The following is a 121,896-nucleotide window of genomic DNA, read 5'->3' on the forward strand; positions in this document are numbered from 1 at the left end:
GAAGTGTTGGGATGAGACACGAGCAATGGGAGGTTATGCATAAGGTATAAAAACTGAGAATCTAGCGGAAATCTACCAAATTCAGAACTGCTTAAATTTTAAAGGGCATAATAAAACAAAAAAATTAAACCTCATCCATCCATCTATCTCCCTGGGTAAATCCGGAAGATTAAACCCAACAGGTGATATAAACAAATGGCAAAAGAAGTAGTGCAAAGATAACATTTCTGTCCATTTCAAGTTTAACAGAGATTATAAAAACATGTGCAAAGTAGAATACTGCAGAATAAAATGCTGGTATGGAAAGTTGATTTCTGTAGATGTTTAATATTCATGAAGGCACAGAGGTGATCAAATCTTTGCAATTTGCCTTTGGGACAGAAACTCCTGTCCATCTGTTAAGGAACAAAATGCATGGGATTTTTTGACAGGATCACTTTGTACCTATTGCTTGTCTGTCTTGGCGGAGGAGCATGAGCCATCATTACCCTGGGAGTTATTTGGCTGGGAAGTAAGCCCAGATGTGGGTATCCACCATTTCTTCAGCAGGTGTGGCTCACTCCCTATGTGCCCCTCTTGGAAACTGCATGGGCAGAAATGCTTTTCTTCACCAGACCCCTCTTCACCCCAGCCTGAACATCCCTGGGCTGCCCCAACATCCATGCCACCATCTCAGGACACAGCTGTGTGGTGCCTGCCTGTCCCCTCCAGCCTCCTGTACAACCTCACCTTAACCCAATTCCACTTCCTTGGAGAAGGCCATCCTTAATTTAACTCTCAGTAACACAAATACGGCAATCAGTTCACTACACACAGCTTTTACTGGAGCCCTGTCATTTACCTTTCTTCCTCTTCTCATTTTGGCATGATGCAAAAGCAAGACTTAGCACCCCCCAGGCTGGACATGTAAGAACAAACCAGAAAAACTTGGTTAAGTAAGTATCCAAGAAGAGAAAACAGTGGTCTTCTTGGGAGACAAGGATAAAGATGAGGCCCTTGGCTGTGTTACCAGTATCATGTGTCAACAGAACAGCAGACAAAGCACTGGGCATCCTGACAGCCAGCAAAGACAAGAGGGGTACATACTTGCACTCTGCCTGGAAGCTGCTTGCTCTTCATCCCAGGGGATCCTTGGAAATATGTGGGCAGTTTACAGGTGACAAACAGAGGCAAAGCTATGTGCATTGACTGGAGCTTTTCTGACACTACAACTGCAAGCAGCACAGGGAAAGTCCTAGTGAGGAAGCAATCAAGATGAGCTATACCGATTTCCAGCTACACAGATGCCCCACCACAGGAACAAAAAAACCCACCCCAGTATATTGACAGTCATCGTGGGAATTTTCATGTGTTGGAATGTCTGGCTGGTAAGCAAATATTAAAATATAAGCATCTAAAATATGACTGTGGCTTTTGCCTTTATGACTCATAGTTGAAGCTCTTCTTATTAACTCTAAACTTTTCTCCAAATATGAAGTTAATGACAGTTGAGCACTTCAAAGACCAATCATTCTAAAGAGAACGGAGTTCTTCAGTTAGATGAGGCATTTTTAAGACAGAAGATATTTGATCACTTTCTCCATGAAAAATGGAAGCAAAAGCAAAAAAAATACAAATGCACAATTTTGTTTAATTCTTAAGTGATCTTATTACTCAATCAGCAACAATGATGGCAAGCATTTGACAGATTTTTGTGCTGGACTGTGTCATTTATGCAGTTCAAAACATGCATCAGCATGAGAACATGTTCTAGTTTTCAAAATGAAGATAAGTAATTGCTGAGGGAAACTGTCACAGTATTGCTCAGCAATATATCCAGTTCACTCAAAGGCCACCAAGTTCTGTTAAACAGAAAGGAACACTGCAACCAGGTTGTTCTTTATCTTGCTTTAGTTTAGAGACAAAAATAATTTCTGGAAACTACTTCAAGCTATCACTTTTGATGTGATGAACGAAGTCATGCCTACTGACATATCCACAGGAAAACTGAAGAGCTCTATCTTAGTTAAGAACATGACAAGTATTTCAAGCAAATGAAACACCAGCTCCTGGCAGCAGCAGATTAACAATGTCTCATTCCTCAGCTCTTTTGAAAACAAATTCCAAAGTCATGTCATTTAGTAGAAGCAAAATGAAACATTTTGAGACTGCAGATAAGGGGGATGGCCCCCTTTCTTTTTTTTTTGTATTAGGTATGGGACAAGTAACACACCTCTACTCTGGTACTGAAAATGAACTTCTACTTCCTCAGGCATCAGCAAGCATCCACGCAGAACTGGAGCTAAGACTCCACTCTTCAGAACTGCATGTCCTAGTAATTTGTTTAGAAACATTTTTAATTCCACATTATCTTTTTGCATTTACTTACTTAGCTTTCACCCAGCTGTAGTCAAAATACTGTTCTAAGACAGGAATGAAGAATACTGGAGAAAGTGCAAGGCAGAAGTTCAAGTCTAAATTACAGAGGACAGAGATAAAAACTTCAAACTGAAGTTTTCAAAGCAGTGTCACAGAACCCCATAACAAATCACACAGGGCAGCCTGGACAAAACAGTGAAAATGTGCTGTCTCCAGTCCCCCAAAGCCTGAACTGGCAGGGTGGTCATGGCCTATGAGATCTAAGAGTTCAGTTACATCTTTCAACCTGTTGAATATGCGACCAAACATGGCATTCACAACTTTCATGCAGACAGTATGTATTCCGTGTGGTCCTAAGCCTCTGCTACCTATGTATTTTTAGTTTCATATACACAACAGGTATGAGGGATGGATATACATTCAAAAATCACAAAACAAGTGGAAAGAAATGGAAGATGGTTTAATAGTTAACACTAAATAATTTTTACTGTGATTACATCACTGGCAATAATCCCTGTTGCTTCAAGTAGTAGAAGACAGCTAGCTGGAGAAAGCACTAGGCATCAAACACATTTATCATATCCCCACTGTAATATTTCATGTAGAAAATAAACAACAGCCATTTGTCTATCTGCACAGGCACGTGATGCTACTGACATAACTTAAGCCAAATCCAAAATGGTAAGAGCTGTGTTTGATTCTAGACCATAAAAACTCATGTTTAAGCTGTCAGTCAGCTGGGATTCTTATGAAGACTTCAGGGTTTAAGTTGTACAAACTTAGAAAAGACAGAGAAACTACTAACTCCCATGTCATTCAGTCTTTTCTGCCATAAATAGATTCCAGGATTAAGAATAGGCATTTAATCTGTCTTATAGTTTGATGTCAACTGTTTCCTTGTTTTTCTCTCACAGTGGCTATGAATACTTCTTTAATGGTCTCCTTGTCCAAGTTCCTGCCTGTAAAGAGAAATAAAATATCTAATTGTATTTTACAGTGCATTAAAACAATGCAGGCAAGTAACAATCTGCCACTCTTCTCAGCAAAGAAAACGTTCATGATACCCATGAGGGAGAATTGCAGTATGAAAATTATGCTGCAGGTAAGAGGGTAACTTTAGCTTTTATAAGCAACAACAGACTTCAAGCTATACAAGTAAGGGAAGGGAGGAAAAACAGTGCTACTTTTTATCATAAAACACTTTGCAAAAGAGAAAATAGTAAGTAGAAAATGGAAACACAGAATATTGCAAGCTTTTCCGAAACAACTGATTGTCCACATTTTAATGGCTATAATTATTACCTTCCTTAATGCTACTGAGTAACTGATAAAACATTCAAACCATCTCAATCACCTAATTTATAACTATGGATTTTTAAAATGACATTAAAGATGCCAACGTAATACAGAACTACATAGAATTTTAAAGAGACTCTGTAGATCTGTCTCAGCTGGAATATTAAAACTGCAGGAAGTTTTATGAATAAACCTTTGACTTGAGGTTATGCTGAACAGACTGCAATTATTCTGGCCAGTTTAGTCTGGTTGCTTTTATTTGGTCAAATCAAAGGACCGCCTGTAAAAAAGCAGCTTCTTAAAGAAGAAGATAAGTAATTTTCTCTTACCAATTAGGACCAATCTATTTGTTCTCTTTTCATTTTCTTTCCAGGCTACTGAAGTCTCTTCCAGATCATAGAGCTCATGGACACCTTGGACTATCACCTGATGAGATTTGCCTTGAATAGATACCAGCCCCTTACCAGAAAAATAACTGTTAGGATATATAAACAAACATTTAAAAATAAAGTGTATAAGAGGGGAAGAAAACCTTTGAAACTAGTCCAAGCAGGGAAAAGTATTTCTGGCAATATGCACCTGTTAGTCAATATACCCATGTATTATCACTGCTGCTAGTAACATCCATCCTCACACCTCCTTATTTTGTTAGAGACTAATAAACCATCACTTCACCATACTGTGCATCTGTTCCTCATTTAGTCAGTACGTAGCATGCTGGAGCAAAAATAAAATATCACCAAGTTACTAAGCCACCTTGAGTATATATATGGTGTATGACATGGCAGTCCATGAAAGCCTGACTGCCAGCAAAGATGATGTAAAATGAGTAAAAATCCTTGGTTTCAGGTTATTCTGATTAAGCTCTCATGCTCAACATACTCACTTTTTTTTAATTGGAGAAAGAAGTGAAGTGAAACAATTAGAGAAAGAAGGGATTACTATCAGAGTGATCCCATTAAGCAACGTATCAAAAGTTACATTAGAACAGTGTTCATCACTTCATAGAATAACTTTTTAAAATATTCTAGCAGAATACAGTCTGGAAAACATGTCTTATCCTTCCCTAAAGGAAAAAAAGATGCACATTTGACCTATTGGTTGGAACTCTATGTGTACTACAGCCAAAGGACTATGACGGCAGATAAGATATAAATACAAAAGCAACAAACTTTGGAACCCATTCTGTAATTAATTACCTGGGGTTCATTTGCTTTGGGGTATTTGTCTGTGACTGAGGGCCAACACACAGCTTATCACGGGCCTCAGATTTCCTAAAGAATTGCTTTGATTCCAATGCTCAATACAACAAAAACGTATTTGGCATGCCATTAGTTTTCACATGGCTTCAGAAGCATCAGTGGCTATTTTCTTCTATTTGTCAGGACAGGGAAGACAAGGATATTCTGATTTTGTTGCTGAAAGAGCAAGAAAAGCAATTGCCTTCCAATGAAATAAAAAAATAATTAAGTTGCTATGTATGATGCACCAGTGTTCTCAGGAAACAAACCAGAGCATACTTTCTTTTATGTCTTTCAGCCTACCAAATTACTGACTTGATTCTCATTTTTTAGTTATTTACTTGGCTGCTCAGTATAAGAATTGTCACCTCTACTTATCTCAAAATCATACGACTGAAAAACTTATGAAGTGCCCAGGAAGATGAATACCAATGAGCTGCATCTTTAAAACTACAGCCTGACAATATTGTTAGAAGTTGCTAAGTGTAGATTACAATAGTACTGCACTCCTATGTTATGGCAAATTCAACTTCTGTATATTGTTGCAATAACTCTAATTAAGCCTAGCAATCTACAGGACTGATCTATAGTATCCAAACCCTAGGTATGCGAGAAGGATGGAATCTTTCAAAGCAAGGGAGGTAAAAATTGAAAAGTGATACATGTCTTGATTATTAACTGCCCCTGATGTTTGGGGCAGAGTAGGATCAATGTTTGCTTCTTTGCCAGCTATCTCCTTCTGAGCTGTCCATGAAACAATGACAACCAACTATTTGCCACACCCCATATGTTCTGCTACAGTGATCCAGATACCACTTTGAAAGGTATGTAACTGAGAGCACACTGCAGTTAAGGTGCAAAGAGGAAAAGCACAAAAAGCAGCTAGTAAAGGCTGACTAACCTTCAGTCTTATGACATCCATGGTGTGACCAGTCTTATCTTTCACATTCTTCTCCCACAGAAGATTCTATGAAAAGTAGTTTTTATAAACAAAGTGGCATGGGATGAGTGTCGACAAAAAAACCACAATGATTTTTCTGTTGACAGTGATGTATTACTTACTTGAATAAAGAGATTTAAGTTTTCTTCTTTTATATTTCCTGGAACTTCAAATGTTACTGTAATTATAGCCTGCAAATTGAAAGATCCATTTATTAAACTAAACTGCATTAAACATCTCATTACAGTAATTTCAAAAAGTGTTGTTTATAACTTGGTCTCATAAAAAAGCACCTATATACCCATGCTAAATAACAAAAAAAATCTCAATTTCTGTTCCTGCTCTAATTTTCTAAATTATGCTCTGAATTTTGTTCCTGTTTGTGTGTGCACTTAAGGGGCATAAAAATGCTTTGAATAGTTTAAGGCCGCTAGCTTCTACTACATAACTTTTTGCTGTAGCTGATGGTTGTTCTCAAAGAAAGCCTAAGAATAATTCTTGGAAGCTAGTAAGCTCCATCTTTCAAATCTGGATAAGAATGCTGTTTTCTTGGCACACTGATCTTCATCACAATTCCATCAGAGAAAAAATAATCAAGATAGTCTTCATTCATCTGTACTTATCTCTTATGAAAAGCTTTTTATAAACAGAATGTAGAGACCAGAAAATAAAGATGCCTGAAGTTATGTTTTGCTCCAAAGCAACCACTGGATTACTGCTCAGGACCAATTATTATCAAAAGAGAATATGAAAATAAAACATATAATTTAAACCTAACAATTTATTTTAAAAAGAAATAATGTGTCTTTTATTTTTGTCACTCTAACCTCTCAATGGCATGGAAGAACAGAGAGAGAATTATTTTTTGTACAACTTAAAATTCTTTCCAACAATTATTTTCAGATTGTCTAATTTAAGTAAAGAAAATAAAAGCACATGTTTATCTAATGACCAAGTAAAGTCATCTAAACAACCAAGAGTCAACACAAGAGCAGCTTCAAAACATGACTACAGTTCACTGTGCTCCACACATAGTGCAGTTTGCTTCTGCTGACCTTCCACATGAAGATAATAAGCACACCTTATCAGTCAACAACGACTTACAGCCTTCTGTGAGAGGTGTTCTGCTCTCATTTATACCTCATCTGTCTAAATAATCATCTTAAATATGTGGGTGTTAAACTAAACAGAGATAGTAACGATGAGCTCTGTTTCCTACTGGTCAAATGGCTCCAGACTACAAAAATAACAACTATCTCCTTAATAATACAAGGATGCTGTAACTCATAACATTCAAGAAGGCTTCTTCCTAACTTTTTTATCTACTTTAGGGATCTATTAAGACTCTGTAACTGAGAATATTTAAGACTTCTAATCAAACAAAAACTGTGAATTTAAGGTTGTGATTGCAATTATAGTTAAGCATGAAGCTGGTTTTATATTTAATGTCTAGTTCCAAAAGGAGCTTCTATTTGCCTCTTCCTGTTTTCAGGACTAGTAACTAACTTCACAGTCATGATCTGCAGTTCAGAAAACAAAACAAAACCAAAACAGGCATTGTATGCATCATATTTTAACCATTTTAATCAAATGGAATCGTAGCAACTTTCTAGAAGGAAAGAACAATTTTTAAGATACCTGATAAAAATCAAAGTTTTTAGTTTTTTGCAGACCCTGATGGGACTGTTGCCTGTAAGTGAACCCCAACCCCCTGGGGAGGACTGGGACCCACAAATCAACCATGGAGATTTTGTTTTGGACAGAAAACCTACAGAATATAGTTACACGTTTAGGACTTGTTTCTGCAAATATTAAAAAGAGTAGTGCTATTTGTTTCAGTAATACTATCCATGTGAATCAACTAATGATGTGACTGTCTGGAGCAGTGGTAGCCTATAAGCTGTTTTTGAAATTAAGACCAGATAGCCATTTAGAATCTGTCTAAAACAATGCACATTCCTTCATGTATTCTAGGCAATCTTCCAAACACCTTAGAACACACTACTCCCTAATTGAAAGCTCCTGAAAAGGTACCACAATTAGCATGCAATCCTTGTGACTATCCTGAACACCTGATGTTACCAACACTGAAGCAGTATCTTTCGTAATTACCTTATCCAGATGTGCATGTGTTGTCTTTACATGCTCAAGCTTTTTCTGTAAACTGAAAATAAGTGAAGTTAAATGTTGTATTTGATTAAGATAGGCAAACTGTCATTATTTCAAAATATTAAAACCTATTTTTAGAATATTAAAAATATTAATAATTTATAACATAAAAATACTTTAGTATTGCAGAGCAAAACTCAAATATCACAAATAGAGTATATACTCAGAAAAAGCTTCAGCTGTTACTTCACTTTTAATGTCAAAATAGAACTGTTTATTTGTTTGATATAGTTAATTATTTGTGTTAGAAAATTAATTTCTTTTAAAATATAAAGAGAATTCAGAGTCTTGATTTACAGTATCGTAGGTATTAAAAGTATTTATATTTCAATGAGTACAGCACCCTTGATATTCCTTTGTGTAAAGAGATTGCCCATAAAAATCCCTCTTCCTAATTTGATGATTGGAAAATTTAAGAAGCCTTTACTCATCAGGGAAAAAAGGCACACACTGCTAACTGAGGTAACATTTTACATTCCTGCTTCTCTCATCTTTCTTGCTTTGCTGTCTTCTTCTCATAGTGCCCTCCAGAGAATCCAGAATTCTTGATCTGTTTCCTGTGACTTGAGGGGATGTACAGACTGCAAGGTTCTACCAGAACAGTCACACAGATCAGATGTTGTGTCCTTACTGTAGTATACAGTTAAAAGAACATTTTTATTAGTGTACTGGTTCTGTACTTATGAACTGACACCAGGGTAAGCAATTTTGCTGTACAGAGGTCAAACCTAAACAAAATAAACTGAACTTCATTTCTGCAATCTCCAACCTTCTTTATTGCTTTCAGAATGTGTTTTTAAATGCTGACATTACAGAATGTTTCCTTTCTTTTAATGCCAAATATCAAGAACTTCTAAAGGAACTATGAGTGAGATAGAAGACTGGACTGAGGAAACCAAGAAAGGTTTGGTTTGGAGGGTTTTTTTGTCAGCTCCTTAAGGACTTTCCATGATTTGTAGAATGCAGGAATTCCTAGTAAACCTTACAGACCATCACCTAATGTTACAGGTAATGAGATCCAACTGTGAACTGCCAATATCAAGAACAATGCTTTTCTGGTTCACATCTTCTTACAGCTTTATTCCTGCTGTGTGGCTCCAGGATGAGTCAATTTACTTAGTTGACCCATTTTAAGAACTCAGGACATGCATTTCTAATCTGCCTTATGAAATAGTATTTATCTACTGCCCTTAAAGCATGCATTAGCTTCCCTCCTCCCTTAACTTTCAGATGCCTGGTGTTTCTTCCCTGATGCTGTCACTGGTACCAATCTCACTGGGCCATAAGGAGCATAAAAGAAACAAATAATATTTTTCACTGATGAGATAAAAGCCAGTGCCAGCACACAAAAAATACCTGCCATTTGGATAGTACTGCACCAGTGCACAGGGAAATCTCACAAGCATGTTATCTACTAAAGGTTACTCTTTGCTGAGCAACTTCACCACACACCTTCGCTTTGAATTTACTTTGGCACCCATGTAGCATGCTGAAGCATGGAGCTGGCATTACCCAGGAACACGGAACACAGAGACAGAACTTGTACTGCCTTTGCTGTGGAACCTCAATACCCCATTCTCTTCTGTGAAATCTAAGGAGGCCTTCAGTTCATCGAGATGTGAAGCACAAAAATTTTTAAATCCTTTAAAAGATCAGAAAAGATGGCAGAAATCTACTCCACTATTAATATTAAACCAAAACTTGCATTTTGGGAGAAAAAGCCAATCAACCACGCACATTTGGGCTTATTTCACCTTACAAGGTCAAAAAGCTTTTGTTGCAGGCATTTCAAGTGGGAAAAAAAATCTGTGTTGTATTACCACTTATAAAGTCATATTTTTCAAAAACTGACTAAAGTAGAATTTCTAACAAACTCTAAGAGATGTAAATTTGAGCCAGGATTTGAGTCTGTTTCATTCCTGTATTTATACAACGGTTATTATTTCTAAAAGAAGACAGGAAAATTATCACCATACCTTATTCCTGATAAACTGTCAAATGCATGTAGGTCCAAGACATTGGAGAGATCAACTCTAAACAGAGGGAAAAAAGAAAGCTTTATATTTTGGATGTGTTTAAGTATCATTATATACTTAAATAATTACTTTTAAAGGAGTTCACTCAAGCTTATGTTTGTTTTCCTATCAGACTAACGCTCAACCTGATTTTTGGATGTTGGTGGTTGGTAGTGTTTCCTACAAGGAAACATGGTGTTGATTTACAAAGCAATACGTAAACACAGAAACAAGATTTAAAAATACAGTAAAATACTATTTTAAAGAAGATAAAGATGATGAAAGATGGTAAGATCCCTTATACTGGACACAAGAATAATAATTGATTTTCCCTAAATAGGAAAAGGAACCTGAGTCTCTCAAGACAGACACAAACCCCCAGAATATACGTAGCTTATACTGACACACTGTTAGGAAAAAAACCCCCGAAATAACTGTACGAGGCAAGTGCTAGTAAGAGGAATTTCAACACCAAGATCTGAAACAGACAAATTGAAAATGAAATACAGAACAGACAGCACTGATCATATTTGCTTGTAAGAATGGCTATGTAAAAATTCGCACAAGAAACTTTTCCTTACAAAAAATACAGACTATAGGTTTCACTGCTAATAGCAATTGATAGCTTTTCAAATGCAATTAATGACATGTGGCTAAATAAAAAGAACATGAGAGAATTAAAAAAGCCACCCCTGGAGCATAGTCAGAATTAATAACTTTTACATTCAACAGTAGTTTTAATGTAACACACATAAACAACTCCTATGTAAAATTCATGACCAGTGCCACGCCAGTCTTTTTTCTCAGCAACATTCTGAAAAATCATAGAAATCTCAAGCAAGTGCTATGTTAGTTCCTTTTAAAAGTGGCTTTTGAGGGACAAACCCTAGTAATTAAAAAAGATATGTTCTCAAATAACATTCCAATGAATTATTTTTTTGCCTCTTTCACTTTTGGAATGTTTAATCATCAAAGAAACATTATGTGTTATTTACTAAACAATATTTACAAGTAACAAGAGTTGTCACTAAGGACTGAACCTGAGGGTCCACTTAATCTCATATCCAACTTAGTGCTGGTTAGCATCAGACACCAGAGAGTATGTGAAGAGATCACACACTGAATCTCTTCCTAATGGTCATTTAAGACATAAAGTATGATATTTAATACCTTCTTCAAAATCAGTCCTATCTGATCACTCAACAGAAATTACTTTCGTCCACAACTTCCAACATTTGATAATGACTTTAAAAAATGAACTATACTTTATTATGTCTACTATTTTCTCTTTTGAAATTGCTTAACTCAACAAGCTGTATTATAGAAACATTTATCACAGAATAGTCAAATCATTGATGTAGAAGTACACAAATCAGTTCTAGCAGTCTGAAGATACACTCCTCTCCTAACGTTCCTGGGAATACAATATCCATTTAACTCCTTATTAAAGAAGAAATCTGAGTCAGAATTTCAATGAAAAATAGCAAAACCAGCATAATGATTTTCCTCATTCTTATAAACATTCTTCTACTGTTTTCAAACTTATTTGCAGCAGCAATCATAAGAATATTTAAGCTGACACAACAGAAAGAAAACATTACAGTGCACATGACCAATTATTAGCTCATAGACAGTACGGCCTTACAAGCTGCTCTTCAGTTACAAGGCCTGGGTAACAGTGTGCCCTTGTGGCCAAGAAGGCCAATGGCATCCCAGGGTGCATCAGGAACAGCACTGCCAGTAGGCTGGGGGAGGTGATCTTGCCCCTCTACTCAGCCCTTGTGAGGCCACATCTAAAGCGCTGTGTCCAGTTGTGGGCTGCTCAGGATGAAAGAGACATGGAGCTCCTGGAGCATGTCCAGTGAAGGCTACAAAGATGGTTAAGGGACTGGAGCATCTCTCTTATGAGGAAAGGCTGAGGGAGCTGGGCCTGTTCAACTTTGGGAAGACATGTGAGAGGGGACTGCACCAATGTATTCAAGTATCAGAAGGGTGGGTGTCAAGAGGATGGATCCAGGCCCTTCTCAGTAGTGCAAACAACAGAACAAGAGGCAAAGGGCAGAAACAGAATGTAATGGGTTTGATCCATGGCTTCCTCAGTAACTAGGTGTAACTAAGGAAGTGGACGCTACAAAGTATTCCACACGTGTTTTCCACGTAAGAGTAGGAGGAAGGGAGATAGGAAGGGGTGGTAGTTTCCCTTCTGGGAGCTGGGAGCAGAAGCCTGGACGGTATGTTCTATTTCTGTTGGTTTTCCTATGCCGGGACATGGTGAGATTATTTCATGCTTGTTCTCCTTTCCTGATGTCTTTAATTGTATTTATCTGTTTCATTTGTTTTAGTTTGGTTTTGTTCCTTCCTATTCCTGGTTGACCAGTCCTCTTTTTCTTTTTTTTTTTTTTCCCTTTTCCCCCCGGGGTGGGGATCCACGTAGCATGTACAATTGCATATATACTTGCAAATGTTAGAAAATATAATTTCTTTTTAATTCAGTTCAGTTTCTTTTAAGTCCTTTTCTTTTCAGTTTTTTTCCTCCTTGCCGGGAAGACTTTGGTGGGAGGGAGGAGGCAGTCCAGGGTTGGTAAAAAACTAGGCCAACTTGAGACACTGATGCACAGGAAGTTCCACCTGAACATGAGGAAGAACTTCATTCCTGTGCAGGTTACTGAGCACTGAAACAGGTTGTCCAAAGTGGCTGTGAAGTCGCCCTCATCAGACACTTTAAAGAACCACCTGGATTCAATCCCATGCCATGTGCTCTGGGATGACCCTGCTTGAGCAAGGAGATTCGACCAGATGACCCACTGGGTCCCTTACAACCTGACCCATTCTGCGAGTCTGAAACATGAACACTAACAAAGAAAAATACATTTTTACTTATTTAAAAGGATTCTTTTATCTAATGCTTATTAATAAAGTAAATATTGAACTAAATATTTACAATTCAATAGTTTCTCTTTAAGCAAGCTGATCTGAATAGAACACTTAAAACTCACAAAAGAAACAGGATCTAATACCTAGTAATACTGGCCATTTAATACCTTGATCTTTGTGTCTCTAGAATTTTAACGAGTCCATTTATTGACCTAAAATAAAACAGAAAAATCATTAGCTAAATGAAAATACAGCCATGATACACTGCTTCAATACGTTAACCGTGGTTAGCACAATGCAAAATAGCACTCAAACTCTGTTAGCAACTTGTTGAACAAACCAACGGACAACTGGTTTAAGATATTTGGTTTCCCCTCATAACTGGGAAACTGTAAGTCTGACAAGAAGATACTAACAGTGAGAACAGCATTTTCTTGTCCAAAGCTCCTAATGATACACTTTGCCAGGTGTGCACATTTTTACTTTCAGATTTCAAATACCTATACAGTCACAAAGTATTTTAAAATTTCAATGTTTTATTTGGATTATCATGGTACTGATAGCAAAGATTCATGTCTTTGATCAGTAAATTAAGACCATTGGTTCTTCTGCTCCCATGACATTTGTTTGTGATTTCTTCCATAGATCTTTACACTTGCTAGTGAACTCATATGTACCAGCAGATTTTTTTTTCCCTGAAGGTAATTCTGAAAAATGACAACAGCTGCCCAGAAATGTAAAAGAATGGACACTTAAGACAAAGGACTGTTCTTAGTAAACAACATCAAATCTTACCCAGACAGGCAGATGGCTACAACTGTGTAAGCACACAGAAGTACTGAAATACCATCAGAAAGAGGCAGTCTCTTTTCCCTTACAACCTTACAATTGGTGTCAATGCAATCTGATCTAACTTGTGTACTAACAGCAAGAAGGAAGTAACTATGTTTAAATTAAATAACTGTTACAGTTATGCCAAAAGCTTCATACCTCACAGATGTTCTGACTTTATTCAACTCTTCCTCTGAAACCAGATCTGTTTTGTTGATGATTATCAGATCAGCTAACGCAACCTGCCTGTGTATGAAGAAGGGGGAAAAAAAAAGAAGAGGAAAAAAGACACTATGAACAACAAATACTTTAAGGCAGGAACATGCTCTCTCCCTCAGCCCCAGAAAATAGTATGAACCTTGTTACTAGAGAAAGGCAAGCATTAACTATCAAACTAAAACATTATGCAGCATGACTAAAGTACTACTGGCTTCTGCTGGAGGTGTTACTCTCTGCCTTAAGAGAGTAAATCAAGGCTTACTAGATTTTTTGTTTCTGGTGTTTTTTTCAGGGTGTGGTTCTTTGGTGGGGTGCTTACTGATTTAACAACTTCATAAGTGCCTATTTCTCTTGCAGGCAGTCTTTGTAAAGTGATGCTTTTAAGTCTCTTTGCTTTATGAAGCCTTCAATTGTTACAACTACCCTTAATTATTGTGGCTCCACATCTATCAAAAAATATTCCTCTATCTCCAGTTCTACTTGGAGCAGCTGATAGAACCTAACACAAAATTTTTTCTTCCCCCCAACACAGCTGCTTCCCCTTCACTTATGTAAAATCTCCTTACTCTTAAAGTAGAAGAGTTGGGTCTTGCCAGAAAGATTAAATGGAGCATGAAGTCACTTTTCTACATTCTACCTCATTACACCAATCTACCTTGGTTTAAAGCAAAGGAGAAGAAAAAACCCTTTAGAAACTGTAGACAATGCAATTCTTAACTATGATAAATAAAATTTCTATACCCATACCGAGATGCTTCATTGACAAGGCCTTCTGGCTTTTCCTCTGTCAAGTGCTAGACAAAATTAAAATAATTAGATTAATCATATTCTAATTACATTTGAATTCATTTGAAATTAAGAGAGGTCAAATCCAATTCAGCTAAAGTTTTTGAACAAGATATTGAGGAAGATAGCATCTATAATTTTTCTGTAAAATGATGGTGAAAAAGTACATTGATAGCTTATAATTAGTTTTACGAAGCTTATAATTAATTTTATGAAAACAATTAATTTCATCATTATAATGCTAAAGAATTGGAAAACTGTGTTACACTAAATTATTTTTCAGTTTTATGATGAAGTAGAAAACTTATCGTGATATACCATCTGAAAATACATCTGAAAAAAATAAAAGTTCAGTAGTTTTACAACTGAGTGTGATGTCAACTAACTGGGTTAGGCTTGCAGTACAGTGTTACATACACATAATTTTAATCATACTCCTTTTCTCTGAAAGAGCTGACAACCTTTACTTTGATAGCAAAAACTGGTCACTCCTATCCCAGGTCTGTATGAATAAACTACTAAAACCACTACTGCCTGGCAAGTCTTTCCAACATCAGAAGCTTCTGTCATGCTGCAGGAGTTACGTACCATCTGCACTTTTGTGCTGCACGTGTCTGCCCAAGTGTAGTGGTTTTAGCTAAGCCTCAAATTGTCAGGCTCAGAGAATCTATGTGGACTGGGAGGCAGCGATCACCTGACTGGGTATCCAAGGAAGTATTTCATACCAGACGACGCAAACTTAAAATATGGGGCAGCAGTGGGAAGTGTTAGTTCAGTTCCACCATGGCTGGAGTACAGAGAAGACTGCCACAGTTGCTCTCTTCTGTTAGGCCCTGCTCCTGCTGCCGCTGCTTGCATTTTGTTTGCATTCAGGGAAGTAGAAATATTTTTGTTGTTATATTTCTGTATAAATACATGTAGATAGTTTCAGCATAAACCTGGTTTGAAGTGTTTTCCCTCTCTCCCTCTTCTTTTTCCTTTGGCTGGTTGCGGGGTGGGGGGAGGACCCTTTCACTCTGTCTTGGACAGTTGGCGTTTTGCCAGCTCAACCCAGGACACCAAGCTAATGTCCTCACTGAAGAACTGGGGAATGGCGAAAAAATACCTGCATCACCAGCAGCAGCATGAAGTGTAGCGACATATACCCTTACTTAATTTATGTACAGCAATGGACTGTGCTGAAGCAGCAAAAGTTTAACTACAAGTTGTTTTCTGCCCCTTGCCATGGAGGCAGTAATCTCCAAGACAGAAATGTTGCAGACATCGGGAGAAGTAAAACTTTAAACCAATGCTGTCATATTAGTAAGAACTTGCCCCTTAGACTTACATTTCTGAGAAGATTAAAATCTTGTGCATTTATTCATCAGCTACTACTGTACCAGGAATATCACATAACTTTAAACTTTGGTTTTCAGGATACAGAGACACCAAATGAAAGTGGAATGAATTGTCAGGGGACATACACAGATTTAAAAAAATAAAAACCATAGAAAATTACTTTTTCTTGCAAGTCGAATTATCAGGCATCTAAAAGTATTTGACTTGAAAAACAAAAATGAAGATTATTGCATACTGAGTCTGTCACCTTAAAAAAAACAGAACTATTTCCTGATTGTGCACAACCTCAGCAGAGCATAACAACAAGATGACTCTGAGGAAACCTCCCCTCTGACCTTTTCTTAGTAATCCTCTGCACATCGATTCTATTGAATTCAATGTTGTCAGGTTTGTTGTCCTGAAAAGAACAGTGTCAGTAGTCCAGATGTCAAGTCCTGGACATAAAGAACTGCAACTTCAAGTTGCCCAACCGTTTGCTCTTGATTAAAAAAAATACTATTTCAGATTGCTGGGTGACAAACTCATTATAGTGATTTCCCATGATATCAATTACCACTTCAGTTTCAATCTGGTTGACAGGTCACCGGGCTATTTGTCAGCTTTACTTGTGATGAGTCAGTTCTTTGAAGCACAACAACTTAAATTGCTCCTATTATCTCAATATCATTACCTGTACTGCTTTCAAAACTCTTTGAATCACAAGCAGCTGTTGAAGTCAAGTTTTGCAACCAGAGGAATAGCACAAGATAGCAAGTCTTATACAAAGCAAGTTTTTTTACTTGGTATATAGCTGAGAAAGTCTGGAATTCCTGCTATTCTGATGTCAGTGTTTTACAACAAGCTTACTGACTAGATCATGGAAGAGTTTTCAATGAGCTATCAAAGAACTAACACATGGAGAAGCTGAATGTTTCAAAACATTTTTATGTTGTTTCTGATATACTTAGAAGTTTAAATATTTTAAAAATTACTTTTCAAACAGTAATAATGTAGTGCTGCTGTACACGACACAATCATATTTGATTCAAGACAGTAACTCAGCATTTCATGAAAGAAAGATAAACAGAACAACATTTCTGCAAGTAGTAAAACATATCTGAATTAGTATAAGGGCACTAAGCTGAAAAGGGCTGATCTAAGACATGATATGATTTCCTGTGGTAGCTGAGCTGATTTAGAAGATGGTTCCCGATTAAAAGGGACAATCAGACCCTTCCCTTCACTTTTTCACCACCTTCTCCATGATCATTCTTGAAGAACACAATGAACTTGTCAAACTGGCTTGTTATCAAGTTAGATTTGGTCTGTCCTGTCCTGGTGCAACACGAATTGATGAGAGGACATGGACTGCTCTCCTGCTAGGTCTGCTTAAGTACATCAGCTCAACTGAAAGGAGAAACCCAGACAGTCCAAACAAAATAATCTTGTAAAGGAAGGATCACTTCCTTATTTTTAACCCCTTACTCTTCAGTTCTCTCAGCTTTCTTTCTGCAGCCATTGTAAAATGCAGAAATATTAAAAAACTCTTCCATAGCATGATGAAATTTTTATACCATGAAGGCATCTTTTCTTACAGTCACTTTTATTTTGAATCCTGCAAAATCAATACGCAATCAAGGCAGTCACTTCCTAAGTTATTAAGCTGCTAATAACTATGTTAACACCTATCTATTATTAAAAAAAAAAAGTTTGAACTATTCGATTTAATGACAATTTTTGTAAGTACTCTGTTTTATATGTCTATTCTTACATTATACAGATTACTTTAATGCCAGCTTTTTTTGTCTGCTTTCATATAATGAAATAATCATTTCATGTGAAGCAGTACCAGGACACTGATGCTCTCACCTCTGCTCACCACAGCAGCCACTACATTAACATCCTTCTCAGCCTGAGCCCTAGCAAAACTGTTACCACACTGGGATCAGAGACATCTGTTCTTAGTCCTTTCCTTTCAACTAACATGGACCAATGACACTCTAAAAGACCAATTTCTGAAATGTTTTTACTGTAAGTCACACGCCTGCTTGGAATGAAAGCAAGATTCCTGAGTGAAGTGATAAAACTAGAAGGAATCAAGCACCTAGCAACCTGACAACTCCTGCAGACATGCAGCTATGTTGGTTAGAATCTGAATTCCTATGAATATCAGTAACCCCCTTGTTCCCGTTCAAAATACAGTGCCAATGAAACACATTCTCATTCAATTTAAGAATTAAAGCTATTGTAAAAGTTAATTAATCCACATGAACATTACTGCAACAGCTGTTCTAATGTTGCAGTTTTAAAATATGTAACCAATTCAGTAACTTACCTGCAACCCATGCTTTGCGTCAACAACAGATATGATACCTGAAAGAGAACATTAAAATGAACAGAAATGTGCTGAAAGCAGCTGACAGTTTCATCAACATGCAAACTTTCTAAACAAAACTAACAGTATCAGCATATTTACAACCGCTTATAAAATGGAACATTGAAAGTATCTGAACATTAGACTTGTCACCAAAGTATTTTTTAATTATTACTCTAATCTGTGGTAAGAAAATACCTACAAAATCAGGCAAGATAAATTCTCACAAAGTGGATGCCTTTTCTTCCCCAACAACAGACTGGCAGAGGTATGCTTTGACAGGATATTGAAACAAATTAACGGGACTGACTGAGGTATGCAGTTATTCTGACTCTAAGTGACCAGGAATTTGCAAGTTGGCAAGAAATTGGCAGAAATTTAGGAAGGTCTTTCTTATTCAACTCAATGTTTCCTCCCTTGGCTAAATGGGTATTTCAGAAACTGACAAAGGCATTAGTAGGACATTTGTTTAATCCAAAAATTAATTTTTTCTCCTACATTAAAAATATGCTCTTTAACTACATATACTGATGATTTGTATTTCAGTAGACACAGGTTTTTACTGGAAAACAGCAAATACTAGAGCTAACAAGTGTGCAATAGGCAGAGAAAGCAAAAAACGAAAGGCAGAAGCACCCAGATGTTGACAACCTACAACTACATTAAAAAAGGAAACCATTTAGAAAACACTGCACAGGCAAAAAAATGAAAGGAAAAAAGATCACTGTAATATTACTGGTAAATAGTGTTTTATAACATCTACCTACTGAGGATCAAGAGACAATCAAGATCTCTCTGTACCTGATCCCTCAGTAAAGCACTACACAACTTTTGTTGGATTTAACAAACTGAAACATCTCACCAAAGAGATAAACATCAGAATAAGCCAAGGGTAACTCTCTGGTCAAATCTGACCATGTAAGAACCAAGTTCATGCACTTCAAACATAATCCGAAATCTTGCCTTAAATGCTAAGAATACATTACACCAACTCCAGATATGGAATGCAAATACATAGGAAAACAAGATTCCAGTTCTTACCATCAAGATAGATGTCACTCCCCAACTCGGAATCGACCCAGAACATGGAGGCCACAGCTCCTAAGAAGTGCAGAATATATACAGTTGCAAAATCGAGATTTTTCAGTATACTACCAATATTCAGACATCTCACAGAAAAACTGTACTAGTAGTGCTGTACTAGAAATCACTCTCTTCAAACTCAGAAAGCATCAGAGATGTCAAGTACCACCTGTGTGAAGTCACCCATTTGACCTAACAAAACCTACCAAAGCATTACACTAATCTGCACATCCACAGCTATTACTACAAAAATCTTTAAAAACTTCACAACTCCAGATACATGCAAGTTGTCTAAACTACTTTTACTCTGTAATATCAACTATGTGTCACTTCTATAACTCAAGGCTCCCTCATTTCTAAATATTCTGTACTTTCCCTTTTCACCTTTCAGCCACTGTCTATAGATCATTTCCACACCAACACACACCTCCACGCTCTACACTGTCCCCTGCAGACAAAAAAGAGACATCCACTCAACTTCGATGCAGGTGATGGTGCCTCTGAGTAATGGACTGCATAGTGCTCTTTTTTGATATAGTAATTTGTAAAATGGCACATATTAAATTGACAAGTCCAGAGACAAAAATAATCAGCAAGTATTTGGACAACTGGGACCACATTCTGGGATGGACTTGGAATCTGTGACCTGATACCTGTGGACTACAAATGGCCTAGGAGTGAGTTTGCTACTCCTGTTTCCTTCTAAAATGGCCCCATAAAACAGACTCTAGTTCCAACTCCTCTGCCATGGGCATGGACACCTTCCACTAGACCAGGCTGCTCAAAGTCCCATCAGGCTAAGACTACTGAACATGTCAGAAGGGAAAGAAAATAAAATCAGTAACTGACATCATTCCAACACTTGAAACTGTCCACATGAGGTGTTAAGATGCAGTCTTTCAGACATCACTCTATATCAACACCAAATACCTGTCAGCTGTTCACAGTGCCTACTCATGCAAGATATAGCAAGAGCCACAACACATAATGGTTTCCTGGTATCCATTGATTTTTTTTCCAAAAACCTTAACAGTTTTCCAATTTGACTCAAACAGAATTTGTGTGTAACCGAAACCAAATCAATGTCCTGTCTTTTGAAGAAAATTACTTTACCCTGACAACTATTTGGCTTTGAGCTTAGAAATATCAGTCTCCTAAAGGGGAAACAATTGAATTTCTGATAAGAATTTCCTTCACTCTCTATCAACAACACATTTTTAATTGGGATGGTTTGGAGAAAGTTGTTTTAGATAGCGATTATTAACATGAACTCAAATTTAAGCACTTTTTTATAATAAATATGACTAAAGAGCACACAAGGACATTGTAAAATCTATTATTGCTCTGTAAGAAGAATGTTTTGGTCTGTTTCACAGAGTATTTTAGCACTTCACAAATATAAGGCCTATCACAAGCAGTGTTAACAATATACTTATTACACGCTAACAATTTATACTTTAAGAGAACATTAAAAGTCTACTGAAAACTATTAGTTTCAGGGAGTGTTTCTCTTCTCTAAGACCAGTGTCTTCTCTTGATAGAAATACATTTTAGCTAGATTTTTATTAACCTTTAGAGTCAATTTAGAGCAAGTTCAACAAAACAAAACCCAACCAACCAACCCATCCACAACCTCACATCTGCACCTTATCCAATTCACTGAAGGCTACAGAGCAATCAAAGCCTGTGTGCCTGACAACTTACCATTTTAAATTATATTTTGCAGTGAACTGACTGGTGAGCAAACAAGCACTTCAAAAAACATAATCATTATCATGGTTACGAAAACCATAATGTGAACTACCTGGATCTGCCAAACCAGTTGTTTCTAACAATATATAGTCAAATTTTCCTCTCCTTTGCATCAAGTTCTCAATTGCCTTCACACCATTGTCCCTGCAAGAAAAAACAATCAAACCTGAGAACACAGAAAACAAGTTAAAACTTGTATTAAAATGTATCTTCTGATGCAGAATACAGTGTTAGTATCATCAAAGCAAAAGTCCCGAGTCAGGTCTTACAGTCTACAGTAAAAAATTAATCATCATGCTGCTGCTCTAATATTAGGCAAATTTTGGGTCTGTGTTTCATTTTAGTCTGAAAATAGTATTTGCCTACTCCCACCAGGCATAATAAAGGTGACTTAACCAAAGACTTATTTTCAGACACTGAATACACTGTAAAGGACAGCAGGGTCCTGTGTAGATATGTAACTATTTGGTTTGGCAGCTGAGATTACAGAAAGAAGCAGTGGGGTGGAACTGAAAACAATGTTCCTGCTTCTGCCTTGACACCTCACCTACAGCAAAATTAAGATGCAGAATACAATGCACTAGAGTCTTCTGTTTTCCATTTATTATCTATTACTACTTAAGGCATAGGACCTCTTCTTCCAAATTTTCAGGACAAACAGGCCATGACCTTTATTATAAGTTTGGTGCAAACAATCCAGCATTCAAACAAACAGGGTAAAAAACATGTCAAAGAAACAAACACACTCCTGCTTTTTAACACAACCATCAGCTTACAATTTTGAATATTGTGTTTCATTAGGTCACAAGAGGTTCTCCATTCATCCCTCTGACGTATACAAGTATTAACCACCATATAAAGAAAGAAACACAAAGTATTGATGTGAAAACTGGAAAACCTGTGTCCCAGTTTCCATCTCCCTGAATCTTTAGCTCTCTGCAGGGAACCATGTAATACTAACAGAAGAACAGCTCCCTACTCTACAATACACCAAGCTGGTATTTAAATCAGTTTTCTGAAAGACTCTGAAGTCCAAATTCAGTAAAGCAGCTATCTCCTAAATTCCAGTTCTTGTTTCATCTGACAAAAGAAGTCTCAACCAATACTATCATCAATTTTACAAATCAAATCCTGGATGTCTTCTCCTTTCCTCAACTCCCTTCAATACCCACTGTAAGAACTTGTACAACAGTCCTTCCTTACTTTACTGAGCAGCACAGGCAGCCATTTCTCAGCTCCAGCCATTCTTCATAGAGTTCTCCCCCTTGACTGATTGCCAGAGATTTTTCCAAGGCACTTCCTGAAAATACAAGTAGTACAATATTTTTAATCTACAAGCTTGCATGACAATGCCTGTAAGAGAGAGAAGATTCAAGTTGGTACACACTTTTACTCTTGGATTACGCTCTTTTCTTCTGAGGCCATGTTTCTGACATGTTCTTCAGAAATTAGTATTTTCTACTTCATGACAAGTTTAAAAGCCAAAGTAAAGTTGTTTCTTCAAAGATGAAAACTCACAGGATGATGGTACATGGTAAGTGCCGCAAACTTAGCTAAAAGAAAGCGAAGTCAGCCTGTGCCTCTGTATCCAATAAAGGCTCTGTCTGTACATTTCATCTGAGGCTCCATTACCAGAAAAGCAACACACATATTTGCTGATGAAAACAAACAAAAAGCCCACTACCACCCCAGTGCAAACTGTAAGCAATGCTGACTATGGCACAGATATGAAATTATAGCCATAGCAATTAAAAATCCTGAAAACAAAGAGTTCAAAGACCCACAGACACCAAGCATGCATCTCCCCATTTCTTAGTCTAGGATAATCTGTGATCTGTTAATGGCTGAGGGGAAAGTAAATAAAATATTATCACCACTTTATTTTAATTTCCGTTTCCTTGATATTGAGTAGGACAAATGGAGTTACAGCACTTCCAACAGGGTGATATATACAATTACTTTATTCTGAGGCCCTGAATTTATGTGCAAAACAGATAAATGAATAGCACTATTTTATGAGCACCAGCAAAAAGACTTTATGCCCTTCTGAAGACTATGAGGTATGTCAATAATTTCAGTAATTGTTTTAAAATTACAATGGTCCTGATTTCCACCAATTTTATATCCCTGCCATTTTGTGGCGAAATAAAAGGGTTTCTGCACATTTACATACCTTCTCCAAATTCATTCAGAATAACTGCTATTCTTTTCTTATGCTGTTCTGTCAGTATGTAATTTAGAAGAGTTGTTTTCCCAGCTCCTAGAACACAGACCATATTTTTATTAAAATGTTTAAAAAAAGAAAGCTTAAATTTTCAAATAAAACCTGAATACTGTTATGCACATGCACACCTAAGGCAAGTCTTTTCTGAGTTTCCATTCTGGTATCCTACATTCTATTGTAACGATGTAGAAGTTAATTTGTAGAGATATCTGACCTCGTGGAACTACGAGCACATTAAACCTCAGTCTTAAATGACCAATAGTTTTCCATTCACTAATTGTCACTGCTTGATAAACTTACAAGCCCCCTACCAGCTGGGTAGTCTTTTCAGATAAAACTATTTTTTTTGTTTTTCTTGACAAAAAGCACACTTAATCTTTTCTCTCCCACTGCCTTTTCTGACCAGCTCTTCTGTCATCAGTAACTACAGATGCACCACTAACTGCCTTTAAACGGGACATTGTTAAATACAACACACAACTTCTGCAATACTTTACCAACAGCTGCATACCATGCACAGGATCACAGAATTGCCAGGGTTGGAAGGGTCCTCTGGAGATCATCTAGTGCATCACACCCAGGGGAATCTGGTAAAGCAACCTTCCCTCCCTGCCCCTAGGGTTTTTCTGAGAGATCGTGACGCAGCACGCATTTACCGTGTTGGTCTACGGAAGGGACGTCGAACCTCAATTTTTTGCGACTGCAATTCACTCTGCTTTTCTCATGGTACCCTATTCTGACGTAAGAGCTATCTGTCAATCGTGATCCGAACCAGACAGACTGTGAAAACAAGGTGGCAAAAGGAGCAGGGGGAGTTTACGCTGCTGCTCAGAATCGTCCTGCAGACACACCTGGGGCGGCGGGAAGACCCCCGCGGCCTCCCCCGGGCCCGCTGCGGGTGCCCCTGTCCGCAGGCCGACCCTGTCATGCGCCACTCCCGCGGCTCACCCAAGTAACCCGTGATGATCGTGACGGGGATCTTCCTGCCGGGGCTGGGCTCGGTCTCCTCCGCGCCGCCGATCGGCACCAGGACGGGACACTCCTCGTCCTCCATGAGCGCGGCCCTCGCTGCTCGCGCGCGCCCGACGCCGCCGCCCGGGCCCCGCCCCCGCCGCGCGCGGCCGCGCAGGCGCCACAGGGCGCAGGCGCGTGTGAGGCAGAGACGCTGCGCGGAGGGGCCAGAGGGAGGGGCCGGAGGGGTCGGGGGAGGGGCCGAAGGGGCCGGAGGGAGGGGCTGGAGGGGCCTGTGGTCACACCTTCGTGCACGGCCGGGAGGGGCACAGCGGGCCTTGTGGTGACGCCTCTCTGCGCAGGCAGAGTCGTCCCAGAGCACATGGCGCAGGATTACATCCTGATGGTTCTTCAATGTCTCCAGTGAGGGAGACCCCACAACCTCTCTGGGCAACCTGTGCCAGTCCTCAGTCACCTGCACAGGAAAGAAGCTCTTCCTCATGTTCAGGTGGAACTCTGTGCATCGGTTTCTGCCCCTTGCCACTTGTCCTATTGCTTGGCACCACTGAGAAGTGCCTGGCTCTGTCCTTTTTGCACCCTTCTTTTGGATACTTGTATGCATTGATGAAGTCCCCTCTCAGATGTCTCTTCTTGAGGCGCAGCTCCCTCGTAAGTGAGGTATTCCAGTCCCTTAATCATGTTTGTAGCTCCTGGACGTGCTCCAAGAGCCGTGTGTCTTATCTTGTCCCTTAGGAGCCCAGAACTGGACACGGCACTCCAGGGGAGGCCTCACCAGGGCTGAGTAGAGGGGCAGGGTCACCTCCCTCCACCTGCTGGCAAGGCTCCTCCCAGTGCACCTCAAGATACCACTGGCATTCTTGGCCACAAGGCCTCACTGCTGGCTCATGGACAGCTTGTCTGCCAGGACCCCCCAGGTCCTTCTCTGCAGAGCTGCTGTCCAGCAGGTCAGCCCCCAAGCTTGTTTCAGACATACCAGGAGAACTTAGGGCATCCTGGTTTGATTAACAATGCTGCTACAGAGTGTATGGGCCGTCTTTTATCTGTAATCAAATAAAGATAAGCAACAAGTTGAATGTTGGTTTTCTCTGCTTTCCATCACGGACCATGAGGGCGTGCAAACACGTGTGAGACTTAGCTGTTGTTAACAGTGTTGTGTACTCCCCAGGTTTTGTGAGCCATAGATTTAACAAACAGGTAACACATCTTCCATTTCTGCATGTCAGAAGGTGTAAAGACAGCAGCATTTGGGGAGGCACAGGGAATAGATCAGCCTAATGCATGCTGACATGCATACACCCCAAAACCCAGTGAGGTTCTCTTCTTTCAAAATGAGGTCCAGTACCACCAGTTTGAGTACTGTTACGGTAAAGTATGCTAGGTTTCATCTTATTTGTATGTTTATTGGCTTGCATGGCAGTAAATATACTTAGTATTTATCCTTGATTCCGCTTTTACTTGTGTAGGTTAAAATATTTAATACTAGTAATATTTTATGACATTCTACTCTAAACAGTTGGCTTCTACTTTAGTCATTCTAATAACAAGCATGTGAAACTCTGGTTTAAAAAATTATAAAACTAATGAATTATAAAATCACTTATTTAATCCATTGATTCTGCTTGACCTTGGAGATACAACTGCATTTATTCCAATAGGAATACATATAGCTACATGATTCTCCAGATAATAAATTCAAAAGCAAATTATTAAAATCCCTATTTGTGGGAGAAATGTGATTTTTTTTTTCCTACTTTGGTTGTAGTTAAAATTTTAACTCATGTTGTACTATACTATAGAATTTTCTGCTAGCTCTATGCCAGCAGCAGCACCAGGGTGAAACTTTTTGAATTTATCAAGCCAACAGGCTTAGGTATCTTTAGTAAATAGTGGCTGACAAGAATCAGCTGTGGAGTTCCTGTTCCCTTGACTGTGGAAGACAGTACATCTCATTCATTCATGATGGGGCCTAAGTATATAGTCTGTTGATTTCTAGAGTTTTAGGTCCAACACATGGTAGGTAACGTGCATCTTTTTGCATTCTTGTTTCAGCCACTCGGGTCATCCCCTTGTATGGCACATCCAATTATAAAGGAAAAATCTGATCAGCTTCTCAAAGCTTTATCTGTTAGAACCCTGTCTGATGGCAGAGAGGGTCTGTCTTGGGACTGCACAGCTTAACATGGTTCTGTTATTCAGGGATTGATTAAGAAAAATTAGAAGATTTTCACTGCAAGAACATTATGGGGTAAAAGAGGGAAAAGTCAAAAGGGCATTGGGAATGTGCAGTTAAGAATTGAAGACCATATAAAAAAACGTGTAAGTTGTCTTTAAAAATGAGACGAGTAATACTGATATTTCAGTTACATGTCAGTGAGACATCTGTTGTTGGGAAAGAAAAAGGTGGTGAAACCAGTGTCGTGGTTCCTTAGGCAGTTCTTCTTTTCATCAGCTCACATAACACTGCTCAATTTTTTTATTTTGTTTTTTTTACAAAATTACCTAAAATAAATACTGTAGTTTCTGGGCTCCCTTTTTGTTTCTTTAAAGTTTATATTCAAATACTAGAATGTTGCTGTCCTGTCATTTCTGCTGAACTGTGCAATAAAATCTGCTTTATAAATATAAATGTTAAATCTGTATATTTTATTGTGGTGGCAGCTAACATGAGCATAGGAAACTAAAATCTGCATGGCACAATTGGAGTGTTTTATTCCAAGATATCCGAACACAAGACATACAATATCAAAAAACAGTAAACTGTTGATGGGTACCAGGTTGTTGCATTTAATTATTACCTTAGGTGGCTGCAACTGAAATAATCTAGTCTCTTCCCACATACTGAAGATCTCAGTGCAAGCAAAGCCATTTGCTTCAGACTGATTTGGATGACGGGCAAAAGCATTTAGGGCCTGAAAGGAGAATTGGAGAAGGCTGTAACATGAAAATAAGGAAGAGGATGCACTGAAGGGCGCTGCAACCTGCTGATTTGTGATACAGTAGCAAGGGGAGCATAATCACATCAAAACAGCAGGAGAGGAAAACTACTGGCACTTAAATTTATGTGGGATATGAGTCTTAAATGGCCATGTGAGAAGGAGATTCCTAAGTGGTACGATGTACAATATACATAGTTCACAGAAATGTTCCTCAATTGCAAATTCTTACAATTATCAGTTAATCTGCAAAACAATGTGGGAACAGATACAAAGTTCAGTTCTGTGATCTCAAAATACAAGCTGGTAAACAGAGGCATAACTTAAGGATGATTTGCATACTCCCTATGGTACATTTACTTCTTCCTTGTCTGTTCTCTGGGTTTAACTATTCCTATATTAAACTATTTCTATTTTCTTATCTATACGGTTTCTCCTGACAACTGGCCTTCATTTTTCTTTGAAGAATACAGATTATTCACATGTCAATTAAGAGAAGGAAGATCTTACTTCAGCCAGTGCACCTGCTTTCCAACACTGCTGCTTTTTATGACTTATGTGCTCAATATGCTGTTATAATGTGAAATGTAATGAAACTGACAACATTAGAATAAAGGTATGGCTTAGTGTCAATATCATATCATCTAGCAAGTTGCCTCATATCAGAAGATGGTGACAGTAAGGGAAAATTTTATCACTGTTGTCTCTACTTGAGTTTTGTTCACTGTGAACAAGGAAACATTTCTATTTGAGAAACTCTGTAATATGAATCTGGTCAGTAACATTTTTATTCCTCCAGAATAATTTGCACAGACAAATGGAAAAAGAATATATGCTTTCACATAGACTGGGGGTTTTTTAGAGTTAAGTGTTTTGTAAAAAAACCAGAAAGCTTCAAAGTTATCTAAGTTCCCTTTCTTCTGTTTCACCAACACAAAAATGAAACTTAAACCTAGGAGTGACTTTTTAAATTTACTTTTTAGGGGAGGTTCAATATTTCATTGTCAATCTATTTAGAACATTAATAGAAATAATTAATAGAAATACACATTTTTCTGAGATTTAGCCTACTAAATTTCATATAAATTTTTTTATTTAAAACAGTCTTGAATAAATCACTTAGATTTTACTAGATACAGTCGAGATCTATGCCAGTGATGGCATGTCAACTTCCTTTAAGGAGATTGCATTTGCGCTGGCTACATTACACTGTTCTAGTCAGTGATGTGAGTAGGAAGTAGAAACGTTAACAGGCCTTGTGTGTTCTGGCAGGTACTACTAACTGAGATCATCACAGTTTTCCTGTTAGTGTGAACCTCCAGATATTTTTAGAGGGTAGTCAAATAACAGTTATTCATTACTGAAGTTATACACTGCTGGTGTTTTTATGCCAAAGATGCAAACTTAACATTAATAAAAAATACTGAGAAAACTCCCATGGACGTAACTCAGTTGCTGGTCAAGCATCAAAGGTACACCATCTACAAATAAGCAGTTGACTTTTAAAATTCAAGCAGGGCTTTGTTTGGAGACAATCCATGGCTATGCTGAGATAGAAAGTTGTGTTTAATGATGGGCATAGTGCTGTAATAATCTATCATGCAGTAGCATTCTTTGCAGGGATACCACTGCTGTTGAACAAGTTACTGGTAATTTTTTCTTTTAAGAAAAAAGATGTTTGGAAATCTGTACCTTAACAGAAAACAAAAAAAATATCCCCAGGTAAGTAGTAGGTAGACATGCAAACCACTGTCTGGAATCTTCCAGTGTGTCCTGGTTCAGCAGTTGGGACCAGTTTATCACCGTGTGGGTGTAACCAAAGCTCTGTATTCTGTACCCTGTGTGTAATTTCTCTTGAGCTGTTAATGGATCATTTACAGCAGCTGCCCAGGGCACACCTGACAGTTCAGTCTGCAACCTGGGTGTTAGATAACTGTGGGAGACGGGACTGTTTCCTAGTTTTCATACCAATGTGTGATAACTCCCCTCCAGGGAGGCATTAGCACTTTCACAGCCAGTCTGAGGGATCATGTTTGCTAATGGGCCATCGAAAATTCCAAAAATATCCCATGACTCACAGAGTAAATCACCCATTGTAAAACTCCTTCCCCGGAGAAGGTACTGGGCATTCCTACCTGAACCTGAGCATTTATAACCTTGGGCTTTAGGGACTTCTGGTACCACTTGTTGGATCCAGAGGAGGACCAGAACCTCAACAGGACTGCAATTGCCACTCTCGACATGACTGTGACCATCATCCTCACCAACAGGCCTTCCTTTCCTTTTACTTTGTACTCAGAGGGACCACATGGGGCTCAGCACAAGCGCGAACAAACACTGTGCTGTTTGTGCCCCAGAGTGCTGAGTTATACATCTGGGTTTTGTGGGTTAAAACCACTTTTTCTCTGTGTCATTGTATTTATTGTAATCTTTTTATTAAATTGTAACTCAGACCTGTAATCTGAGTTAGGTTCATTTCTCCTGATGGTTTACCTTTAAACCAGCATACAGTGTTTCCTTAACCCCAGCCTTCAAACTCCTTCAGAGCAGTAGCCCAAGCACTTGTACCCAACCTGTGCCGTTGTTATTACCAGTCAGCTGCTCTTTGTGGCTGGACCTCCAGCTCTACGGACAGCCCAGGTACAGCAAACAACCTGCTGCACCACCACCATCACCTCCAGGTCAGGCAGCAGGAGGAAAACCAAAGCATGGTGAAAGCCATTGAAACCCAAGAGGAACTACAGAGAAGAATGGCTTTATGACTGATTCTAAGGCTGAAGTGATGCAGCAATGTTTAGGACCCCATTTGGGATGCATGTGTGTGTGACAAAAGAATGGGGATGAGGAAATGAGGAAGGTAAGCACGGTTCCCACTGTATCATATACAAAACCTACGAACAGCTGCTGATACCCAAGCAAGCTAGGTTTGCAAAACCATGGCCTGTTCTGAATTGCACTATTTTGTTTACTTTTATTTTTTGCTGCCTTCACTGAAACCAGGTTTGATGTAATTTTTTTAATGTCCTAACTGGAAAAATCTTGTTCTATTTCTTGTTCTAAACAAATGTTTAAACTTCATTACCTTATATTTAGTAGGTTGGTTTGTTGCAGAAATTCAAACAATAGTGTTTGTTTAACAGTAAACTGGAGCACTAATATAGACAATAATTGATAAAATACCTTAAAAAATCATTTCAACAACTTCTCATCTGGTAGTACTCGAATAAGTTAAAACTAAGTAAACTTTCTTGATAAAATTCTATATTTTTTTTTTCTTTTTTTTTCTCCTCTAAAAGAAGCAATGTAATTGCTGACATAGTAGATGAAAAGGAGTATTTGATGAGTTTTGCTGTTCGTAGATTGAAGTAGGCATCTGACAATTCAGTTCATCCAAAAAGATGAAAATGTAAAATTAGATAATTTAAGTGGTTTTGTTCTGTATCTATTGAATATATGTGTTGGGTTTGGCTGGGTTTTTAATTAGTTTGTGTTTTTTTGTAGAAATAATTTTCTTCATAGTAGCTGGTATGGGGCTTTGTACTGGATTTGTGCTGGAAGAAGTGTCAGTAAGACAGCCGTGTGTTGTTATTGCCGACCAGCACTTGCATAATGCCAAGGACTGTTCTACTTCTCACCCTACCCCACCTGTGAGAAGGCTGGGGATGTACAAGGGGTTGGGAGAGGACACTGCCAGCATAACTGACCCCAAATGACGACAGGGACATCACAGACCATATGGCATCATGCTCCGCATACAAAGCTGGGGAAAGAAGAAGGAAGGGGGTGATTTTCAGAATGATGGCATTTGTCTTTCCAAGTCACCATGACCTGGGATGAAACTCAGCTCTCCTGGAGATAGTTGAACAATAAAAAAATAGCTAGTTTATGCCACAGCCAGTATCTATGACATTCAAAAGTTTTCTTGTCACCAATACACATACCAAATCACAGCTATATATCAGTGATTTATAACTAAGTAATATTAAAGTGGAGGTAAGTGGCCTTAGCTTTATCTTGGTGACGTAAAGAAAGAACAGGTGTGGTAGGTAAGTTCCATGAAATCAGGTGTCCAATTTATTCTTCCCAAAGCAAATATTTGCTAGTTAAGAACATTTTATTAATAGTAGATTTTAGTATTTTCTTTCTGAAGTCTCTCTGAGTATTTCAGGTCTTGTTCTGCTGTGGATCCTTGTGGGGTTTTTTTCCCCCAAAAAGATAGCCATATTTATTTTCAACTCTTTTTATTTACTACTGGTTTCTTTTTTTGTTAAATCTTTCACTCTTCAGCCTCTCTACATTTCCCTAAGGAACCTTGGCCAGTGCTCTTCCAAGACTTTAGAGGTTAACATTGATATCTGAGGCTACGTATACTTACCAGTACTCTGGAGAATGGTGAATCCTACCAAGTAAAAGGTAGTAGCACGATTTTAGGCTTTCATTTTTTGACAAGCTTCCATTCCTTGACTCATATCCTGCTGTTTTCCTTTAGATATACCTTACTGGAAAAGGAGATATAAGCTATGACTGCCTTCCAATGGGCTGCCCTAATGTTGTTGCCACCAAAGCCCAGATGTAATAAAAACAGGACAAGGTAAAACCAAATTGCCTCTACTGCCTCAAAACTCATCTACAGAAACCATGTTTGCCTTCTGTTTCCCCTTTCAAATGAAGTCTGAGTTCTATTTATCTGCAGAAGCAGTGAAATTTGCACCAAGGCAGAAATAAAAATACCGGGTAAGAAACATCACTTGGTACAAAACTACAAGATACTTAATAAAAATGGCCTTTTAAAAAGTTGAGTGCTAACTGCCGGTGAAGAGAGCAGCAGTGATGCCAGCTTTTAGCCAAGCTGAGCTGGTACCTGGTGTGTTTGTACCTGTGCGTTTTCTTACTCAATTTATGTGTAAGAGAAACATATGCCTCAGGCACACCTGTGTATTGGCAAAATATCGTCCAGGTAAAGAGCTGACCCTAGCTGCCCGAACAGCTCCACTCCTGCGTCAGCGGGGCAAAGGAGGTACCCTGGCCATCTCTCCTGCCTGAAGAGCCGAAGGCGCGGTCGTGCCCTGCTCCGAGCAATCCTATTCAGGCTTGCCCTTCCCGATCCTGCCTGGCCCTGCCCGACGGCCACGCCTGCTCCACCTGGCAAGACGGGATGGATCGGCGGCGCCCGGGGCCGATGTAGAGCGCAGCGGTTCTGCTGCTTCCCCGCCCGCCCCTGCAGGGCAGCGCTCCACCCCAGGCAGGTGTGTGTGTATGTGTGTGGCCTGTGCTGGGGCGGACGCGGAGGTGTCTGACACCTGCAGTGCAGTTTCTGAAATAAAAAGAGGGAGAAAGAAAAGAGGAGGCGCAAGCATTCGCGCAGCTGTGCGCGTCCAGAGGTACACGGTGCCTTCCCTTCCTGACCGTGCCTAAGCAGTTGCCTTGTTTCTGCTTCCCTCCAAAATGCCCTCGGCCGGTTCAAAGTTCGCCAGTTGTTAAAGAGGGAAGGGAAGTTCCTGCTCCGTCTCAGTGCCCGGGGGCAGGCGGTGGGCACCGCCGAAGAGGCGCGGGGTGCCGGGGATGCCGGCTGGGCGCTGTCGGAGGAGGGGCAGAGACGGCGGGGTGAGCAGCCAGCTGTGCAGTGGGGCAGATCCCTCCCACCGGCCGATTTCGGTGAGGAAGGTGAAATGCGGAAGTTGACACCCAGAATAGTCAGCAGATCGTCGGGTTTTTAGCCCGGAGCATGCACTTAAGAAAAATAAATAAATAAAGCCGCCCTTCAGCCGTACAGCCGGCCTCGGTCCTCATCGGCAGCCGACACCTGCGGCTGCTCGCCTGCATGGCGACCTTGCCCGCCGCAGACAGGAGGGCGTTCGCCCTGAAAATCAACAGGTAAGTGGCTTTCCTCGTACCCGGCAACTATCCTTCGCCAGTCTTACCCCGGCCAAGACAGGCGATCGGCCGGCAGGAGCAGGGGCGGGCCGCTCCTCTTCTAGAGACCCTCGGGCAGGGAGCCGCCTGCCGGCTATAGATAGCCGGGCTGGACACCCGTTGGGCGGGCACCGCGCCCCCGCCGCGCTGCTGCTGCGGGATCCCCGGGGTGCGCTTGTGCAGCAAGGTTGGCTCTGATGAAGGATACTCAATACGAAGCCGGCTGTGGGTCCGTGTCCTCTGGCAGGGAGGTGACTTCCAGTCTCACCCCACAAGTTCGTTCCCCATCTGTCCGGAGAAGCCCGACTTCGCTGGCGGGGCTGCTCGCTTTCGACGAAGCAGAGGGTTGGAGTTCCCCCTCCGCAAGAAGTGGCAAAATGGCCTGGTCTCTAAATTAGCATTTCTGGGAAATGAGTTTATGTAGGGCATCAATACTGCAATGACATACATCCTTGGGATTTTTTTCTTCTTTTCATCCTTTCATCTATGAAAAGAAAAAATCCTCAGGTGACTGAAAATACATCTACTTCCCCCCTTCTCTCCCCAAACCAAATAAATTAGAGCTCAGCTGTTGGAACATCATACTCTTGAGACTAAACTTGCTGTCAGAGAGACTTCGGTGTCTTTTCCCAGGGAAGTGCTGACTGTTGGTCTGTACTCTGTGGTGGCAGTAAGAAACCAAGACAATTATTTTATCATGTTGTTAGGTTAAAGAAAAAAACAGGTTTTGTTTTCAAGAGTATCATCTTGAGACAAAAACTATGTTTCTAGGGTGTTGATGTAAGTACCAGGTATCTGAGTTTGCTGACACATAAAAGAACAAATAGCATAATGATAATATAAACTGAGGATAAGTTTCTGTGCCAGAGAGAAAAGTATGCGGAGAAACTCCACCTCCTCAGCAATTTGTCGGAAGACATGAGGTTTGCAGTCAGAGAGGATAAAATTAGCTCCTCTGTGGTGTGCCTTTCCCATGGCAGAATATGCATTAGTGTACCTTTCTGTATCCTGTGGGAATTATTTTTCAGTTTATGGGGGAGTGAAACATCATATTTTGAAGCTATCTGATGAGCAGTTCACTGCAGTATCCTGACACAATTCGTGATCATTTGGATCTTGCTTGAACAGAGAGCATAACTAGCTGATATTTAAAGGGTTTGAGTTATTTACTTTCTTCCTATTTTTAGGGTCCGCTTTCTGGCAGCTTTCCTCAGCTTTGGTGATGGTCACTGTTAATCTGTATGACTAAAGCCTTTAAAAGTAGTGTAGTCATAACAATTAATTCATCTTCATTTCACAAAGGCTCACAGAAGTTTTCCTAGTAAAAACTGTTGTGAAATTAAATAACTGTTATAATTTTTTTAAATTTCTTTTTCTTTTCAATCAATTGTGAAATACTCAGTATTTTTCATGACAGGTTAAATGTTGAAATATGTTATCAGTGTGTTCTGAATATGATTCCAATTTAACAATCTGCATGTTTATTTTGCAAGTATGAATATTCTCTTTTACACAGTATAGTGGAAATTAAATATATTTGCTAGCAGAACATCAAGTTTCCCTTTCCTCAAAAGGAGCAGGACATTTTTACATGACTCCAGTGCAGTTTGGTTTGCTGACAGTAGAGTGATAGATCTTTGCAACAAGCCTTTTTAATGTGGTGTTTTGGAATTTTTTAAAGTACTTTTCAGAATCAGGGGACTACTAGGTTGGTGTGCTAGCTTTCTTCCCTTTATGCAAAAGACTAATTTACAGCTACAAAATTTTGGTCCTTTCTCATCAGAGTCCCTGACTTCACTTCTTCAAAATGCAACTCCTAGTGAAACTTGGAAGTTACTGGCAAGGCATCACTTACAGGAGTTAGTATATTGCTGATCTAATTACTCTGCATTCACTACAAATTTGCATGAAAACTCTCCCGATTTTTTCCTCACTTTTTCTCTTGCCAGTGATTTAAATAAGCTGTATACTGTTTTATGAAGACTATTTTTATGGTTCCTCAGTACAACATCAGTCTGCTAGTCACTTAAGGTGTACCCTTTATGTTGGTGAGCCAAGATGCATATCTGACCACCTATGAACTATGCATAACACTGTTCTGTAAAAAATTAGCAATTATGTTATCCAAAATGTATTAATGTCCCATCATGTGTTAAATTTAGTGTGAGTTATCGATCATGAGCACTAGAATTTCTGATACTTCAGGAACAGCTGCTACATGACAAGCAACACATTTGTTTAAAGCTAGGTCAGACTTCTTAAAAATAAGTCTTCAAATGCCTTCAAACTTATCTATGCAACCTGCCCACATAACCATGTCTTGCTATCACCCATTCTTCCTTCCACCCATATGATGTCTATTGCCCCAACCTGTTGCTTCCTGCCTTTTTAATCCTGCAAGGACTTGTACATGTGTTTTAATGCAGGTATGTGAGTAGTTCCTTCTGTTTTAATAGGATAGCTTTGATGAATAATATTGTTCATCTCATATGTAAAAGTGAAGGAACAAACCTTTAGTGTCCCTCAAGTTAGGCAGGTGAAAGTCAGCATGGGATGTGAAAAAACCAGATCATCGTGCTGAGTTGAGTCTGAGACAGTAATTAGGTACCTGCATTGTGTAATGTAAATGTGTCTGCTTTCCAATCTCAGGAATCAAGAAAGGTGAAAAAGAATTTTGTAAATTGCTGAGAAGAAATCAAATCATCATTGCTAGAAGGCTCTAATATGTACCAGCTGAGCAGTTTGAGAAACCAGAAAAGATGAATTTTAATCAGTTTGCCTTGGCTGTGTGTTGGGGTAACACGACATTCACAGAAGAGATTCTCTATTTTTATTTTGCTTTTGCTAGTGTAATTTACTATCTTACCTTCCACATAGATCTTGCAGTAGTAGCTATTTGTTTTGACTTCAAGTGAAGAAAATTATGCTTTAGGCACCTAGCTGGGGCCCTGGTCACCAATGCTATACATTTAAGACATTTCAACATGCAAATTGCAAAACAGAAAATTATGAAGAACAGCAATACAGCTCCCTAACATACCACTTAACTTTCAGTCATGTGACTCTTGCAATTAAATACCCTCCCAACATACTCCTCTACTGCTGCTACAGATAACTATTGTCTACATTTCACAAGCATTATAAGTGTTAAAAATCCAAATTTTCAACATTTACATCCATAATTTCATTTCCTTGTCCCTGAAATTGTCCAGTTGCTAAACGAAATTTTCTTTTCCTGTTTTAGTTTTAAGATGTGACTTAAGGATGAGTTTATATGCATAGATACATATTAAAAAGAACAATGAACCCACACTACCAATATTAAAGAAAAGCCAAAGATTTCAAATTTTAAAAGGATTATGTTGAAAGTTAAACTCCTACAAAAGTCTCAAATTGTGCCATGAATTCTTTACATTCATGATGAAAATGCATTGAAATTGTTTCTACATTGAAAAGATCAGCTTAAATCTTATATTGTACCAAGTTTCAGGTCTGCAGATTCACAAGAAATTACCCAAAATTATATAAGCTGTTGCACAGGAGTAAAGTACAGTGCAAAATTTTGTTAGTAACAGAACAGACCATTTCCTATGTACTCCAATAGTAGCTTTCTGTTCAGTGAGGCCAGCATCTTCTGATTGAATTTCAATAAAACCCTTCTTATACGGATATAATAAAATGCGAATTACTTATAAACATTACTTATAAGCATTGCTCTATTGTATACAGCAAGCTATTTATTTTGTGTTTTCAAAGTTTAAGTATATTAAATAAGCTGAAGAAAGTCTTTTGTATGTGTAATAGACTTATGTAGTAAGTATAAAAATGTAGTGCATATGTGCATATATGTATGGAACGGTATTGGGTTTGTATTTGGTATAGAGACTGTTAAAGGTAACAGATAAAAGAGGAAAAAAGTAAGATGTATGTGTGTCTTATCTTAGGTATAGCAAATCTGTTAGTTTATAACAGTAACCGGGCATTTTTCTTACACTTCTTATACTTCCACAAAAATAAATGAGATTATTTTTTAAATACTTTGGAGAATTGCATGGAGTTCACAAGTTATGTCCAGCTTTTCACAAGTTATGTCCAGCTTTTCATTTATCAGTACCCTCAATTTCTTCTCTGGATAACTGCTCTCAATCCATTCTTCTGTACAGGTCTTAGGGGTTGCCCTGGCTGTGTTCAGTGCCTTGCACTTGACGTTGTTGAACTTCATGAGGTTCACATGAGCCCACTTCTTGAGTCTCTCAGGATCCCTCCCTCTGGACAGTATTGCATCCATCATGTGAATCATCAGCCACACTCAGCTTGATGTTATCTGCAAGCAAGTTGATAGTGCATTCAGTCCCACTATCTATGTCATTAATTAAAATATTAAGTAGTATTGCTTCCTATACTTACCCTTGAGGAACACCACTCATTGCTGGTTTCCATTTGGACATTGAACCATTCACTGCAGCTGAAGTCATCAAGCTAGGTCTTTCTCCAGCTAAGACTCCATCCATTAAATCCATGTCTTTCCAATTAAGAGATAAGAAATCTGTGGGGGACAATACAGAAATTCAGGTAGGTAATATCAGTTGTTCTTCCCATGGCACTTCATTGTAGAAGGTCACTAGATGAGTCCAGCATAATTTGCTGTAGGTGAAGCCATGTTGGCTGTCCTTAATCACCTATCTGTATTCCATATGCTTCAACATAGCTTCCAGAAGAATCTGTTCCATGATCTTCTCAAGTACTGAGTTAAAGCTGGTTCACACCGTTCCTGCGCACTGGTTTTGTTTGAGAATATTTTATTTTGGCTGTAGGAAATACTGGAGTTTATGGAACTATCACTATACTTTTTTCACCTTTCATTAACTTTTGTATTCATTTTTTTTCAGTTTTTAGCTGAGTTCAGTATGTGTTTCTTTCCAATTGTCAGAGCATGTATCTCCCCTTTCTGATTTACAGGGATAGATTACTGCTCGTTTCTTTCACCAAATCATACAATAGTTGAGGTTGGAAGAGATCTTTGGAGGTTATCTTCTCCAGCTCTCTGCTCAAGCAGGGCCACTTAGAGATGCCTATGACCATATCCAGTTGGCTTTTGAAGACTTCTAAGGGGCAGACTCCACAATTTCTTTGGGCAACTCATGCTCAGTCACCTTCATGGGGAAAAAAAATGTTTCAGGTAGAACTTCCCACATTTCAGGTTGTACCCATTGCCTCTAGTGCTGTTACTGAGCACTGAAAAGAGCCTGGCTCTGTCTTCTTTACTCTGCCCCCTCAGGTATTTGTATGCATTGATAAGATCCCCCTTGAGTCTTCCCTTCTCCAGGTTGAACAGTACAAGCTCTCTCAGCCATTCCCCACTGGAGAGATGCTGTGGTCCCCTCATCAGTTTGGTCACTCTTGTCCAGTCTCTGTCCAGTATGTCCATGTCTCTCTTGCACTGAGGAGCCCAGACTTGGGCACAGAACCTTGGCATGTCTCACCAGCACTGAGCATCAAGGATCATCTCCTTGAACCTGCTGTCAGTGCTCTGCCTAGTGCACCCCTTGATAACATCTGGCTTCTCTGCCACTAGGGCACATTGCTGGCTCATGATCAGCTTGGTTGAAGTCTCCTAGGAGAGCCTCATGGTCCTCTAAGACCTTTGGGTCCTTCCCTGAAAAGCTGCTTTCCAGCTGGATGCCCCCTATCATGTGTTGGTGCATGGAGATGGTCCAGGTGCAGGGTTTTGCAGTTGTTGGACTTCACAAAGTTTCCATCAGTCCATTTCTCCAGCCCACTGAGGTCCCTCTGAATGGCAGCACGACTCTCTGGTGCATCAACCTTTCCTCCTACATCTGTGTCATCAGCAAACTTGCTGAGAGGACACTGCCCCATCCATCCAAATCATTAACAAAGATTTTAAATGGAATTGGACCCAGTGTTAAACCCTGAGGTTTATTTCTAGTTAATGGCCTCCTACTAGACTTCATTCCACTGATCACCACCAGCTCTTCAGGAAGTTTTCAGTCCAACTCATTGTCTGTTCATCCAGCTCATACTTCACCAGCTTCAAACATGGTTCCTCTGGATAGATGAAAAACCCGATCTCATTCATCCCAGAAGAAGTAATTCCTGTCTTCCTGACTTACTCCAAGCTGTTTTCTCCTAGCTCGTTATGGCATCATTGTCTTGGTATCTTCTGGCTTTGTATTCTGCATAAGGAATAGGTTGTACATGGCTCTAAAGCAGGTGCAGAGAAGAGAGAGAAGACAGGGAGCTCTGCTCATTTAAATGCTACTCAGAGAGGCCAGTCCCCACTGCAGCCCCTGCATGTAGATGCTTTACCTTCCATCCCACCACAGTTTGAAATCAAGGCAATTTGAGCAGAAAAGATGCAGAGGACTTGATACCATGGTTTCATGCCTGCTGTATCAGTTGCAAATGTTCACTAAATAAGCCATTGAAAGTCTCAGATGGCTCTTACTTACCTGTCTCTTGTCTTTTGGGACATTTTTAATTGTGCTCGCCCACTCCAAGGAAGAGATGTAAACTGCAGGAATAACAACCTTCTAAATCTATGACCCAGTCAAGAATATTAAAGAACACTAGGGGTAGATCCAGTCTACTGTAAATAGCTCTAATATTAATAGAGGGAACTTCCTAATTCCTGTGAGGTTATCTTTTTGTCAGCCCTAAAGATAATTTGTGTGACTTTCCTAGGGTGTTTGTAGTGAGCAGACAAATTAGATCAAATCTGTGTCAGTGCAGCACTTGTAAATGTGTTTTGTAACGCCACTTGAGCAAATTACAAACTTATGCAGTATACTTTGGCTGGTCACAATGTATAATTGAAACCAGAATCAGCTGATTTGTATCTCACATTATGGCATTGGTAATTACTTCATTTAAGATCAGCTGTATCAAAAACTGTCTGCATCCTCACAGCCTATTGAATGGTACCTGGGAGAAAGCTGTGCTTTAGACCATATGAGCTACAATTTGCCTGGAGGCCATAGGAGGGACAACTACATGAAAGGAGGAACACAAGAGCAGTATTTGTTACAGACTAGACTTGTATTGCAGTCTGTCATGTTTTATACAAGCATAAAAATAATGAAAAACAATGTGCAAAGTCATGTTAGTATGTGCAAGACTGTGTTTATGTCTTTAAAATGTTTCTATTTCTGACAGGGAACTCTGTGAACATTGCTTCCTCCATTAGCAGAGGTGGACTGTAAATCAGTTACAGGAGTAAGCTGAGAAACAAAATAATATCGTTTATCAAGATTATACTATAGGGCATGAATTCATAGTGGTGTTAGAGATCCCAGTAACTATCTCCTCATTTTTCAAGGATATCCAAGATCATTTCAAGCTTATCCAAGATGTTCTTGCTACATTTGTCATCCTAGTGCCCATCATGAAGACTAAATGCACAGATCTTTCTTTTTGCACACTCAGCAAAAGACTGCAGCATTTCCTGCCTGAAATACAACTAACTTTTAGGAAGTAGAAAAGAAACAGCAAGGAAATGCCCTCTTAATTAATTTTCAGGGTATACTATTGCCTTTGGTTATTCACAGTGAACTTACTTCTGGCTCGTATTGCTTACCCCAAGTTTTATGATTACACTTTCTGGAATGGTCTGCCTGCCATATAATCATGGGGCTGATGACAAAAATAGGCCCACCCAGCCACATCTGTGTGGAAAATTACAAATGCAGGAAAGATAGGCTCCATAATGCAAGTGTACACTTTATCAGCTGATAGGCAGTTGTAGAAACAAAGTCTGTAGAGAACAGTTGGTCATGCAAGCAGAATACTCTTGTTACAGTTGAGATAGATGTTATTGACACCTAGGAAGCTATCTGACTGCACATTGCATACTTAGTATTTAAAATACAACCATCTATTTTCTGTTACAGTTGTTGAAAACTGATACTGTCCTTATATATGGGTGCAGTCACTGGATTCAGACAAAATAATACCCGATACATTATTAGAATATTGAGATACTTGCCTTTTCTCTGGAAGATGGCTGTTGATCAGGAAATACACTTTATAAGACACTATGTTCCTTCTAGACTTCAGACATCTCTGTGCATGGTGAAGGCTGGGCCACAGTTTGTGATGAGGTTTTTTCTTTATTTTTTTAGTACTGGGAATCCTAAACTCAAGGAAAGTGTAGATGGAAATGAGAAACATTTTTATGTCCACCAGGTTCTGTATATGGACACTTTTTATTCATTGTTTCAAACAGTTTTCACTTTCAACTGTGAAGTGAAAACTAGGAAGAAAGAAATATTTAATGTTTTATTTTAAACCTTCTATCATTTTCAGGTTCTATAATGATTAAAAATTACAGTTCATGAGCATAGGTCAGTATAGTTGTCTTTTTTTTTCTATTGTGACTTGATTTTTCTTTTAAATTTGATTTGAGAAAACATACACTGGACTAAACAGTGATCAGTAGAAGGAGATAAAAATGAAAGTATCTGATAACATAATTACAGTACATACTTGCCCTCATGAATGCAGTTGCAGAAAAATAGGTCTAGGCCTAGATCAGCATTTGGACTGAGTGCATACAAAAAGTCAACAATACTTTTCCTCATTACTTTTGTGAAATCATACTTGCATATGACGAATCACAGTTTTCTGAGATTCAGTAGTGATGACCTGGAGACTTCTTATAAGAGATCTCCACACCTGGACTGGATATTAGTATTTTTCCATGAAGTCATGCAAATTGGATTAAGTGAGAGCATATATTATTTCAACTGTCACATGATCTGAGCTTTACAATCAGTGTAGTATCAAAACCTCATGTTTAGAACATTGAGTAAAATGTAGCTTTTCTTTAAGCTTGAAATTTTCCAGATAAATTGTTAAGTGAAGTTCAGCCTGTAACTTATTGTATGAAATGTTTTATGTCATTCAAATATTTTTCTGAGGGTGTAAAATGAAATTTCTGTGAAATTTGTCCATATAGTGATAACCAGCAGATACAAAAATGCATTATTTTTAACAACATAGTTGCTAACATGTGTCAGATTCTGTGGACATTCTTATTTTTAGAAGTATGAGCGAAAGATCCAGCTTTCAAGTGTGTCTTAATAACTGCTCTGGCTCTCACTGAAGTTGATTCAAAATTCCCTGTTCTAGAAATAACAGTACCTCTTCATGTACTTAAAATTGAGCCAATTTTTTGTCAGGTATACTGCCCTCACAAATGATTCTACTTTTTCTGGTTAAACTTCCAGCTCTGAAGAAAAAAATTATTATTCTAAGAAGTTACAGGGAACAAAACCTTTATGGTTTTCCCTTCACAGAAAGATCACATTGAAGCTCCACAAATATGTGTTCTTAGGAAATGAGGGGCCAAAATATTAATACAATTTTTTTTCCGGTTGTGTGTCATTTGCATTGTCTTCTCCTATGGCTTTTCAAGTACTCAGTATTAAAGACCCATTTGTGAATGTATTGTGAATTTCTTTGAAGTTGACAGCCATGAAAGTGACAAAATAAACCTTTTTTGGTTGATAAAAATACCAACCTTGACTTTGATAAAAAAAAAATACAAAACAACCCTATAGGAACAAAAAGAAAGAATTTCCCTACAATAACATTTACATAGTCTTTATTTTGGTATTATTTATTGTTACCAATGTAGGACTTTTTTCCATTTATCAATAATTCTTTCTCAGTGAATACGAAAGATGAGAACTGTTAAATTTGGTACAGGTTTTACAAAATCATCAGCATTACAGTAGCATTTTCTTAGTGAAGCCTTTTGAAGCTCAGATATTACATGTGAGCTTGAAGATGAGTCCTTGCACTTATTTCATAATAACTGTGTTGTGAATTGATGGAATAGTGCAGACTAAGCAAAAATGTAAAAGAGAAAAATTATTATTTTTCTATGACTTTCAAAACACAGTAGAAAAGGAGGATAGCACATACAATCACCAAGAGATTTGAAATTGTTGTTGTAGAGAATCTAATCTTTTCGAAGACTTTTAGACAGTTCAGTGAGACACAAGGGGGAAAAAAGAGTAAAGCTAGGTCCTGACTACAAAGTTTTGCAATGGAATATAAATCTGTAGAGTCTTCCAGAAACTTTAGGAGCACATTTGTTAGAAAGCTTTTCTTCAGACATCTCAGTTGAAAGAAAGTAATGAGGCACTAGTGTGAGCTTTAGTACTTCAAGCAGGGAGAGCTCTGAGCCAACCACAGCAAGTTATCAATAGATGTATTGAGGTTAATCCCTTAAGTATGAAGGATTTGTGTACATATTGTTGGATGCTGATAGATTTTAAGGTAATGGGAACAACAAAAGAATTCTGATACTTTCACACATGTTTATCTTCTGTTAACATGGTTAATTAGCAGCTTATGAGATATTAATTAGAAACTTTGTATTGCATATATAAACTATCACAATCAGCTTAAGTGTACCATAGGATGACAGATAAGATTGATTTATACTCTCTGCTTTCCAGGAGGTATCACTAAACTGTCATAGGAAACATTACACATTAACCACTTTCATTGAAAGACTCAGCCAGTCAACGATGCATTTGCAGTATCTTCTCAAATGTTATATCATAGCTTTTTCATATTTTCCATATGAATAAAAATGCATAAAAACATTGTTCATCAGGACCGAATCATAAATCTTCAGTTTCTTTGCATGGCCAGGATTAGAAAATTATTTTTATGTGTGTTTATGTCTCTTTCTGAGGGAGAAACGGCAAAACTGAAAGGCAAAGAAAAACAGTCACTGAATAAATGTTGTACATGACCTGGGACAAAAATAAAAATTGACCTCTTGCCCATTTTACTTCTTAAAAAGCTGACAGCATGATGAAGTCAACGATTTCCTCTTTTAGATATTTTTCTTTGTTCTTGCACCATCTTGTAGGAAGATTGTTGTTAAATTTCAACCATCTCGAATGGGATCTTTATTGGTTTAGCCGATAGGGAGTACTATTTGGTAGACCCCAAAGTAGGTGTGTGCCAGAGGCTGTACAGCCTGCCCGAGTCATCAAGGAAACAGCAGTGAGTTCAGATCAACCACTGCCGTAAACAGTGAGTAACAAAGGAGAGCTCTGGTGCCTTAAGGACTAATTAGAAACTTAGAAGTAAAACAGGCAGTTCCACAGGCAGTAAGAAAAGGACTTCTAAGCAAGATTCCCATATTTGCTAGTTAAAGATCTGGATCATTGCCCAAAACTTTGTGTGTGTTTGCATGTGGCAGTGAAGAAGAGCGGTAGGTAATTGTTAAATTTTTCTCTTCCAGAGCTTTTTACTTGCTTGTTTTCAGTTGTAACTAGAGAAGTTTCATCTTAAGCTCAGAAAAAGAACAAAAGCTAGTTGTGAATGTCAGTGTCACATGAAAGGGATTGCCCCTCAGGGTAGCTAGGACTGAATATTTTACCTGTTAAGTAAAAATTTTCACTATTTTGCTTTATGATTGTGCCATCTGTGTACATTTAAATGTGAACCTTTCTCCGTCTTTGGGGATAGTTCTTGTACTATTGTTTTATTTATTTTTTCCCCATCTTTCGTTGCTGTCCAATTGTGTATGCAGCTTTTGCAGAAGACAACTCACTGTTCCTCAGTCTGCTGGAAAGGATTTAAGGTTGTTAAGCATTACTCTTCCTGCCTTCTTTCTAATAGTAAGTAGCTTTGAAGAATTTCATCCAGGCATCTGAAGCATACTTCTAAAATTAAGTTTTTTCTTATGAAGTTTGTGATTTCCAGTTAATAGGTGATCTTTAAAGCTGTTCTCTTTCTCTTTTATTTCTAAATTGCTGCTCTCTGTTTAAATTTTCATATTATATATATACTAACAAATACCCATTGTGCTTTCTTTTAACTGCATATTCAAAGAGCTATATCACTGAGCAGAATTTACAATGAAACTGCAGAACCAGCTTTATGCATTATAAGCATTTATATAATTTGAATTATAGAACCAGCAGAATTCAGCCACAGATATAACATACGTTAGAGGGAGTAAATAAATGGACGTTTTATCTTCCTTTACTCATACCTCACCTAGGTTGAATTAATATTCCAAATCTCCAAGTTCCCAATCCTTTACTGAGCTGTACTCTGAGAAACATTCCAGGATTTGACCTACAAGCTTATTTTAATGTTAAGAACCTCAGGGTGTAGTCTATTACTTTGGTTACACTGTTGTTTTAATATATTATGCAAACTGCACTTTGCATTGGAGAGTATTTGTGAAATACAGACATAAGTTTCAACTTTTTGTTAGCAGTTGCTGGAGGTTAACATCAACCTGTGGTAAAATTCAGATTAAGCAGCACCAGTTTTGGGTTTGGGTTATGTGTGGTTTGTTGGAGTTTTTTGGCTACCCTCCAGTCCTATCTGTGTGGATCAGGAAGTCTGGTGAGTTCAAGCCGTCAGAGAAGTATGGCATCAACATTCAGGTAGGGCCTATAACATCACAGACTGGAACAATGAATTCCAATTGATGTTATTTTGCTCCAGTTTAGTCAAGGACCTAAAAACTCCAGAAGATCTCTAGATTGCTAGTATGTCCCATCGTTCTCCAGGTTTACAGTATCTTTCAGTGTGCCATGACAAACTGTGAATTCAGCAGTGACCTTTGTGGAAAAATCTTCACCCAAGGTACATATTTTTATTTTGAGTTAGTGAAAAGAGACAGCTACTAATATAAGTGGTCTGTAGAGCTGTTAACACTGCTGAGTCCCATTACTGGTCTTCAAAAGGGTTGCAGTTGCCCAGATACTGTTGCTCCAGGTAGTTCAGACACCTGATCTACATCATCAGTGTGCCCTTGTCACTGCAATCACCAGCTGGCTTCTCAGAGTCACAGAATGGTTTGGGCTGAAAGGTACCTTAAATTTAGATCATCTAGATCTAACCCTCCCCTTCATGCGCAGGGATGTCACCAACTAGACCAGGTTGCTCTGAGCCCTATCCAACCTGGCCTTGAACACTCCCAGGGATGGGCATCCACAACTCTGCACAATCTGTTCTAGTGCCTCTCTACCCTCACAGCAGAGATTTCATCCTAATATCTAATCTGTATCTCTCGTCGGTCAGTTTGAAACTGTTCCCTCTTTATCCTGTAACTATTGGCCCATGTAAAAAGTTGCTCTCACTCTTTTTGACATGCTTCCTTTAGATACTGAAAAGCCATGATTAGGTTTCCCCAGAGATTTCTTCAGGCTGAACAATGCCAGCTCTCTCAGCCTGTCTCTGTAGGAGAGGTGCTCCAGCCCTCTGATCATCTTCATGGCCCTCTTTTACACCTGTTCCAACAGGTCCGTGTCTACTTTGTGCTGAGTAATCCAGAAGTTTTAGCATTCTGATTGCTGTCTTTTGAAGCCTTTTAAATTTGATTGCACCTTACTCTGGTGTTGTAAGTGTGTACATCAGCCTAAGGATTGTCTCATTGGCTTAAATTACAGAAATTACATCACTTTTTCATTGCTTGAAATACTTTGTTAGTAAATGTGCCAGTATACTCTCTTAGTGCCTCTTCTGTGCATGGCTATTTCTTCAGACAGTTAATTTCCCTTTTTGTATTTCTGCATTTGATTTTTCTTTTCTTCCTAAGTTTAGGTATTCACATTTATTTTTATCAAATCTAGAATGGACTGGAACTGGACTGAGGAAAAATTACATTAGTTCTCACAGTAAAATTTCTTTGCAATCTTCATTTGAACTATTGATGACTATGCCTTGAATATATCTTTTTAGCAGGTTTTGGAACCAGCTATAATGATTCCATCTTTGCTTATACGAGGGTTATGAGGGACAGTATCAAGAGCCTTACTGAGCCAGTTAAACTGTCACAGAAAAGCATTAGATTAGCTTTACGTGACTGTCTTAATAAATCCATCATGGCTGTTCATCATGTCCTAATAATTGCCAATAATACACCAATAAGTGCCAAACTTTTCGGACCATAGTTTACTACAGTCCACATTTCCTGGTTGCCCACCATACACATCATCAGACTATTAATAAACAGGCATGTCTATGGGGATGTACATTTTAATGGTTAGTGCAATTTCATGGTCCCCATGCTTCAAATGAGTGGAGACCACAGGGGTTTTTCTCAGATTTTTCAGTGACTCTGCATTCATCCTTAACCACTTGCCTTCTTTTCTTACTGACTTTTAGGACATGGGTAGATCATGTTGCAGCTAAGGGTGACTGTAAAGCTCTCTTCAGAATCAACAGGGCTACTGTACAGCAAAGGAGGGTAGAAGTATAGCCATGGCATAGATGGACTGCAGCCTCCATAAAAGTTAGGGCATGATATGCACTAGATTAATGTAGACCACTATTTTCCTGGCAGTACATGGACAGTGTCTAAGGTAGCTCTTTGATCAGAAAACAGGCATGTCATAGACAAAAGCCATTCTGGCATTATCAAAGAGCCATCTAGGGCCTCTGTTTCCACCTCAGTTTTTAAGGTTTCAGAACTTTCCATGCAGATCTCTGACTGTTACACCCACCTTCTCTCCATGTCAGTGTGCCTAAATTGTGCTTTAGGTTTAACGTCTTTTAGCAGCTGTCTTTCAGTTGCATAATCCTAGCAGATCTAGTCAGTAGTTCCTGAGTTGGTTTAAATTAATTTTACTGTATTTTGCTGTTATTCTTACTGTATTTCTTCTCCCTTTCTTCTTTCAATCATAGAAGAACTATAAAATCAATCATCTGAACCATTAGTCACCATTATAGATTACAAGATTTGTCATTCATTGAACTGCTTTAGTTTGGAGGTTTTTTCTATTGGTGAGACAGTGGAACTGATGTCAGTGCCTGTAAGAAATGTACTTGCTCTCAATTAGCTAGGTTTGCACAGGATTTTACCAGACAACATATTTGGCCCTTCATCCATGTTTGTGCTTCCTCTTTTATAGTTGAAAATCCATAATTTCCTTTTTAAAGGTTCTGGTGACCCTATATGTAGTGTACTTCAGAGATGTCTTTTATCATGATTTACAGGAGAAACTGTGACACAGTTTGAAGATACATTAAGCCAACATCTGCTGGTACCTCTATTATTTTCATCAGTAACAGGCACTTCTGCACAGGGTAGAAACTGACTCAGTTTGCAAGAAAATAATAATTTTGAGTAATTTGAGCTTTGTACACACATGCAGTATTTGTGATTATTTGCAGTGGGAAAATGAATAACAACTCTGATATACAAGCAGGTTTGGGGCTTTTTTTTGGTAGGTCAAAGATAATCTGAGGAATGCACAGACTTTGTCACTTTCCCTACAAGGCTTCTTGCTTATATAATTATTGAATACCCTTGAAAAAGTCCCCTTTATGATTTTTTAAATACCACTGATGAGTAGGAAATTCTCTTCCAAATGGATCTCTTTTCTTTCTCTATAAATCTGGCTTTGTTCTGTCTGCAGTTACTATGCATTTCAGATTGGAGCAATATCCCCCTCACACTTGGCATGGCCTTTTGACCTACAAGCGACTACTCTCATTTATGCAACTTTTATTTTCTCAATCAGGCCTAATACCTCTAATACCTTCTGTGAGGTGCTTATTTCTTAAAATGAGCAGAAATGCATTGAGCCAAGTTTAGGGTTTTGTCATACTTGCTAAGAACAGCAGTAGAAAGTGTCACAGAATAGGTAGAGTAGTCATGGAAATCAGGAGGCTGCAGAGGAGAGAAAGTGCAGACCAAGCAGGAAATCTGTTCTGTGGTGTCTGGTGCTTCTAAGATGCCTGTTAATGCTTGCTGGAGTTGGAAGAGTCCCATATGAAAGGGGGTGTCTTTTTACCTCTGTGTTTTCCTGTCTCCCATTTGACCACTCTGGTGGGCTGCAAGTTATTATTTTTACTTGGAATCTGCTTAACTGTGTCTTGTTTTAAAATTCTTGTCCTGAACACTTATAGTGAAATATATTGTAGATGTTTAGTTACCATTTCATGGCTGATTATTCTTAAGCTGATAATTTAAAATAATATTAAATATTAATTGATTAGTTTTCATGAAAAATGACAAAACTACTCTGATTACTTAATTTTCAGTCTTGGTACATTATTATCACCCTGGGACTTCTGAAGAATTCAATATTAGCCTATTTCTGCTTCTAATGAAATTGGCTAATTAGCACTTAGAAGTCTCTTCCTCAAATGTTCAGCTGATTGTGCTGGTTTAAAGGTGAACCAGCAGGGGAAATGAACTCACCACGAGAGAGATTATAAGTCAGACCTAAAATTTAATAATAATATTACAATAACAACATTGACACAAAAGGGAAATTGCTTTCAACTCACAAAACCCCAGCAGTATAACCCAGTGTCCTGCGGCACAAACCCAAGGGGGTTTGTTTGCCCTTGTGCTGAGACCCCTGTGGCTCCCCCAAGTCCAGAGCAAAAGGAAAAGAAAAAACCTGTTGGTGCAGGCGAGGGCTGTGGTCTGGGCGAGAGCGGTGATCTCCTCCTGTCGAGGTCCTGCTGCTCCTCTGGATCCGACAAGAAGTTTTCGAAGTCTTCTTACCCACCACTTATGTACCCTCAGGGAGCACCCAGTCCCTCCCCCTGGGCGGGGACTCACACAATGGGTGATTAACTCTGGGAGCCAGGGGGTGTTGAACTGCTGATGGCCCATTAGCAGCTCCGCCCCCCTCAGGCTGGGTGTGAAGGTGATAATGGCTCCCTGGGCAGCTGCTGCTAATGGCCCATTGACCTTGGGGAATGAATAGAGGGGGTAGAATACACAGCTTTGATCACCCCCACACAGGGTTAGCTGGTCCCTCCTGCTGAACTAGGACACTGATACAGTGTACACTGATTTTTAAATTAATTCTTTGGTTTGTCTGGGACTTTTCAAAGTAAACTTCATTATTGACATGAGTCTGGGCTTATACTGTTCTGTGTGTGTTCCTGTCTTGTTTTATCCCTTGGTCAATTAGAATGCTTGCATCTGTGATGTTCGTTTTTCTTTCTCTGCTTTATTATCTTGTATTTTTGTTTTGCAGAACTTAATCTTGCAAGTATTGCTGTTGCAGTCACACTTCACTTAAGGCAGGGTTGTTTTTTCTTGCATAGCCTTTCCTAGTTGTGCAGGTTGCAATATAATGATAGAAATCTGTTGGAAGAGTAACAGAATCTTAATTACATAGGACTGCAAATGTTTTTTGAAGTTTGCATCAACTACAAAATAGGAGAAGTATAGACCATTAGCAAAATACACTTCTAAACACTGGGACAGGAGACTAAATTGATTTAACTCTGGCATTTGGAATTTATACAGGGGTAATTATAATTAAAAGGATTTTTCTCTGCTTAATTAAAGGCACTCCTCTGCAGAAATAAGAAAGCAATTTACTCTCCAACCAGGCTTTGCACAGTTCTGTCAACGAAGCTTAAGTACCCCTGGCTTTTCTACGCTTCACCTGGTAAGTTCTGAGTTTGTCTTCTTTATACAAGTTTGGCATCTACATTGCTTGATGGTTTTAGGGTAAATAAAGTGATTTTCTTAAGTTGTCTTGCTTTCCACTAGCTTCCTCTCTGAGGAAATTATGCATTTGAAAAAATTGAGAAAAAAACTGTTTCTTGGAGCCTGAAATAGTCTTTCTGTATATTACTATAAATCAAAGTTAATTAGTAAGTATTGGAGTATATTACATTCTTTCCTTGATGGAAACATTCAACTTCATCAAATAAATGCTTTTTGTGGTGATCACAGGCCATCTGCAAAGGGAGGTGGTGTTGCCAGCTGGCAACTAAGCTCCGTGAAGCCACTCACTCACATCACTTCTCTCCTCCTGGTGGGATGGGGGAGATAATAGGATGAGTAAAAGTGAGAAAACTCATGAGTTGAGATAAAGACAGTTTTACTAGGTAAAGCAAAAGCCACATGCACAAGCAAAGCAAAACCTTCCTACAGGCAAGCTGTTGTTCAGCCATCTCCAGAACAGGGCTTCTGCACAAGTAACAGTGACTTGGGAAAAGAAATGCTATCATTCCAAATATTCCCCACTTCCTCCTTCTTCCCCCAGTTTTATGTACTGAGCATGATTCCATATGGTCTGAAATATCCCTGTGGTCAGGTGGGGTCACTTTTTCTGGCTGTGTCCCCTCCCAGCTTCTTGTAGATCCCCAGTCTCCTCATTGATAGGGTGCTGCCAGGAGAAGAAAAAAACGTCGCTTTTCATAAACACTGCTCAGCAATAATGAAAACACCACTGTGTTACCAGCACTGTTTTCAGACTAAATCCAAAACACAGCCCCATAATATTTACTATGTAGAAAATTAACTGTACCTCTGCCAAAACCTGCACAGGAGATAAGTGAATAAAGAGAAAAAAAGAAAGGTAGAGGCTCAATGAGCTTGACTTAATACACAGTTTCCAGAGGTAGCATCAAGGACAGCACACTGACTGTTTTTCAGTGCTGTAGTGTAAGCATGTTAAGTGAGAAACGCGAAAGTGTGCCCCAGTTGGCATAGGTATAATTGAGTCAACTGTTATGTGTCTCCGAATCATCTTTAACCTTCCATGTGTAACCCCTCTAAAGAAGTCAGACCATATGACACTACCCTCATAACAAGGGGGAAAAATCCCAAGTCTTTTTATCTCCTTTCAGTAGGATAGGTGTTATACAAACATACTATGCCATAAATGAAACTATGCTTTTGGTACTCTCCCTCTCCCTACCCTTTGAATTTTTACTTCTTTTTGTGAGATCTGAGAAGCAGAATCAGGAAAAGTCTTTATGCACCAGTGAACGTGAAAATTGTAGAACACTAGATGTAAGCAGTTGCTTCCTGTGTGCTGGGGGCCCACCCGCCACTACTCACTTCCTTAATCTGAAATGCTGTGGTGTCTAACTTGTTCCTTGCGGTTATTCGGCCTGAGGAGACTTGAGTTCCTTCTTCTGCATTCAGACGGCCGCTTTTGCTCCTGAGAAACTTAGTAACATTGCGTTTACCAAGTATTACACCATAGGCGCCATTTTGTGTGCTGTCACAATCCACATCCCTCTAATTCATCATCCTTAAAAAGGTATGTTTGCAGTAATGATTTGTGGCATTTTCTGTAGAAAACTGTTTTGCACACTTTTGCGATGTGTGAAAAGGAATGTTGGCTTCTTACTTAAACCATTATCTCTGTTTCCTTTGAAAATTTACACTAGTTCTTAGGAAGATGATTACCCTCAACTTACATTTACTTTTTACACTATCTTTTTTCTGTTTGTGTCTAATTTACGATAGTCAAAAGCATATACTACTAGTGATTAAAGATAATTATTAACAATTAAACTAGAAAAAGAAGATACAGTGAAATGTGGTGGATTTGACTTGTCAGAATGGAAAAGTGTGACTTCTGAAAGGTTGTGCAATGCTTAATCAAAAATTAGATTGTATTAAGCAAAAATATTTTGCATATAAAACATTACCTCTTCAGCAACTGAAAAGGTATACTATGCCTTTGTATACTTTAAGCTGTGTTTCGCTTTAATCTTTTGTGATTTGTTTTTAGTAGATCTATATATATGCTATATATTTATTTTTATTATTTATTTTTTACAGATATTTAATATATTTAGATCTAGACATTTCTATATAGATCGATTTACACATATATATACTAATATGTCCAGTGCAGTAAGTGAGCTTTAAGGATGTTGTGCCGGTAATTAATAAAAACCCCTTGTCAAATAAAAATCCCTATTTACTTATAACCGTTGATCCAGTATGCTCAGCATTACAGAGATAGTGCTTAAACTTAAAAACAGCACAGTGTTCTTCTTTAGTTGGTTGCCTTATGGTTTTCTGCACTTGCTGATAGTTTTAGGTTTTCCCTTTGGCTAAAAAGAGCAAAGAAACAGAGAGATTTTCCAAAAGTTATTTTCAGATAATTCAACTGATCCCTTGAATGGACAGGCAGAGCGGTGAGCTCAGAGACTGTATTTATACAGAGATCAATATAGTTTTCCTGTAGCGGAGGAACCTGGAGCAAAGGGTGGTTCTTGGTTGTGTTCAAAGGTCTGTACTACGTTATTAGCAGGAATATTTACCCTATCTGTTTCTTTTCAAAAGTTTAAATTGGGTTGCTTCTCCTAGATATTTCTAGCACATTTCTTCTAAATATGTTTCACTCCTGTAAGATATTTCTGGACTTTTGTTATCTGAAAATTTTCCCCATGTATATTTCCAGAACACTAAAAGGTTCCAAAGCTTGTATTTGCCACTAATCATTTTTAACTCATCCTCTTATCTTGCAGTGACTAATGTGGTATATTAAGTGTGAGCCATTTTAGTTCAGCATTACCAGAGCTCTGCTATTGTTGAGCCCCTTTCATGTTTCATAAATTGTGAAATTTCTCATTGTCCTGTTGAGCTAAAATTCCTGATGTTATAGATGTAACAGTGATATGTGCAGATGTCACTTCATGCTCAGACAAAAATCCTGTCAACTTCCATGGGAGCCTTGCATGAGCAGGACTCACTATTAATGAGTAAAGACTTGCAGATTTTATTTGTGCAGAAGAAAGTGTGAGGATAACTCAAGAACTCATGTTGGAGGAGACAGTAGCCACAGTAACACTGAATATAAAGGCAATTTTGATACCAGGGATGTTGGGTGCCTTCCTTTCCCCACACCGCGTCAACACCACCACGTACTTATTTTTTGCTGGCAGCTTCAAAAGACAGCCTTGTGCAAGGTATTTGTGCTAATCAATGTGGAAGAGCAATACAATCCTTGCTCTTTACAGACAAGGATGATTTGATAGCTATTTTTTGCTAGAATTCTTCCTCCTAGTAAATAAGTTATTCCAGTACTGTTATTAAAATGCTATAACTAATTTTCTACACTCTTGCTATGCTGAGGTGTCTTCCTGGAGCTCATGGAACAGAAAGTATATGTTTTTTTAAGCTGCAGTTCTTAGATCTATTTTTGAGTTGTAAAGAAATTCAACGAGAAGAGATTTTAGTGACTCCACTCAACTGGACAGATGTTTTATTTCCTAAAGATATCCAGGGTGTTATTTTGTGCTATATAGCAAGTAAAATAATTTCCAGTTTTATCTGTACACAGAATAACACACACTTTATCATATGATGTCACATTTATGTGTATGTGGAACATCTCTAGGTACCAAATCAAACAAGAATTTCTGCCTCTGTTTTTGACACTAAACAGATAAAAAGAACCAAACAGCTTAATAACATGTATGAGTGGTAGAGCTTGTACTTGTTAAACTTTGTTCTGATTGGATATTCTGTGAAAGAATGGCTAATTAAATATAGTGAAGTACAACTGTTCTCTATCAAGGTGCAATGTCATGTGGTGTAGAAATGGTGAATATCTAAGGTTTGCAGAAATAACTTAAGTAATTCTATGTAATATTCTCCACAAGTACTGTACAAATCCTTGACAAACGTGATAAAATTAAAACTCCAATAACATACAAACCAGTAGCATTCAGAGATGAAAAACAATAATTCTTCTGATTTTGAATATATATTCTCCTGAACTTTGTTTGCAGTCAAAAGCACGCAGCTTTTCTAATAGTGTCTTTCAGGCACAGCACCTCAAATGAGTGGCATCTTCATGATGACAGTAGCCATTGTGCTTATAGTTGGTCCTTAACTCTGATGAACTTCCAAGACTTGGCCTTGTTATTCCTGGTGTGTTTTGTCTCATGTCTCCTGCCCAGCAGTAGCTCCCTGCCAGCTAGTGCTGCCTGTCACTGTCATTTTAGTCACCTGTCCTTACACTTTTTTTGTTCTTAGTTTAGGAGGTTAGAAGTTTGTTTCTGATGTTTAGTAAATAATGGAACAATTACAATAATTAAATACATAAGCCTAAATTACACTATCACAAAGAGACGTCTGTTGCTAAAATAAATGCTTCTTTATTTCTCATTAGCCTTGCTTTTATGACGCAGTAGACCCAGTAGATTTTGAAGGCTTCCTAATGACTCAGCTGAACAACTTGGACTCAGAACTAGCACAAGAACTTGGGAACTTTCCTGAAGATGACTTGGATGTTGTCTTTACACCCAAAGAGTGCAGGACTTTGCAACCTTCTATGCCAGAAGATGGGTAAGAAGATTTTCTCTCCCTTTGAAATGCTGCAGGTTTAAAAATAGTTTTAAAGATGTTGATCCAAACACCTCACTCTCCTATCCATACAGCCATTACACAGTTGCTGAATGTTTGAGCTTTGAACTTTGCCATTGATTCTATTAGGCCTCTTTGCACACTTAAAATTATGCAAGTGTTTACACAACTTCCTAAGCTTGCTGGTAGCAGCAGAAGCAAGGTAGACATAGACAAGGAAGAAGAGTAAAGAGGAGCAAGAGAAGAGTATGAAATTTTTGCAGCTGTGATGCCAGAGGTAGAAGTTGATTCGGATCATGTAGTAAGCATAAGATTGAGGGGTTTTTTTTCCTTTTTATTGTTTTTTCTTTTTGCCAGTTTTATGTTATGTGACATTGATCAGATCACTAAGACTCTTTCTCAGTACCTGTCTTGCTTAAATGGTTGGGAATTGGTTCATATTTCTCAAGGTTTAGATGGGAAACAAAGTGTTAATTTCTAATGTAGAAGTCACCTTCTGTTTCAGGCTGACATTGATGAAATAATACCACTGTTTTCAACAGCTTAAATTACATAGGTAGCATGTGCTTACAGTGGCGCTCAGTGGTCCTGCACTTTTAAATGGTTTGACAAGCAGGCACACCATGGGCAAACAGAATTTTTCAGAATGAGAGAATCTGTCAGAGAGTTTTCTGATGTGGTTTAAGAGAGTCTATGCATTGTATACAAAATACTCTTCGAGGACTATTTCACTGTAAATGATACCTTTAAGTAGATTCTCAAGGGCCTATTGAGTTTTCCAAGCAGTAACCATGAGATAAACTTGAAGTCAGCACCAGTTTAGCCCTAAACTGCTATGTCTGCTGCAAAGATGGCTAACTGTGCAATGTGTTTGGGATAAGGGTCTGGCACTTATTTCAGGAAGTGAATGGCATAGTCTGTATTCTCTGCTGTGCTGAACCTGAATGCTGAAGAAACAAACAGGCTTAGTTTATCATGTCTTGGCTCACAGGGTAGACCTGCATCCCCCTCTGTTCCTGCAAAAGTTGCTGTAGGCTGCTCTAATTCATACAAGTCTGCTATATAAAAAAGAGCCCTATACAATTTCAGTGTTTTCTGTCCAACATACAAAATGCAATGAGACAAAGCAGGAAACAAAATGTGTATGATTTTTGCCAACTGCAGACCACCTGAGAACCCCTCTCCAAACAAGGTCTCAGTCAGCAAGTTTCTTCTTGGCCCAGTGCATATCTCAGGAAGGTCGGGAGAACAAAGGCAGTAGGGATGAGGTACCCCATGCTAGGTTACCTGAGAATCCCACAGCTCCTCGGGGATTGTCTAACATTTGCAGAAAAGGTGGTTTTCACTTGAAGTTACTCACAGAAAAATTTCCAGTCTTTATAATGAATTCTTGTTTTTCTGTGCATTGGAGAGAGAGAGAATTGATGTGGGAAACAGTGAATATTTTGGTGCTTGAAGTTCACATTTATTTAAATGATTAACAAAAATATTTTTTAAAGTATTTAACTTTTGAAATTAGAACTAAAATATTTCTTTTCTGTTTCCAAGGTTACTTCCCAACATGCCTGATGTTTGAAACAACAGTTATGTATTGGTTTTTCCAATAACAAAACATGTAGACTTATGCTATATGATCAGTTTTAGGCCTGATTTACACCACAGAGACATTAATGGTCTTACAAGGAGTCTGCGGCAAAGCTGAAATAGTCAATACGAATAAATATGCTTTCAGCAGATTTTTTTTTTACACATCAGCTTGCCATTTAGTCATTCACTGCTATCATTGATATTAGTGTTTTTGCAGAACATTCTGGTCAAGGATGCCAGGATGTGTTAGGGAAGATGAGAACACCAGAGAGGCATGTACCAAAGATTGGCCTGCAGGCAATTCAGTCTTTGATGTCTTTGTGCACTGAGAGCAGGAAACAGACAGCACTGACCAAACTGGGTTAAAGTGCTGCCTGCTTACAAACATACCTCCCCCCTGAACCAGATGCAGGAACCACTTTTGACAGGGGCTCACAACAGTGTGGTGTCACCCAAGGCTCCTTCCTCCAGTGCACACAATGACCCGAGTCAGCTGTTACCCCATCTTGGTAATCAGTTGCAAATCTGTTACAAATTCTGTGTGGAAAGTACTAAAAATTATCATACCTTTCACCCATTCCTGAATTGTTTGTGTATCCTACCCACTCTTTTACTCGTTTGGATCTGAAAATGTTACAAATTACGTTGGAATAGGCCATTAAAAAATTTTAGAGTAGGGGTAAGGGAATTATGCTTTAGCATCATGACATCAAATTCATGGACATTGTTTTTGGCTGATAGCATTTCAGTTCTGAACAGTATCCAGTCTATCATGCAGTACTGACAACCCCCTACATTAAATGAGATTTATTTGAAAATCATAAAATTGAATTATAACATATTCTTAGATCTTAAAGTTTTGTTATGCTATCTGATTAAAAGCCTAGGGTCCTTCTTTACATTTTACATTGTGAGAAGGAGAAAATTGCACCAAAAACATACATAAAACCTATGTATTTGCAAGAGTCCAGGAGCTGAGGCCTCTGGAAAAATCTTTCTATATCCTGAGGCTTGTTACCATGTTTTGAAAATCCCAAAGTCGGGTTGGTGGTACAATTTACTTCATTTTACTCTATTTTACACCAACAGTGGTGTTATACTTAGGAAATATGTAGTGTGCCAAAGGGTTACCTCTGTTAAATGTATGTTTGTAAATTGATAAACACAGTAACAAAAACCTGCATCAGGGATTTCAAGTGGTACACAGGATTTTTAAACCAGAAACAGTCATTTAGCAAAATAACAGAAGAGGGCTCATAGAAAGGCCTTTATCTGAGTACCATCCTTAGATACATTTCTTTGTCCTGAAAGTATGGCTTACTTGCTAAAATCTTTACAATATGTTGCTTTTTTCACAGGATTGAACTTGACTCACATGTCAAAGACTGTGTTCAGACATACATCCGTGAGTGGCTGATTGTGAATCGAAAGTAAGTTACATATAATTGAATAAAATAAAAAATACCTTCAGTCTTATTTATCAGAGAGGAGATGCTTGCTGTTATAAGTAATCCTATAGAATGATGATTTTAGTCAGTGATTGAAGACAAGAACTAATTTTTCTGTAGCATATATAATTACTATGTTTTGTTTGAGATGGTGAGCTATTGCTAAATGCTGTTGCATCTGCTTCTTAATTATCAGGCACTCTGGAAGTTAAGTGGAGAGAAATTCACATCAACCGTCTGTAATGATGATATATCTAAATCAGGAATACTAGTACTATTTGATCTCACTAAAAAAAAGATAACAAGGATAAAGATTACATTTCCATGCTTTTCTCCTATCCAAGCCTGAAAATTCAGCATGATCTGATTCCTAATGGTGTCTGAAAACTTGAGGATTATGGGCTTTGCAGCAGTGATTGAGTTGTATTCATGGGATTATTAGTGTTATATCCAACTTTACTATTTTACACCAGTAAAAAAATATCTCTGCATTTGAGGTCAGTGTAGTTCAACACGCAGAACTGGGCCTGTAGTATTTTTAAGTGACTTGATTTCCTTTGGTCTAGTTTGTTGTATTTTAATTTCATTTCATTCTATTCCATTTTATATGTTAAATGTGAAGGGAACTCTCAGTCAGTGCTTTCTGTACAGGGGTGTCTGTCCCCAGACTCTTAGGGGGGAGTCTGGGAGATGGGGATGTCTAGCCTCCTTCCCCATCAACCCATCCTGTTTTTCTTCAGAAAGTGGTTTTTGAAGCTCTGTATTTCTGTCACACTTCCTGTTCATTCTCTCCTGCACTTATGCCCTGTTCTCAAGAAGCAGTAGAGGCAGTTGATAATAGAATGCTGGCACATTTGCTGCCATTTCATTGTGCCCCTTCGCCTGCCCTGGCTACTCTGTTTTTCTGACATGATGTACTTCAGCAGGCAGTGCTTTATATGTTGACTCCTAGTGATTGTAAAGGAATTGCATTGTTTAACTGTGCAGCTTGTGCTTCTCAGTAGAGCAGCTGCTGGGAGTGATTAAGATACTTCCTCCAGAGGTGCTGATGAAATTGATTGAATTCTCAGAACTGTTCCACAGTGAGTCACCAAAAATAGGTTTGTGGATTTTGTGGGTCTCCACGTGTGCTGTTTGGAGCAGGGGTACTAACTCTTTCACACAGTATTGTTCTGAGCAAGCTGTAAAGAGCCAGCACACAGCTTTGTTTGTGCACAGGAGAAGGGACTGGGCAGTAAAGTAGGTGAGGTGAAAAATGGAACATAGCTATTTTTGAATGTAGGTGTATTGGTAGAAATGTGAATGGAGCCATAGAAATACACATGCGTGGAAAGTTTTGTTGCGTGTTTTACTATTTCATTCATTCAGTTGAGGTCAATTTGTATTCCAAAACTTTACTGAGCAATTGATTCTGTGGTAAATGTGATAATGGACTCTGCCAGAGTGCTGAGCTTTGATGGCAGTGGCTAACAATTCAAGCAAGTTATTCAAAATTGCAAAGAACAAGACAGTGTCAAATATGTTGCAGTATCACATAAACAAGTGATAGATTACTACTGGAAATCTTACATTATTTTTGGACATTAATCTCAAAACAGGGAGGAGAGGAAGAAAAGATATCAAGAGAAAAGTGAGAAAAAAGTAATTGTAGAAGGCCTTCCACTGTTTTGAAAAAGACTGGGAAAACTGTAGTTGCCTTCTTAGCAGGTAGATTCATATGATAGGTTGCTGGATGCTGAGCTATGGATGAGATGAGTGTGTAAATTACTTTCATCCATTCATGAATGTGAAGGTTCAGAACAGGGACAGAGAAATCTTCTGTGGATGGCATGAGCAGAGGTGATCCTCGTGCCCCAGGGCAGAAAAGTATGTGGCAGAGAAGCTGGACACAGCTGGAGTCCATGTGTTGTTGCCAGAGGCTGAATGGGAGACTCATTCCTGTGCCTGTCTGTTTCTCCTTTCAGTTGTCCTTTGTCCTTTTTCCTCATTCCATTTTCTTAGTTCGGTGTGTGACCATTAAATTGACATGTGTGCTGTTTGCCACTTGGTGAGTTTTAATTGCTACCATGCTTTTCAAAATAAATAAACAATATAAATAAATTTTCCAGGAGGGGAAAGGCATCTCTATTGTAGCATGTAAACTAGAGGCAAAGTGTGAACTCAGGTACATAAATTTCTCCATTAATCATTTGCCACCGCAGCTGGTGAAAAAATAATCTACACAACCTCTTTTGGATACTTAAATACCTTAAAGTCATGCAGAATTCCTGTCTTCCATTCTGGATTCTTATGGTTTCAAAACAAGGTCGTATCCAAGGAGAGCTGGAATTGTTTCTTTTATGACTTCAGTTTTCTTTGCAGTGAACTGATAAATGATTAAAATGCAGACAGTTAAAATTGAAACACATCAGAGCATATAATTCAGTTACTCCCAAAATGTAATAAAAAGGTGTCTCCCTGATCAATAATTGCTTATTGTGGCTTTTTAATGAAAGTACTCAGATGTTTGGTCATTTCTTTGGGAGTGTTATGGAAAGGAAAATGAACAAAGCAGGATCCTGTAACTAAGGAGGGTGATTGCAAAAAGACCACCACAAGATTTAGCAAATTGCATACTAAAGTGAAAGGAACAGAGCTCTGCATGCATCTGGTATCTTTTTTTCAGAATTCCTGCTGTTTTTTAACATCTGCCTCAAAAATGTAACTTACAATTGGTACCTTGCTGCAAAATTTTGCAAAGCTGCCAGCAGACAACATTATGTTGTGCCATAGATATAGCCATCTTCAGAAATGGGCATTGTTTGAAAGGAGTAGATTGCTGCCTGCGATTAACTTGGGATGCTAGCCAGGTCCAGGGTGAGAGCACAAAGCTTCTGGATGCATAATTGCAGAAGCAGAATCAGGCAAAAGATAAATTATCCCAATCCATGTATAGGGTCACTGAAAAAATCACCATGTCTGATGATGAGATCAGAGCTGAATTTGTGAGTGTGGTTGTGTAGTTGTCTCAGGCTCATGGTCTGTGCAAAAGTGATCTGAATTAATTTTCTTCCTTTGAAAACTGTTCTTAATATACATGATAGAGTTGCAGGCGTGTGTTTAAACAGGTTAAAGTTGTGAAATGTCACATTTTTGTGTAAAACCTACACTATGCTGCTCTTTTGCAGACCAATTTTTACAGTTCTGTAATATTTTTTATTTATATTTTCTGTTTTATTTTCCCTTAACTCCTTCTCGTGCTATCCTGACTTTCCTGGGCTTGTCTGAGAAAGGAACCAAGGAAACTCAGATGCTTGTAGCCTGAAAGACAAGGGATCCCGAAAGGATTTTCACAAGATGCTTCAAAAACAAACATTTGAATCAGAAACACTAGATTCTGGCGATGCAAATTACCAGGTACATTTTTTTAACTTTGGGAAAAGCAATCACATACTGCAGCTTCGCTCAAAAGAAGTGTCTTAGGATCTCTGTAATATCGTCAAGTCCTCGCCATTAGGCTTCATGGCAGAGATGGCATTAAGATCCCCTCTGCCAGACCACCAAGACACTCCAGTGCTCAAGCCACAGCTTGCCTTTTTGCTGTTTTCTGACAGGTGGGACCCCAACATGTCCATACTCTCCCTGAGGAGGCTTCAAGGACAACAGGTGCCTCCTCTGACTTTGACCTACGCAGCCTGCAGCCAGACCCGCGCTTGGAGAACCTGCTGCGGCATGTCAGTGCTGAGGAGTTTGAGAGGGAGAATGAGGAGGCGCGGCGCACCAACAGGCACCCTGAGCTCCTCGCCCTCTACCCCTCTGTGGATGAGGTGAGCTGGGAGGCTGGCTGTCCTGTTACTCTTCCCCAGCTGGCTGTCCTGGCATGAGTATGCACCAGTGTTCAAAAACAGGGTTTGTGGCCTGGATAGGTGTCTCCCTTGGATAACAACAGGGTGAAGCATGCCATTGTGGGCTCCTGTCACCTGTCTCCAATTTTCATCCAGTGGGTTGGACTAGGATTTGGTGTGTTGCCTGAGGCTCCATTATACCCCTCTCAATGTGGGTCAAGCCATATGCTGGTAATAGGGCTATGTGAGGCTGTCACCCTTCACTGCAACTCTTACTTGGGGTCCAGAAGTGTAAATATCTTGTGTAAATGCCAGATAGTGGTCAAGAATGTAAATATTCATAAATAATAAATCAATTTTCTTTCATCTCTGGAGAGATTAAATGCCCACTGAGTGGGGAGAAGTCTGTAGCAGCAGCCCAGCTACCATCACAGAAAGGTTTCATGCAAGTATGTGAATTTATAGTTGTTTTAATTGAGTATGACTACAATTACTGTTTAATGATAGGAAGATGCAGTGGAGATACGGCCAGTGCCAGATTGCCCAAAGGAACATCTGGGCAACAGGATTTTGGTGAAGCTGCAGACTCTGAAGTAAGTATCCTTCATTAGCCTCGCTCACTATTGCTCAGTTTGCAGTAGTGTACAGCTGCTCACCCTTCAATACCATTGCAGCTGTCCTGTACAGCAATTCACGTGATCACGTCTTCTTTCTTAGTGTAGCAGAGGACTATTTCTATCCATCTTTATAGGACACTTTAACAGGGTTAAAAGGAGTTGGGAGTGAGCCCACATTATGTATTTCAAACAAACTAGATTGGTTCCTACACACTACTGGACTTCTGTAGTGGTTTTGCCCCAGCTGGCAACCAAGCCCCATGCAGCCACTCACTCACTCCCCCACCACTGAGATTGGGGAGAGAATTGAAAAACTAGAAAACTCATGGTTTAAGACACAGACAGTTTAGTGGGGAAAGCAAAAGTTGCACATGCAAGCAGAGCAAAACAAGGAATTAAGCTACTGCTTCCCATGGGTAGGCAGGTGTTCAGCCATCTCCAGGAGAGCAGAGACCCATCACATGTAATGGTTATATGGAAAAACAAACAATATCACTCCAAACATCCCCACTTTCCTCCTTATCCCCACTTTTTATACCGACCATGATGTCTTATCTGTATATCCCTTCTGTCAGTTTGAGTCTCCTGTGCTGGCTGTGTCTCCTTCCAACCTCCCATGCCTCCCAGCCTCCTCATAACCATGGCAGTATGAAAATCAGAAAAGGCCTTGGCTCTGTGCAATCCCTGCTCAGCAATAACAGAAACATATCTATATTATCAACCCTGCTTTCAGAACAAATCCAAAACACAGCCCCATACCTGCCACTGTGAAGAAAATTAATTCTACCCCAGCCCAAACCAGCACAACTTCAAAAATGGGAAAACAAGAATCCAGAAGGATATGATAATTTTTAACTGGTATCTGAGACCACCTGTTTGTCAAATTTAGAAAATACATTGAATGCAGTTTACTTTCCTTCTTTTCCTCTTGAAATCATCAAGCACAATGCACTAATAAAAAAATCCTTGAGACACTGAGAGAGTTGAGGTATGGAACTAAGTATTTCTCCTTATTTCCTGATCAAAGTGCCAGTCAAAATACAGTCTCTTCATTTTTTTTATTATACATAGCCATAAGAGAGCAATATCAATCAGTGTCTTGTGTGTCTTCCCGTAACAGGTTCGATATAGAGATTGAACCTTTGTTTGCATGCATAGCTCTCTATGACATAAAGGAAAGAAAAAAGGTAAGTGTGCATATAGTTGTTGGGGTTTTTTTAGTTGGCTTGGGTTTTTAGCTCTGGTGTAATAATTTAGGAAAACATACAAAACACCTGCAACTTTTTCATACATGCAGTCTGCTCCAGGATTCTTTTTATTCAGTCAAACTCACATGCTTGCAATAGTTTATTTTATACTTCTAATTACTACTTTTGACTTGTTTTAAAATAAAATTTGAAGCACTTTTTCTTTGCAATATATTTTAATCCTTTTTCTTTTCAAGATTTCAGAAAATTTTCACTGTGACCTCAACCCTGACTCATTAAAAGGATTCTTGCGTGCTCATACACCTTCCATTGACTTGTCTACTCAGGCAAGATCTGCAGTATTTTCTGTCACTTATCCCTCATCAGATATATACCTGGTAATAAAGGTGTGTTACAGTGCTACTTCAACACCCCTCTTCCTGTGCCTGTTTGAGTTCATGGAGCTGACAAACATGGGTTTCCTCTAGATGAGATGAATTCTGATAGTTTTTAATAGTATGTGTACAGGTGTCCCCTTGGTGCATCTCACTTTCAGTCTTAGAAGTTGGTACTATGTGTTCTATTTTCACTAAGTAAAATTTCCTATCTGCCTAAGGGAAATTAAAGGATAGTGAAATAAGGCACTTTTAAAAATTGTATTTACATGCTTTACCAAACTTTGGTTTAGTGCTCTTTGCATCATTTTTTTTTGTTTAATTCGGTCACTCAGTTAACCTGAATCACCTCATTTGGAATGTGTTAATTTTCTTGATTTCAGTGAAAATGCAGGAATAACTGATTGACGGTGTTGCCACATATATGTTTTCTGCTCTCCAACAGAGAGAAAACTAGGAGGTTTAGTATCAGTCACTCCATAAACAGTTTTAAGATATTTATGTTGAAACATTTAGGCACACTCTTTCATACTGCTAGAGAAACAACATGTTACTATTTGGGTGATATTTGTCATTTGTGAGTGTCTTATTTTATTGTTTTTTGTAGATAGAAAAAGTGCTTCAGCAAGGAGAAATCGGAGACTGTGCAGAACCCTATATGGTTCTTAAAGAAAGCGAGGCTGGCAAGGTAAGTAAATAACCATTAAGGAAGTTTATGCTCAAGGGGAAAAAACCCAACCAGATAAAGAGCAGACCTTTGAAATAGGACAGAATATCAGGAACACTGGAGGGGAAACAAGTTAATGCATCCATGGTGCAAGCAGTTGGGTGTCTGTAACTGACAGAAAGAAGTTATGAGAAATGAGGATGCATTTTCACTACTGAGCCCTTTGGAAATCAATCCTGACAAATTCTTGAGTTGTGAAGCAGACAAAGGTGAGGAAAGGAGATGACTGAAATGTAGAATTAGCAGAAAAATTTTTTGCCTCAGAGGCGTTATTAATTTGGATGGGGTGACAACCGGTTGTGGTGTGTAGCTGACAAGTTCAGTTAATGTGTGATCTGTTCAAGAAAATCATGGTCATTTACCTCCCTGGAGTAGGCTGACACTATTTGCTGGACTTCCACACGTCTCACCTTTAGAGTATTGCTTTCAGTAGAATATTTTTTCAGTATCTGTTGAAAGAAGTAGAACCTGCTAGCATTTCATTGTGATTGTTCATGCTGAACTGTATGGGTCACTACAAAAAGGTCAGTCTTCTCCATTTCTAGAATGCAAATGAACACACTGAAAAGAAAGAGAGATGAGTGTACAAATCAAACCAGCTACAATTCTGACAGTGATGTACCAAGAAAAAAAGAGTTAACAATGCAAATTATTTACTGAGCTAGAAATATATAATTTACATTTTTACCTATGGTAGCATTACCATAACTGATTACTTTTCAAACAGTCAGTATTTTCTTTGTCTTAGACAAAAGAGAAGATTGAAAAACTGAGAGCACAAGCTGAATCCTTTTGTCAGCGGTTGGGGAAATACAGAATGCCATTTGCCTGGATTCCCATAAGCCTAACTAATTTCTTCAATCTTTCAACACTTGAACGAGAAATATCTGAAACTGAAGGTTTAAATGGTAGGTGTCCAACCATTCTAAGCAATGCAAAATGACTCTTCAGTAGGACTGAATATAGAAACAATGTCATTCACTCTTGCAACAAGAGTGAACAACAGATTCAAGGTCATGTCTTCTTAGCCTTGTTTTTCAGTGCTACAAGCACTTAACAACTCAATGTCCTCACTGTTTGATCTCTTCATGTTTGTTTTTATGTCTGCCACATATTGTTTAATGGTTTAGACCCAATTTTCATTGAACAGTGGCTTTGTAGAAGTAGAACTCCCTTTGCCACATGGAGTTCATTAGCAACTGGGCAATCAAAATACTTATCATCTTAGTTTTGAGGATATGCAGGACTGTTGTTCAACACCATGGACCAATGTGCTTTTTAACCCGTGAATTAAAAATTTGAATAAACTTGTGCTCTGCAGCAGAAAGAATGTTACTTCCTAGATGTGTCCAGGAATTCCACTGTTTCACATAGTCTGAACTGAAAGAAGTGGAATGTTTTAGATACTCTCTATCCTCTGATGCTGACGGGAAGTTGTGGGTTTTTAAGTATTCTAGTAATCTTTGCACTGTGGCAAAAGCAAGATGATATTTCATTTAATCTCCATTTGAAGGGAAAGGATCCACTAGTGACAAGAGGGCAACGCTGCTGCAGGCAAGAAGGCTTTCTGAGAGAAGTCTCAGCTCAGAAGATGGCTATCCAGCACCTAACTTCAAAACCATCTCTCTGACCCTTAACACCTTCTTTAAACAGGTGCTGAATTCTCTTTGTTTCTGATTTCCTAAGACATTTTTCATCTATGTAATGTGAATTATGTTGGGAAAAATTACCAATTATATTTGTGTGGGGATGGTGGATAACTATTGTCAAGTGAACAATAATGCACTTGCTTTGCATGCCTCAAGGACTCGGTTCACTCTCAAACCTTTTTTCAATATTATGGAGTATTGTTAAAGGTACTGATTTTTGTGTTTCTCCTGGTAGGAAGGAGACAGGCTCAGTGATGAAGATCTGTTCAAATTTTTAGCTGATTTCAAAAGATCATCTTCCTTGCAAAGAAGAATTAAGACTTTACCCGGTATGTAATTAATTTTAGATGGAAAGAGTTATGTATATTTTTCTCCTCTAAATTTTTCTGTAAATTCCAACCTCAAAATATAATTAACTTGTGTTTAAAGCCTACAATGTGTGCTGTTGTGGAACTCCCTGGGTTCCCTGTGTCAATCTGAACACAGATGCTTTTCAACTACTATTTTTCTGTATGAATTAGTATGGAGATTTATATTTAACTTGATAATCTAAACTTACTTGCTTTCCTCACTAATTTACAATGTATCTACTGGATGTCTTTTGTTTTTGTTCAAACTATTTGAAGACAGAACTTTAAAGCAAATTTCTAACATCCTTGCAATTTCTCTGCGATGCTTTGAAATGGCTCATATTTTAAAGAGAGAAATTAAAATGTCTACACAGTTCATCTTAGTTTGATATTTGGGTCAGTGTTAGATATCAAAGTAGAGAAGCAGAGAGAATGTTTGGTTACTGTCAGACACATGACCAGCTTAATTTTTCTTTTTATATAAATTACAGCTCAAGCTCTTCTGTGACACAGAGGAACCTTTAAAAATATTAACTGAGGGCAAAGCTGTTTTTTCTTTTATAGCTGATTGCCAGAAATGACAAGTTTGAGCTCCACAAATGGTTTTCAGTTATCACAGCAGAGAATTTAAACTGAAAATCTGTTTAAACTTGGGTGAATGGTATCAGTATGAAGTGTTTAACTGCTCACCACAGCAAGCCTGGCTTTCCTGATGCATGATGTCTACTTTGGCAGAGATTAATCAGAGCAGAATCTGAGGGGAGTGGTTTAGAGTGAGAGAGAACTGTATTAGACAGCAGCCCTTTTTTATTTGTCTCCCAGACAAAAGTTGTATTTATGTGTGACAACCCAGCATATAATATTCCTTCTTTTTTTTTCTTTTTCTTTGAAATAGTACAGGGTAGACATAAAAAGCCATATTTTGTCTGGATGTGAAGGGATGTGTGTAGGCTACTTCCTCTTTATCTTTCTACACCTATGTTTTCCTTCTTATGTAGCCCAAGACCCAGATCTTATTTCTGTACTGTTGCTATATAAGCTCACATATTGTTTTCATCTTTCTTTTATTTTACATTGATTATTTTTTAATATTTTTGCTGAGATTTTGTGATTTAATTTTAAAGGAACACTTAAACTGGATATTTCACCAGCTCCAGAAAACCTTAGTTACTGTCTGACACCAGAACTACTCCCAGTGAATCCATTTCCAGAAAACCGTAACCGTCCTCACAAAGAGATTTTGGAATTCCCAATTAGAGAAGTGTATGTTCCCCATACCACTTATAGGTAAGAAAGGACATATTTTTTAAAAATTTCTTAAGATCTATTTTAAAATATAATTTCAACTTTGATATTTTTTCCAAAATAGAAACTAAAAATCTGTATAAAAAAGGAAGACTGTGCTTTAGGCTGACGATTTAATCTTGCTACCCATTACAAGATGAAATACCTGCAGGATATTCCAAAATGTATTCACTAATCTAATTGTATTGTCCTCTGAAATTTTTTCAAAAATGTCAAAAAAAGCACCTCTAACAGCACTCATTGATTTGAGTCTTTTTCTTTTCTTTTCTTTTCTTTTCTTTTCTTTTCTTTTCTTTTCTTTTCTTTTCTTTTCTTTTCTTTTCTTTTCTTTTCTTTTCTTTTCTTTTCTTTTCTTTTCTTTTCTTTTCGCTTTTCTTTTCTTTTCGCTTTTCTTTTCTTTTCGCTTTTCTTTTCTTTTCGCTTTTCTTTTCTTTTCGCTTTTCTTTTCGCTTTTCTTTTCTTTTCGCTTTTCTTTTCGCTTTTCTTTTCTTTTCGCTTTTCTTTTCTTTTCGCTTTTCTTTTCTTTTCGCTTTTCTTTTCTTTTCGCTTTTCTTTTCTTTTCTTTTCTTTTCTTTTCTTTTCTTTTCTTTTCTTTTCTTTTCTTTTCTTTTCTTTTCTTTTCTTTTCTTTTCTTTTCTTTTCTTTTCTTTTCTTTTCTTTTCTTTTCTTTTCTTTTCTTTTCTTTTCTTTTTGCTTTTCTTTGCTTTGCTTTGCTTGCTTCCTCCCTCCCTCCCTCCCTCCCTCCCTCCCTCCCATCCTTCCTCCCTCCCATCCACATGTATCTTCAGTTTTTCTTCTATATCTTTGAAAGAAATGCAAAGATTATGTTTACTTCTTTGGGGGTTTTTTTGCCAAAGTAAAGTATTTCAGATGAAAGACGTCTCCTTTTTCTTTTTTTTAATAATAGCTTTTTCCTTTGTGATAGAAGTGGAATCTTCTGTTATAGTCTTGGCACTCAGCTCTTACTAGCTTTTTTTTACTGGTGTAATGCCATTATTTTTAAATTATTCTATTTCTGATTTATGCCAGAGGGATCAGCCAGCCCACTTTCTTTGTGCTCTGTGAAATTGAGCACTTATTTTTGTTGTGTACTTATATTTCTTTAATAAAAATACTTCCCTGAAAATGTCAAAACATTCCAAGATTTATGTCTTTCATACCCTTCTATTTTTAATAGAAAAAATCATATAATTTAAAGTTTGTTTGTCATTTTATTTTCTCATTAGGTATAAATGAAAATTATGTTGTTTACTGCCACTATGAAATGTTGGTGCCGAGGAAGAGGGATTTGTCACATCACTTCAGCAGTAACTCAGCTTAACCAGCTTATCCTCTTTGAAAGGGGAAGTGGCTAACACTTTGTGAATTTTTGGAGGAAGGGGAAAAAACCTCTTTGCAGTTTTGTTTCATTTAATTGCAAACCACTTAGTGGTGTGCTGAGACTTGCTGTAGTCTGCAACGTGAGCTGGAGTTCTTCTGCTTTGGTGGTAATCATTCTATCCCATCCCTGACTAGGTTTGGGTGGAAAGAGATTACTGGTGTATAATGGTCTCTCTTTGATGTTACTACTGTCACAGCATTATCTACTCCTTTCTGTCTTGCTGCCCATGGCATCCAGAAGCAGCATGGTAGCCCTGTGAGTCTTTTACAGGCCCATTGGCCTAGTTTTAGATCTGTCCCTAACTCTGCAGATGATTCAAAATCTTAGCAACATGAGAAAAATAATGCAAACTATTATCCAAATTATCCATAGCAAGGTAGAGAATATATGTCACATACCCATGCTCTTGAATGTGACGTGTTGAAGTTCTGTCATTGTGCCAATTTTCTAGTCAATGGCTGACTAGAACAGGTTTCCGTATTTGGTTAAGCATTTGTGATGTGCATTTTGATTTTCAACTGTTTGTTCTCCAAAATTATAGAGGAATCAGCTAATATTGAAAATTATAACTATTGGGTGTATCAGGTTTTGTTTCTAGTTCCATAAGTTTTAAATGTCCATGTTAACTAACACATCCATCATTGCCCACCTACAGGAAATTTCTGGTTTGTACCAGTTGGGACTATTTGCACTATATGTTGGCTTTTGCTGTGTATGAAATTCTTGTCACAGTCATCAGTGAATATGCCTAGAATTCATCAGAAGTTTGATGTGTTTATTGACACCTCACACAAGATGTAATCTAGCAAGAAGATGGATTTTGTGATGTCACACATATGCACAAGCAGTATTTACAAACAGGAATATTCACTGAGAAGGGTCACAGACTTGAAACTCTGAATAGATTTTATTTTGGCAGAAGATAGGTCTGCATTGCTTTGCCCATGAGAAGTGATCAAATCGCTACTAAGTCCCAAGAAGGTATAGGAAGGTCAGCAAATTTGAGTGAGAATGGCTGCATGGTGTCCTGTGTGAGCCTGGGTGGACCCTTACCTTTCTCAGCAAATAACTGATTCTGAAATAGCCCCTTATTTTACCATTTGTCTGCTGGGTCACTCTCTTACCCAGAGAAACTGTCTGGATCTGTGTCTCACCCAGGATTCTGCTGGTCTTTGGGACTCTGTTCTGAATGACATTGGGTAATCTGACATGGCTTTTGTAGACTCATGCTGAGCCCTGAATATCTCTTTTGCCTTTTAAGCACATCTGACTGTATCTGGAGGTAGAGCTCTGCACTTTCTGTAGAGGAAGTGAGTGGAGAAATTTAATCACACTGACCAAAACTAGTTGCTGTGGCATGTTGTTTGAGTATTTCTGCTCATTTCAGCTCTCAGACACAGTGCCTCCTGGAGCTCACCACACGTGGGTGTTCTAGTTGTCCTATTTAAAAGACAGCAGTATTTGCTACTCCAATGCCCCTGCCAACTGCCATGTAGAAATGCTCCTTATCTTTGCTTCCTGTCAGGCTTTTTGAGTGTATGGATGCTGGCAGGCTGTTGCACTTCGGCAGTGGTCAACAATAGGTCTACAGTCCATGACTGGGTCAGGAAACTTCTTTTGATCATTATCTCACTTTTCTGCTTTAGAAGTCAGCCATCACTTTCATCTTGGCACAATATCCAGAGTCAGCATTTTCCTCTGTTCCTCAATGCTGATGGGTTTAATACACATGCAAGCAAGATCCCTAAAACTGCCTGAGCATAAATGGCACAAGCTTTAGCTTTTCAGTAGAATATTTACTGAAATAATACTTCTTTGGTTGTGCAGTCAGCAGAGAGCTCTCTGTGTTTTTACATATCTTTCATCTCAGGCTACATCTAAAGGTAAAATCCAGTGCTCAAATACATTATATGAGTTTGTGACATCTTGTCCTAGGCTACAGATTAATGAATGCCTGGATTATTCAGCCTCTCATACATGTATTTCTCCACCACTGGCAGATGTAATATTGACAATATCCTTCATTTAATATGTCATTTGCCTGAAGTAACTCAGTGGAGGTTTGTCTTGGGTTGAGCTGGCAAAATGCCAACTGTCCAGACCGAGTGAAAAGGGTTCCTCCTCCCCCCAACCAGCCAAGGGAAAAAGAAGAGGGAGAGGGAAAAAACCCCTCCAAACCAGGTTTATGCTGAAACTAACTGTATGTATTTATACAGAAAAGAGAAAATTAAGAGAAAACTACAATATAACACACACTTACACTATATATATATATATAAAAAACAAGAAATAACTTCCCATTCCCCAATTAATACACAGCAAAGTCTATTACACTAGATCTGTAAGTACTCTAAGAGACACATAGCAAGAAACAGAAAGAGTAACAACAAAATGTTTCTACTTCCCTGAAACCAAAACAAAATAAGATGTAGTGGCAGCAGGGGCAGGGCTCAACAGAGCAGAACAACTGCAGAAGTCTTCTCTGCACTCCAGCCATAATGGAACTGACCTAACACCTCCCACTGCTGCACACATATCTTAAGTTTGCATCATCTGGTATGAAATACTTCCTTGGTTACCCAGTCAGGTGAGAGCTGTCTCCCATACCACGTAGATTCTCTGAGCCTGCCAATTTGAGACCTATCTAAAACCACTACAACTTTACAGACATATTTCTCTCTTTCATTTAGCTTTCCTTAACATCATCTCGCAGAGAATTTGGCAAAGGAGAGAATGTGCTTAAGATAGTAATGAAGTAAGTGCATTAGTGTGACAGGCAGGAGTACCATTCTGCATTAAGAGAAAGGCAAGTTACATGCTAGTATGCATGCTGTATTTCAAAGCATTAGTCACATTCATTACTTTAAAAAGGCAGTTTATAGAATTGCAGTTCAAAATTTTGTATTTGTATTTACTCAGGTTCATCATACTGCTTTTTGGTTTGTTTAACCTGGAAATATATACTTTTTTTTTTGCTATGAACTACAAATGTATGAACTTCAGTTGTTAGTTTCCTTGTTTTTATAACCTCTGAGTGATTCCTTCCCCCTTCCAAAATCTGATTATTCACATCTAAGAAAGTAGCTGCTTTCTCGAGAGTCTCCTGCTTTTCATTACACGAAGCAAAAAATATTAGTTCATTTGTAACAGGGAATTACCTATGTAAAAAAAAAACAACCCAAAACACAGAGGGAGAGAGAGGGAGAGAATGACTGCCTTCTCAAAGCCATAACTTACTGTATGAGAAATCTTAAACATAGGATGTTCTACGTGTCACACCAAGAACTTAGCTTGTTAATTTTTTAAATGGAGTTCTGGCAGATCTCTACCTATGTAGATGGAATTGAAGGACAGGGAGAGGAATCAGCAAGATGCTAGTTTGAGCACTTAATTTTCATACCAGAATGCCTGCCACGTACACATTTTATTCTTCCTTGTTTTTCTTTCAGAAACCTCCTCTATGTTTACCCTCAGAGGCTGAATTTTGCTAACCGGCTGGCTTCTGCAAGAAACATTACCATCAAGATCCAGTTTATGGGTGGTGAAGACCCTTCTTGTGCAATGCCGGTAATAAATGCTGACATTTCTTAGCAGAATTTTGTTTACCTGCATGAGGAATCTCTGAAGAGATGAGTCATCATTTACTTCCCATCACTGCAGTTCTAGTGGGGACTTAGAAAGCCTAACATCAGGGAGCTTCTGAAGCTTTCCATTCTCATCAGAAAGCTGGCTGTACTCCTTAGCCACAACGAGAAAGACTTGTCATTCTAGTGGAACCAGAGGCATAATTGCTCTCTCTTGGATAAGTCTTCCTACCTTTTTTCATAAGAAGTACATCATATTACATCAATATTCTGTTGGAAACTCTAATGGTAAAATTCACAGAGCTTCAGAGACCTTTTAAGAATATTGTAGTCCATTTTCCATGGTAACCTCTCTGTATTCAGTATGTGTACACAAATGCTCAGGTGTTACACTAGAGGATAAAATTTGGCATCTTCATTGCCTGAACCTGAATAGATGCACAATCATGCAATGCATATAGAGTTTTCCAAGTTTGAAACAAATTGTGTATTAGGGCATATGTGTATACTACTGACAGAGCAGGCAGTACTATCTATGTTCAGATGATGCAACATCTCTCATTGTAAAATCCTCTATCCAACTTTCCCAAGCTTCAGATGTTCAGTTTGAAGTGTTCTAACACAGGTGCTTGCTTCAGCGTGAATTTCTGAGGAAATTTTCACACAGTGTTGTTGGCTATTTGAGAAGACATTTAGGGAAAAGTTTTATGTGATTTTACATGTTTGAGAGGGAAGAAAGGAGTGGAAGTATTACTGTGAATCTATCAATCTGTTGGACCAAGGACTGTCACCCCATCAGCCTTTGTCAGTGTGCTGACATTGCACAGTGCTAACTTTACAGCCTTACTCCGCATGACCTGTGGAACTGAAATCAGTGTTTTCCCAAGCCACATTTTTTTGAGAGCTGGAGCTGTGCCCTGTGAATGTCACACCTTTTACACAATTCTGCTTTCCCGGTTTCCTTAAACTCTGCCCATGGTATGATTAAGTTTTAACAAATGCTTAGGACAGAAACAGTTCATCTGGCTTCCCTCTCCACTGTAAGGGAGCTTCATCTCAATACATATGGATTTGCACTATACAGAGATTCTTATGTAAGTTTGTCTCTCAGGGCTTCCTTTATAGTTAGTGGATTCCAAGACCTTACTATGGGCCTGTGTCTGAAATGAGGGAAGCAGATCTAGCACCAGGAACGCCTATTTCTCTTCATAGGTCTTAAAGGAACTTTGGACCTCTAAGATAAGATGAGGTGTATCTCACTCTAAATGAGTAGACTACAGTTGGAAAACAAAACCTTTAAAATACTTGTAATTCAACTTTTTAGCACTTAGTTAAAGGCAGTATCACAGTGTATAAGTGTCTGGCTTACCATAACTTTTTTCCTGCAATTCCTAACTCTTTAGTGCATGACTGGAGAATATGATGTGAGGTAGTCCCTGACTCTGGAAATAACTCTGCTCCATTTTCCTGGAGTTTTACCCAGCATGGTGAATGTGGAAGGTGCTTGGTAATAAGACACTTGTGCCAATGAGCTAAGATAAAATTGAGGAGTCGTTTGAAGTTTTCAGATACTGTCTTAAAATTTTTACAAGATGATGACAGTTGGACACTTTAGTCCTGATTGCTCTTACTTTCTTTTCTTCTTAATGTAGGTAATTTTTGGGAAATCTTCAGGTCCAGAATTTGTCCAAGAAATATACACAGCTATCACATATCATAATAAGTAAGTCTTGTTACTATTCATATAACTTGAGAAGTATTAATCATGATCTCTTTACATAATTGTTACCCTATATAGTTCATCAAGGAATGCTGGTACTAATCTATTTTAAACATTTACATTTTATGTCATTTATCATATATCATTTGAGTTGCTACATGCATTTGCATAAGCAACCATTGCTATTCAGTGGTTGAGAATATTCCTAATATGAAGATTAGTTAGCAGGAGCACAAAGCAGCACAACTTTTAACATCATTCACTTCAATGAATTCAGATCCAAAAGAGCCGAAGGGACATTCTCATGATTGTGAACTTGGCTTTTAGGATTTGCACAGTAGTTATGCCGTAATCCAAAATTAAGATTGGATGTTTTTGAAAGTATAGAGATGGCTGGAAGCTGCAACAGTCCAGCTGATACTGTCTGTTCTTTTCCTGTTTGAAAGCTGTAGATGGTTCAGAGTTGTTTGAATATATACATATATATATACACACACACACATATATATACATATATATATACACATATACATATATATATATGTATTTACATATATATACACATGCACACACTCACACTTTTACCCCTTGTTCAGTCTCATACGTACATTGAAAACAGGCTTGGCATTTTTTTAAACAGGTCCCCTGACTTTTATGAGGAAGTGAAAATTAAGCTGCCAGCAAAACTCACAGAGAAACACCATCTATTGTTCACATTCTATCATATCAGCTGCCAACCGAAGCAAGGAGCATCTGTGGAAACCCTCTTAGGGTACTCAGTAAGTTCCATATGCTATATAAGAGTGTGTATGTGTGCATGCTTATTTACAACCCATGCAACAGACTCTATGCTTGTCAAGAATTTTGTAATTTATTCCCTTTCTGGTTGTGGCAATACATCAAAAGAAGTGGAAGGTCTTCATGTGAATTCATAGTAACTAGATACAACCTGAACTATGTTACATCCTCATCCTATAATTTTACACTGTTAAGTGTCTTTGAACTTAATTAATTCACCTGATTCAACTGTAGCATGCACCTAAACATTTGAAATAAGAATGCTTTATATCATATAGTCTAATTCTGTTAGCTTCTGTTTATTGCAGGGGAAAAAACCCTAAAACATATTCAATTACAATTATTACTGTTAAGTTCATATAGAATATTTTCAATTAGGTTTTATATGGCATATCGTTTCTGTTTTAAATTCTCTTTTGTCCACATAAAAGTCAAAAGCCCAGAAAGAATCTAAAAGCTAAAATTAATTCTCTTGCATTCTTTACCTTCATGTTGAGACTAGCATGTTTTAGATTAAGAGGTACATATTGTAGCACAGTCTCTTTGATAGTTTTCTTTATCAATCAGTATTTTTAACTGAAGAGATTTTAATATAAAAGGAAACCATAGAAGATGGCAATAGTTCAGATTGGAAAATGTCCTAGAGTTGTGATCAGCAATTGAGCTGTAGGAACAGACCGGTGCTTTCTATGTGTTCCTGCAATGAAATTTGAAGGGTTTGTTTTTGGTTTTTGGGTTTTTTTGTTGGGGGTTTTTTGTTTTGTGGGTTTTTTGTAGATTTTATTTGTTTGCTGTTGGCTTTTGGGTTTGGGTTTTTTTTCCCAATACTGACAAAACTTTAAACTTGACTTTCTTTTATGGACAGTTGTAGTCCCACCAATGTCAGTGAGATTGTTAAGAAATAATCAGAAGCAAGACTTAACATAGATGAGGACTTAATTTTCTGATTTCTGTTCACCTAAATACAAAATGTTTCTGCCTTATGATGTTCAAATGTACAGCTTCTTTCATACTTGAATAAGAGAAAAATTAAATGTGTCCAAATATCAGTGCAGGGTAATGGCAAGTCATCTGGCTTGAATCCTCATGGTAACCACACTGAAGATATTCAATTTATCATCAGTAAAACTTTAACTGTTGATTTGGTTCAAAACCAGGGATCATTGTATTCAAGATACATGACTTTTTATATAAAAACATGGACTCTACTAAATCCTTCTGGTAGGATTTATTAGAAAAATATATGTCACACATGAGAAGCTGTGTGTTTGTTTTCTTCAAAAGAGACGGTTTGTAATGCAGTGTTTTACATTTTTTCTCAGTAGCTATCAATGAATTTAAAATACAAAGAAATTACTGTGGAGTGCACTGGAGCAGAGAAGCTTGGGTCAATACCTCATTTGTTGTTTGGTTGACCATACCTAAAAAATTAGATAAATAGCTCTAATCATATATCATCATGAATATTGCTCTGTTTTCATTTATTTCAGTGGCTGCCAATTCTATCAAATGATCATCTTCAAACTGGACATTATAGTCTTCCTGTTGCATTGGATAAGCTGCCTTTACACTATTCAATTCACTCTCCAGAGGTAAGAAACAAAATTATTATAAGATAATGTTTTCCTAATGTAAGAGAACAGTGTAAGTGTTTTACAAAGTAACATTGTTGTCTACTTGTAGACAATGCCTGCTTTTGTTTTTTAAAAGGGGTAAGATCTGGAGAAAAATGTTGTTGTTATTATTGTCACTGGTGTTATTATTTTATATTGTTATATTGGTTTTTTAGAAGTTAGTTGTTCAAGCAAGTTCTTGAAAATTGTATGATCGGGGTATTTATTTAGAGTGTCAAGTCAATAATTTGGTTTCTTCAATAGGATGATTTGCCTTTTTTTTTTTTTTTTGAGGCTGCATAGGAGAGGGAATCACATTCTGTAACTGGAGCAGAAAACTGCCTTCTGAGTAAACATGACAAGAAGGAAACTGTCCACATCACTGTGGAGTGCCTTTAGCAGTGCTTTAACTGGGAAATTTTAGCCCTAACAATATCCCGTCAGAGGATGTATATTCGCACAGTCTGCTAGGCATCCCACAGAAATTCTTGAAATTTCCCTGCCCAGTGCATGAACTTCTCTCCAATGAGGATATGATAATGAGGAGATGCACAGCTGTGGACCTCTGTATGGCACTGAATTTGGATATCTAAAATGAAGTGAATAGTGTGAATAGCCTGTAGAACCCCATGTAAACAGACCTTTTGTTTGATTGTCAAAAAGAAGATAACTCATGTATTTCTTTTCCATCACAGAAAATTTCACCTCAGACACCACCTATTAAGTGGGTTGAAGGACACAAGGGCGTTTTCATTGTTGAAGTGCAAGCTGTTTCATCTGTTCACACTCAGGTAATTCATCAGAAGCAACACATAGCTGTAGTTTCATTTCAAAGAAAATGCAAATGTCCAGAACAACTTAGCAGATTAATAAAATGGAGATATTTAAGCTCACACAGGCTAAAAAAAAAACTTAAGTGCTTTGGAAATAACCTGATGTCCTTGGTGAATCCTTTGGTGACATGGAAAGGATACTAAGCAAGTTTGCAGATGACTCAGAACTGAGAGGAGCTGTTGACACCCTCAAAAGCAGGGAGGCCCTGCAGAGAGACCTTGACAAATCAGAGGACTGGACAATCAGCAACCATATGAAGTTCAACAAGGACATGTGCTGGATTTTGCACCTGGAATGGGGCAACCCCAGGTGTACATGCAGACTGGAAATGAGATCCTGGAAAGCAGTGCCTCAGAAAGGGATCTGGGGATCCTGGTTGATGGCAAGTTCGAAATGAGTCAGCAGTGCCCTGGCAGCCAGGGGGGCCAGCCGTGTTCTGCCACAGCATTCCCAGCTGGTCAAGGGAGGGAATTGTCCTGCTCTGCTCTGCACTGGGGCAGCCTCACCTGGAATATTGTGTGTAGTTTTGGGCAGTGCAATATAACAAAGATATGAAGTCATTAGAGAGTGTCCAGAGGAGAGCAAAGAAGGCGGTGAAGGGCCTCAAGGGGAAGCTGTGTAAGGAGCGGCTGAGGGCACTGGGTCTGTTCAGCCTGGAGAAGAGAAGACTGAGGGGAGACTCCCATTACAGTATACAGCTTCCTTGTGAGAGAAGAGGAGGGGCAGGCACTGATCTCTTCTCTGTGGTGACCAGTGACAGGAGTGATGGAATGGCACAAAGTTTCTCAGGAGAGGTTTAGATTGGATATCAGAAAAACATTCTTCACCCAGAGGGTGGTTGGGCACTGGAACAGGCTCCCAAGAAGCATTTGGATGATACTCTGATGCACATGATTGACTCTTGGGGGTCCTCCTGTGCAGGGCCAGGAATTGCACTCAGTGATCATTATGGGTCCCTTCCAACTCAGTGGAATCTGTGATTCTGTGAAATCTCTCGGTAGAATTGAACAAATGAGCACTCTGAGCAGCAAGTCACACTGAGCAATAGGGAGCCTGTTATCCTCTTAGCTCAGCAGGAGTCTGCTTAGGCTGTGTTTGAAAGACACTGACAGGGCACACTGCCAGTTTCTGCAGTCTTCATCTTCTAATCAGCAAGTCTAGTTCAGACACTGTCCATGTCTCCAGAGACACAGCACCTCCCTGCCTCCATGGATGCATTATACGCTGCCAGGATGTGTTAGGCAGCTCACTTGTCAAAGCCATGTGGTATGGGAATTCTGGTTATTTAAATGCAATAGGACACTGGATCTTTGCCTGTGTTACTGAGAGACTGGTTTAAGGCAGAGCAGCTTTATTTTGTTTCTGCTGTTTTTCAGTGTCTCTTACCCATCATGATATTCTAGTTAATCCTGGTCCTAACAACAGGAGATCCTATGTTTGAAGTAGGTCCACCACCCCTTTCCAGCATGATTTTTCAATACAAGTAGGGCATGCTCCTAGGCCACATAACTTGTGTGTAGCTGGAACTTAGATGTGAGTGGCAGAGGGACTATAGACGTATGATGTGACAGTTTTATCAGATAGAAGGAACAGTCTTTTCAATAAATGCAGCGGTCATTTTAGTGAGGGCTTTAACTTTTCTCCCTTTAAGCTGACCTAACTGCAGCCTGAATTTGAGCCAGATAAAAAGGATCAAACAAAAGTCTGTGACAGCTGCTTTACAAATTGATCACCAAGAGCCGGTGCCACTGAAAGCTGGAAGGTTGAAAATCTTTTCTTTCTTCCCATGAGGTGATACAATCAGGCTTTGCTTAGCTATCAGTAGCTTGAACTATGTTGACTTTATTAACTCTGAGTGCACTGTGTTTGCAGGACAACCACCTGGAGAAGTTCTTCACTTTGTGCCATTCTCTTGAAAATCAAGTGACATTCCCCATTCGGCTGATGGATCAGAAGATTACAGAGGCTTCACTGGAACATGAGTTGAAACTCAGCATTATTTGTTTGAATTCTTCACGCCTTGAACCTCTTGTCTTATTTTTGCATTTGGTACTAGATAAACTTTTTCAGCTGGCTGTGCAGCCCATGATCATAGCTGGCCAGACAGGTATTTACTGGTTCATGGCCTTCAAGTGGCAGTGCAAGCAACCTGGAAATGTGGGGGAAATGATTGCTAAATATCCAGGCTCAGATTTAGTATTTGGTGTAGTCCACTTTGGAAAGGGTTGTGCTTCTCAAGACACAGCTTCACTGCGCAATTTAATCAGGTTTAACTGAGTTCCTGTCTTCTCTCCATTTCCTTTACATATAAGACTCTCTGACTCTGACTGGGAGGTACATTAAACTGTAATCATTTACTTATCTAAAAGTACAGATCAGAAAGTGGGTTGCAGTTCAACTTTGTGTGGATTTCAGTTGTTTTGAAAGTACAACACTAGTAAAATTATTATCTTACAACTGACAATTGCTATCTGGACCATATCCTGTGCCCAAATATTTTAAAGAGAGTTCAGTGAGCACAAAACCAGGACATACTAGTGCACTCTGATTTTTCTGTTACTGAGGGTGCCAGCTGCCCATCATGTATGTTAACTCTGGAGAGAAGGCTATTTGGAGACAGTGGTGCAGTTCATTTCCTATCTCATTTTGGTAATCGGCGCTTTATCCACTACAATACTTGTGCAAAAGCCTGCTAGCTTGTATTTGTCTGTCAGCTGCAGAATAATGTGTCAGTGTTCTTCGGGTAGGTAGTTTATAGGAAATGTGTGAAGGCTGCTAGAAATGATAATTAACAGTTACAATCTGCCTTTACATAGCTCAAAGTGACAGAATAGCAGTGAAAATCAGTGGGTCTGCTGAAGAGTATTTCTTTCTCTATGTAGAGTTTGTGTCTGATCATGTATAGCAATTACTGAATCTGATAAGGATTGAATTGAAGCTTGCAGGATTATTTGCTGATACAAAGAATGCCCTCACCTAATTACATTATACCCCTTCAGTGCTGACACTAATTCTTGCTTTTGTTTCACAGCCAACTTCTCACAGTTTGCCTTTGAATCTGTGGTTGCAATAGTGAACAGTCTCCACAACAGCAAAGAGCTGAGCAAAGATCAGCATGGGAGGAACTGCCTGCTGGCATCTTATGTGTACTATGTATTTCGTCTGCCAGACCCTCAAAGAGAAGTGGTCAAGCCAGGTATTATTGGTGCAAGGGTTGCAAAAGTATTCTTTTTTTTTACATGCTGTTCAGCATGATACTTCTGAAAGTATGACCTAATAAACTGACCTGTATGATACCAAACAACTTCTCAGACAGACTGCATTCTGTTTAAGCCCTGCACTGTTCTGATGTATCATTTTTCTCAGAGGTAGGTCAGGAATATCAACACTGCAAACAGCAACATGGGTTTGCCACTTAAAATCTCCATCTCTCAATTATTCATTTAAGATGCAGGGTTGAGGTGAGGGAACTCCACAGCTACAAGCAATGTTGTAGCTTCATGGAGCTGAAAGCAAAAGATGTTGCCTAAACTGAAACTTTCTCTAGAGGAATTCCCTCATAAATTGAAATTACTTTAAGATGCCAATTTCTTACTGATGTAAGTAAATTACTTTCCATGCAAACTAACTGCCAAGTGGCATAGGGCCAAGCTTAACCAATTTCTCCATTGTATTAGGGATGTTAGAGGATAAAATGCTGTATTTTGGCCAGACAGGTGATTCTTCTCAGCCCTGCTGAGGCCATATCTAGAGTGCTGTGTCCAGTTCTGGACTCCCCAGTACAAGAGAGACGTGAACATGTTGAACAGAGACCAGCCAAGGGCGAAAAAAGTAACAAAGGGGCTGGAGTGTCTCTTCAGTGAAGAAAGGCTAAGAGAGCTGGAATTGTTCAGCATGGAGAAGAGGAGGCTCAGAGAGGATCTTCAGTGTGTGCAAAAAGCTGAAGGGACAGTGCAAAAAAGATAGAAAGTGGCTGTTTCCCGTGGCACCCAGTGAGAAGATCAGAGGCAGTGGGCACACACTGAAACACGTGAACATGAGAAAGCACTTTTTTCCTCGGAGGGTGTCTGAGCACTGACACGGGTTTCCTGGAGAGGCTGTCCAAGTCTCTCATCTTGGAGATAGTAGAAAGCCAACTGACATGGTCCTGGGCAGCTGACTCAAGGTGACCTTTCTTGAGCAGAAGGATTGGACCCAATGGCCTTCAGAGGGCCCTTCCAACCTCAACCATTCTGTTACTCTGCTACAATCATCGTCCTAAAGCCTATAGGATTAATTTGATCAACTGATTTATCTTAAATGATTTACTGCCAAGCAGCTGTGCTGTGAGAGCTTAAGATATGTAGGCCCTTTTCAAATAGTCATTTAAATCCCCCTTGAGAGACATTTAGACTGATGTTAAGATGTGCTAAAATGTCTGAGCTCGCATACACTTGAAAATTCTTTATCCTGGAAAAATAAGGTCCATGGCAAAACTGAAAACTAGATAATCATTTAGTGAAATTCCTGATGGCAGTGCTCCCTGCCTCCTTGGACATTTTGGTGTTAATTTTTATGTGTTGAAGGTGATATTTTATGTTCAGGCCTATGAATATTGTCTTAATCTACAGCAAATTAAAAAGAGCTGAAGGAAAGAAAGAACTGTTGTGATAGTGCTGCTGCTCAGATAGTCCTCTTAATCTTTTGTTACCGCTTGTGCAATCACCCTGTGTGGTTTTGACTGGGATAATATCTGCACCTTGTTGTTCAATGCCTGTGTAATTTGTTAATGAAGCAGTTGGTGGTGGGATTTTCAGGAGTTTTATGCCTTTCAAGATGCTGATGTTATAATAGCACTGAGCAAAACTGGCTTGAATCTCATGTTTGTCTCATATGTATGTCCTTCAGTCTTAATTTGAACGTCTTCCTGTGGGCAGGTGCAGGCAGCAGTGCTGTTTCAACAGAGTCTCGTTATTACACATTTGGACGCACTTCCGCTGTATCTGTTGGAAGCAAACTCCTGCAGAGCAGAGTGATAAGCTGCAGCAATCCTGACATCACTGTTACACAAACTGCTACTAATGAGGAAGTCAAAAATACCATGTCATCCAAGGTAAGAGAACAAAGTCAAATATCTAAAGAAAGGTATGGTCCAAAACCTAGTAATTTAGATTTGGCCTTCAGAGGTCGGATTTGCTTCTTGTAAATGCACTGTATGTATCCCCAGAACCACTGGCTGTTTATCTGATTTGGCACAGGCACATGTTAAATACCATTGCTAAATTCTTATGTCCCTTACCAATGGAGAGCAAGAGATAGGAATTCTGCCTCTTGTTTGTGGCTTAGATACTCCACTGAGGGATTTCCTTTTTTGCCACACTTTTCTTTGAGTGTTACATATCTAAAATACTGCTTTACAAGTAGATTATTCTCAGAAACATTTTGAAGGCTTTCCACCATTGAATGACTATATGTCTCTTTGTTTAAAGTGACTGCGTGCTTTTCTGCAGCAAATGAAGCCTGAACTAGTAAGATGCACAGGCTTTGAAAATTTATTTGGTTTGTTCATATGGACATATGTATTCATTCATAGCAATTTTTATAACATAGACTTGAATTTAATAACTTTATTACTTTTACTGTAATGTACTGTGTCCTAGGGGGAAAAAAACCAAAACAGTGGTCAATGCATTCTTCCAAATTAACAGAAAATTAAAATGTTTGATATTACAGCTTCATCACATGGATAAATGTAGTAATCTACAATTGGCTAGTGCCGTTTCACTGCCTTTTAAATCTGCACTACTTTTAATGGAAGTAGGACTCCGAGATGCTAATTAATTTCTGATGTGGTTCCAGAGGATACAGCTTTTGAAGGGTGAATCCTGTCTTTCAAAGTACAGCTGCAGTGCTGCCATTAGGCACGCGATGGCAGTGCTGGCATTTGCACCCTCTTGGGGCTGCTGCTGCGCTTAGATGGCCTTCTGCCTCCACTGGGAAGTGTGATGGGAGAGAAAGAGGAAAGCTATTTAGGTGAACATCTGTGCATACCCAAAAAAAAAAAAGAAACAAAACCAAAAACCAACCAAATAAAAACCCCAACAAACAACCACAAACACCACACTGCTGCTGATTTCTTCTCTGTTAATGAGTTTAAGTAATTTATTAACTTTTTTCCTTCTGGCCATATCCTCCAGCCTGTGGATCATAGCTCCAGTCGGATGTCTTACTATGTTGAAGGAGCAAATGATATGTCAAACATTTGTGCAAACCCAAGACCATCCAATAAAAAGGTAGGCTACCACTATGTGTGAGGGAACTCATTAGCAGAACATGGAGCATCCTGCAGCAGTGCTGGCAATTAGTACTTCTAAATGAGGAGAGGGAAAAGACAGAACAAAATAACAACTGATTTTATCAAACAGGGCATTTGTGATAGAATATTGAATGAGTGGGTAAATATTACTAAAACCTTTCTGCTTCTGCTCCAGAGTCTTACATTCTTTTTTCCAGGACAGATTTAGGCAAGTGGCAGCCTGTTTGGATCCTACTTTGCTTTCTTTCTCAAGGTCTTAGAGCTTCAGTCGTTTTCAACTGCTGTTTACCCTTGGATACCTGCCTTTACATGTTACAGTAAACTCCATTCAGAAATGGAGTAGAAAGTGTTTTGCTTCGTCCTTTTTTGGTATCTTTAGAGCCAAGAAATTCCTTCCTATCCTGAGTATGTATTGCTGAATAGCTTATTAACAACAGAAGATATCACATCACATAAGTAATTTTTCCAGTACTATATCTTGTGCTTGGAATTGATCAACAGCAGTGACTTTGAATCAAGAAACAGGGGCAAAGCCCTGCAATGTGCTGTTCAGAATCTGAGTTACACTTAACAAACTCTCCAGTCTTACGCCTGTTTATTGGTTTGATTTCTGTCAAAAAACATAGAGGTTTTATATTTGAATATTGTATGGATTCATTTGTGCTATTCAGTGTAAATATGCTTATGAATACCATTAGCTTATTGTTTGTGTCAGGAACAGATAAAGGACATTGCAATAAATTTTTAGTCTATATTGGAATTTTCTAGAAGTTTAGATAATTGGGTTTGGGTATCTTCTGGTCAGGTCTCACTGCAGAAAGTATTGTTTCCAAATGTGCAAGGTCTGTTGTAGTTATTGCCTCCCAGTACAGATTCAGTCTTACTTCCACCTCCTCTCAAAAAATCATGGATATTCCAAATGAAAACACTTAGTGGGTAAGTGAGAAACATGACTGCTCCTTGTCATACACTCAGCCAATGGCTGGAGGAGGGACCACAGTCTTTTCCCTGTTCAGTTATTCAGGATTCTGGATCCACAGAAAAATGGGTCCAAAAGTCTTTGTGTTACCAATATTTTTTAAATATCATTTTGGTCAAATGTGCCTTCTGATCCTACAAGGATGTCCACACACCCCCATCCAGCTGCATGCTCCCCAGTATGGAGGAGTTTCCCACAGAGAAGATGGGGATGTTGAAAATGGAAGACAAGTTGATTGAGAAGCTTTTACAACAGTCTGTGTTTATTATCTAGCATTTCCATGAGGAGCTGGCACTGCAGATGGTGGTCAGCACAGGCATGGTGAGAGAAACTGTCTTCAAGTATGCCTGGTTCTTCTTTGAGCTCCTGGTAAGATGTGACAGTGGTATTTCACATTTAGTTAATGGTGAAATGTAGTAGGTACTTTAGGGTCAGATTTAGTTGGGTGGTGACCTCTTCAGTTATTCAGTCCCACTGTATAAAGGAAAGGTCTCAAATAATGGAAATAAAACTAAAGAATTGTTCATATTCAGCCCCATTCCACACTGATGGTGGTGATGGCAAAGTTCTGCATGAGTGACATGAGCTGTGGTCCACAGCTTGCAAAAGACTGAGACACTCATCAAACCAAGCCCTTTCTTTTCTGTGAATACCTGTTCCTGTCTTTTCCATTTTGTTAAAAACATGACAGCAGTGACAAATCTCCACAAACACAGTTTTACAGAGCCCTGAGGTGATATATGTCAGTGGAAAAAACATACTGATTTCTGCTGGCAGCATATATGTAAACCAACATCGGGTCAAAAAATAAGAATTCCACAAGTGCACTCCCTGTCCATCATGAAGGGCAGAAGATGCAAACAGTGGCATTCAGAACGACAGATGCGGGGGTTTGGGGGAGGGTGTTTCTGATTTCCGATGCTGAGAGTAGCCAGCTGCATGAATATGAACAGAAATCAGTGTCTGTCTGTCTTTGAGTCTTAAGCTGGTTTTTGCCATTACCACTACAAGTAGGATTTATCAGAGCAGCTCTGAGAAAATGAGTGATTATATTCAGAGAAAAAGAAGCAGGAAATCTTACATTCATGAACAAACTTAAAGCAGTATTTTACCTCCAGTTTGGACATTTTTTAGTGTCTTTTTTCTGCTTTGCAGATAAAGAGTATGGCTCAGTATGTTCATAACATAGAGAAGCAAGATAACCCTCGAAGAAGCCGGTTTTCCGATCGCTTCATGGATGATATCACCACTATAGTTAGTGTGGTTACTTCAGAGATTGCTGCACTTTTAGTCAAACCACCAAAGGTAAGGGCATGAAATAAGCACCATGAATCCTTGCTACTGACCTTTTGTTACACTGAGCTATATTTTATCCCATTTAAACTTCAGCAACCTCACTAGAATTAGGCCAGTACTGAGGCAGTATTTTCACATGGATCTTAAGCGACAGTTGTGGCAATGCAAAGGTCAGCCTTGCACTCCTTTGACACACAGGTTTTTTTATTCAACTCAGTTCCCCAGCTTGCTTCTCAGTGTGGCTGCAGTGTGCAGGCAGAGAATTCCCTTTCCCATCAACCAGAAAAGTTGAACATCCATTTTCAGTGGCAGGGATGCTTTATGCCAGGTTAGCCAGAGAATCAGACTGCAACCCAGGCAGGGCTTCTTACTTGTATTCCCCTTTCCATTTGGCCTCATTCCTACTGCATTGTGTTTTATTCCTTATTTGAGTTCTTTGTAGCAGTGGACTGTGCAATATGAAGGCAGAGTTCCACATGAGGGTTGCAAAAGCCAGCCATGAATGATCTAACCCCTGACCTCTTTAAAGAGGTACTGGTTACTTGAAAATTAAAGACAAGAAATAAGCCTAAGTCCCATGAAATTCTTTCTACTTTTAAGAAGTTGCGCTGATATAACAGATTATAAAGTTGAAAGGATTAGAAGTTGCAACTTATATTTTAGCATTACTGCTCTTAGCTTATACCATTGATACCACTCTGCACTGGCCAGTAAACAAAGTTAAGGCCACAGATAGGTACGTGGTGACTGTTTGTTCAGTTGTTGCAACCAACTTGTCATGCACAAGAGCTTCCAAATGCACTGTGCTAGCCCAGCAGAGTGCTCTGTCACAGGGCAGAGCAGGCTGGAGAGCTGGCCTGCCAGATCACTTTTCAACCAGCTCAGTTTCCTGATCCACTTTCTCCGAGTGTGCTTTGCTGTGCTGTTGAGCAGAAAATGGGAAAGGACGAAGACCAGAAAAATGGAGGCAAAGAATGGCAGAAGGGATTGTCACTGTCCACCATAAGGTTGTTTCTAAAGCTTTACCTTTTGCTCAGTCCTTTGCTTCTGTGATAGCCGTGTGCATTTCCACAGAAATGTTTGCTTAAGGCATCAATGATGTTTTTTAATACGCTATGAAATAAAAATTGGTTGCATTTTTAAAAATGCTTTAACAGAACTGTAGGCTCTGCCAAGACATTTACTGCTTCCTCACAATAAATGCAGTAAGTTTTGTAGGCTATTAATTCAATTCAGTTTTGATAGAGTGAGTGTATAGAACCTGATTATGTGTGAAAATCCTACTGCAATGTTTTAAGAACAAGGGCCGTGGGTTAGTTATACAGAGCAGTAGGTAACGTGTGTCTGGTGTTGGGTAGGCTAACATATGCCAGACATATCTCTGTAGAAAGCCAGATTGCTCTGGCTTTCTACAGAGATATGTCTGGCATATGTTAGCCTACCCAATAAGGTAGTGGAAAACTAATTTTTTCTTCACAGTAGAAAAATGTTTTGCTGTGTAAATTCCAGATTGTATGTTCCTGAAGAGCAGCAAAAAGACTGAAAAATGAAATCATGGCCACCCTGAGGTTCTGCACAACTGTTCTCACTAGACAGAGGTGCCAGGAGGGGCAATATTTTTCTCAGTCATCTCCTCTGTCAGTTTTGAGTGAGCCCAGCTGAAGGCTCTGAAGGCATTAAATGTGTGCAGATCCCTCCGGCATCTCCACTGAATCCTTTTGGTGAACTACATATGAGATTTTGTGATTTAAATTGGTATGTTTGAAGTAAGTGTAGCCTTATTTTAGAGGGCACATAAAGTTCTCTGTGATTATTACTTGATGCTGTGTGTCTCTGGTAATCAGGCCAGTTCCAAGCATGAAAGAGCTTAGCTGCTGAATGGTAAACCACCCAAATTTATCTTAACAATGTTTAGTTACTATCAGGTTTACACTTAAATTTCTACTAGCCATTCCAACAGCAGAGACAGCACAAGTTTTTATTAAAATTTTAGAACAATATTTTATGTTTTAAGTACCTAACCTTCAATCTCTGAGGTTCAGCAGAGGAGAAAAAAGGTCATATGCAGGATTGCAGCCAATAGGGAATTCAGAACAGTTCTCAAATTCCATTTCAGTGTTGTCAGCCCAAATGCTTGCATAGATGAACTTGTTCATTCTTCCCAGGATATTTCTCTGTGAAAGCTACAACACTTGAAATAATTTACAGAAGTGATTCTGTGCAATTTTAATAAGATCGTGTGAACTGGAGAGCTGAAGCAATCTTGTCCTATGAGATGAGGGGACCTGTCCCCTACACTACTTGTTCATGACTCAAAAAGTCTCCCACTCTTATGTACTTTTATACATCATAACTGGTTTTTTTTCTTTTTTTCTGTTTTTTAAAGGAAAGTGAACAAGCAGAAAAAATTAATATTAGCTTGGCATTTTTCTTGTATGATCTTCTTTCTTTAATGGACCGAGGATTTGTGTTCAATCTCATCAAACATTACTGCAATCAGGTAGGCACCATACATTGCATTTGGCTTATGGCCAGTCCTGTATTCTGTTCCTTTTGATTAGTTTATCCATCAAGATCCTTTGAGTTGTGTTAAAGGTCCAGGTACCTATTTCCTATTGCATATGCAGTGACTTTAAACCTCTTTTCATTTGTAGTCTGAAGGGAAAATATTGAGTGGAGGTGAAGACTCTTTTAGAAATGTCATACTTTGCACTGCTGCAGAGCATACATGTAACCCCCTTTCTTCCCTTACTTTTATTACATCCCTTAGCAGTAGCGTCTACAAGCCATACAGATCAGCTTTCAGTCTCTGACTTCTCCAGTGCTGTGAGGACAGGATTTAGATTTGGGGGAGTGAACCAAAATGGTACATCTCCATCTTCTCCAAAAAGTTAGCCTCACAAAATGTGAGCCTCACAAAATGAGTGATATGCAGGATGTAGTTATAAGGTTATTTGTTGTGTTTGAAGGGGAATGGTTCCTTGTGTTTTGTGAATTGTTACACCTGCTGTAGCTTTCTAGCAAATTAAGGCCCTCTAGCAGGAGATGGTAGGGAGGAGAATGCAAGGTGGCTACCACCCCATTTTCCTATAGTATGTACAACACTCCTCTGATGTCACTGTTGATATGAAAGGAAATTACAAGACCACTGATGCCCGCTATTGTTTAGCGAGACTTTTTATGAGTTTGCCACAGATTCAGAAAAGTGTAGTTTGTTTTTCATTTTTGTGTTATGCAAAAGAGAAAAATATTATCTGTTTTCCTTTTGGGACAAAAAAAAAGAAAGAAACTATTTATTACCTCTGGGAAAGTACATAAGTCAGCTGGGGAGCCAGGAGAGAGACCCCATCACTGTGATACAAAGAGCAGCTAATGTGTGGAAACTAGTTAGGTACAGTTAGCATTATATGTCTATTTCCATTTCAGGGAGCAGGATATTTCACTGCATGGTAATTTAGATAGTACACACTCATCACTTGACACTTTTTTGTTTGTTTTTCTAGCTTTCAAACAAGCTGAATTCACTCTCCACCCTGATTTCCATGAGACTTGAGTTCCTGAGAATTCTCTGCAGCCATGAGCATTACCTAAATCTGAACTTCTTCTTCATGGCATCTGCATCTGCTCCAGCATCTCCCTCTCCCTCCTTATCCTCCCAGGTAGCTGTCCATTAGATAATATTGCATGAATATCATATGAAGCACACATACAGAAAAAGACTTATGTTGCTCTGTATTCAAATATTTAGTTTAGAATTAGCCACTGTTGGATCAGGGAGAAAAACCTCCCTCTTGAAGCAAAAGGGACAGAAGAAGAAAGACTAGGAGTACTACTGCAAAACTGTACCTACACAAGTTAAAATTTAACATGTCACAGATACGTGTTCATCTAGAAGCATGCACACAGAAAATTACTGTTAAGGTAGACATAGAGGGTCTAAAAGGAACATAGATCTGAAGGCTAATTTACAGGCACACTTATATGCTACCCATACATAAATGCAAATTTGATTAGAGCATTATGCTGATAACACCAAGGTTGTGGGTTTGATCCCTGCATGGGCCATTCACTTTAGGGTTGGACTCGGTTATCCTTGTGGGTCCCTTCCAACTGAGAATATTCTGTGGATTCTGGAAATTTCACTATCTGTTTTGGAGAATTATGGCATGCAGCAGTGCACAGAAAACTTGCTGTGAGATACCCTTCTAACTGGACTTCTTATTCTCCAAGTGAATGTAGATGTCACGACTAATAAGTTAGTGACCAATACAATGTGTTTTTCAATATCCTGTAACAGTGAATTTCTGTTGAGCCTTCATGTTGTTTAGAGAAGGATTATCATGCTTTCTTTTTCCGATAGCAGCATTCTTTGTTCTGGGTTCCTCCCCACTCCAGTAGTACAGACAATGCTATGACTTTCCACAATTTCTCTGTGGTTTTTTGGACAGTGTTCTCCTTTTTATTTTAACTTTATGATTTTCTGTGTAGAAACACTCAGGCATGCTAAGCAGACCTCTCCATGCAATATTTCTCATTTCTCCCAGGACGTCATTCTCAGTACGTGCACATTTTCCCAGACTTGGCCTGATACTGACATAGCTCTAGATTTCCTGAATGTCAGGATCTCCCATCCATCTTCCTGACCAAGGAGTTTACAAACACATTCAAAAGAAAAACTGTTGACTGGCATGGCACACACTATATTACCAGTATTGTGTTCATCTCCTCTGCATTTTACTTAGATGTTATCTTGCTTTTTTACAATGGGGGAAATGAAATCCCTGTTGAAGTGCGCTAGCCTGTCTGTTTTCCACCTCAATGGTTTTGCAGGGGTCAGGACTGGGATGAAGCAATTCAATGCAATGCCCCATAATTGCCACAACCCTTGAAGGCAGAAGAATTGAAACTAAAAATGGTGGGAGGTACAAAAGCACCTGAGTAATGGAGCAATTAAAATTCATGGTTTCTTTTTCAAGTGTCATTGCTAAAGAATTGATTGGATGTGCTAAGATGTGCCTTAAGGCATACCTTAAGGGTTGTCACTGGTCAGGAAGAGTAAATAATATTTTCTTGAAGTTTTTCCTGGTCTTAAAAGCAAACAGAGTTGGGATTTCCCAGTACTTTTGGATAATGCTAATCCTGGATGCCACAGAACCAGAAATATGACTCTTCTGCTTATGGGGGAAAGAAGAACATCAGCAGAGCTTTTGCAACTAAGTCAGAGCTGGGCAGACACCAGTTTAATCAATCTTTCCTTCAAGCACCATCATCAACTCTTTCTCTCCTTTAGGAGTAACCTTTAAAGTGCAACCTGCACAGATCAATAAGGCTTTTGTGGCCCTTGGATGTTAGCTGACCACCCTTGCAGTAATTTTGATCTGTCTGCAGGAGTGCTGCCCAGCTAGAGTTAGATTTTCAGTAGAAATATGGCCTTGTGAATAAATCTTTTTAAATTCTTGGAGAGAATCCAAATGCTCTTAACTGGGTGCTCTACACTTTGATGTTATGCCACACAAACATAGAACAGCCATAGTGCAGTCTGCCTGAGGTTGAATGGGAGTCAGCTTAAGCACATGAATCCAAAATATGGGGCTACTCAGAGTCAGGGGTGCCATGTGACCGAATATGGTGGAAGACAGCTACCACTGTGTAGTATGCTGATACTTCATATGTTTGTGTCCTGGGACTATTCCCAGCTGACTGACAGAAATATTGGGAAAGAATATTGAAGAATATAAATTAAAGGCAAAATTTTGGCTCTTATAACTAAGTAGTTGCATTGGGGAAAGGAGGTTAAGACTTATGCTTACCCTATCTGGGGACAAAAACATTCCAGGTGACTTGCAGCACACACCTATGATGAGAGAATCTAAGAAGTTCACAACACATATATAGCAGCACCTTTCCATTCCTGGACTGGCTGTATATCCATCATAGCTATAAGCTGCAGCAGTTTGAAGGCTGTTCTAAATTATGCCAGCTACCACCAAGCTCAGCTAAGAATTTCCAGGGTGAAAGGAAATACTGTTCACATGCCTTTCCTGGCCTTTACTTCCATGCTAGGCATCATGGATACTAAAATGAAGAGCTCCTGACACCAAAGGTTCTCTTACTGTAGAGGCAGCCTCTTGTTGTATGATACCCAATGGCTGCTCTGCAACAGTAAAGGAATTGTTAAAAATTGTAAACATGGAGAAAATTCTTACTCTGTGTCCTGTCCAAACTAAATAGGGTAGAAATTTTACATCTTAAAAAATGTCAAATGAGTTGCTACCACAGAATGAAAAGATGAGATTGCATTCTAGCAAGCAGCTAATTTGAAATTAGATGCTTCTTATTTCACACCCAGAAGTTTTCCTCCAAAATATCCAACCTTCTTTCAAAGTCTGTTGTTTTTCTCTTATAGAGATTTTCTCTTAGTTTCATGGCCTGTGACTATGACTTCTTTAAGAAGCTTTGATTTTGATGATCATACTTTAACATTTCTAATATACTTCTGCAGAACTCCAGCTCCTGTTCTAGTTTCCAGGACCAGAAAATCACTGGCATGTTTGACCTCTCAGCTGAATACCGCCAGCAACACTTTCTGACTGGCTTACTTTTCACTGAATTGGCAGCAGCGCTGGACACAGACAGCGAGGGGTGTGTATCCCAATTTGCAGATTTTAGAATGGTATCAAGTCACACTGTTACACTTGGCAAGGTCATAATCTGATTCCAATGCAGTCCTGTTTCCTTCTCTTTTCTACTAGTCACTCCATAACATAGCAATGACCCAGTCATTGTTTTATCTGCTCCGAGTGAATGAAAATATGGTATTTGTTGTGGTAGTATTGGTTAAATATATGAACTGGTAACACAAAATTTCGTTGCTCTTCTATCTAAAACACCTCTGCCTTTGTCTGATCTTAAGAGTTTAGCTAAACTTTTGTCAGAGTTTTATGCTTTTTCCTTAAGCACCTCTCTTCACCATATTGAATTTTTATGGGAAGTTTGAAAGACTTAGGTGCTCCTTGATTGTCGTAAAGGGGCTTGGAGATTTAAGATATCTATCATTTGAAGGGAACATGAATGCCTGCTCAGAATGGAAGAGATAATCCAATGAATATTGGTGTATTAATTTGTTTCTTTCACCTCCACTCTATTTATTAAACCTTTGATTTATAAGTGATATGTGCATGACTCATGAATGGAGCTCATGGATGGTCTCTCTGTTAACAGGATTACCAAGGTGCAAAGAAAAGCTGTCAGTGCTGTCCTTAGCCTGCTGAGTTCCCATGACCTAGATCCACGTTGCTCCAAAAAAGAGGTGAAGATTAAAATTGCAGCTCTTTACCTTCCTTTGGTTGGTATAATTTTGGATTCACTACCACAACTCCATGATTTTACAAGTAAGACCTTTTTCCCTTTAGATTTTTCAGCTTTTAAGAGTACTTGTCTAAGCAATTCATCAAACGTAAAAGAGATCACACTAAGTGCAGAAATTTCCTATAGTCTACTGAGGTTGAATATTTATTTACTTAGAAGTAAACTGGATTTTTACAGACAGGAAAAACTGGTGTCCTCATGTCATGAGCAAATGATAGACCAGAAATGCACTCCTGCATATCTCTTAATGCAAATTTTATGATCTTGCAAATAAAGCCTACAAGTTCTGAACAAAATATTGAGATCTAGGTAGGCTTAACAGACTGTAGAGAAGAAAACAAGAGTGATATTGACATCCTGTTATATCACAATTAAAAGAATAGGATGGTATTCTTTCTATGGTTTTCAGTTGCTCTATAGTGTTATTAACATGATATCAAAATTAATTAATTGACAGTGTAAAGTTTAAAGAATGTATTTTCATCACTTTTCAGGAAGTCTGAACAAAAGACTTACTAATATGAAAGTATTATTTAGTACTTTCAGTTTTGATAAGGTGAAAGAATTTACTCTACATTGTATAATTGGATCTCACATCATTCTTCTGATCTAACTATTATCCTTATACCACAGATGAAAAGAGATATTATGAGGAAGCCCAGGTGTATTAGTATGTATAGGTTTTAGTGTGTCTTTCATTTTGAGTATCTGTTACAAGAGCTTGCTGATATCATTCTGAACATATGGAGTCCAGCTGGTCACTCAGTTTTTCGGAAAAATGGGACTTGCGAAAAACAGAATGGATGCTTAGAACCAGGGCAGATTCTTAGGTATAAATAATTTTATTTGTTGAAAGTGATGTCAAGACTAGCAGGGAATACAAACAGCTGGGGGCCTGAAAATAAAGTCATTTGTTAGTCAGTAGGAAATACTGGCTCTGTCAGCTGTTAGTGCTGATTTACATACTTTGCTGAATGTCACCAAATCCTTGTGTGGCTCCTGTGTTTATTCTTTTGCCTGAAATGAACTGGAACTGGATGGTTCCAAGTCTTATAAGGCACTGGCCTATCTTTGAACTTCAGAGACAACCTCACATTTGCTGTCACCATTTATTTATTTGAATAATTGGGCAGTCCTTGCAGATAGCCGCATTCTGTCTTACAAATGTTGTGCCCTTTTTACTGCTTGGTGCATCACCCAGACACTTTCAGGAGTGGAGGTACCAATTGTTTTGTTAGATTAGAGACCAATGGAAAACTGTGACAAGTGAGCAACTGGATTGTTCCTGAAGTTTCAGTGGGATATTTCAAATCTAGTTTCAGATATCCGCAGTGGAAAGGGACGCACAGGAAATCCAGAAGAAGAACAAGAGTCTGCAGGTGCAATCAACCAAAGTGTGGCCCTTGCCATTGCTGGGAATCAGTTCAACCTTAGGAACTCTGGAATACCTCCAGTCTCCCTGGTAAGTTCACTGCTCTGACAGTCTATTTTCTGGTATCTGTTTTGATCTTTCTTTGTTTTCTCCTTTAATCCTTTCTTGTCACGAATAACTGCGGCCAGGAGAAACTGTATTTTTGTTTCCTCTAGCCTCAAAGAATCCCTCATATTCCTCCTGTCATCTTCTCCTCTTCTCTTCTAGTTAGTTAGTTATGCTCTACCACACAAAGTTCCCTTTTTCTCCCACATGTCTATTTCCATTTCCACATCCACCCTAGATTTGTTTCCTGATCACCAAATGCCACTATGAGTGCCATACTGCTTCTCAGTTCTACCTGCATACATGGATCTAAGACTCGGATCCTTCTTCTTCTCTCTGTATCTCTTTCCCCATGGTTCTTTTTATCTACTATGTTATTTGGCTGACTGCATAGCAGGAAGAAACCAAACAGTTGTAGAATCTTTTTCTACATTATTCCAAGGAAATTTAAATACAAGCAGCTAGCAAACAATGCTCTTGTGCTTCTCTCAGTCTTTAAAATGCATTCAACTGTTCCTTCCAGTAGTTATACATACATTCATTCAAAAATACAATAATTGTAACCTGGAAAAGGTCAAACAAGTCTAGTTCTGAGATTTGCTATGACTGAACTGTAAATGACATTACTTCACCTGAATGACTTTCCTCTTCTTTTTCTTCTTTGAACTGACATGTATGTATCTGCTCCTAGCCATACAGACAGAGTGCCACATTAGGTCCTGATACTACTCGCAATCTTTTGATCTGTTTCCTCTGGATCATGAAGAATGCTGATCAGAATCTAATACAGAAATGGATTGCAGACCTTCCATCCATGCAGCTGAATAGGATTTTAGACCTCCTCTTCATTTGCGTCTCATGCTTCGAGTACAAGGTAATTGAAACATGGCATGGTTTTGTTGTCCTGCTTTGGTTTAATTTTTTTTTCCATAAATTCCAGCTGACTGAGGGAAATATATTATGAACAATTGAAAAATTAGCACTTTTCTAATCTGTGCTACAAATGGACAAATTAATTCAGATAAAATAACACTGACACTAGCCTTCAAGCAAAATGCAGCCAAAGCTTCAGGGAAGTTCTATGAAGTTGTCTTAACCTGATTTATTATTTTCCTTTACCTGGGAATTTGAGGGCTATTTTTGGTGGGAATTATATTGACAGCTCCTGTAAATAGTGGACAGGATACTGAAGATGACTGTTTAGTTAAGAGGTGGGACTTGTCATGACTGTCCTCTCTGAGAGGGTCTATCTGAAATTGATCAGAAAACCTTTCCTCTCAACTTTAGTTTCTCTCTCTGTAGTACTGAGCTACATCTTTGTCTTAGTCTTTCCTCATTTGCACCACTTATTACCTTTTATATGTTAGTCATATTCATTGCTTGTGCCCCCTCTACAAGTATCTCCTGTTGTGTCTCATTTTGAGGTGTAATTTGGATTCAGGTCCGAAGACAGAGGCATTGGTATTGATTGCTTTCACTTTACTTTCAGGGCAAGCAAAGCTCAGATAAAGTTAGCACCCAAGCACTCCAGAAGTCACGAGACGTTAAAGCTCGATTAGAAGAGGCTTTACTGAGAGGTGAAGGAGCCAGAGGAGAAATGATGAAGCGCTGCAGAATACCAGCTGGTACTTCATACCCCTTTTTCCTCATGGCTTTTGAGAGGAATTCAAATGGTTATAGACATAAATGAGTTTGTTGGGTTTTATGAACACTACCCACTTTCATCCTTATATTTTTTACCCACAGTCCTTTCCCTTGCCAACCATTCTTGAGTTTGTGTGGATGAAAATATCCTTAACTTTCCAAGGTGTAGCTAGGACTGAGCTCTTCTCACATGAGAAATATGAGCTGAGAAAGAAGTTTTAAGATGTTCTGAAAAATTGTGGTAGTGTCTAATCAAGAGTCAAGAAATGGTGTCAAAACAATCTGTAAGAGCAAATTGTTCATAGCAAAAAAATTGTTTCAATTAATAAATGGAATAATCTGTGGTTTGGTTTTTGAAGACATTAAGCAAGCTAGTGTTTTAAAAATCCCAAATTAAATAAGTGATGGGCTCCTGTCTTTTACAAGAGCCCTGAAGCTGTAAGGCCGAAACAGATTTAATTGTGACAGACTGTTAAAGAAACCCATCTCCTTGTGGTGAGCTGTCAGACTTCAGGTGTCACCTTTTGCTTTAGTCTCACTGATACATGTTGCACTCTTAGGGAATGACAGATCAGCAGGACTAAATGAAAATCTGCGCTGGAGAAAGGAGCAGACTCAGTGGCGGCAAGCAAATGAGAGACAAGATAAGTAAGTAATGTAATAAAGACATATTGCTTTTACTAGAGCCAAGCTATTTGGGGGGTTTATGTTTTGTTCTTTCTCCTAGGGTATTTTATTACAAAATCAGCAGTTTTAATCCTTTCTCTCTTCTGTCAAAACAGATGAAATAGAAAATGTTTATGTAGCAGAAGTATCAAACTGTTGGTATGACGCAAAAAAGAAGTCACAAATCCTCAAATGAGAAGTTTAAATAGCTATTTACATTTTTTTCCTTATTATTAACAGTGTGGTAAACACTAGTTAGTGATACAAGTTGTATCAAACACTCTACAGAGGTTTGCTATGACATTTATTTTGGTGTTGCTGTTTTGGTGTTGCTATTGGCTCCTCACTATACACAGTACCATAGTATATACTTTGCCACATTAAATCAGCTAAGCTGGGTTTGACATGCTTGTTAATATTGAGAAGCACTGTTAGCAGGAGTCAGGGAGGATAATGCTTTGGGACTGTAGTAGCAGTTATAATGACATGTCGTGTCAGAGAAGATCCAGTCAGCATGGTCAATATGTAAGTCTCAGTAAATATGTAAGACTCACTAAATTGGTTCAGTTCTTGCTTGTGTTCAGTGATCTCTGGCTTGATTACAACACCAACCTTTTGGCAGGCCCTTTTGTTCTTTGTTGTTTTGAGTCACTGCAATTAGTAACCATATGACTGCTCTGACTTCCTTTTCTAGCCCTCCACAGAATTATCTGTTTGTGCCTAGAGCTGCTACAAATTTTGAAGTCACTTCTAAGTGTGATTGTAAAAGTGTTGCTCCAGCAACAGAAATGCATCTTAGGAATTTTGGCCCAAGTTAGAGGATCTCTAATCTCAAGCTCTAGGCAGCCTCTAGCCAGGCAACGGTGTTTTCTGAGCAGTTTAGAAAAGAGAACAAAGCCTCCTCTTTGTATTTCTGGCATAGAAGGAATGCCTGAAAATAATGTTTTGTTAGGAGCTTCACCTGTACTTAGGAATACTTAGGAGTATTCAGCTGCACAGGAGCTGTGCTCCAGACCTTGTCCTTAAGTCTCAGTGAAGAAGGTGTCATGCATTGTTTCATCACCACCTTCTATGTCTTTTATAAATATTTCAGTTCTTTCTTAAATGGCTTGGGGCACAGCTGTATTGACCCCAGTGGACCTGCTGTCTTATGTTGTCAACAGTGTGAAGAATCAACATTTTAAATTGCCTACATTAAACACTGCTTCTGTGACACTAAATCAATTTCCAATAGTCTGCCATTTTTTTTTTAAATTGTCAGAACAGGTACCTTTATTCCATTTTGGGGTTTTGTGTCCTGCTACAGGCAATGCATTCAGAAATTACAGTGTAGTTTATTAAACAATTGAACATGATAATGAGTAGCCACTACCCAGAGGACTATGAAGGAAGCAAAAGCATCTATTTGAACTATCTAGAGGCCTAGTTTTCAGATCTCCCCTTCTACAATACCAGCTCTCCTCAATTGAATCCATAGTTTTGAAGAAACACTGCTGAACACTATTGTCATTGTTTGCTCTTACAAGATCATTCAGAAGGGTATAATTTCTATTTGGCTTTGTTTAAACAGCAGATCATCTAACTCTTGGGGTACTCTCTGCATGCTTTACTTAGGACTCCTTTTTGCAGGACCAAAGCTGAGCTAGATCAAGAAGCTCTTATTAGTGGAAACCTGGCAACTGAAGCTAACCTGATCATTCTTGATATGCAAGAGAACATCATCCAGGTGAGAAATGGGAAGGATGGCTTGGTACCAATCCCTGCTCCCTCAGAAGCCAGGGGAAGAAGATTAATTTCTCCTTTTGTTTCTTAGACAGTGAAAAATGTTTTCATTCAAGATCTTCTGTAAACTTACATAGTCTTGAAGACAAAAAAAAAAAGATAAAAAAAGCTGAATAAGAATGAATCCAAAGATTAAATTGCTGCTTGTCTTATGCTGTTGCTACAAGCCCCTTCTACAGGGGTATTGCATAGGTATTGCACTATGAATTAAAGGGAAATCTACCACCTTGTCTTCAGCAGATGTTTTTCAAAGCCATTTTCACTGTCTTATTATGATCCTGGAGTTCAGAGAGGATGGGAGAAGAGAAACCTTCATTTATGCCAGGAATGTAGCTGAAGATATTAGAAATTTGGAACTGAACTTCTGCATGGCATGGCCTTTGGTCATATTCACATATATGATCTTAGACATAAGAATTTAGGAGACAGAAGGATTTAACCTTGAGTTATCAGTGTAGGAAAGTATCTTCCACATGCCTGGAATCACTGAAAAGAGATGTGCTCCCCTAAAGCAGTGTAATGTGTAAACTTGTTTAACTGCTAGGAGTCAGACGCAGTAAAACTTCACAGGTCCTTTCACCACTATGAAAAATGACAGTTGACTCTGCTTAGACATGATGTCCCTGTTTACGAGAGCCAATACAAATTCATAAGTATGGGACTATTTCTGTGGGAGCAACACACGTATTCATAGATAGTGAGGAGAGGACTTGGTGCTTGAAAACATATTAGTAGAAAAGCATTTAGCTACTAGACTATTTCTGCACTGGGCTTTATTTTCATATGACACCAGTCATTGCACCTAGAATTCCCATTATTTGGGTCATGGGTTTAATCAGAACATACCAGTATGTCCATTTAGCCTGGATGCCCAGGAAATTGGAGTGTGAGGAGGCAAAGGCAAGGATGGTGCTTGGCATCACAGGATCAGTTCCTAATCCAAGGTGCATGATGGATTGGACAAAATATGAAGAGAGCTTCAAGAGTCACTGAGTTTAAAAATGCATTGGAGGGACTGCAGAAATTGAGAAATGTTTGTGACAGTTTGCCCTCTGTCTTCCTGATCATTATACAAGTGTTTTGAAATGCCTCTGAAGCGTATGTCAAAAAATGAAAAAACTGCAAATTCTAAACTGCTGGATGTGTTATGGACCAGAGAGCAGAACTTCAGTTTCTATGTGCCAGTTCCTTGCTGAATTACTTCATACAGTTAACTGTTTTTCTCTTCCATACATAGTCAAGCTTTGCGGCAGAGTGCAGAGATAATCTTTTGGGAGGAGTGTTGAAGGTCCTGGTAAATTCTCTTGGCTTTGATCAGAGCACGACTTACCTGACTCACTGCTTTGCTACACTTAGAGCACTCATTGCCAAGGTATGCTCCTGACATATTATGGTTTTCATGCTTCCAATCAAGTTAGTAGAGTGGCATTTCTAGAGCAGAGCTGTATGCATTCACTTATCACTTTCGTTTGCCATTCCTTAAATATATTTTGCATACATAAATAAAAATTACTATCTATAGGGTTGTTACAGGATTTCTAGAGCTGTATGAGGTTATTTCACTGAGCACACAAGATGGAATAACTGAATCTGAATAATCTTGTGGTTTAGCAGTCTACTCTTAAATATAGAAGATTTAATTATAAAAAGATGAAAGATTCCACCCATTTTATTTCAACTACATTCTGATTTTAATTAGGACTCTTAATGCCAGGGCTTGCACAGTTCCCATAAAGTCAAATCCAAGTTATTATATCATCAGGACCAGTTTGCATGCAGTTGGGCAGCAGAGAAATCAAAGCTCATGAGAGACTGGGAGCATCATTCTAGGTTTCTACTTCTAAGATAGGTTCCAGAATTCTAAGTAGATTCTAAGATGTTGACAGATCTCATCTTTGTTCTGCTTGAAAACTAAACCAAATCCTAATGTTGCTTTTATTTCTGTATCACTAATTAAAAAAACAAAAAAACAAAACACAACAACAACCACCAAACCTAAAAAAAAAAACAGACTAACACAAAACCCCAAACAAAACCTAAAGAGCGTCAAAATATATATGGGGACAGAAATTGACACAATATTTTTATAATATAGATCATAATGTTGAATGCTTCATGAAAATGCTAAAATATTTTTAAGATTCACTGTGCTACAAAGAAAAGCAATTCCACAAAGGAAGAAACCATGAAATGTTTACTTTCCTCTAAACTATTCTAAAATGCAAATAAGGAACAGGATACTCCTGTTCCATTAATGCCTGTCCGCTCTTAAATGCAGATTAGCTGACAAAGCCTAATTATAGGGTAGATATCTGAGTAGTTATGAAACTAATAATTATGTCTTTATTGTACTTTAAAAGCTAACTTCCAATTACAATAATGAATTTTGTGAAGCAATCACTCTCATTGAAATAGATCTTCTTGTTAAGATGACTCAGTTCTATATTTTATGAAGCAGTCATTCCAGTTATTTCTATTACACTGTAGGCATATAGATGTTATTTACAAATAAAAATAGTAAAACCTTGTGCCAGAAGGCTTGTAATATAAATTAGACATAAAACAGTAAGATTGAGAACTGGGAAATGGGTCTGCAAATTAAAAATAATACCTTGTGTTCACGCATGCACCTTTATCAGCCCTATGCATGTGTTTATGGTACTGATGCATCTGTGCTTCTATGGTATCAGTTTCTTAGGACAGACATCCTGTTCCCTGAGCTTACTGTCTGATACGTGCGTTGTGAAGACACTGTAAAGGAGGGTCTTGCATGAAAACTGGACAGTGGAAGTTTTGTGGCACACTGTAGGGGGAAGAACATGCTGGAAGCCCGGGGAAGGGGGGGGCATTGATGTAGAAAGCTAGTAATTGCTCTATATACTTAAGGAAATACTTGCATGCTTCATCAACCATTATGGATTCTGAAAATAGCAACTCTCCATGCTTTTAAGAATTTTGCAATATTTTATGTTTTTAAAGTTGCTGGAGCCGTCCCGCTCTGAGAAATGTTTTTATTCTATCTCTTTCTCTCTTCTTCAAAACACAAAGATTGTTTTCAAACCCTTCTTTCCTGTAGAAGAACTTAAAAATGGACCTATAGCATTACGGGAATCAGAAATAAAAAATGTAGGTTTTGAAAACTTTAGTCTTTTTTTTGCATTAAGCTAATGATGCTTCCATGACTAGAAATGAGAGTAATGAATGTTTTCTTCTGTCTCCCTTAGTTTGGAGATATGCTGTTTGAAGAGGAGGTTGAACAGTGTGCTGACCTGTGTCAAAGAGTTCTCCATCACTGCAGCAGCAGCATAGATATTACACGGACTCAAGCCTGTGCCACTCTTTATCTCCTCATGAGATACAGCTTCAGCTCTACCAGTGTAAGATTTTGAAAACAGCAGTACATTTTGTGACACATTTTCTGTGATCAATTGAAGCAGAGACTGCAGTTGTACTAACAAATAGGCTGCGTTTGCAGATAGTCACATGGCCTGCTGTTTCATTTAAGCAAGAAGTGCTAGGGGGAAAAGTTGTTTTAATTATTGTTCACTGTCTTGTTTAGGTAAATGTGGCTTTTTCCTGCAACATCTGTAAATGCAGCTTCAAACAGAACAGCATTAGGCCTCTGACAGCAAGACTATAAAATGCACAAGCAGTACTCTTCATTTTGTCATCTTTTTTTTCACTCCTGTGTCAGAACTATTTAGTCTTTTTCTAGTCTAATGCAATTACAACTTCAGTAGAACTACTGCATACTTGTATTAATGAAAATTCTTCACCAAGTCCTTGGTCTGTGGACTAGACTCTGATTTCTGCCACAGATGTGGAGCAAAATACATACATTATCATGCAGGGTCATAGTGTTCTAGCATGAAAGTACATGCATTAGCATTTTGGGTAGCATCTGGTCTTGCACAGCATTTTCTTCACTAGTTTTTACTTTTAAGGCCTTGGATATGTAAAAAGTGTTATCTTTGCAGAAGAAAAATGTACTGCAGAGACACCATGATCAGGAAGGTGTAGTGCATCACCAGTTGAAGCCCTCAGAGGCCTTTTCCTTCCCAGACTTGTTTCCAGAATGTTTTCCCAGTCATGCTTACTCTTCTTCTCCTCTATGGGTGGTCTCATCCTCACACCCATTGGCCTGTGCAGAGCACAGAAGGGGTGTTTCTGACTTACTTTTGTCTCAAGCAAGAATGTGTATTCCAAAGAACACTCTAGTCCCAAAAGAACAGACATTTCAGAATTAGGGAACTTTTGCTTAACCGGGTAAAACAGGACTGGCTTTGAGGTACCATGGTTCACCTGTGTGAGTTGTGAGTTTAATGCACTGCATGTGGGCAGGAGAAAGTGTGTTTGTTTTAAACAGCAGACAGAGATACGTGAACTGAAATGCATGGTGTAGTGCAGCCATCATTCCTTCACATTTTTGTTTTTTCTTCTGGAAGAATTTTGCAAGAGTGAAGATGCAGGTGACCATGTCACTAGCTTCTCTGGTTGGAAAGTCACCTGAGTTTAATGAGGAATTCCTTCGAAGGTCCTTACGAACCATCCTAGCCTATGCAGAGGAAGATACAGATATGCAGGCAACTCCATTTCCCATTCAGGTAAAATCTTTTATAGCATCTGTTGCTTCCAATCAGGAGCTTTCACATAGGAGTGTGCTTGAAGCAAATTCTGCAGTTTGGTCTTCCAAAGCAATAAAAATAAGGATGCAGTGGTTACTGCATGAGTTTATCTCTAATACAACAATAAGTGGGGAGAAGTGGATGACTTAATTCCTATAAACTCTTGAGAATCTGCTCTGAAATCACATTGCAGGAGAATCATCTCTTAGTTTTTAGTACAGCTTTCTTCTGGACCCCAGCAGGAACTGCAAGATTTCCCAAAGTGAAATTTGATTCACTGTGTTTTCAGGAAACTTACCATCATGGAAACTTCTCTCTTTGCCAACTCACAAGGTGTCGGCAGCTTTCAGACAACTGTCAGATGATTTGCTAAAATTTTTACAGTAACTCAGCTTGTGCTAAAGACTTAAAAAACACCTGGTTTGTTACCAGATCAAAGATCAACTAAAGCTGAACTCCATTAGCACATAGGTTTGATTTTTTTCATTCAGAAATAAATAGATCCAAGTATTTCAGCTCATTTTGTTTAATTAAAATGTGTGTGGAAGATTTGCTAGATCAGCAGTCTTTGCTGCACTAAATAGAGCTGAAAAAACATACATTGTAGAAATTCAACATCCTGACATTCCCTGGGGTTAAAGAGACCTAAAGAGAGTAACATCATCTGATTTATATGCTGTTATTTTTCTAGAAGGAAAAAATTAACACCTGAGAAATGCACATTGATCTTTGTATTTACTGCAGGTAGAAGAGCTACTGTGTAATCTGAACAGCATCCTGTCAGATACAGTGAAAATGAGGGAATTTCAGGAAGACCCGGAGATGCTGATGGACCTCATGTACAGGTGAATCTATTTAGAATTGGAATGGAAGAAATTCTGCAGTGAAGTGAGCACAAGAACTGTGTGTTTTAGGGACATGCTGTGGACAAATCCTCTGGCTGCAGTTGTTTTTGTACATTTCCTCTTTGACACAGCTGATCTGTCACAGGGAGCCCAGGCTGCAGTTGTGAGCACGGTGGAGCATATATTAGTAGTAAGGTTGGCATATATTTGAGCAAGGTTGGGAGTCAGGGACTGATAAACACTGAAGAGTCTTGGGTGCAGCAGTCTTACTATCCTCATAACCCCTGTGTATCTTGCCTACCAGCCTACCACTGCCTAACTATTTCTTTTGCCTTGTGCTTAGTGATTTATACAGAATAAAAACAGAGATGCCTTCCTCCATTTAACTCAGGTGAAGAATTATAAAGGTATTTCTGTTATTTGAGGAGTGATCATTCACAGCTCCTTTTTGCCCTGTGTTGTTAGAATTGCAAAAGGATACCAGACATCACCAGACTTGAGACTGACTTGGCTGCAGAACATGGCAGAGAAGCACACCAAGAGGAAGTGCTACACAGAAGCAGCCATGTGCTTGGTCCATGGGGCAGCACTGGTGGCAGAGTACCTGAGCATGCTTGAGGATCGAAACTACCTCCCAGTGGGCAGTGTCAGCTTCCAGGTAAAAGTTTTGACCATGTAAGACTGGGATGGCCTGTTCCGGTGCATGTATTCCTTCTTGTGTTAAGCAAAGTAAAAGTGCATGTGTGTGTGGCTCATCTTCGCGAACGAAGATTTGGGAAGGGCTGTCCCCATGTGGGTGTGCCCTTCCAGCCTGCGCAGTGGAGTTTTAGATGAGGCTCAGCGTGCGCAGAACTGGCCCCACCGTTTAAGTCCTGAGGTCCATCTGCCACGGCCGAGCAAGCTTGGACAGTGCCAGTGAAGTCCTCAGGGCTAGAACCTACAGCACCCGGCATTTCCCAGGAGGTCTCCCATCCAAGTACTAATCCAGGGCTGACCCTGCTTAGCTTCCGAGATCTGGTGGGATCGGATGTCAGGGAGGCATTTAACTGCCTGTATGGGAAGAAAAAGTTACAATGGCAGAGCAGAAGCACTACTCTTGGTAGGTTATTCCAATGACTTATGCTGATAACACCTAGTCCTTTAGTATCTGTCTGTTTCTAGCTTCTGTTTCCAGCAGTTCAATACTGTAATCTCTTAACTTGCTGAGTAAAATCTGTCTATTACCACATGTCTTTTCCAGGGCTGTTACTGATCAACTGTGACAGATGCATCTTTCAAACTTCTTTCTTATAATTTAGGTAATTGGAGCTCCTCAGTTCCTTTAGGCATATTCTCCAATGCTTTGATTGTCCTCAAGTTACTAACCAACCCCTTTTGATTGATGAATAACACAATCACTGTAGTCTATACACAGTATGTCTAAGTCAAGTGAAAACATCCCATACATTCTTCCAGAGTGAATAGTAGCTCTCAGATTATCTCTCCAAAGACTCCACTGGTTCTTTTGGCATTGCTGAGCTCTTCAGTCAGTAATACATTGATCTTTTCTAGACAGTTTTCTTGTATTTTGTTTTTGACCTTACTTTTCTACATCACAGAAATGAAAGCATAACTCTTCATTGTTAGGTATGTATTTGTTAGGTATATATGTTTTATCAGGTTATGCATTTTTGGTTACTCTTACCTGAATTGACTTCATGCGCAAATTCAATGATTTTACTACTTATTTTTCACACATTGTTAAAAATAGAAATGGTCAAACCCTTAATGCATTCCCATGTATTGATAATTCCTCTTTATCATTATTGGCTAAGACCAGTGGAGACCATTGTTAATTTACAGAGTGTTGGCTGCAATGATTATAAATGCTTTCAACTAATTAGTGGAAGTATTTTGCCAAATCAACTTAGATGTACAGACATCTACTCTTTGAGCATTATTACCTTTATAAGCTTGTCATCTCCTTTTTTAGAAAGTATCAGGTTTCTATATTCTAGTGTTGATTCACACTAACCACAATACATTTAATGTTTTCTTCATAATTTTTTATCAGTATTTCCATCACTTTGTTCTGGTGCAGTCTGATAAACCTACCACCCTCTGCTCACCTTGTACACTTTTAAAAATATGTGGTCCCAAAGCATATTTCCTCATCTGGAATTTCCCGTTTTCTAAAATACAGCAAGTCAGTATTCAGTGCTTGAATACCATTTTGCTTAGCTCTTTTGAACAGTTAATGAGCCCATTTTATTGTCAAGGTGACTTTAAAATGGCTAACACTAATGCATTCATTAACCCTTGATGTAACTATACCACGTAGGAGTCTTTTCCCTTCAAAATAGTAAATGTAAATATGATTGAACCACCTTGCATTTGCATTGAATTTAGTTTGTTGGGCATTAGTATTTGCAATTTTACTTTACCAATCAGGTGATGGACTAGTGTTATTCTTGATTTTATTCAATATCAGAATAGCTCTTGATACTCTTTTTATTGACTAAACTTCCAGCCATGAGTTTATACTTCTGCCATTTTGTATCTCTTATCAGTTTTGTATACCTCCAAACTTCTAACTTTCAGTCATTACTACTGTTTACTTCTTTTCTCTGTACTTGTTGCATACGAACATCATTTACACATTAGTGAACTCTGTATTCCCTTCCCAATGCCATCCTGGTCCCAGGCTGCCTTCAGTGGTAGTAAACTCACACATTTGATGCAAATGCAATTCCTCCTTCTATTGCTCCTAGATTATGCATATCTCCATGAATGGATATGTTTCCATTTATCTTAAAGAATTGAAGTCTATTCTGCAAGGCACTAAGCAAGAAAAAAAATTAGGAATTTAAAAGCAGCAAATCAATCATCAAAGTGCTTGTGTTTGCCAAAGGAACAGTTGCCTCATAGAAGAGAAATAGTAAAATGCCTTAATGACCAGTACCCAATTGAACAACTTTTTATCTGACAGCATAATTTTGAATTTCAGTTTGCTCAATAACAATAATTAACTATAACAACACTTTGTATTTTTACATAGGCTTTAAAGAAAAGAGCTCCTGTTCTTTATCAACAGGTTTATGTTTTGTAGCACCTATGAAGGTCTTAACTCAGATGACATTGTTAAAAGAGAGAAACACTATGCAGACTGCCTTGGCTTTACCTGGAGTTACAGATCTCACTCATGGACTCTTTCTGTGACCATTTCTTCATTTGCCTCAGATACAAAATAAACTAGTATCGGTGATAGATATTTAGTTGTGGAATTAAGGGTGATGATAATATGTATAAAAAATACTATTCTCTCTGAGCAGAAGTGTTATTTCCTTTTTACAGATGAATAAAATAAGGCAGCAAAGAATCAAATCAGTTGACCTAGGTCTTCTGCAATGAGTCTCTTAGCATTCAGAAAACTGATTATCACTGGAGTAGCACTTTTCCTTATACTGTTCCAGACAAAACTATAAATGCTTCCCTCTATGCAATCAAAACTGTCCCATGAAACCAGAATGGGGTCCCTTTGAGCTTAGTTTATGTTTACTCTAAATCTCCTTTCTAAGTGATAAAGTGGAATTAGTGAGAGTATGAATTTCATGTGGACTGATTTTATAGCTATATTACCATAGACAAGTATTTAGTGTGTGTGTCTACCTGCTGAGGCACAGGACTAATTAGTTAGAGCTCAGCAGTAACCTAATTTGACTCTACTTTTTTGGGCATCTAGGCTGCAGGCAACCCTGGCCATATTTAGCATGATGATATGGGCTGGGGTTCACAGGCTTTTTTTGAGTTTACACAAGTATTTCTTTTCCTTAAAGAAAACTAGGCTTGTGAAGTCCAAAATAATTGCTGATGAAACACATGGCATTTTATGTATTGCCTTTATTACAAAAGGGACATGTAAAATTCTTCAATATGAAAAGTAGATCAAGGCTAAAGTCGGTGAGACACACTCACTTTGCAAAAGATCATGCAAGCAGCAGGAGTACATCATGAAGGATCTCTCCTGCTAGAGTGCCTGGACTGTAAAATGCCTGACCTTAGTTAAAAGTGAATAAGGGGTAATTGGTGTCTGTGACTTTCTTGTTACTTTTGTAAACAAATCACTTCTCTGGACTCTTTTCCCTATGCTACAAAAGGAAAAAAAAAAGCCATCAGAGGTCATATGATGATAGTCCTTAATGACCACAATTACAGAAAGAAAAAACAGAAACTGAGCTCTAGCATGAGCCAGTGAGGCTAGGTCTGGTTGAAGTCACTATCTTCAATGGGACTGGTAGTAAAAGTGGCACGGATGTACATGTGCTGCAGTTTTTCCTCTGGCCAAAATTCAGGCATCTTCTTAATTCCTGTGAATACTGTCCTGAGTTTTATGCTTACCCTTCCACTGAAGCTGACATAATGTGCAGACTAGGCATTATGATGGCAGCATGGCTGGAGTAAATTTCCCCCATGGAGAAATAAATACATCCACAAAACCCAGGGGGGGAAGTCCAATGTTGCTAGTGATGTGTAGTGCCAATTCTTTATCTGAAATCTGATCAATAGTAACAGCCCTCAGTGTCTCTGCCATTTTATAAAGATGTCTTTAAGGACTCAGCTAGCAAGCCAGCTGGCATCCATCTTGCACTCAGACAGATTGTCATTGCCAGTTTCTGCTGAAGTGAGACACTATGACACTAATATAACTCCTTTTAATTAATAGCAAATCGAAGCTTAGCATTTCTGCTGCTATTGAAAGTTACATGTGCCAGTCCCATACTGTATACACACATATTATGGTGTTAACGCGTATGTTTTTTCTATGTATTGTAAATTTTTCTATGTTGACACTACCCAGTGTCATTTATTCAAAGGAATCCTGAAGAACTGTAGACATATTACTTCATTGTCTAGAATCTCAAAAGAGTGACTGTTACTATGTACTTTACCTAGTTTTATTTAAATGTACTGTAAGATCCATAATTTTAACAAGAAACCAAGGATCATAGGGTAATACAGCAGAGGATGAAACAAGAAGAGTCAGTAAGTTATTGTGGATTTTAGAGCAATATTGTCTGTGTCCTACTTCTCCTCTGCTTGCAAAAGTAAAATCAAAACTTGAAAGCTCAGCTTATTCAGGCAGTGGGCATGAGGTCCAGAGTGCAGCTCGGAATTTCCCACTCCCAGGTGCCAGCAGCAGGAAGGGTGCATTGGTTGTGAACTCTGAGGCACTGAAGATTGAGCTCACCGCAGCTCCATAGAAATCCAACCACCAGAGGAGAGACAGGTTGAGACCTACAAGAGTCTGCCTTTTAAACCTGAGACAAGAAAGAAAATTCATGATTCTTGTAGCAAAACTCCTAGTCTGCCATCTGTGGAGATTTATGATGTTATATTTGCTTCTATAAGGAGTTTGTGTGTTCCCTAGCTGCGCTTGTATAATCTCATATTTGTTCCCATCTCATGAATATGCTGAAACCATTTCTGCCTCTAACTTCATGATACACTGTTGATCTAGGTTTCTGATTTCTGTGCTCTGATGTATTTTAGAATATTTCATCCAATGTGCTGGAGGAATCTGCTGTTTCAGATGATGTTTTGTCTCCAGATGAAGATGGCATATGTTCTGGGAGGTATTTCTCAGAAAGTGGACTTGTAGGGCTGCTGGAACAAGCTGCAGAGCTCTTCAGCACGGTGAGTGAGGGCCAAAATCACCAGAACAGGGTAGTGGGCTATCTGGATCAGATCCATAGGTTATTTTCCTGCACATTTCCTGTTAAACCAAGTGCTACAGATCTGCCACACTCCAAATAACAAGAGGCTACGTCTTATAGCCATCTCAGTTCTGCTTCGGACAGATTAATTAAGTTAGGCTTTTCAGTTAGCCTAGCTCAGTCATGTATCTACCTCTACAGGCAGCATCAACAGCAAGTGATTGTCTCAGAATGAAGCTTTTCAGTTGGTATTTTTATGGGATAATACATTTAAGAAAAACTCTTGCTTAAACTATAAACTTTACAAAGCATATGAGAGTTACTCCTGTGCTTTTGCATAAAACCACCAGCCTCATAATCTCCACTTACCATGTCGAGAGTGATGATGTTAATACTGAAGTAGCTCATCATTTTGACATTGTGCTAGATAAGATGTATGATTTAGCATCTCTGAATATATCAGTTAGGTTCCTTTTGCCCAGACGCAACTCTGGTTGCCCTGAACCATACATGCTAAACAAATCTTTCTCCTGTTGCTCACCTGCATTTCTATCTCTTCAAGCCCTGAAGTAGAAACCATGTGTCTTACACAGGAATCTGAGCTCCAGAGTCCAATAGATCAGAGATCACAATTACATCCTGGTTGTTGTTTGCTGTTCAGAACTACCCATTTACTATTACTAGCTAAGGCATTAATAGAGATCTAATTTCTTTTCAGAGTGTATGAGGACTCATTTCTTTTCTTCTTTTTTCTTTCCCAAGGGAGGATTGTATGAAACTGTGAATGAGGTGTACAAAATTGTCATTCCCATACTGGAGGCACATCGAGACTTCAGGAAGCTTACCTTGACACACAGCAAGCTACAAAAGGCTTTTGACAGCATTATTAATAAGGTACTTGTGAGGCAAGGCACTGGTAGCAAGACACATTGGGGGGTTGCATTGTTTGTTTAAGACTGGTGATAATAAATAAAACTGTTCATATGTGTATTGGGTTTGCATGCCCAGGGTAGGATAGTAAAGGGGGTGGGTTACAGGAGTGGCTTCTATAAGAAGCTGCCAGAAGCTATCCCCATAACCAACAGAGCCCATGCCAGCTGGCTTCAAGATGGACCTGCTGCCAGCCAAGGCCAAACCCATCAAAGAAGGTAGTAATACATTTAAGAAGGGAAAAAATGTAATTGTGCTCAGAGAAGAGTGAAAATATGTGAGAGGAGCAACTACACAGACACCAAGGTCAGTGGAGAAGGAGCAGGGAGGAGGTGCTCCAGGTACTGAAGCTGAGATTCCCCTGTAGCCTGTGTTGAAGACCATGGTGAGGCAGGATGTCCTCCTGCAGCCTCTGGGGGCCAGTGGGGGTGCAGAGATCCACCTGCAGCCCACACAGGACCCCACACAGAAGCAGGTGGATGCCTGAAAGAAGGTCACAACCCCATGGGAAGCCCACACTGGAGCAGATTCTCTGCAGGGACCTGCAGACCCATGGAGAGAGGAGCTTATGCTAGAGCAGATTTCCTGGGAGGACTTGTCACTCTGTCAAGAATCCACATGGGAGCTGGCTGTTCTTGAAGTTCTGTACCCTGTGGAAAGGGACACGTGTTGAAACAGTTTGTGAAGAACTGTTGCCCATGGGATGGACTCATGCTAGAGAAGTTTTTGGAGTACTGTCTCCCATGGGAGACACCCCACAGGGAGCAGGGGAAGGACTCCTCTCCCTGAGCAGTGGCAGAAACAACCTATGATGAACTGATCATAACCTCCATTGCCTGTCTCCCTGCACCACTGAGGGGAGGAAGTAGAGCTGGTGAAGGAGGGAGAGGTGGAGGGAAGGTATTTTTAAGATTTGTTTTACTTCTCATTATTCTGCTCTGAGTTTGACTAGTATTAAATTAAATTAGTTTCCCCAAGTCTGTTTTGCCCATGACAGTACCTGGTTTGTGGTCTCTTCCAGTCCTGATCTCAGCTCATGAACCCTTTGTTGTATTTTCTCTCCCCTGTCCAGTTGCAAATGAGGGTAATACAGTAGCTTTGGTGGGTACCTAGTATCCTGTCAGGATCAACCTACCACAATGTAAAGTAGAGTCATTTCCTTTTTCAAACAAAAGCTTCCATCTGCTTTGGTCTACCTACAGAGCTGGCAGTGAGAAGAGGCTCTATCCTCTACATATGAAAAAGCAGAGATAAATTTAAAACTGGTTTGACTGAACAGCTCTGTGTCCACCTGGCCACACCTGTTTAAGAAAAATAATTTTATTTCAAATCATTAGTGTTTTCAGTTATAAAACAGAAGAAATACAAAAACCTGCATAAATTCTTAGCACTCATATCACCCCTTCTCTTTGTTCAAAGAACCTTATTGCTGAATCTAATAAGTTTCAAATTTTCCCGAATCAATATCTAATGCATAATTTTAATTTTGTTACATGTATTCATTGGAATGGGGGGAGAGGTATTTCATTTTGTAAAAGCCACTTCATGACCAGTCTAAATTTTAAGTTAGATTTCAGTCAAATGTCCCCTTAGTTTGTATGCTTTCCAGCATGAATGTGTGCTTCTAATTCATCCAAAATGTAGATCCATAGAAGTGGCTTTGAAATGGGGAAAACTTAGGACTAGTGGGTTTTCTTATACATCAGTTGGGGGGAAAATTGCATCCAAATACTAAAATGTTCACATTAAAAAAATTGTAAATTTCCTCTTTGTTTTTATCAACTAGGGTCAAAAACGAATGTTTGGAACTTACTTTCGTGTTGGTTTCTATGGATCCAAATTTGGGGACTTGGATGAACAGGAATTTGTTTATAAGGAACCTGCAATTACCAAGCTTCCTGAGATTTCTCACAGATTAGAGGTAAAGAAAAAACATTATATTAAGACAAATCTCAAATGTTATATTTTCCAATGAACACACACAGTCCTAACAGTATTACCGCTATATAAAAAAATCAGTAACAAACTGATTTGTACCTGAGATTATGTTCTTTGTGTATATCCTTTCCACAGCAGCCCTTTCTAAAGCATAATGATGTAAGTAATCCATTCATTGAGGCCATGCCTCTTATGAGCAGGCCTGTAATATGTTGAATGATTTAATTTTGACCATGCCAGATACTTGCTTTGGTATCTTTCCAGTTTTTTCTATAGAATTCCAGTGTTCTGTTTTGATTGTTTTACCTCAAGTTCTGCATTTGTCTGAGGAACTCACACTGATCTTTGGCAGAAGATGCCTTACCCTGGCCAGCTGTGATTTGTGGAGCAGTATGCTGACTGTAAAAAGCGCAGAAATTGTTGTGGTTGTCACTCCTTTCTCCTGGAGGCATACAGATCATTACCATTGCATTAAGGACTAAAAACATGTTGGGGTAATTCTGTTTCCTTTCCAGGGATTTTATGGCCAGTGTTTTGGGGAGGATGCTGTGGAAGTGATTAAGGACTCTGCTCCTGTTGACAGAACAAAGCTGGATCCCAATAAGGTAGGGAAAGTACTACTTGAGAGCGTTGAGTGCTTTGTCACAGCAGAGAAAGGAAGAGAAGCCCCCCCCGCAACTTTTATGTTCAAACATGAAAGCACCAAAAAAAAACCCCAGCTTGGTGGTATCTCCATGCCTCTGTCACAGGCTTAGATTGGTAGCTTGTCACAGAGTATGGAAATTAGAAGTTCTGATCTCTGGTCTCTGCTCTGGTCCTGATCCCCAGGGTTAAGCTGTGCCCTCCTACATGCAAGTTTTGTCATCTCTGAATAAGAGAATGATCCTTGAAGGATTTGCAGCTCTGTGCTCTTCCAGATCATCCTTAGCCAATGTGAACTGTAGGATATTTCATGTGTTATTCCTTTTACACATCTTGCATTGTAAAGTACTGTCATGGTTGTTCCCTCTTTTCTTAGGCATACATACAAATTACTTTTGTGGAGCCATATTTTGATGAGTATGAGATGAAGGACAGAGTTACCTATTTTGAGAAGAACTTCAACATCTGTCGGTTCATGTACACTACACCTTTCACCAAGGATGGGCGTCCCAGAGGAGAGCTTAGTGAGCAATATAAGAGGAACACCATCCTAACCACAATGCATGCTTTTCCCTACATCAAAACTAGAATCAATGTCATTGAAAGAGAAGAGGTAATTGGGTTTTGAAGACAGATATAATTTCTCAGGGGCTGACGGAGTCTCTGAGTAGGAAGACTTTCAAATTCTATTCTTGGCAGAAAAAAAGAATGCTAAATTTCTCAGATGTTGCTCTCATAAACAGGAGTGTTATATAAGGGATGGAAAAATGCAAGATAGATATTTACTACAGAGAAGAGAAGATAGCAATCATACATTCTCCTTTGGACCTACTAGTTGTGATGCAGTGTAGGAGGATGTGTGGAATTCTGTTTATAGCTGTATTTCTAGCTGATTATGTAGAAGTAGCGAGAAGTACAGTCAGAGAACTAGACTGGGATCAGAGCTGGTTTGGAGACAGGAAGCTTTATACTGTAGAAAGTGCAACACCATTTCAGACATTAAGTCAGGAACTAATAATAATAATGACTTTATGCAAATAGGGAGTCTGATCCACACCCTATTCCTACAAATGATAAGATGGCAAAGAACTTTGGATCAGATGCAGTGTCTTCCAAGATGACATTTAGATTAACAGTCTTCCTGGGTTTCACAACTACTGCTTTTGACATAGGAGAATGAGAGTGATATTGTCAGATTTAGACTAGGTCAACTGCACACACGATTCAGGTAATGAAACATTCTTTCTTCCATTTCCATTAGTTTGTTTTAACCCCAATTGAAGTTGCTATTGAAGATATGCGTAAAAAAACACAGGAACTAACTGCAGCCACCAATCAAGAACCACCAGATGCCAAAATGCTCCAGATGGTTTTGCAGGGCTCAGTTGGAGCCACTGTAAATCAGGTGAGGGATCCAAATAAGCCAAATGAAGAGCTTCTGCATACTTCTCTCATTGTTTCCTTTTTGTTCTTACCTCTTGCACAGGAAGAAGTATATCTAATCAGATACATTTAGTCACAATGTGCATTTAAACCTCATCTCTTGATATTTCGTCATTGTATACTGTTCTTTAGGTATGCTTTTGGTGAAAGTGCTCCTAGGAGTGTTGTCTTGGTTGCAGGTGGAGTAACTCACAGAAACCTTGTGAATGCATCCAAGGATTTTCTGTTTCTAACACACTAACCATCTCAGCCATTTGGATCACTTCAGATATATCCTTGGGGAATGGGAATAATAGTAACTATTCTGCTGTGGGACTACTGCAAACTCAGTTTCACAGAAATTAAGTCAATACATGAAGTCAAGACATGAGTGCCCAAAAAGAAAGCTGATAACTATATATATTAGTGATGCAATAATTATAACATATATATACACATGCTAACAAAAAACCTCCAATCAATAATTTTTAAATCATTAATTAAATAGAATAATTAATTAAATAGAGAACGAAGATGTAACTGAGTGAAAACTTGGCATTATGCACAGTTTTGCAAAGCTTGGTTTCTTTGCTAAAAGCTTAAATACTCTCAAGTTTCTCCATATTCTTTGGCAAGCAAAGCCTCTAGTCTGAAATAACGTTGTAGCTGTGGAAGGAATGGTCATTTTTTTTGCTGGGCTTATTTAACTCCTTTGAGGTCTTGTAATAATGACACATAGGAGCTGTGTTTCTCTAATGTAACCAGGTTTGTCAGTATCCCAGCTCTTCTCTGCTGAGAAGAATTTGTCTGTTCCCTTTGTTGTGGGGCTGGAGGAGAAATTAAAACACGAGAGGATAAGATACAGTGGGTAAAAATTCTGCTTGCCAAAGGAAATATTGGGGGGAAGGGAGCAAAAAGACACCCTGTTATGATAACTGTGCATGTTTGGTTTTCTTTTTTTTCATAATTCCACTAATGAAATAACAAACAGCTTAAACAAACGTGTGGTCTGTTTTCAATCTAAGCAGGTGTTTTTAACATTTTCCTGTGTTATTCCTGTAAGGGACCGCTAGAGGTAGCACAAGTGTTCCTGGCCGAAATTCCGGCAGACCCCAAACTTTATCGACATCACAACAAGCTGAGGTTGTGTTTCAAAGAGTTTATAATGAGGTCAGTAAAACAAAACTAAAACGCTGAATTGCATCAATAGAGTAAATAATAGCAATTATTCAACAATAATATAACAGCAATTAATTATACAAGTATAGGAACATGAGCATCTCACACTTCAGACACTTTGTCCAGATTTGTTATCACTTCTTCATGTCAAGATGTTCGGTTTGTTCTATCTTCTGATATTTTTACAGAAATCAAGCATTTTAGACTATAGCCTTGATTTTACTTTTAATAAAGTGACATATAGATGATATAAAGAAAGCTGTTAATAAGAAAACATTTGACCCTATCTGTCAAGGATACACAGTGGTAGTGGCAGACATGTATGTCCTTTGCTTTAGATATGTTAGTAAATCTTAACAAGCATATTCATATACCAAGATGCTTTTCTCCTTAGTCCAAAGTATAACTGCTGAAGGGTAAATTTGAGTTTAAAAAGTGAGTCTTATGCAACAGATACAGCTTCTACTGTCTGCTATTGCCACTGCATCTGCTTACACTAAGTAGGCAGCTAGCTAAGTATTCTGCAGTCATTACATTTGTTTTTACTAGCTCCCTTGTGCTTTTCTAATGTCTAAAAAATATCATCTCAATTTGTGTATCTGGAAAAGATAGACGTTTCTTATTAGTTCATTATCACTTCGGTCTTGACAAGTTACCTGAGGAATGCCTAGATCAGAAGAGCTGTAACCTTGTATATTCAAAATACATATCACAAAATGAATGAGCTTAACAGAAGTAGATGATATATGTTATGCAATTTTCTTTCCTTTTGCCTAGGTGTGGTGAAGCAGTGGAGAAAAACAAGGAACTTATTACTGCTGATCAGCGGGAATATCATCAAGAGCTCAAAAGGAATTACATGAAGCTGAAGGAGAACCTTAGGCCCATGATTGAGAGGAAGATCCCAGAGCTGTACAAACCTGTAGTGAAAATCCATAGCACAAGGTACAGCTAAGGACAGGGTTATCTGTTGTGAATATACAAAAATAGGATATTTTTTGAAAGGGAGAGGGAGTTTTAGTGGCTGCTAAAATGAGGCCATAATACACACTCCCAATTGGAGAGATCTACTAAATTCCACTGGAGGTGATTGTAATGTTAACTGTGTTTCTCAAGCTGCTCATTCCTGGTGTAGAGGATTTCTGTAATTTTAATGCATCATTAGATAAGACTTCCTCCTTACCCTAACGAAAAGGTATTGGAAACATCTTGTGATTTCTTCAACATTTGAAGCCAGAAGTAGATAGAACAGGTATGACACCATGAGATACTAGTCAGCATGAACTAAGAATCATCCTTTCACTCCAAGAAAACATAACTCCCTTAAGTCACATGACTGAGACAGAATAGTCTAATGTTCTCATGAATATATGCTTCTTCACAAAGCCAATGTGCCCAGTATAGGGTGAGAGGAGAACAAGGAATGACAGCTCTGACCTGCCAACACGTATCATGTTTCAGCTGAAGATTTTTAGCTGTTCAATTTCACAAGGCAGGTATTACCTTGTTTTTCATTTGTTAACTTTATTTCTTTGCAGGGAATCTTTTCGTAACCACAGTTTTAGGAAATACGATGCCCAGACTTCTTCACAAAGCAGCTAAGAACTAGCTGCTTTGGCCAAGGAAGAGCTTCATGCTGCAAGCCAGAAGCGATGAAGTATTTATTCCACATCTGTGAAAGCAGAAATCTCTCACAGAACAGCATGTGCACTTTCTGGACAGCATGCAGAAAAGCATTTACACAAGATCACTAAATGAAAACTAGGGGATAATTCCTAATCAAGCACATATCATGAAGGCTTGGAAAGGAAGGGGATGCTTTTTAGATATTTTTGTATATATTGTAAAATGATCACCTGCTGCAGAGGGGGTGGACATTAATGGTCAGTGGTGTGAAGTCAGTCATTAGCTAACAGATGTAGAACTTGGTGTGGTTTGGTTGAGGTGAATCCAAATAACATGTCTAAAGAATGACAAAAAGATGTATATATTCGTGGTCCTTTTCCAAGGCAGCATTTATCCATGTGCTTTTGGCAATGACACACATGCTGCAAGTTAATCACATACTTAAATGTTGTCTTAATGAGGATGAACATGGTCCCTGCTTGATATTTGCTGACCTGATAGAAAAGAATAATTTCCTCTGTCAGTTTGTGTCACCAGTTTCTGTCATGGTTCTTACCTGCGAGAAGTTCTGCACAAGTTTTCTCAACCCAAGCTTGAAGAGCAAAAAGTAGTAATAAATATTTATTAAAAATCTTGTGAAATTTTTTCTAAGTATAGGGACTACTATGTGCCATGCAGTTGAGTTTCTTAATAATATTTAGCAGAGAAGCTAACATATAGTTTAAAAAGATGCTAAGCTATGAGTGATTCTTTTATTATAGAATGCACTTATGTAGATAGCCTTAACCAAAATTAAATACAGAAGCTCATAGTGGGGATTTCCTGCAAGCACTTAACTCAGGCTTTACTGCAGCTTAAGAGAAATTAGCATATCATTTGTAATACCTAATACTTAGTATTTTCTGAGCCCTAAGCAAGCATTTTGCTAAGTAACCTTTACAGTACTTCTCTCAAGTATGGAAATGTTATTACAGTTTTGCAGATGAGAATGCTGAGAGAGAGAGGTTAGGACTCTGGAACTCACTTAGTGAGGCCATTGCAGAGCCACAATTTTTGTATTGTGACTATGCTTACCACATAGTATTTGTTATTTTGAAACAAATTCCACTTTTTCAGTGTTTTGGAAATTATAGTTTAATACTGGTTAGAGAAATCAATTCTATTTTCCTGAAACCAGAATTTAATGTTTGAATTAAATGGCAGAATTTTTTTCCTTTATATTTCATTTTAGAAAATGGCAGTGAATTTCTCAGAGCTGATGCCATATATTTTTAAAGACCAGGCCTCTCTGCTCTGAAAGTCTAAGGGAGATTGGGGCTGTTGCTTTTAGTGGAAATATTTTGACTTTTTACAATCACCTGCAGCCTTGCCATTGGATAATAGGCATGTCCCAAGCACTTCATTGACATTTGTGTCAGATTGTGAATGTGCTGTGTAGAAGAACTGGGATGATCACACAAGATAATTGTGAAACAGGTGAAATAAACCCTAGTTACATGGAATTTGGAGTGTAAGGAAATAATTTTCCTCCTCATCCCTAGTATTGTTAAATGCATTCATCCAGAATAAATACTCTCTGATTTTGAAGTGAACATGTCTAAAGTACATAAGCAAATGGTATGCAAAGCTCAGAGCAAAAAAGTGGCTTCTCTATATTCAATTTCTTTTGAAACAGTTCTAAGTTGAAAAGTTCACTAATTTCCCAAAGTTTTGAAGCTATGAGATCTCTGCCTATCAGACCCTAGCCTGTTATCTATTGTTTTAACAACTAGTTGAAGAGAAGTTCAGAATACTGTCATCTATCAAACCCATAATCCAACCTCATTGTTTATAAGATGCTTATACTTTACAGCCTAGCAGAAACCTCAGGTAAACAAAACCCCTTACTGGTGTTCAATGTACTAGGTAAAAGTAATGAAGTGTTTTCTCAAACTGAAATAATGCTCCAGAAAATATGCATACTGAAGGACTCTTCATTCACGTGTTACAAACTGAGTACCCCTCAGTCAGTTGGCCAGTCTTGCTTTCAGTTTATATTTCATGTTGTCCCTTCTACAAATGGAACATGGCTTGTACATTTTTTTCAAGAGCTGAACTCTGTAAAATAAAAATGTTCTACCTTATGATACTCATTTTGCAATAAAGCAACTGTTACACAGGATACTCAAAGTGCCTTAGTGTTGCACCTTATACCTCAATAGAACATAGCTGGAAAGAAAATTTCAGTAGTGTCTTGGGTTGAGCTGACAAAATGCCAACTGCCCAATACAGAGTCAGAGAGCCTCCCTCCCCCTGCCGAGAAAAAGGAGAAAGAAAAAAACCGGGAAACTTAGAACAGGTTTAAACCCAAACTAATTATATATATTGTTGCTGCCCACTGACTCCGATGGGTCCAGAAGAACCACGTGGCACCGGACTCAGAGGTCAAACAACAACAAGCCCAGCATCTCACCCGGAAGGGGCCTCGGATTTTACCTTATAAGTACATGTTTCTAACCTTAGCCTATGGAGTCAGATGTGTTGTGCCTGGGGTGGGGTTAGCTCAGGTTATAAATGTTGTCTAATTTGAATAAAGTTGGGATTTGCCTGAACACCATATTGGTGTGTGCAGTCTCCCTTGGACCTGTCCGCAATAATATATTTATACAGAAAAGAGAAAATTAAAAGAAAACTACAATATAATGCTTTTACACACGCTAGATATAACAAAAAATAACTCCCCACTCCCCATTGAACACAAATCCCACCATTCTAACTACAAATCACTTTGGAGAACTCAATTCCCCAGACAGAGACCCAAGCAGAGAGAAAGACTAAGAACAAACATTTTACTTCCCTAAGACAACATGGTGGTAAACTGGTGCTGGTCCTGGGCCTCCCCTCCCTCCTGGGGCAGCACGGTGCATCCTTCTGGACCACAGCCATGAAGGAACTGACCAAGCCACTCCCACACCAGCTCTTACACTTTGAGATGAAGTTGGAATATGGTATAGAATACTACTGGCCAGTAGTCAGCTGTCAGCTAGCCCAGCCCAGCTCAAGTCCGCTGATAGTCTCAGGCCTAGTCTGAAATCCAA

General features: G+C 38.7%; 2 protein-coding genes across 6 annotated transcripts; one reads left to right on the forward strand and one right to left on the reverse strand.

Annotated features, from left to right (window-relative positions):
- Window positions 1-2,797: 2,797 nt before the first annotated feature.
- LOC139684621 (zinc-regulated GTPase metalloprotein activator 1A-like) lies at window positions 2,798-24,579 on the reverse strand. 3 transcript variants are annotated; one of them, XM_071580750.1, is made up of 15 exons: window positions 24,428-24,579; window positions 23,429-23,515; window positions 22,459-22,555; window positions 21,308-21,399; window positions 19,462-19,521; window positions 18,382-18,419; window positions 14,691-14,737; window positions 13,884-13,970; window positions 13,061-13,105; window positions 9,981-10,037; window positions 7,948-7,999; window positions 5,958-6,026; window positions 5,797-5,862; window positions 3,984-4,113; window positions 2,798-3,317 (listed from the first exon to the last, which is right to left on the reverse strand). In XM_071580750.1, the coding sequence occupies exons 1-15, from the start codon at window positions 24,531-24,533 to the stop codon at window positions 3,244-3,246; spliced, it is 1,107 nt and encodes a 368-aa protein (XP_071436851.1). In that variant the 5' UTR covers window positions 24,534-24,579; the 3' UTR covers window positions 2,798-3,243. The 3 variants fall into 3 exon arrangements, with proteins under 3 accessions (XP_071436851.1, XP_071436854.1, XP_071436853.1); XM_071580753.1 differs by lacking the exons at window positions 23,429-23,515; window positions 24,428-24,579 and adding an exon at window positions 22,643-22,717; XM_071580752.1 differs by lacking the exon at window positions 2,798-3,317 and having other exon boundaries at window positions 4,041-4,129.
- An 8,457-nt stretch (window positions 24,580-33,036) lies between these two features.
- On the forward strand, window positions 33,037-120,980 carry DOCK8 (dedicator of cytokinesis 8). 3 transcript variants are annotated; one of them, XM_071579872.1, is made up of 48 exons: window positions 33,037-33,258; window positions 50,618-50,720; window positions 55,200-55,375; window positions 58,339-58,410; window positions 61,701-61,824; window positions 62,022-62,234; window positions 62,760-62,845; window positions 63,990-64,056; window positions 64,314-64,463; window positions 65,059-65,139; window positions 65,927-66,086; window positions 66,692-66,831; window positions 67,063-67,156; window positions 68,302-68,464; window positions 73,313-73,430; window positions 75,100-75,170; window positions 75,808-75,946; window positions 77,456-77,557; window positions 78,274-78,369; window positions 80,285-80,519; window positions 81,444-81,608; window positions 83,329-83,504; window positions 84,589-84,684; window positions 85,960-86,055; window positions 86,842-86,991; window positions 89,369-89,482; window positions 90,486-90,641; window positions 93,485-93,624; window positions 94,204-94,373; window positions 95,667-95,812; window positions 96,519-96,701; window positions 97,317-97,452; window positions 98,032-98,119; window positions 99,767-99,863; window positions 101,157-101,291; window positions 103,144-103,296; window positions 104,365-104,523; window positions 105,289-105,389; window positions 105,855-106,047; window positions 110,919-111,062; window positions 111,845-111,976; window positions 113,799-113,933; window positions 114,466-114,555; window positions 114,969-115,205; window positions 115,854-115,997; window positions 117,078-117,184; window positions 117,971-118,138; window positions 118,732-120,980. In XM_071579872.1, the coding sequence occupies exons 1-48, from the start codon at window positions 33,206-33,208 to the stop codon at window positions 118,793-118,795; spliced, it is 6,318 nt and encodes a 2,105-aa protein (XP_071435973.1). In that variant the 5' UTR covers window positions 33,037-33,205; the 3' UTR covers window positions 118,796-120,980. The 3 variants fall into 3 exon arrangements, with proteins under 3 accessions (XP_071435973.1, XP_071435974.1, XP_071435975.1); XM_071579873.1 differs by lacking the exons at window positions 33,037-33,258; window positions 50,618-50,720 and adding an exon at window positions 52,192-52,328; XM_071579874.1 differs by lacking the exons at window positions 33,037-33,258; window positions 50,618-50,720 and adding an exon at window positions 52,192-52,328 and having other exon boundaries at window positions 55,219-55,375.
- Window positions 120,981-121,896: the final 916 nt, after the last annotated feature.

Source organism: Pithys albifrons, chromosome Z (assembly GCF_047495875.1).
Source record: "Pithys albifrons albifrons isolate INPA30051 chromosome Z, PitAlb_v1, whole genome shotgun sequence".
In the NCBI taxonomy this organism is placed as follows: domain Eukaryota; kingdom Metazoa; phylum Chordata; class Aves; order Passeriformes; family Thamnophilidae; genus Pithys; species Pithys albifrons.

Bases quoted from the DNA above. Each gene is read 5' to 3' on its own strand.
- LOC139684621 (XM_071580750.1), bottom strand. From the start codon at position 24,533: ATGGAGGACGAGGAGTGTCCCGTCCTGGTGCCGATCGGCGGCGCGGAG. The intron at 18,420-19,461 runs GTAAGAACTGGA...GTTCTCTTTCAG, and splicing joins GAGTGACATCTATCTTGATG to GTATCATATCTGTTGTTGAC. The intron at 4,114-5,796 runs GTTAGTCAGCCT...TTTTCTGGTAAG, and splicing joins TGGATGTCATAAGACTGAAG to GGGCTGGTATCTATTCAAGG.
- DOCK8 (XM_071579872.1), top strand. From the start codon at position 33,206: ATGGCGACCTTGCCCGCCGCAGACAGGAGGGCGTTCGCCCTGAAAATC. The intron at 66,832-67,062 runs GTGCTGAATTCT...TTCTCCTGGTAG, and splicing joins TTAACACCTTCTTTAAACAG to GAAGGAGACAGGCTCAGTGA. The intron at 111,063-111,844 runs GTGAGTGAGGGC...TTCTTTCCCAAG, and splicing joins CTGCAGAGCTCTTCAGCACG to GGAGGATTGTATGAAACTGT.